We start from the raw sequence: 144179 nt of genomic DNA on the forward strand, positions 1-144179 counted from the left end.
TTTAGAGGTGAGGGTTTAGGGGTTAGGGTTGGAGTTATGCTGACTTATAAGCGTGTCCTTACAAGTACAGTATGTGTGTGTTTTGACAGACGGCAGCTAATCCTTACCTTACCCTACCTAACAAGTCATTCTCTCTCTCTCTCTCTCTCAGGTGTTATTCCAACCATGAGGCAATGGAGTCAGCTCTAGACTCTCCCTGAGGTCAGAGAGAGAGAAACCCTTCACCCATTCTCTACAGGTAGGCACTGACCTGACGATACACCTGCAGATACAAACACTTCCCTGCACCCACATCTCTTGTGTTAAGCCTTAAGACCGGGAACGCATCTGTGTCATTTTAGATTTGAGCTATAACCATTATTTTATACTTTGGCTATTCAAAAATAGCAGATCTACAAGCTCGTGGCGTGGCACCCAGTGCCGCGCTACGAGCTACATTTTGTGCAAATCTTTGAATACATATATTTTTTTAAACAACATTTTTTACTCAGATCTTTGCTTCTGGGGGGTCCCTGGAAAAACATATTTTGAGATGGGGGTCGTCGGCCAAATACATATAATTTTGGGTGGTCCTTGACAAAATAGCAAAAATGGCAGATCTACAAGCTCATAGCGCGGCACTCGTGCCGAGCATTCTCCGCAATTAGCCGATCTACAAGCTCACAGTGCAATGCAATGCGATGCGTTGTGAATTTGTAGATCAGCTATGTTCTGCAAAAAGATTTGGTGTAGAGGGGAAAAGAATGATGGACTTGGTACAGAGACCTGAGGGAATCCTGTCAACTAACTTCATAGGGTTACCGATCTTTTTTGCTTTATTTGCTTTGGATATGAGAGTGAAGAGAGACAAGAAGATGAAGCTAGAGAGGGGAAAGACGTGCAAACACATGGCTTCGGCTGGAATCGAACTGGAGACTTTGGGAGCAGTGGATGCACCCGATTTTAATCTCCCCCCCCCCCCCCAAAATATAATCATCTATTCAGGGCAGCATACTGATCATTCTCACCAAGTTTCATTGAAATCCACCTCTCCATTGTTGACCATTTTGACCTTGAACTTCTCAACCCAAAAGTTAATGGTCTCTTTACGGAAGCCTGACATATTCTGAACACGTCGTAGGGCTGTCACGGTCGTAACATTTTGCCGTTTTTTTGGGCATTGCACATTGAAAACGTAAATACATTAAAGAAAATCTGTTTGGCTTTTAGGCTTTGTAAACAAATATTGCACAGGGAAGATATGAGAACTATACAAGGAAATGACTGGACAATGACAAAATAAATAATGTGCTATGGCCAAAATAGGCCTTATTCAGTAATTGATAGTTTCCAAAATGTTTTAAAAAATAGTGGAAATTGCTGATCCACAAGCTCACAAGGTGCTGCAGCGCGTTGTGAGCTTGTAGATCTGCTATTTTTTTTTACTATTTATACAGATGAATGGAAACAATTCTGAAGATTATCTCAAATAATTGCGACCATGCGATTATTGTGTAATAATTGTGACATGCCTAGTCCTGCATTGACATTGTCAGTCACCTGAGGAAGAGCTGCTCTTCTGTTTCTCTTATAGCACTAATGCACAAGCATCACAGTCATCACATTGCCAACACTAGTGGTTCTCGAACTTTTTCATGTGAAGGACCCCCGACATGATATGTATTTGGCTGCGGATCTCAAACTGATTTTGTGCCAGGGACCCCCAGAAGCAAGATTTAATTTAAAAATGCTCGTTTAAAAAATAATAATATATACTGTAACTGTATTGTATATTCAAAGGTTTGCACACATTTTCACGATTTTTCAAAAATAGCAGATCTACAAGCTCATAGCCTGGCACGAAGTGACGCTATATTAACACATTTTTCTGGGGACCCCCTGGTACCCTCCCAAGAACCCCGGGGGGTCCCCGGACCCCAGTTTGATAACCAATGATTTACTGATGTCTTTCCGATAGGTCAAAATCCAGATGTCATCCATTTAGTCACCGTTTCTGTTGAAACACTAGCCAGGGGAGCTGTCTTTGCCATCCATAGCCCAATAATTTACCCTCTTTCATATGTACTTTTCCTCTCGCCATCTTGATCCAAAATCTAGGTCAACTGGGCTCAGCATTTCTATACATGCCAAAGAGCATGATTGGATGTTAATTAGTACACCTGTATGGAAGCAGATGTGAGGTTTGTCCACTGTGTTTGTCATTTATGCAGGGTTTTCCTTTCATTTGTCATCCATCTGTAGATCCATTTTATCTACTCAATTGAGTAGATTTTTAAAGAATCGGGTAGACTTTTATATATCGTATATATATATTTTTTAATTAAAGTGCGGTTCTTGATTATTCGATCAATCGAAAAGTAATCGATAGATGAACCGCAAAGAAAATAATCGACAGTTGCAGCCCTAATCCAATTACAGTCAAGCCATTGGACAGTGGAACGGCGGCGTGTCAGCAGGCTAGACAATTGCTCGAACCAGAGTTTAAGACAGACCACACGGGGTGATTTATTATTAGTATATGCTGCTATGCGTTCCTTCATCGATTGCCCTTACCAGGCAGTTTTGTTTAGTGATGCTGTTGACCCCGTTAGTAGCATTTATCCCCTAGTCCCTAAATCCCCCTCCGTGTGTCAGTTGGAGAGGAGCAGCGGGAGCGTCATTGGAGTGGAAACTGGGTCTCGTTTGCCCCGTAACGAAAGCCAGACGCCTGGCACCGCCTCACTGCTCTACGTATTAACAGCTAACTGACTCGCTGCGTCTGTCGTCGGAGCTCCCTCGCGTGGAACTAAATCTGGAACTGGGAGGAAGCAGGAGCCGTGCTCTTCACTTACCCCGCTACACTATACGTACCACTATCCTCTGCTTATTAGAGTTGAAGCTATTTGACATCGACATCGTAAGGAGAAAAATGCAGGATCACAAGAACCATCTTATCCATTTCAAGATTGGTTTAGGGGTCATCACAAAGTGCCTGCTTATCAGAAGGAACCCTTTGCCAACTGTAGTCACCTGAGCCATCATCATACGACACCTGGCAGACAATGCCCTGCCAGAGTTGGCAGGGTAGTTTCAGAAGGATGCTCCTCTAGGGCTTGGCAATTAACCGAAAACATATCGATACTATATTTAGAAGTAGAACCAATAACCGACTTATAACCGAATAATACAAAAAAAATATTCTATTTAAATCTATTTCTATTTTCTTATATATCACAAATCAACACGAAATATATATATATATATATACATATTTAGAATCAAATAAAGCGATGAATCTGTAATCTCACTTGACCCTGTGATGTACTTTGTTGTACGGAAAACAGCGAAAACATTCATCAATTGTTCCGCATAATCTTTCATCTTCACTCGTGTCGCCAGATCACAAAATCATCACTGACTGTAAATCTGTGTACATCTACTGCAGAGCACGGGCCTTCTCTCGTCAAGTTTACATTTTCGTTCGTGAATTGTGTAGACATTTGCTCAGTATAATCGTTATGTGCACAATGCCGTGCACACTTCATACACGTGGCCCCACGTGTGACTGACTGCATGCCTCACATTGAGTTGCTTGAGAAAAGACGGCCCTACCAGCACCAGTTGGGGCATGTCATCAATCCGCCCTAGGATCCACAGGAGCACAGCCAGTTCTCCATGGCTGTCACTGTGTTAATTTAGTCGAAACTATGGCAATGTTTTTTCGTAGACTACCTTTTTTTCACTGAGGAAGACTGAATAAAAACTAACCTATGATGACTAAAACTATGACTAAATAAATACACTGACAATTTTGTCAACAAATAAAAAATAGATGAAAATGTTAGGGAGGGACTAGTGGAGAGGAGATCCAAGTCATTTTATGCTTGGTCGTGCTGTGTTGTGTGCTGTGTTGTGTGCTGTGTTGTGATCCGAAAATAGCCGATCTACAAGCTCACAACGCGTCGCAGACGCGTTGTGAGCTTGTAGATCGGCTATTTTCGGCACATGGCTAATTATAAATCGGGCATTACGCCGCCATCAAGGCCTGCCAACATTCATTCAACCTTTTATTTAGGATTCTCGGAGAGATCATTGAAGGAGACCCTCATTTACGATGATGCCAAGATTACACACATATATAACATAAGAACAACAAGAAAAACGATAATGTTGACAACAAACAGTTAAAACAGTTGCATGTTGACAGCAATCAGTTAAAACAGTTGCATACAGGTAATGCACGGTTCTTATATAAGTTCTTAAAATGGCCTAAATAGATGCTATAGGGTATTCAATTTCAGCTCTTGTTGCAAGAGGTTCCAGGAATCGGGTGCACCAAAACTGAAAGCAAGTCTTTCCCAGTTCCGAACTGGCAAAAGGAACCAGAAGGACTATCCAATCGCCCAGAGCGAGTTTGAATGTGACAGAAACTAGGTTTCTGACGTGGCATGGAAACATACATTTTAGTCGACTAAATCAACTGTAGATGTAGACAGACCACCAGGCTGAGTCTGGGGGAGAGTAATGGCTGCCTCTGGGTGTGCATCCACACCCCTTCTGGTCAGCTCGGCCTAAAGCCTGAGTTACACTCGGTTGCGAGCGGGTTTCGTCCACCGAAAATAGCTACAAGCTCACTCACAGCGTGTCACAGCACAACGTGTTTTTGAAATTATAGATCTGCAATTGCCGTTGTGCGACGCCAGTGCGCAACTAACTATAAATCGGGTCCTTACAAATCTGGCCACTGCTGCCCACTGCCATCGCTTCCACGTGCTCACTGAAGTACCTAAATTTGTTTCATTCGTCACAAGGGGAGTAACTGTTAAATTCCTACAATAAAAGCGGCGCTTCCCAAAGTGAACTGCTCTTAAGTCACTGTTGGAATGAAAAGTGAATGGAGTGAATGTACAACCATAAGGATGTCTGTGTGCATAATTTGCCACACACACACACACACTCACACACACACACACACACACACACACACTGTTCCGCAGCCAGGCAAATCTGGCTCCTGAGTCGAACACAGTGGGTCAATTACACTGGGAGGAGAGCTTTGGGGTCCTTTGCAACCCCCCCCCCCCCCTCCCCCGTTCCTGTACCATCCCTCCGCCTCGGAAAACCCCCCCATTCTCTGTGTTTCCATCAATGAGGAAATGCATCAATCATGTTGCAGTAATTCACCTGGCAGTCACCGTGTCGCCCAGCAAGCAACAGCAGCAGCAACGCGTTACAATCGCTCCCTGCGGTATTAATGCAGAGCTTTGACCCATTTACCATCACGCTGTAGGCACGCGCACGCCGTCACGCTCTCTCCAGGGGTCCTCGCGTTGGGTTTCCGCGTGAGATCATATCTATTCTCATTCCCTGGGCTTTGATGAGGGAGGATTTGTTGAAGAGGGGGGGGCGGGGGGGGGGGGGTTCCGATGGGGTCCCCGGATCTGTTGTCGGCATATACTCTACGCGAGCATGCAACACACACACACACACACACACACACACACACACACACACACACACACACACACACACACACACACACACACACACACACGAAACACAAACCACCGCAAAAGCTCTAATCCCACTCTGTAGTTTCATGTTAGGAGAAAGGCGAACTGGATTCATTACGTAATACTTTTTCTCTCTTTCACTTTTCCTACATGTCATGCATACACGTGCTTGTCCCCCCCCCCCCCCCCCCCCTCCACAAGACACACACACACTCTTTCCCGTTTGTGATTAGAGCCTGCAGTTTGAATCCCAGTAAGAATTCCCACAGTCTGCCTAATTCCTGTCTAAAGCTGAGAGGAGGGCCAGTAAGCTGCTAAAGCCGTAGGCTACACACACACACACACACGCACACGCACACGCACACGCACACACACTATCTCTATTGCACACAAATGCATGCACATGTGCACAAGCACACATTTATGTATGGATGTTCAGTGGTCCTCTAGTAAGAGTTCAAATAGAATACAGACAAACCCTGAGAGAGAGTGGGCGGGATTTTTAACGGAGCCATCCAGGGAAGGAAAACACGTTGCCCCCACCCCCCCCCCCCCTCTTCCTCATCAAAGATGTTTTCTTTTATTATTATTTTTTACCAGAGATGGGAGAAAAGTAGAAGAGAGAGAATGACAGAGAGAGGTGAAGAGGACAGGGAAGATAGTAAGAAAGGGAGTGTAAGCTAAGCTAGAGGGAGGCAGGGAGAGAGAGAGAGCGAGCGAGCGAAAGCTTCATGTTTCTACCCTTCTTAATATCGTGTGTGTGTGTGTGTGTGTGTGTGTGTGTGTGTGTGTGTGTGTGTGTGTGTGTGTGTGTGTGTGTGTGTGTGTGTGTGTGTGTGTGTGTGTGTGTGTGTGTGTGTGTGTGTGTGTGTGTGTGTGTGTGTGTGTGTGTGTGTGTGTGTGTGTGTGTGTGTGTGTGACCTTGTACATCTAATGTCCTCACGAAGATTAGGAACATCCTGCAGAGAGGCATTTTGCGCTACCCCACGTTTCAAGGGGCTGTATCTGTAGGCCTTTAGTGTAAGGCCTGAGATGGCCAAAATAGCCGATCTACAAGCTCAATCTACAAGCTCACAAAGAGTTGTGACTTGTGAGCTTGTAGATCGGTTATTTTCGTCATGTGACACCGTTATACAATGAACCATACATAAGGCATAAGGGCTAGGATTATGGTTTGGCTGAAGACTATGAATAGGCCCTTATAGTGGTGAGGGATATTTTTTCAATATATCGAAACCGATTATTAGAACCAATAACCGACTTCGAAAAGCAAGGTTCTTTTTTATATATATTTTTTTGTTATACAAGAATCGACGCAAAGACATTTTAATTGATTTTATATAACCACATAATTGTATTTTGTATTATACTTTTATTGTACAAGGGTGGCGTACAAAAATAGCCGGTGTACAAGCTCACAACATCGTGATATTTTTCTTTTCTTTTAATAATCGTTCGTAGTAGTACAAGGCAAAAGTTGTAGAGGCAATAATTTGAAATAATCGTGACATTGATTTGAAGTCGTATAGCCTAGGCCTAAGGGTTATGATGGTTAGGTGGTTCTCAAACCTTTTCATGTCAAGGTTCCCCAAATTGATATGCATTTTTTCAAAAATACAGGGAAAAATGTTTAAAAAAAGTTTCACTGACAAGCTTGCAGTGCGGCACGAAGATCTGCTATTTTTGAATATCCAACGTACAGTATAACAATTGATCAAGTGGTTTAAATGATTGTGATGCTACATTAACTACTTTTGCTGGGGACCCCCAAGGACCCCACTTTGAGAACCACTGGGTTAGGGAATGTGTTGATGGTGGTCATTGGTGTGCATGTGGAGGTTATTATTGACCCCGTGTGTCAGAGACATAGAATATTCAGCATCCTGATGGGCTGTTCTTACAGCAACACGTTGGCACATCAATAAGTAATGGCAGCGCCGCTGAGGGCGCAGAAGCCCCCCCTTCCCCCGGCACGAGTCCAGCACTGTGTGCACGTGCATTCTTGACTGTGTGTTCATCGCTTCTTCCTGTGTGTGTGTGTGTGTGTGTGTGTGACTGTGTGATAAGATCGCTCCTAACGAATGAGTTCAGTGCAGTTACTCAATCTACCCTTCACACACACACACACACACACACACCCCCCCCCCACACACACACACACACACACACACACACACACACACACACACACCCCCTCTCATTCATTCACACCTATGCCTAATGCATGCGTACTGCGGCTCACTGCCTCTAACAATCCCATTCACATAACACACACTAGCATATCGTGCTTGCATGTAGGTACGCTGTCACACAGTCACATTTTGCAGTGCATAGATTACACGGAACGATCACCCGTCGCACACACAGGGCCATAATCCAGTATAAGGCTGTGTCCTTACAATGCCATTCATAACCAGACGACACATACACACACCCTGAACTGTCCAAAAAGTATATACTGTAGGTGCACATAGGCTGTGCACACATTGAAATCCTTAGTGTTCATTTAGCTGTCATACTTAAATTAACTCTTTAAGATTTTACTTGTGCAGTACAAGTACAATACACAGTGAAATCGCCGTAAAAGTGTCAATTTTTCAAAAGACTTTTATACATTTGAAAACTTGTGAAATGGGACAGTCCGCATAATGAGTACTTTCTACTTTTGGTACTTTAAGTACATTTTGATACCAATACTTTTGTACTTTTACTCAAGTACATTTTGAATTCCAGACTTTTTACTTGTAACAGAGTATTTCTACATTGCAGTATTGCTACTTTTACTTAAGTAAAAAATTTTTACTTTTTCCACCATAACTCCAGAGAGTGTACAAATGGATTCGTACACTCTTCAGAGTTAAATTAACAATGACCTCGGGGCGGCGCAGCGGTGAAGTTCCTGCCGACCACCGCAGTGCAATCCGGCTTGGTTGGTCCATGCGAGCACAATTAGCCATGAGTGTGGATGGGAAGCCGGGCGGGGAGGGAGGGTGATCTTTTTCGCTGCACCAGTGAAGGTGGGTTGGTGGCGCCTGTCATCAGGTGTGTGTTGAACTGTGAGGAATAGGGTGTTCCTCCACATGCGCACATGTCCTCCTGGCAGTGGTGGAAAAAGTACTCAAATGCTTTACTTGAGTAAAAGTATCAATACGGCAATGTAGAAGTACTCTGTTACAAGTTTAAATATGGAATTCTAAATTGAATTGAGTGAAAGTACACAAGTATTGGTATCAAAATGTACTTAAAGTAACAAAAGTAAAAGTACTAAAATGTTTGAAAATAGCAGATCTACAAGCTGCGACGCGTTGTGAGTTTGTAGATCGGCTATTTTCAAATAGCCTATATATAAAATAGGTCTAAAGTGGTTAATGTATGTTTTATAATGTAATAATTTATATCAGCAAAGTAACTACTAACTAAAGTTTTCAAATATTTGTTGTAGAGTAAAAGTATAATATTTGCCTCTGAGATGTAGTGGAGTAGAAGTAAAAGTACTGAAAATTGGAAATACTCCAGTAAAGTAAAAGTACCTCAAAATTTTACTTAAGTACAGTACTTGAGTAAATGTACTTAGTTACTTTACACCACTGCCTCCTGGTAAATACCTCACTGGCAGGTGAAAAGAAGCAGCAGGCAATTCCATGTGTATCAGAGGTGACATGATGTGGTTTCAATACCCTTCCCCATGACAAACCAGTCTGAAGATCATCCAGTAGCAGCTGCCAAACTTTTCAGGCCGCGACCCCCCCGAAAATGATCATATTTGAACTGGGGGACCCCCCAACCTGACAAGCACTTGGAATTGTAGGCATTACATTTAGTTTGACTCGGTTCCACAGATAAATGTTGTGAAAATAGCCGATCTATAAGCTCACAACGCCTCGCACTGCGAGGCGTTGTGAGCTTATAGATCGGCTATTTTCACAATGTTTGCTGCCTCGAATATTTGACATTTCGGCCAGTTTGGTATTAAAAAGGTATTAAAAATTAGAAATGTGAAGATACCCATGTATACACTTTATACTGTATGTTGGTGTGTTTACTGTTGAGTGAGAAAACAATGTTGCACATTAAGCTAATTGTCTCTGGGGGGACCCCAAAATAATCAGGGGACCCCAGTTTGGGAACCAGTGCAGTAGGGGTTAGCAGCTCAATTCAAAGGAGCTTTATTGGCATGAGAAAACATACGTTCACAGTGACAAGATTGCACAAGATTACACATTCCAAGATTTTGGAATTGGCATGACGACTAAATTGGAATTTTGCTATGCAGCAGCTTGGCCGAGCGCGTTACAACCTGTTGTCTCCGCGTTGCATCACTTCACACATCCAAGAGGAGTCAAGGGAAGGAGAGGAGGAGAGGAAGCGAGGGATGAACAGAGAGTTCCCCCAGAGCATACACGTGACTCACTCATTTGTTCGGTTTCCTGTCGTCCGTCGCTCACTCGTCCTCACAGAGATTGTCTTCGAAAGCTCTGCGTCCGTCCGTCTGTCTGACTGTCAACACACACAAAGTCAAATAGGACAGACGCACGGTTTGCAATATCTTACGTGTCCCTCTGGGTTCATATTCAGTTAGAGTTAAATGAACGGTGAGGATTTTACTGTGCATGTGTTTAGCGGGGTGAGGGGGGCAGGGGTTGCATCATTTTTTTTATTTATTTTTACTAACCAGAGAGAGGAGACGGAGAGTGTGGAGACGGGGTGGGCTGATGCAAGCAGCAGACAGACAGACACACACACACACACACACACACACACACACACACACACACACACACACACACACACACACACACACACACACACACACACACACACACACACACACACGATTATGGGGAGCTACTTGTTTGATATGAACAAAATGCATACATTTTACACTTCAGAAAATCTGTATTACTGTCTCCTTCATCATCATATATGTATTTTAATGTCCCATTCATAATATTCTGTTATTATTGCTATACCTACCTAAGAAAAGGCATGGCCTCACATTCAAATCTTTAGCTATCACGGGCTAGTTACATTGTGTTCAGTTTGTGAATGGAAGCCATGCTAAACATGCTGGCTCCTTGTGTGCAAGTGCTTCACAAGAACAATGTGTAACTCAGAGTAAAAAGGAGGTGGCCTAGTATACACCTCTTGGGGACTTCGGTCAATAAGTCAACCATTCCATCACATACTCAATGATATACACACAGAGTGGGAAGTCAATATGGGCTGACAGCAGTGCCTCTGCCATCAGGGATTGCTTCCTTTAAGTTGACCACAGAGTGCATCAGACACCCCATCACATGAAGGCCCTGACAAAAAAACAAAACTTGGCTTGATGGCACGGTGCCGAATTATGCTACGGCAGAATAGACAAGGATTTCCCTGTAAATAACCATGGACTACACATACTGTATGTATGTATACAAGGCCCTGTAGCCTCAAGGGTTTGTGTAAAGTGTTTACTCTCCATGCTGTATAGTCGATCACTAGTCACTAGGGGTGTTAACAATTCATCTATAATCCGATTAATTGCTGTTAAGAATTTACTCCATTAATTTATCGATTTTCAATTATTTTTTTGGGGCTAGTGAAAGTTACAGGTATGGTGTGTGTGATATAAAATGTGAGCTTACCATAATCAAAGTAATCCTTAATCATATTCCATAATATTTTGAAGAGAAATGAGACAGACTCCATAGAGCCCTGCAGAGGGGAGGTGTGTGTGTGTCCGTGTCCAGCTGATGCTCGTTAATGTTATATACATCAGGGCAATTATGTTTCTGCACTCATTTTCGGTTTCCGACAAGAATTTTCCTTTTGGTCCTAAAAAACGCTGCTTATCAATTTATCGATTAATCGATCGATAAGGTTCTCAACTATCAATGAATGAATTAATCGATCATTTGAATCCCTATTAGTCACGCCTTTTCCGGAGGTATGACAGTTTAGTTTTCTCCCTTAACACCCAATACGAAGCATGAGAGTTTCACACTTCTGAGAAATGCCTTGTCGCCATACCATGGACAGATCGCCGCACTGCATTTGAGAAGCTATGCCTGCTGCTATGTGGGGGATGTTATGCTGTGTATGTGTGACCGTTCACATTATACTGTATGTAAGCAGGTATGCTATGACCTCATGCATTTTTTACACAACAAGCCACCATTGTTCTCTGTCATAATCTGGCCCTGGTCTGTGAAATTGCAATATGAAGTCACTCATGGATTAAAGTTCTCAGCCGCCACGACTGATTCCATAGAAGCTAAGCATGTCTTCTGTGGAAGCATGTGGAAGCATGTTGCGCAGCGAAAACAGCCAGTCTACAAGCTCTCAATCCGTCGCAGACGCATTGAGAGCTTGTAGATGGGCTGTTTTTGGTTATTATTTTGTATTTGCATTTGTAGTGGTCAAACTAGCAATATGTTCTGAAGAAATGTCCATAAAATCTTAATGGTCTCGGATATTTCATACTTTTGTATAAAAGCAAAGGTTTAAAGCCTCAGTCTGCGACTTCTTAACCTGGTTGGCAGTACAGCAGGAACAATATTACTAAAACATCATAATGTTGCATATTGTGTTAACACATTGAATGCCAAAAACGGTCCGGACCGTTTTTGAGGATCCAAACGAGAAGTGCCGAAAAAGGTCCGGACCGTTTTTGACCCAATTCTATTTTTATACATGTGGGCCACGTGGGGCGCTAAAACGAAACTTTGACATCACCCAAGGAGTTTCTGAGAAGAAGAGGCTGGATCTGGCTCTATGTCAAAAATCCTTCCAGTCGGCGTTTTCAATGTTATCTCCTTGACTAAAAGCTTAATATCTCCATTTCTTTTTAACGTGGTGGAAACGAGCCGTTTTCGATCGGCGATCACGCTGCAATGGAGGATCGCGCTAGAAATATTATTGTTCCAGGCGTTAGTCGGGACCCTCCGCCGTCTCGCACGCACGCTTTGTTTACATGCACTTCCGCGTCGGGGCTTCTACAGCACGAAACGTATAACGCAAGTGGATGGAAGAAATGCAGGCACTCAACGTATAATATTTTAATAAACCTCTGGCACCCAATGTGTTAATATTGTTTAGGAATCCGCGCTGGTGTGTGGGGGACATGAGATGAGATTTTATTCTGCTTTAATCCATGAGTCAGTGCACATGGGACAGCGCTAATGCCATCACACTGTGGAGGCCAGCATCTCCATTGGGACAGATGACTCAGGGCCCCATGGACTATGAGAGCGCTGCATTTGGAGTCGGCATGACTAGGCCTGTCACGATTATTACATAATCGCCTAATTGCAATTATTTGAGATAATCGCATTTTTTTTTGTTGCATAAATCGTCATAACTCTACAAGCTCAATGTGACGCGTTTTGAGCTTGTAGATCGGCTTTTTTAGTTTTTTAAGTATAAAGTTATTAAATACGTAAGTTATTTGTCATATATGCCCTGTGCACCTTTTTGTTTACGAAGCCTAAAAGCTAGACAGAAAGAATGTTCCAATAATGTTCAACAAATTAAAATTTGACCCGTTGTCAGCCTTCTGACTGACTAACCAGCAGGCTCTTTCTGCCTTGTTCTGCCCTGGTTCCGCCTTATGGTGGTTTATGTGGAATTTGCTAAAACATTTAAAAACATCATTTATGCCCAGTCCCTATATTGAACCTGGCATATATATATATATATATATATATATATATATATTGTAGGGAAAAAATCTAACTGGTATTGTTGTGTAGATATGGAGTAGTATTTAAATACCTGAAGCTGTCCCTTGTCTGTTGCCCAAACTTCAGAAGCAGGGGTTTAGGATGCTGGGATGCGTCGAGCGCTATGCAAAGTTTAAGCCAGCTCAACTTTCTTTGTAGCAGCTCACGCAAGTGTCGGGTGTCAGTAGTATCTTCACGTTTGCCACAGTTTGTATTTTGGCGCTGCTGGTGTGCGCGCAGCATCATCTGTGTGGGTGCTGCCCACGTGCCATAGTGTGTCTCTGCCACGCTCATGTGGACAGAGAGGGACAGGATAGAGGAGGAGAGAGTGTGTGTGTGTGTGTGTGTGTGTTGGGTTAACTGGAGCAGGGTATCCAGGCTGTGTACACGCCTGGCTGCAGCACTTGCGACGCACAACGGGCCTGCCTTCTGCCACAGCTGTGTGTGTGTGTGTGTGTGTGTGAGTGAGAGAGAGAGAGACCATGTATATGTAGATATATGTGGAAATGATGAACCAATGACTCAGCTTGTGTGTGTGTGTGTGTGTGTGTGTGTGCGCGAGACCATGTAGGCATGTGTGACATTGTGTGTACATGTATTATTTATATATATATATGGAAATGATGAACCCAATGACTCAGCTTCAGCTGCTATGTGCATGCCTGTGATTGTACTGTATTGTAAATGTGACTGCATGCATGGATGAGCAACCAGACAGTGATCTGCCTTCATATGGCAATTCTTTCCCTCCTCCGTTGAACACACACACACACACACACACACACACACACACACACACACACACACACACACACACACACACACACATATATCTGGATATTCCTGGAAGCAGCTCATGTTGACAGTGATAAAGGTTAGATCATATCAGTGTGTCTGGACAACAGTTAACATTGACCCATTTAAGCTCTGTGTGTGTGTGTGTGCGTGTGTGTGTGTGTGTGTGTGTGTGTCAATAATTACGTGCATCAGCATCCATGCACCAACTTAATCTTATTTGGCAGTGGCTACATTCGCTCTTTCTGTCTGTGATCTTTCACTCTCTCTACTTTCTAATATGAATTGCCTTTCAATTGTATCACGTTTCTAGCGTCAACACACCTCTGTCTGTCTTCTCTTCATCTCTCTCTCGCTCAATTCTCTCATCTCTCTCATCTCTCTCATCTCTCTCTCGCTCAACTCTCTCATCTCTCTCTCTCGCTCGCTCATCTCTCTCTCATCTCTCTCTCTCTCTCTCATCTCTCTCTTTCTGACTTTCTGACAGGGATGCACAATTAATTGAAAATAGCGATTTTAGGCAATTAATTCACACGTCTTATTTGGTATCTGTTGCACCTTGCCCTCGAAACCAAGGCATTAACACATTGACTGCCAGAGTTTTTTCAGAACAGTCTGTAGCCTCTGCCAGGGTTTTGAACGATTTCGATTTTGGTACCTTTTCGCATAGCCACAGAATATTTTTCTCCAGTATGATTGATCCCAGATAATTTCTAATCACAGATGAGATTCAGGTGTGGTTTCACAAATGTCAATGAGGTCATTATGACCTTGTTGTCATGTGTTGTTTGGTGTTTGAAAATAGCTCAAAACCAGTAGTTTCAAACCAAAAATTGTTTGTCCGTTTGAATTTTAACATTGAAGTGGATGGAGCAGCAAATCTTTGGAAATTGTTATCTCCTTATTCGTTTGGAATATCGAAAGAGTGTCAACACTAAATAATTAGAGAATCTTTTTAGACATTTTTTTTTTTGAAAAAAGTTTTTTTCATTTTTTTTTTTCAGGACGTTTTTAAACGTCTTTGGCAGGCAATAGCTGAATTCCCAAAGACGTTTATAAACGTCTTTGGCAGTTAATGTGTAAGAACATTATAGAAACATATTTTTCCACACACACAACACACTTTACCAATAATTTGTGATTTTTGACAAAGTTAACCGCACATTACAAAGAATTATTTGTACTTTTTGTATTTCCTCTCTCTCTTTCTCTCACTTCTCTACAAAATCCTGAGTTTTATGAAACCACACATGGACTTGTATTTGTAACACTGTGTACCATTGTGTGTACCGGTATTTCAATTTGTCTTATGGGGGTATAATTCATTCACGGCGGAACGTCCGTGTCTGTCTGCATGGATTTAAGTTCTCAGTCGCCGCGACTTATTCGTCATTTGGATTCCATGGAAGTCAAGCGCGTGTCTTCTATGGAAGCGTGCCACACAGCGGAAATAGGCTATCTACAAGCTTACAACATGAAGCTTGTAGCTTGTAGATTAAATAGTATTTGAAGTGGTCAAACTAGCAGTAGAATACATATTCAACCTTCTAGAAAACCCTGATCTTGGATATTTCAAAAAAAGCGAAGGTTAAAGCCTCAATCTGCAGTTTCTTCAACTGGTTAGCTATGTGGCTACCAAAACATCATAATTTGACATATTGTGCTTATTGTTGTTTATGAAACACAGTGCCTAGTGTGTGAGGGCTCCTTTTCGCTCTGTTTCACAAATCGCAGATTAGGACTTGTGGACTAACAAAATATTCTCGGTCGTGAGATTGTGTTTAGCTTTAACCCACAGAAAGGTTTTAATGTCATTTTACATTTTAGCATTGGCTATTCAAAAATAGCAGATATACAAGCTTACAGCGTGACACTTCGTGCCGCGCTGCGAGCTTGTATATCTGCTTTTTTTTGAACATTTTGGATTGAAAGTGTTTGAAAAATGTTGAAAAACATTAGTTTTTTTTTAAACGTTTTTTTTTTTTGTTGAAAAATGTTCAAACATTTTTCAAAAATGTTGAAACATTTTGAATAATAATAATACGTTGGAGAACTACTGATTCTAGAAGGCATTCGTAGAATCGGCATCAGGTCTTAATGCGTCAATCCCTGTGTCTTGTCCACCCAGGTCCAGGGGGGCCAATGCGGGGTCCACCGTGGGCGTCCGGTGGCGGTAGCAGCAGCAGCAGCAGTGTGTGTGTGAGCTTGGCGCGTCGCGCCCGGCCCACCGCCTCCGCCAGCAGCCCATGATGCCATCGTCCACGCGGAAGGGAGGAGGGCAGAGGGACCCCGAGACGGCCGACCTGTTCTTCAAGGATGACCCCGAGGACGTCTTCTGCGACCTGCACGAGATCGGGCATGGCAGCTTCGGGGCTGTCTACTTTGTGAGTCCTTTCTCCCTCTCTCTCTCTCTCTCTCTGTCCCTCCCCCTCCGTCCAAGAACGACACGGTTTTGGTTTAGTGGTGCAAGCGGTTAACCACTTAAGCCCCATATGGGTAGCCAGGAGTCCCTCAGGGCTCAATACTAGTGTATTTTCAGTTTTCTTTTATTGTGGGGAAAGCTTTCGCTGAAAATAGCCGATCGACAAGCTCACAACGCGACGCGTTGCGAGCTTGTCGAGTGGCTATTTTTAGCGAAAGCTTTCCCCACAATACCGACTCTGGGGTTTTAGCGGGTAATCGCACTAATCGAGTTAATTGATTATAAAAAATGTTTTGATTAATAATTGATACCTATTTTGGTTATGTCATTATATGCAACATAAAATAAGAAATATCCGATCTACACGCTCGCAACGTATCGTGGATCGGCTATTTTCACTATTTTTGCACGACACTGTTGTGTGACAAAGTAAAATAAAGCTTAAGTGATTAATTGATTTGTTGATGTATACATTTATTTATTTTTTATATTTGCAAAACAACTCTCTTCTTGATTATTCTAAAAAACGAATCGACAGAATGATGGCTGAGAAAAGAATGCAGCCCTGATTCCTTTCAGTGCATGCTGGTTGCTTAGACCTGGTGCTTGGGGGAAACCCCAGGTTCAGATCTGGCTCTGTTGTCCTACAGCACAGTTCTTAGACCTGGTACCACTGGGTTTCTATGCCACCAGGTACTTCATGGGATTCAGCCCTGACGGTAGGCTAATAGAACGCATAGTGCAATGTAAAATCCTGACAAAATGAGTAGAGCATAGGTTCACTCACACATTATTTGCTGATTCAAAGGTTTGTACATAGATGTATGGGGTGAGTGTAGCTATAGTGAATCATAGCTCTTTGAATGCAATGAAGCAACATGAGCCTCCCCTCTGAGCGCTTTCTCTCAATCCTTCGTTATAAATCTCATCATCACTAATTACTTAAAGCGCCTTTGATTCTAAGGCTGCGTAGAGGAAGGAATGAAAGCATCCTCTCCTTCTTTCCTCTCCTCTGATCTCCTCTACTTTTTTCTCCTTCCCTTTCCTTTCCTTTTCTCTCTTCTCTTCTCTTCTTTTTCCGCACCTCTCCTTACTTCCATGGTTTCCTCTCCTTGACTCTTTGCCCCTCCTTGCCCTCATCCTCCCCAGATGCAGGGCTGGGGGCATACGCCTCCACTCCTCCTAAGACATCTGTTCTTCAGAGAGAGAGAGAGAGAGAGAGAGAGAGAAGGGGGGGGGGATGTAGAGTCAGACACGGAAATTAGAGCTGGCAATATCGTAACATTATCCTTTTGGGTGGAAGCACATTAGAATTTCTATCTGTCTCTTGTCATTTACACACACACACACACACACATACATACACATACACATACACATACACATACACAGTGGCCCTGACGACCAAACTCATGTGACTAACCCGTTCCAGTGTCGAGGCTACATCCTGCCTTGGTATCATTACTGCGCTGACACACTAGCTAGCTTCAGCTTTTAGCCAAGTTGCTTTGCTAGATGTAAAACCATGACCGAGCTCAACTCAAATCAACACAGCAGGTAGAAACACAGTCGGCATTAGAACTTGAACTGTGGTTCATATTTGATTGACATGAAAGTGAACTGATGTCACGTGTCCACGTGTCCAGTGTCAAAGTTGGCTAGCTTCTATACACGTGCGTACTAGTGTGTTGTTATTAAGCCATTAAGACCGGAAACGCATCTGTGTTACCACTTTAACCATTATTTTATACTTTGGGCTATTCAAAAATAGCAGATCTACAAGCTCATAGCGCGGCACCGAGTGTCGCGCTATGAGCTTGTAGATCTGCTATTTTTGAATAGCCAAAGAAATCTAAAAATGACACGGATACGTTCCCGGTCTTAATGGGTTAATATAAGTAAGTAGGTTATCACATATGCATGCATAGTCAAGGCAATTGAGGCAGCTTGCAGCCATGGTTTATGCATGCATGGTTTATGCATGTGAAGGGCTTTTTCTTGTAAAGCGGAAGTCTGTCTAAGTGCAGAACAAGGGCAAGTACCCCTGCGATCAAAACGCGCCAAAGGCAAAAACACAGAGGGCCCTCGGTGTGCACCGACAAATGTGTGTGTCGTGTGAATTGGCCTATTGTAATTATTGATACACTCCCTTTCTTTTCTACAATGAATATTAGAACTAAATGCAGTTAAACATTTCACTGGTACATGATTTGTTCATGCAGCCAGCCATAGATTACAGCAGCAGAAACGGCTAATATATGCATAAAAACCCAACAGCGAGCAGCGATAGGGATCAAATCAATGGAGGCGAGTTCGGGGAATTCCCCGTTTCTTCCAGCTATTTCCATTGTAATTGAGTGTGGGGGTTCATCGCTGGATGAATCCACGTTTGGTTTTACTACACCATGACATTGAACGTGGGCATGCGCTTGCAGGGTCCAACCCCTTGCATACAGTGCCAGCCAGCTACTGTATATGTGCTCTATAACCGTGCTTCTCGATGTGGGGTCCAGGTTTGTGATGGATTTTGGATACACTGTTATCAAAATGGCTGAATATGATATTAAAATATATATATATATATATATATTTTTTTTTTGTTGGGGGGTGGGCAGAAAGACCAAATGGGTGGGCCCAGGCATACCTATGCCCACCTGTGGCTACGCCCCTGGTCAGTGGCCAAATGCATATCAAACCGGGGGCCCTTGATATCAACAGGGTCGAGAATCACTGTTACAGCCATTACATGACATTACTGTACATGACATTTCTGTCAATAACAGCCAGGAGAAATCCACAGCTCGCATAATAATGATAATAATCTTTATTTATGGAGCACCTTTCAGACATAAATGTAGTTCAAAGTTCTTTACATTCAAGTAAAAAATACAGGTTAACAAAGCAATAAGTTCAAATCTAGTCAAGAGTCAAATTGAAACAGTGAAATTAAAAGGGGGGGATGTTATGTGGAATATTAATCCTTACTTATAGGGCATAGCAGTGGCGGCCATTTTATAGTTCCACTTCAAAATAATCAATGCATTTTTCCCATTGACATTTCCTAAAATATTTATATCAATTAATTTAAGCCTAGAATCAAGCCATCCAGGGTCCTGGTGAATCATGACCATAAAACATTTTTTTCTGTGATTTTATTTTATTTTAGATTTAATTATATGATATACTATATTTAATAAATACCCTTTATTTTGCCGTTTTCAAAAAAGTTTTTCACAGAATCAAACGTTTTATGGTCATGATTCACTAGGACCCTGGATGGCTTGATTCTAGGCTTAAAATAATTGATATAAATATTTTTGGAAATGTCAGTGGGAAAAATGCATTGACTATTTTGAAGTGGAACCAGAAAAATCAGATTACCAATTTCATCCAATCAGGAGAGAGAGAACTCATGCAAGATACAGGATCAATTAGAAAAGTGTGCTCCTCGGACTCCTGGTCTCCGCCAGGTCGGGTTGCCTACCCAGGGCCCGCAAACTTCGGAAGGAAGTCATATAGTCACTTGCTATGGTATTCACTAGGACCCTGGATGGCTTGATTCTAGGCTTAAAATAATTGATATAAATATTTTTGGAAATGTCAGTGGGAAAAATGCATTGACTATTTTGAAGTGGAACCAGAAAATGGCCGCCACTGCTGCGCTGCACTGATTTCCTCTTCAAGCATTCTCAGCAAGTACATAATTGTACGTAATTGAACATAATTGAACATAATTGTTTTACTTAATTGTATAAAGTGACTCGTTTGTCCTCGACGTTCTTAAAAAAAATGTATTTGACATACAGTACAGCAAATTCTTGTTTTCTTTTTTTTTCTTCACTGAATTATACAAATGGGCGACCTTACGTGATGGTCATTTATAGAACTCTAGAACTTTGAATTGCATTAAATTGAATTACATTGTGTACAGTGATGACTCTCACAAGACAATGTACTGTATGGTAAGCGGTTTGAACTCGACTCTCTCTTTCTCTCTCTGATCCTCCTATAGGCCCGAAACTCCTATTCCAATGAGGTGGTGGCCATTAAGAAGATGTCCTACAATGGCAAGCAGACCACGGAGGTAACACATACACATACACACACACACACACACACACACACACACACACACACACACACACACACACACACACACACACACACACACACACACACACACACACACACTCTGTAAAGTTTAGTGCATAGACTTCGCCTTTGAAATGATGAACCCTGTGACAGCTATATTTTAATGGAAAGAAATAGAAATTCAGATGAAATAAAAAAGTCATCTTAGGATGCACCAGGATAGGCACTATAGTGGCTGATATAGATGACCAATACATGAGCATCATCCTAGTTGAAGATTTAATTACTTTAGAAAGTGCCGATTCTATAACGGCCGCGACACACTGAAAGCCGTCACTGACCCGCATCAAGAAATAAAAAGAGGTTACCTTTCTGCATCGCTCCAACTCATTTTGGATCAGTTCGTGCCACGTGTCACCGCTCCAAAATGGAACCGAGCACTAAGAGACGCGTCAACAGGTTTTGACACGTCTAATTGACGCCTCCTGTGTGGCTGCCCTGTCCAGTGGTCCAGTCCAACGTTTTCATGTCAATGATGTATTTGGCTGCGGAGCCCCATCATCTCAAAAAATATTTTGTACAAGGAACCTCCAGAAGCAAAGATTTGAGTTAAAAATGTTCGCTTTAAAAAAATATATATATATATATTCACGATTTTTCCAAAAACTGAGATCTACAAGCTCATAGCGTGGCACGAAAGTGACGCACTATGAGCTTGTATATCTGCTATCTTTGAATAGCCAAAGTCTAAGATATGATTTAACCCATTAATACCTGGAACGCATCTGTGTCACTTTAGATTTCTTTGGCTATTCAGATATACAAGCTCATAGCGCGGCACCGAGTGCCGCGCTATGAACTTGTAGATCTGCTATTTTTGAAAAATCTTTAACATTTTTTTTTTTTTTTTTTCAAAAAACTTAGGATTTAGAAAACATTTTTAAGAATCGGCCTCAGGTCTTAATGGGTTAAGTTAAGTTAAAATGATTGAACCAATGGTCTTAGACTCTTAATTGACGCCTCCGGTGTGGCTGCAGCCGTCGTAAACAATGTGTTTGACACAACGTGTCTGACGCTTGCATTGTAACAGGCCCTTATCACTCACACACTTTGCTCAGTGTAACCCTGTGTTGCTTATTTGCTCTGTGCGTCTTTTGACAGAAGTGGCAGGACATCATCAAAGAGGTCAAGTTCCTGGGACAGCTGCGTCACCCAAACACCATCGAATACAAAGGCTGCTACTTGAAGGACAACACTGCCTGGGTGGGTTAGCAAGAGCCCTCCTCGTGCTCCTCCCTGTGCATTCCCTTCCTCCTGTGTCCTGTCTCGTTTTTATCTCTCCTCCTGCCCCCGGGTCACCCTGTCCTCGTCTGCACTCCGCCCCGCCACTTTCCTCGTCTCTCCCGCCGCAATTATGCATTATTTTCTTTGCGATTATTCTATTTATTACTTTTTTTCGATTCATGGAATTATCAAGAAGCGTGTTTTTAATAAAAAAAATTGTGTATAGCCGATCTAATCTGATGAATTAAATCGCATATTTTCACAAAACTAGCCGATTTACAAGCTCACAACACATTATTGCATTGATCGGCTATTTTCTAAATCGAAATCAATTGAAGAATTCTGTTCATTATTTGATATAAATCGTTTTTTTTAATAATTGATTCAATTGATAAACTGGATTGACTGTTGCAACCCTAATATCTTCTATATAATTCATGAAAAAACTGTTTGCAGTGGAGAAAAAAGAGATATTTTCACAGTTATCCAACCTGACCGAAACAGACTGTAGTAAGACAATACATCTGGCTTTGGATCAGTTGGAGTGTCTGCTAAATTACTGTAGTTTCGGAATGAAAATGATGTTTTGTCATAACGTGTGTGGATCTGTACTGTATCTCACAGCTGGTGATGGAGTACTGCCTGGGCTCCGCATCAGACTTACTAGAGGGTAAGTGTACTCACGTGCATGTGTAATAGTACACACACTCATGCCTGATTTATACTCGGTTGTGCACCGTGTCGTGCAGATCTACAAGTTTAACCCATTAAGACCTGAGGCGATTCTTAAAAATGTTTTCTAAATCCCAACAGTTTTTTGAAAAGAAATTAAATTTTTTTTTTTTTTTTGCAGATCTACAAGCTCGTAGCGCGGCACTCGGTGCCGCGCTATGAGCTTGTATATCTGCTATTTTTGAATAGCCAAATAAATCTTAAAGTGACACAGATGCGTTCCAGGTATTAATGGGTTAATAGTTTAACTTTTTGTTAAAATAAGTGTTAAATAGCTCTATAGTTTTTGTTCAATGACAGAGGTCTTCCCGTCTCTACAGCTCTTTAGTAAGCAGAAAATAACTTTCCAGATCAGATTACCAATTTCATCCAATCAGGAGAGAGAGAACTCATGCAAGATACAGGATCAATTAGAAAAGTGTGCTCCTCGGAGCACAGGTCCTCCGCCAGGTCGGGTTGCCTACCCAGGGCCCGCAAACTTCGGAAGGAAGTCATAGTCACTTGGTATGGGATCTGAAAAATCTAACTTACTTCTCGGAGTTTTGGACAAAATCTGTAGGAGTTGTTGCAGAAAGTGTGTTTTGAAGAAAATGCAAAAGGTCGGAAAATGCAATCTGGCCAGAGCCTACATGGAGAGTGAGAAAACATAGTCTCGGCCACGCCTCCGGCCTGGCGGAGATACAAATTAACGAGTGATAAAACAAATAAATGAGCGGACAAAATTCGAACTTGAACCCGAGTTTGTGGAATTCTCCCTCCTCCTGATTGGATGAAATTCTGTAACCCACTTGTGTTTACTAAAGAGCTGGAGAGACGAGGTGACCCATGTTACTGAACAATCACTAATAGCAATGATTACTATTGTAATATAGAGTTAAAACCTTTAAACAAAAAAAAATTGCAATTTTGAAACTTTTATTCATAAACTATAGAATAATTCACCCTGAATGATAATACTAGGTCTGTACTTGTATGATATGGTCCCATATCTGTTTGACTGTTTGTATACTTTAGACCAGGGGTCTTCAACGTTTTCAGGCCAAGGACCCCCTAGCTGAGAGAGAGATGAAGCAGGGACCCTACTCTATATTGTATAAAATTGTGTTTCAGATTAAAGTTTTTTTTTTACTTAGTCTGCTCTTTTTTCCCTCTACACCTATAGCCTCTTTGCCAAAAATAGCCGATCTACAAGCTCTCAACGCCTCGCAGCGCGTTGAGAGCTTGTAGATCTGCTATTTTCGGCTAATGTTCCCCTCAGAAAAGGATTTCTAGGGTTCAAGTGGTTAATGTAAAAAAACTAAATCCTATCACACAAAGATTTGGCGGACCCCCTATAGTAGCTCTGAGGACCCCCTAGGGGTCCCGGACCCCCTGTTGAAGACCCCTGCTTTAGACATTCTAACATTCTTTGAAGACCAGTTGCTTGCCTGTCACCCAGAGACACCCCTATAGCACGGTTAACCTTTCTAAGTATTCCTCACCTGAACTCGGTGTGTAATTATATGTTTTCCGTCTCCGACATGGAGTCATATACAATATATCACGATGGGCCACAATTCTGGCCTTTTTTCTTTTGAGCTTCCGACTCACTGACATTCCTTTCCCATATTTCCACCCGTGACCTTTTGCCCTGGTTCAAGGCCTCCTTCCCTGCAGTGGTCCATGGGGGAATGGCTTTTCAGAGCCCTTATCCCAACCGTTTACTTACACGTTTGTCCAGCTGGCAAGTGCTTGGGGAATATTTTTGTTATTGTTATATGAGCGGAACCGAATGTACATACTGTACATGCGGCTCAGACTTTATGAAATACACACTACGACCAGTGGTGTAAAGTAACTAAGTACATTTACTCAATGTACAATTTTGAGCTACTTTTACTTTACTGGAGTATTTCCAATTGTCTGTACTTTTACTTCTACTCCACTACATTTCAGAGGCAAATATTGTACTTTTACTCCACTACAATTATTTGAAAACTTTAGTTACTAGTTACTTTGCAGATATAAATTAATATATTATAAAACATACATGAACCACTTTAGCTCTATTTTATACCGTAGGCTATTTGAAAATAGCCGATCTACAAGCTCACAACTCGTCGCATCGCGACGCGTTGTGAGCTTGTTGCTATTTTCAAACATTTTAGTACTTTTACTTTTGGTACTTTAAGTACATTTTGATACCCATATACCTTTGTACTTTTACTCAAGTACATTTTTAATTCGGGACTTTTACTTGTAACAGAGTACTTCTAAATTGCAATATTGATACTTTTACTTAAGTAAAACATTTGAGTACTTTTTCCACCACTGACTACAACAGCATTCTGGGCAACGATGATTCTTTTAGACCAGGCAGTTCAAATCTGCTCACAGATGGTAAGGAATTATTCAGTATGACCGTATCTATAAAACTCTAGGAACTTCTTTTGTTCTGATTCTGATGTCAGTTGATGGAAACCAAGCCTTTTGAGGGGTGCTCTGACGTCTTCCTTCGTGTGCTCTCCTTCCCCTAGTTCATAAGAAACCGCTCCAAGAGGTGGAAATTGCTGCCATTACACACGGTGCCTTGCTAGGACTGGCTTACTTACATTCCCATAATATGATTCACAGGTGAGTCAACTCCTCTCCTCACTCCAGACATTTGCCAAGAAGAAGATACATTTGAGCACAAACGAGATGGATTGAGACAGCCATATACCTTTCACTGCAGTGTTTGTTGATTAAACTTTAAAGGGCTGTCCAGTGTGTCCACACCAAGCACTATAACTGTAACTATTATTGTTAACCATATAGTTACGTATAATTGTGGTGTGGATTCTGCAGTCCACTTGAGTTGAAACTAGAAAAGTGCGCTCCCCGCCAGGCTGGGTTGCCTACCCAAGGCTGTGACAGTCGTGGGGTGCAGATGTCTAGCATGTGTGTAGTATGTGTGCACCTAACACATGATGCAGATGGAATGCTATGTTCATGATTTGTGGTGTTTTATGCTGCACACCTTGTACCGATTTGCGTGAGTTGTGGACAAAATTTGTAGGAGTAGTATAGTGTGTATAGTTTTGAAGAAAAACTAAATGCCGGAAAATCTTGTTGGGAAGAAATGTGCGGTGCCTACAGTATATGGGGAGTTGCGTCATGAGCCAAAGGAATCCAGGGATTAATTTTTTTATTGTACACCATACAGTTCTAAAGGGCGTGACCTGCATGTGGAGTTGCCACATGAACCAAAGAATCCAAGGAGAACATTTGACTGTATATGACATACGGTTCAAGAGTTCTGTGTGTGTTCTAATAAGTTACCTGTTGAGCATCACTTTCGGGAAGTCGTGATGCCCATATCTCACAGAGGGTCATAATCTTATCTTTTATGACACGCAGAAAAGACTGACATCCAGTAATGGGACGATGTTTATCGTTTGAAAACTTCTAATAAACTGCTAGTAATCAATTATTATTAGTCATAATGTCATAACCATCCAAGATAGACATACCACGACTCGAGCTATGAGATTGGGAAACGATGAGTCATGATAAAATCAACCTAGTTTTAAGAAAAAACATGTTTATTTGCGATGTCACAGAGAAGTACCCACAAAAGTGGAACAGCGACTGGTGGAGCTCGTTACCTTGGAAATTTGTACTGCACCCGCAAATGTTACAGTCGGCTCATGAGTTACAGCTACCATTAGATCCCATAGACCAGAGGGATAGTTATGCTCATGAGTTACTGCTACCACTAGATCCCATAGACCAGAGGGATAGTTATGCTCATGAGTTACTGCTACCACTAGATCCCATAGACCAGAGGGAATTATTGTTTTGATTTATTTTTATTTTAAAAGAGTGACAATCAAGTCAACACTACAATGGATGATCCACTCTCAAAATAATGATATGTATTATATGCCTTGTGTCCTTTTTTTATCCCTTTTTCTTTCCTTCCTTTTTTACCCGAATCAAATGTGCTATGGTCGCAGTGGTGTAAAGTAACTAAGTACATTTACTCAAGTACCGTACTTAAGGACAATTTTGAGGTACTTTTACTTCTACTCCACTACATCTCAGAGGCAAATATTGTACTTTTACTCCACTACAATTCGATGGCATTTTCAAACATTTCAGTACTTTTACTTTTGGTACTTTTAAGTACATTTTGATACCAATACTTTTGTACTTTTACTCAAGTAAAAGTTTCCAGACTTTCACAGTACTTCCACATTGCAGTATTGATACTTTTACTTAACCCATTAATACCTGGAACGCATCTGTGTCACTTTTAGATTTCTTTAGGCTATTCAAAAATAGCAGATATACAAGCTCATAGCGCGGCACCGAGTGCCGCGCTACGAGCTTGTAGATCTGCTATTTTTGAAAAATCGTGAAAAAATATTTTTTATACTTTTTTCAAAAAACTGTTAGGATTTTGATTTTTTTTAAAGAATCGCCTCAGGTCTTAAAGGGTTAAGTAAAACATGTTAGTACTTTTTCCACCACTGTATGGTCGTGATTCATCTCATAGTTGCTTGGCTTGGTTCCAGGTAAATCTCTCTCTGTCTCTCTGTGTGTGTCTCTCCACCCCCCCCCCCTCTCTCTTCCTCCAGAGATGTGAAAGCTGGTAACATCCTGCTAACCGAGCTCGGCCAGGTCAAACTGGCCGACTTTGGCTCTGCCTCTATCGCCTCGCCTGCCAACTCCTTCGTAGGAACACCTTACTGGTCAGTGTGTAGTACATCACATCACAGTGTCACTGGTGTCCAGTGGTGGAAAGTAACTAAGTACATTTACTCAAGTACTGTACTTAAGTACATTTTTGAGGTATTTGTACTTTACTTGAGTATTTCCAATTTCCAATACTTTTACTTCTACTCCACTACATCTCAGAGGCAAATATTGTACTTTTACTCCACTACAATTATTTGAAAACTTTAGTTACTAGTTACTTTTCAGATATAAACTATGATATAATGAAACATACATTAACCACTTTAACCCTATTTTATACATAGGCTATTTGAAAATAGCAGATCTACAAGCTCACAACGCGTCGCACCGCGACACGTTGTGAGCTTGTAGATCGGCTATTTTCAAATATTTAGTACTTTTACTTTTGGTACTTGAAGTACAATTTGATGCCAATACTTTTGTACTTTTACTCGAGTACATTTTTTATTCTGGACTTTTACTTGTAACAGAGTATTTTTATATTGCAGTATTGGTACTTTTACTTAAGTAAAGAATTTGAGTACTTTTTCCACCACTGCTGGTGTCAAGTAACTTAAGTACATTTACTCAAGTACGGTACTTTTACTACCGTCTGTCATTTATCAACCTGCAATGTTCACTCACCGTCCGCACAGTAACTCGACTTGACTCATAAACCAGTGGTTCTCAAAATGTTGTCCGGGGACCCCCCACGGGGTCCTTGAGAGAGGGTTCCAGGAGGTCCCCCAGTCCTCTCTTACATCTGTTTTTTGTTTGTTTTTAAACAACACAAATCTTCTTTTATGGGGGTCCCCGATAGAAACAAATATGGGGGTCTGTGGCCAAATACATACATTTTAGGGTCCTTGACATGAAAATGTTTAACCCATTAAGACCTGGATATGTGTCATTTTTTGATTTGAGCTAAAAAGCATTATTTTACACTTATGCTATTCAAAAATAGCAGATATACAAGCTCGTAGCGCGGCACCGAGTGCCGCGCTACGAGCTTGTAGATCTGCTATTTTTGAAAAATTGTGAAAATGTGTGCAAATCTTCTGAATGTATATATTTTTAAAGCGAACATTTTTAACTAAAATCTTTGCCTCTGGGGGGTCCCTGGAACAAAATATTTTGATGGGGGTCCGTGGCCAAAAACATATAATTTTGGGGGTCCTTGACATGAAAAAGATTGAGCACCACTGATATAGAAACATACGTTTTTCAGAATACTGTTGAGATTTAGGAGACATGTAGAATCGGCTTCAGGTCTCAATGGGTTAAGAACCACTGCCATGAACATATAGACTACTGGCTTCTTGATTCAAGATTCTTTTCTCTGCCACGCTACACGTTAAACTGACACTCTCTCTCTCTCTCACTCACACACACACACACATACCCACGCACACACATGCACGTCTAACCTGAGCTGCTATCACTGCAGGTCTTCAAAGCTCAGAGAAGCTTAACAGATTATCATATTTGCATGTTTCTTTATTCTTTTCTCCCATACTTAATCAACCATGTGTATGTCCATGCATATGCATGTGCATTTTGTAAACTTGGGCGTGTTTGCATGTGTGTGTATGCCTGTGTGTGTGTGTGTGTGTGTGTGTGTGCATGTGTTTGCGTGTGTGTCTAGGATGGCCCCTGAAGTGATCCTAGCCATGGACGAGGGCCAGTATGAAGGGAAGGTGGACATCTGGTCCTTAGGGATCACCTGCATTGAACTGGGTGAGCAGCGCACACACACCCCACTGGCAAACCTCAGCCTGTACCAGTCTGTACTCTGTAGAGCAGTGGTTCCCAAAGTGGGGTCCTCGAGGGTGTTCCAGGGGGTCTCCAGCAAAAGTAGTTCATACAGCATCACAAGCACACAGAGCGTCACTTCGTGCCGTGCCGCAAGCTTGTATTTCCTGTTTTCTTAAACACTATTTGGACAATTCGCGAAAATAGCTGATCTAAAAGCTCACAACGCATCAACCCGTTGTGAGCCTATAGAGAAGCACATTTCGACGACTTCTCACAATGATGCCAGGGTTAACGTAAATGTTTTATTAAATGGTGAAATTGAGATGTTATCAAACCTATCAGACGGTCACATTTCCCAAAAAGGAAATGCATGCATATAATTCAGTCTGAACAGAAGCAGGGATAAAACATAAACCCGATCAGAGGGGGGATATCAAAAGCAGAAGCATGGACTCCCACCCCTTTAACATCAAACCCTGGCTACGTGTGATCATGAAGTCTTGTACCATTAACACATTGAGTGCCAGGTTTTTTTTAAAACAGGGTACAGTCAGTGCCTGGATTTTTAACAATTTTTGTACCTTTTTAAAGTAGTCACAAAATATTTTCAGTGATCACCATCCTCACGGTGATCCCCTCATTACACACATAGAGGTCTTGTACAATCGGGGGAAAAAAAATAAAAACATTCAGTAATCCGTTCCATAGTTGCAGCCAGTTGAAAATAGTCAAAAATAGTCAAAAATACATAGTAAAAAAAAAAGTACACAGGAGCCGAGATACAGGCTTTTGAAGTTAACCAGGAAGTGGATTAAAGTCTAAATCTTCGAAAAATGATATCTCCTGGGGCTGTGAAGGAAAAAGAAAAAAAAACGTTAGAACCGTTTTTGGCACACCTCGTTTGGATTATGAAAAACGGTCCGGACCGTTTTTGGCACTCAATGTGTTAAGGTCCGTAGATGTTAATGATGAAAAGTATTCATCGTCATCTGTATTCACACAAACACACAAAAACATGCTGGGTACGTTGTATATTATTGCATTAAAACGATGCTATTCTCTTGCCCTCCCGGCTGTCTCTCTCCCCCTAGCGGAGCGCAAGCCGCCGTTGTTCAACATGAACGCCATGAGTGCCTTATATCACATCGCCCAGAACGACTCCCCCACGCTGCAGTCCATCGAGTGGTGAGTTAAAGAAGCGCTCCTCCCAAACGGGACCTTTTCTTTCCCTAAACCTGAAATAGAAATTGTATTATAAAAATAAAATCAGTGTCACTGGCTGATTTCGGAGAGTTGTGTGTCAAAGGGACAGTTCAACCGGACATCACGCGTTTAGATTATTTTCAGTATTAAAAGTAGCCTTTGAAGAATTAGTCTAAAGGGTAATTCAGACAGCTGTAGCTTATCTAAGCAACATTCTCAATGCTTACATTCGTGCTCCGTTGTACGAGGGTATCGCGCGGCGAAAATAGTCGGACCTACAAGCGATGGTTTCATCTCGTCCGCAAATCTTTGGTCTGAACTAGGCTTAAAGGTAGGGTAAGTGAAATTTTTGGTTAAAACAAAAAGTATTTTGTTAAAAGGTTAAAGCACTATATTCTGATAGTAATCATTGCTATAGAGTGTTTGTTCAGTAACAGGAGTCTCCCTGTCTCTCCAGCTCTTTAATAAACAGAAAATACATTTTCCGGTAGGTGTCAAAATCTCAGCCAATCAGGAGAAAGTACCCATTTTTAAGCTTCATTTTTATAGTGTTCCAGTTCCAATTTTGCCTGCTCATTTCTTTGTGTCATCACTTCCAATTTCACTTGTTTAATCTATATCCTGATTGAGTTCTCTATCCTGATTGGATAAAATTGGAAATGAAACTGAAACTGAAACGAAAATGTATTTTCTGTGCTGGAGAGACATGGAGACTCCTTTTACTGAACAAACACTCTATAGCAATGAGTACTATCAGAAGATAGAGCTATTTAACACTTATTTTAACCAAAGAAAATCACTTACCCTACCTTTAACGAGTAAAAAGTCACAAAGATAAGGATTTTTCATTATTTCACAAAATGAAAGCGTCTCAATTCGCTGATGCAATACCTTCGGTCGTCTGTGAACGCACAGCAATCTAAGCTGAGCAGAGTTAAGCCATCCCTAATCTGTGTGACCTTTGAACTCGGGCCCTAGGCCTTGTGTGAAATCACTCCCTAAAGTCTCTTATGTAAGGGGTACAGTTGAAAGAGTCACATCCCTCGATCTGCAGTTACGTCTTCAGACCCTGCTGCCAGTGCAAGTAAACATTCCACTCCTATTATTTGTTAGCTAGCACAAAACTATACGCCATACGAGTTAGCCCATCTTTTCCATACACCCTCTATACCAGCAAGCAGTGGTGGAAAAAGTACTCGAATGTTTTACTTAAGTAAAAGTATCAATACTGCAATGTAGAAGTACTCCGTTACAAGTAAAAGTCCAGAATTCAAAATGTAGTTGAGTAAAAGTACAAAAGTATTGGCATCAAAATGTACTTAAAGTACCAAAAGTAAAAGTACTAAAATGTTTGAAAATAATAGATCTACAAGCTCACAACGCGTCGCATCGCGACGCGTTGTGAGCTTGTAGATCGGCTATTTTCAAATAGCCTATGCATAAAATACGGCTAAAGTGGTTAATGTATGTTTCATAATATAATCATTTATATCTGAAAAGTAACTAGTAACTAAAGTTTTCAAATAATTGTAGTGGAGTAAAAGTACAATATTTTCCTCAGAGATGTAGTGGAGTAGAAGTAAAAGTATTGGAAATTGGAAATACCCAGGTAAAGTACAAATACCTCAAAATTGTACTGAAGTACAGTACTTAAGTAAATGTACTTAGTTACTTTTCACCACTGCCAGCAAGAACATACTGTACTTCACTATCTCACTCCATGCTAGCTACAATATAGGCTACTACCCTGTTTATCCACATACAATATCTATTTAAATTCATAACCACTTAAGCCCTATATACTGTACTTCTTCGTATGACAAGTAGCGAAAATAGCCGATCACTGAGCTCAGAATGCCTCCCAAGCATTGTTATTTGTAGATTCGCTATTCTTTGCCAATTTTGTATACTCGTTTTTGACAAAATTTTGCCAATGCCCAAAATAGGGATGCAAGGTTGAAAGTGGTTAATCGTTACCAATATAAATAACACTTTGGGATTTTTATTTTGTGAGTAATGAATGAGAATGTGTATTTGAAACTTGACATTGTAGTTTTATTTGACATCTTGACTCGTCTCTTTTTCCTCGGAGCCACTGCCAAATCTGAAGCTAAAGGAAAATGTTCACACGTGGACAATAAAGTTCTATAAATATCCTTACATACTTCAGCACTATATCCAATACTATACCCTATAGAATGATAACTGGCACATATTATTTCCTATACACACACACCTTTACCTCAAACTAGCTAGCACATAAAATGTGCTTATACACTATACTGTATATACCACACAGGTGTGAGATTTTGGCTGCGGTGGCACACAGAAACGATAGAGGTATACAGTATACAGTATATTGAGTATTCTAGATGCAGAGAGAGATGCTGATCAGTCAAATTGGCGAATATATTTTTTGGAGAGAAGCAGATAATGAACCGGTGTGTCAATCATTCCTCCTTTCCTCTCACACTGCTGCTCTCTTTTTGGCTCTTTGCTCACTTAAGTTGTCAATCATCAGTTAACCACATGAACCCCGCATCATTTTCAATTGGTTTCATTCTAGTATTTTAGGCTAGTATGTTTTGCTGACTTTTTATTACACAATACTTTTTATGACCTTTTTAGATCTCGACCTTTTATACCCCATATTACAATAAAAAAACTAACTCTGAAACTAATCAAAACTCAACTAAAACGAAGTATTTTCAAAGAATGTATGGACAAATGCTATTATAACCTTGCTGTGTACTTAATGGGAAGTCTATACTGTGGCCTTGTGAAGGTTAATGAGTGGTGAATTGTTGGCCGCCTAGAAATGGCTACATCCATGAGACACATAAGACATGTACAGTACGTAAAAATGCACCCTTCCGAGCCCATTTGCTCTCTAAAAAAGAGTCAATTGAACACTAAGTAGGTGTGTCTACCTTGGAAGATTTCCTGTACAGGCAAGTGGTTGCATGTGGCATTCTTAGTGATTTCATTATACCCCGAAGGCGATCCCTAACTTTACTGTATACAATGTCTTTCCTTAAAGGCAACTTACAGGTGGTTTGTGTTATATGTTCAAATGAGTGTTAAATACTATCGCTCTGTGTGCTCAAAGTAATCATTGCTATAGAGTGTTTGTTCAGTCACAGTAGTCTCCCTGTCTCTCCAACTATTCAGTAAAACATAAAATAAATGTTCAGGTCGGGATACAAATTTTATCCAATCAGGAGAGAGAACTCATACAGGATGGAGGATAAACAAGTGAAATTGGAAGTGAGTGAAAAAATATTGCAGAAAAAAATGGAAAAAGAAAAATATGTCCTACACTACGTTTAGACTAGATTATGGCGTTTATTAATCTTCAATCTTCATAGCTCAATACCGGTGCCTGTTTCACCGTGAGACCCCTTCTAAGGACATCTCATCCGGGCGAGTGTTTGATTGCAGAGATTGAATCCTGGCCCTCGCCACTACGCCTGTTGTGAAATTGGGTTTGTCAGATTCTTGCCCTGCCCTGATGCTCAAGTGTGCGTGTGTGTGTGTGTGTGTGTGTGTGGGGTGGTGCGGGGTGTGTGTGTGTGTGTGTGTGTGGGGTGGTGCAGGGTCGTGGTATTTTTGGAGGAACTCCAGGGGCCCGAGGCATCGGCAGCATCCTACCAGATGAGACTAGTAGAGACATTAGCCCCATGGAGCTGCTGGAGTGCCATCACGCGCGCACACGCACACTCTCACACACACACACACACACACACACACACACACACACACACACACACACACACACACACACACACACACACACACACACACACACAACAGTGCCTCAGTGTAGTCAGGCTTACGACACTGTGACCTGGCTGGAAGCACACCCGCTGCCCTTGCATAGTCTACTAGAGGCTTATTTTAAAACGAACGTCCACTGTATATTGTCTTTAGACATAGATACAGTATCATTTCTACTCTGTCTATTTCTTTTGGAGGATCTAGTCTCAATGCAAACACTCTATGTTGTCTGTTATCAGCGTATTTCCAGAGCGGAGTCACTGGTGCTGTGTGTCACGGCTCCCAGTGGCCTATATTTACATTGCTCCACATATTTACACACTCTATATATGGTTCATAGTTGAGTGTGTGGGGAGATTACCTAGGTTTGCTCTGGTTTAATTCATTGATACTCTAAACATAGCCCTAGAACCGCACCACTTAAATAGATTACTCATCGTGTAAAACGGCTGCTTTACCATAAGTGGGGTTGGCTATTGGTGCCGTATAGCTTGATTGTTAGTTAGTCTAGTGTCTGATAAACTTATCGGCAAATGCGGCTGTGTTTCATAGAACAGACTCGGCTTGTTGGTCAGCTGTGGATGAAGCATGTGTGAAAGGTATACTAGAAGAGTCTAAAAAGTCAGACTAGCAGCCCCTAGAGGTTGAGTTGCTCCTTGCCAAAGGGTGATGCCGGATTGCCGGATTTCATCCTGCTATCAAAGTTGAGAGTGTCATTAGAGGAAAAGTCACGGGGGGCATCCTTTCAAATGCCACCGCAATCCTGTCAGAGGCCGCGCCCCTGGCATCCAAACACCGCCCACGCCCGTTTCCATTGGCTCGCCGCGAGTGACAGGGATGTTTGGCCGGGGATGTTTGCCATGAGAACATACACACTAGTGCTGGTATATCAAGGCGATGAAGCGACGTAATTGTTATATTTATATTGCAGGTCGGCTGCCACTCTTAGTTCTTTTAGATGACCTTTTAAAACACACTTCTGTTTACACACTGCAGTTTATATGATATAAATATGAATATAATCATTACGTCGCTTCATCGACTTGATATAACCGCACTAGTGTGTATGTTCTCATGGCAAACATCCCTGTCAAACATTCTGTCACTCGCAGGACGACGGGCCAATGGAAACGGGCGTGGGCGGTGTTTGGATTCCAGGGGGCAGGCATCGAGGTGGCATTTGAAAGCTCGTGTCACGGGGTCATACGAATAGTTCATCGTCCAAGGAGCATGAATGCACTCAGTCACTTTCATGGAAAACTGGCCAATGTATTTTGAGATGTCTTCTGTTTATGTGGACATTTTTACGCTAGAGAAAAGACCATGGTGTCATCCTCCGGGGAGCCACGAAGGTGCACAGAAAATGACATTTCAATCCAGGCAGTAGTTTTCGGGACGGACATATGGCCATTCTCAGAACCCCGTCACTACACACGACACAAAATGTCTTCTAAATCCCAACAGTTTTTTGAAAAAAAACCTATGTTGCTATGTCAGTGGTTTTCAAACTTTTTAATGTCAAGGACTCCAAAATGTATATGTATTTGGCCGCGGACCCCCATCTCAGAATATGTTGTTCCAGGGACCCCCAGAAGCAAAGATTTGAGTTACACATTTTCTCGATTTTTCAAAAATAGCAGATCTACGAGCTCTGAGCTCGTATATCTGCTATTTTTGAATAGCCCAAAGTGTAAAATAATGCTTTTTTTTAGCTCAAATCTAAAAATGACACAGATGCGTCCCAGGTCTTCATGGGTTAAGAACTGTTCATTTAATGACTGCGATGTCACACACTCTTTTCTCCTTTCTCCATCCTTCTGCCCTCCTTCCACCATAAATGCAGGTCTGACCCCTTCCGGAGCTTTGTCGACTACTGCCTACTGAAAATTCCTCAGGACAGACCCTCGTCGGGGGAGCTGCTGCGAGTAAGTACACTTCCTCTTTTAAATCCCCTTTGAGCTGTGACCTCACTTCCTGTCTCGGTCAGTCCCCGCGAGCTATGTTGGATGAGTCACTCTCCCACCCCACCCACCCACGGCTTCGCTGACGTGTGAAACACAAACACAGATCCCTCCACAAACAGGAACCAAACACCCCCCACAGGGAATAGGCTGTTCTCTCTCTATCTCTTTCTCGCTCTGTTTTTATCTCTGCCAGGAGATTATGTTTTTGCCCCTGTCTGAACATCCGTCCGTCAGTCTGTCTGTCTGTCCGCCAGTGAGCAGCCAATCTCCGGCACCGTTGGACCGACCGGCGTGAAACTTTGCACTCACACACTTCCAGTAGGCCAAAGGAAGAACCTCTTTCAAATTGGCCTCATGGTAGAGCTCATTACAGGCTGATTTTACCCTTTGGCCTATGACTTGTGAACCGTTAGGTCGTACAGTAAAAAAACTAAAAACGTACTCCTTTCTACTTGCATGGGTAGCAAACCTGGCCTGGTAGAGATCTGCGCGCCGAGGAGCGTACTCTTCTGCCGTTTCTTTTCCCCATCGTTAATGGCTTTTCCTGTAGTATGTGTCGTGGCCAGGGTGGATGCAGCCTCCGTACAGGGCCTGTGTTTTCACACTCCTTTTGATAGAACATGAAACAAATGGAGACTATGTTCTTCTTTGACAGTGGTGGAAGAAGTACTCTATGATTTCTTACTCGAGTAAAAGTAGCGATACTACAATATAGAAATACTCTGTTACAAGTAAACAGCCTATATTCAAACTTGACTTGAGTAAAAGTACAAAAGTATTGGCATCAAAATATACTTACGGTACCAAAGTAGCTTGTAACTAAAGCTTTCAAATAATTGTAGTGGAGTACAATATGAGATGTATTGGGGTAGAAGTATAAAGTATCGAAAAATCTAAAAAATACTCAAGTTAAGTAAAAGTACCTCAGAATTGTGCAGTACCTGAGCACAGCACTTGAGTAAATGTACTTGGTTACTTTCCCACCACTGGGTCTTTGAAAACAAACAAAGCACTGTGGCCAATTATCAGCCTTTTATCTCACATAGCATCCTGTCCCGCCGGCAAACGATGGTAATCTGTGTGCCGTTGTGTTTCTGCGTAACTCAGGAGTTGATCTTTTTGTTTGCGTGACCCTCAGGTAATCCTTTTGGCCTCTTAACCCATTGAGACCTGAAGCCGATTCTACATGTCTCCTAAATCTCAGCAGAATTCTGAAAAACGCATGTTTCTATATCAGTGGTGCTCAATCTTTTTCATGTCAAGGACCCCCAAAATGATATGTATTTGGCCGCGGACCCCCATCAAAATATTTTGTTCCAGGGACCCCCCAGAAGCAAAGATTTGAGTTAAAAATGTTCGCTTTAAAAATATATATTTTCAAAGATTTTCACGAATTTTCAAAAATAGCAGATCTACAAGCTCGTAGCGCGGCACTCGGTGCCGCGCTATGAGCTTGTAGATCTGCTATTTTTGAATAGCCCAAAGTGTAAAATAATGCTTTTTAGCTCAAATCTAAAAATGAGACAGTTCCAGGTCTCAATGGGTTAAGAGTTTTATGTTCGAGGGAATCACGTTCTGGCGAGCCGACCACAAACCTTCATGTGGAGAGGCAGTGGTTGGTGGTGGTGGTGGGGGGGGCATTCGCACTTGCCTGGCAGAGGGAGAAGGGCTCAGACAGAGATATATCCAGTTAACCCTTTAAGACCTGAGGCGATTCTTAAAAATGTTTTCTAAATCTTAACAGTTTTTTTGAAAAAAAATCAGGAAATTTTTTTTTCACGATTTTTCAAAAATAGCAGATCTACAAGCTCATAGCGCGGCACTCGGTGCCGCGCTATGAGCTTGTATATCTGCTATTTTTGAATAGCCAAAGAAATCTAAAGTGACATAGATGCGTTCTAGGTATTAATGGGTTAAGGGGGCCGAGTTAGGGCCACAGGGGTAGCTTTTTCCCTGCTATAGGATCTGCAGCAGGGGATACGAATTGACTCCCCTCTAACATCCGTTCGACCCAAATCTCTGGCTGGAAACCCATTAAAGGGAGTTAAATACCAAACAGACTTTGGGATCAGTGTCAAGGGGTCTTCGCTGGGGGGGGGGAGGGGGGGTGCACTCATTAATACCCCAATTTCACTTGTCAGGCGCGCGCACACACACACACACACACACACACACCCCTCCTAGCTCTTTCAAGGGAAATCGGGTCACTAATCTGTCTGTGATCTATCAGTGTTCTCGCTTTGGGTTTCATTCACTCTCTCTCTCTCTCTCTCTCTCTACCTTATCCAAAAAGAAAAGAAAATGATAACGTCCTACACTCCCACCTAAACAACCACCGTTAAATCAGAATGGCAAGACGTCACGCTGAATCAACCTGCCCCCCCACCACTGGCAAGAGTTACTAATGATGCTGTAGACATGAAGTCAGGGTTTAGGATTGCATGGGAACCCTCCTCCTAGTATAGTATAGGAGAGAGAGGGGGGGGGGGGGGTGTGCTGTTTGATTTCCTCCTTTATTTTTATTTTTTTCTTCTTCGTGGGATTATCCCAGAGATAACTTCTCTCTCTCCCAGCTCTGAGGTTGATGGGGACGGCAGCAGCAGCAGCCGCCCACTCCACCCACTCGTCCCCCCCGTCAGAAAACGGGACAAAGCGCGACGGCTCGTCTCTATTTTCAGACCGTGATGATGTCATCCCACTGGGCCCCCTTTTCTTTTTAAGCCCCGATTTTACACTCTCCCGTCATGCAGACGGTGTCCTGCCCGCGCCCGGAAATAGCCGATCTACAAGCTCACAACGCGTCGCACCGCGACGCGTTGTGAGCTTGTAGATCGGGCTATTTCCGGCGCGGGACACCGACGTGCGCTGGAAGTATAAATCGGGCTTTACTAGCCCATTACGGCAGCATCTGTCAGACACTGTGTGGGGAGAATGGATTTAAATAGACTTAAAGAGATGGATGTTTTTTTTCTTCTTCTTATATTCTACAATTTTAGTTTTCCATCCATGCCTCTCGGTCTCAGGCCGCATGCATGCATTTCAACCACACGGGCCATTTAGCCGATAGATATTTCATGAATGAGCGTGCAGGTGTGCATCATGCGCCTGCGCTTCTCCATGTGTGTGTGGAGAGAGGGGGCAGGGGGGTGGGGGGGGGGGCACGGATTACATGTGTCTAGTGTACTACAGGATGTGAGAGCGGCAGGGCTTCCATGATGAGGCACAGGCTTGAGCAAACCTGCTCATGGCCGCCCTCTAGTGGACCCACTGGAATTGTGGCGCTGGAGTGCAAAGTGAGACATGCTATGAATGGAAGGAGGAGTTTAAGGGTGATATTCTATACTGTAGGTGGTTCTCAAAGTTAGGGTCCGCGGGGGGGTCCGCCAGGGGTCCTTGTGGGGGGTTCCAGGCGGTCCCCAACCCAGACAAATGAGTTAATAGTAACCACTTTAACCCTACACCACGATATCTGTGTGGAATATCACATGTCAAAAATCATGTCGAGCTGATCTTCACTACATTGGTAATTGGTAGTGAAAGTACTGTCATCCTGGCCCGGACAGCTGGCGTAGCGGTCCGGGCACTTAGGCTGCTGATGCAGCCTGACAGTGTGTCGCGGGTTCGAATCCCGAATCCCGGCGACCTTTGCCGCGTGTCACTCCCCATCTCTTTCTCCCCATTTCCTGTCAGATTTCTGTATACTATCTAATAAAGGCAGAAAAAGCGAGAGAAAAAAAACAATTACTGTGTCATCCTCATTCTACAGTTTCAGAAAATATGGCCTATGCCTGATTCGTACTTAGTTGTCTGATGGTGTCCTGCGCCGAAAATAGCCAGTCTACAAGCCGACGACGCGCGGAAAAAGACGTTGGGAGCTTGAAGATCGTCTAATTCTGGTCACGGGACCCCCCCCTGGCGCACAACAGATCGGTGCTTTGATAATTGCTTGGCAGTGCTATAATTTTCGATAGCAAAACTTGCGTATTGATTGATGACATGCAAACAAAGACTGATGAACTTCCTCTCTCTCTCTCTCTCTCTCTCTCTCTCTCTCTCTCTCTCTCTCTCTCTCTCTCTGTACCCACAGCATGACTTTGTGCGTCGGGATCGTCCGCTGCAGGTCCTCATCGACCTCATCCAGAGGACCAAGGATGCGGTGCGAGAGCTGGACAACCTGCAGTACCGCAAGATGAAGAAGATCCTCTACCAGGAGAAGCACAACCCATGGGGGCCCATGGGAGAGAGTCAGGAGGAGGAGGAGGTGAGGATTTTAATCAAACTAATCCATTTAACCCTTTAAGACCCGGGAACACATCTGTCATTTTAAGATTGATTTGGGTATTCAAAAATAGCAGATCTACAAGCTCATAGCGCGGCACCGAGTGCCGCGCTATGAGCTTGTAGATCTGCTATTTTTGAAAAATCGTGAAAATGTGTGCAAATCTTTGAATATATATTTGTTTAATCTATAAAATTTTGACCTTGATTGCAATTTTTGATGAACACAAATTCAATCATACATACAGTATTGCATACATATTATTGTAGTGGTTCTCAAAGTGAGGTCCATGCAGGGACTCTCTGGGTTAGGTCTGTAACTTTTTTGATTGATTGATTGTTTTATTTCGAACACTGTTAAAAGACAAAAAAATACATAAAATAAACATTATACACTTAACTCATTCACTGCCACTGACGTAAAAAAACGTAATTTTTTCCAATTACCAAACCTGCCTCGTACGTAATGACGTAATTTTGCAAAAAACAAGATCTCAGTGTCCTTCATCTCTCGCAGTGACACATTTCATTGTAGCACACCCGGATACGGAAATACGTCAAATCGAAGATTTTCGGTTCTGTCCGCTTCCTGTTTAGGTCCTCCTCTAAAACGGTCTTTTCTCGGCTTTGCATTTCTCCGCCGTGGAATGCTGTTTAGCGACGCTGTTTTGAAACCGCAACTACTGAAAAAATGGAATGTCGCCGATTGAAAATGTCTTCTCTGCGCCACTCACACAACTACCCTGTGTGTCTACAAAGAATTGAACACGCGATCAGAAGGGATTTAAGCGAGGTCTGTGGCGAGGTGAAAAAAATAAGTGAGTTTTCCGTTTACATTTGCGAAACATGGTGTTTTTACACTGGGCTCGAGGAGAGAGACTCCGCCCCCGATCGGAATGTTTGTTGTTTGAGCGGCGTGCACGACTCGCCTGTGTGTTTAGAAACGATTGCACTTGCGATCATAATGTTTTTTTTTTTTTTTTAAGTTATAAAAAACACTAAATCGCTGGCAGTGGGCAAACACAGCCAGAAATAAGTCTGGCAGGGAATGAGTTAAAATAAGAAATATAAGAATATGAAAACAAATACATGTTGCACTCTGGGATGTTCCTCTGTAACACTTGAGAGTATACAAATGTGTACGCTCAAGAGTCATGGTGGTCCTTGAAATAAAAAATCTTGAGAACCACCGGTATTGTAATTGTATAGTAGACGTGAAGTCCACATATCAGCTCTCACTGTGTGATAAAACTGTTTCTGGAACCGATTCCCGGGTTCCTCAAATGAAATGTCAGGATCCGGTTCCTCCGGTTTTCCGGATCCCAAGCCCTTTACCTCTGCGGGTGTTCCATGTCTCTGACACAAACCCCTTTTTTTATCCGTCCCTCCCCAGGACAGCGAGGCGTGTCCCGGGAGCCTGGGCAGCAACCACTCCATCCCCAGCACGTCGGTCAGCACGGGCAGCCAGAGCAGCAGCGTCAACAGCATGCAAGAGGTGCTGGACGACAGCTGCTCCGACATATGTGTGCACCACCAGGACTACGACATCACCATAGACTCCTCCCCGCATCCCAAGAAGGTAGAGAGAGAGAGAGAGAGAGAGAGAGAGAGACGTGTGTGTGTGTGTGTGTGTGTGTGTGTGTGTGTGTGTGTGTGTGTGTTTGTATTACTGTGAGGTCCATTTTGTGAGGGCCAAATGTCCCCACACAAGTATAGTAGAATTTGAGAAATAGCCATTGTGAGGACACTTTTCCTGGTTCTCTCAAGAGAAATGGTTGTTTTATGGTTAAATATATATATATATATATATATATTTGGCCTGGGCCACTGGTCCAGGCATCTAGGCTCAATGTAGCCTGACAGCGTGTCGCGGGTTCGAATCCCGATCCCGACGGGTGCTGCATGTCACTCCCCATCTCTCTCCCCAGTTCCTGTCAGCCTACTGTCCTGTCAATAAAGGCATAAAAGCCCCCCAAAAAAAATAAAAAAATAAATATATATATATATATATATATTTTTTTTTTTCTAGAGTTGGGCTAAGGGTTCGGGTTCGGGTTACGGTAGGAGTTATGCCTGATTTATACATACAGTAGTTGTGTGCCAGTGTCACTTACCGAAAATAGCAGATCTACAAGCTCTCAGCACAACGCAGTGTGAGCTCTAGAGCTTGTAGAGCAGCCATTTTTGGCTTTAGTTAAAGGGTTAAAATGTTATGAATTGGCATTCATAAAATTAACGTCCCAAAAACGTTGTAAAGTCCTCACTAGTGTAGTACAATGCAAGTGTGCGTGGCTTCGTGCGTGTGTGGACAAGAAAGAACAGACCAAAGACAAAAGATCACTGCTAATAGACACATGGACAGGTTTCTGGTAGACATGCAGTACAGATCGGGGCAGATTGGACCGGCAGATTTCTGGTCTAGATTTAAAAGCACCGTCCCGGTGCTTTTAAATCTAGACCAGAAATCTGCCAGACACACTGGTAAGGCTGCCAGTCAGAGCTGCTTTTCAAACTGACAGTTTCAGACAGATAATGCCCGCCCATCCCAACACAACCCTCCTAGATCCCCCCCCCCCCCCCCCCCCCAAAGAAACACTTGGTGTGTGTCAGCGTCAGCTGGCTGGCGGACTGTCGTCCGGCTCCGATCATCTCCCACCCACCCAGTTTCCCCACCCTACAGTAGGCAAATACCACAATGCAAGTGCAATTACTGCACCGTTGGCCTCAGCGTCCATGCAGGACAATTACATCCCATCTTAGGCTATATGTTCACACTGGCCTGTCCAGACTGGAATCAGATTGGTTTGATCAAGTCTGAACAACAACAAGAAGGAAAGAAAGAAAGAAACATGGTAGTTGATTATTTTTATTTGAACCACATTCCTATCATAGGTGGTATGAATTCCAATTCAAATCTGATCCCAGTCTGGACACTCTGACACTGAAGCCTGACTTATACTTTGTCGCACGACTGTGTCAATCGCCCCAAAAATAGCCAGACTATAAGCTCGCGACGCGTTGTGTGAGTTTGTAGTTCGGCTGCTTTCATACATACGTCGTTGTCTTTACATTATTTACCCCCAAAAAACGAATGCAGATAGGGCGACAATGTCTGAATACACAAATCTGATCGCTTTGCAAATAACAGTGTGGACAACACTCTGTCCTAAAGATCGTATTTGAGGAACAAATGAGAATTGCCTGGAGTCTGAACAGAGCTCTAGAGTGAGAACGGTGTGTGTTGGACTAATGCCAATGTTCACCCTGGCATCTACAGAAGATACAAAGCTACAGAGTGAAGCAGCATATCTGTAGCCGGGCTGCTGTTGAAGTGTTGATCAGCGCGCTCGTTGGCGTCAAGCATAGGTCCGACGAGCGAGAGAAATATAAAGGAAAATGTCGTTGCTGTTGGGCAGAAACCTCTGAACTCCATGTGTTTTTTCGTAAGTTAATGCCCTACTTAATCTTGCTACAGCGTCACACAAAACTATCAAAAGTGGCCTTTTGCTACTTTTGAATTTGAATCCTGAAAAGTAACAGTTTTGCACATGTTTCCACCCGACAGAAACAATATAAAGGAAAATATAAAGCCTGGGGTTAAAACTAAACATGGAACTGGTTGACAGAAATAATTAGTTTTCTGTGACAAGCAGGAATTGTGTGAAGAGAGAAGGCGAGTGGAAATGGTTAAACATCACTCGGTCGTTTTGTAGCTTTGTAGCTGCAGTTGGAGCCAGCTCAACTCGGATTGTAGCTTTGCAGATTATGTAGCAGCTGCAAACGTCGGGCGCCGCTTCGTATCGTCATGTCGCTGGCTTCTATTGAAAATGAACGGTAGCCTGTGGCTTTGGAGGTGCCAGCGTGAGCGAACGCAGCATAATGGAAGCAGTGCACACACACTGCTTCTACAAACATCCCGCGTGTTACTCTGTGTTTTCAAGAACACGTGTTAACGCCTGTGCCTCAAGTTGAAACCATGGAAACCATCCAACACGTTCTCTCTCTCTCTCACACACACACACACACACACACACACACACACACACACACACACACACACACACACACATATACGCTCTCTCTCTCCTGCTCACCACATCAAGTCACTTCACTGACACACAATCGCACCAGAAGAACAAAGACGCTTATCAGATGTCTTGTGTTTGCATACACACACACACACACACACACACACACACACACACACACACACACACACACACAATATGGAGGCCACAATCTGAATATCCGGCGTGCGTTCAAAAGCAGCAGGGTATGGCTGTCATTGCACTGTCATTTTTCTTTTTGTCTTGTGACACGAGTCTGAATAACTATGTCGCACCCACTGTGTCAGCTGCCGTCTGCGTTTGTATACGGAACGAGAGGAAATGACACGCATTGTTTTCAGATGGCAGTGAACACATTGGTCTCCTGGGCTCGTCCGCAGTTTCAAGATGGCGTGACTGTAGTTCTGAATGAACCGAAAATCTGCCACCATTGGCGTTTACTCTGTCGGCGTAAAATTCACGTCGCAGTTGTTGAGAATTCCTCATTATGGTGTAGGGGCTTCGGGGTAGGGTCCGGCTTGGCCAGGTGGTCGGGCCAACACAATCAGTGTTCTTGGGTGAGAAGCAGGCAATGGATTGTGTCCATGTCTCTGCACTAGTGACCCCTGCTGGTGAGTCAAGGCACTTAATCTGCGGAGGGATCTGGAGAATATAGCGTGAACCTCCTAGAAATAAAGCTCCTCACTGTCGGGTGCAAAGAGGAGGCATGTGGTAGTTTACACCAGTGGTTCTCAAAGTGGGCTCCAGGACCTCCAGGCCAGGGGTCCTTGAGAGTGTTCAATGGTGTTCCAAAATGACTTAAATAGCAGGAAAACCAGTTTAATCACTTTAACCCTATTTTATACTTTGGCTGTTCGAAAAGAGTGGATCTACAAGGTCACAATGTGTCGCGATGTGATGCGTGGTGAGCTTGTATTATTCAAATGTTTTTATTGATTTTTCAAGACATACACGTAACAACATATAACAAACTACACAACACCACAGACACTAGTACACAATATCAAATTAAACAAATATTCATATCCACCATTAACTCTATAACTGCCAAAGACGTTTATAAACGTCTTTGAGAAATTAGCTGTTGCCTGCCAAAGACGTTTAAAAACGTCCTGAAAAAAAAAAAAAATCTAAAAAGATTCTCTAATTATTTAGTATTGACACCTTTTCGATATTCCAAACGAATAAGGAGATAACAATTTCCAAAGATTTGCTGCTCCATCCACTTCAATGTTAAAATTGAAACGGACAAACAATTCACAATGTTTTTTGGTTTGAAACCACTGGTTTTGAGCTATTTTCAAACATCAAACAACACATGACAACAAGGTCAAATTGACCTCGTTGACATTTGTGAAACCACACCTGAATCTCATCTGTGATTAGAAATTTTCTGGGGATCAATCATACTTGAGAAAAATATTTTGTGGCTATGCGAAAAGGTACCAAAATCGGTCAAAACCCTGGCAGAGGCTACAGACTGTTCTGAAAAAACTCTGGCAGGGTAAGAGTTAATCAATTGACCGAAAATGCAAGGACATTTTAGTGCAATATATTGTCATGACAAACGGTATTAATACCACAAAAATTACAGTCAATAAGAGAATGAAAAAAAAAAAAAAGGAAAGAAAGATGAAAGAAAAATCAGTAAAACAGCAAAATCAAATAACTGGGAAGAAAGGGGGAAGGGAGGGGGGGGAAGAAAGGCAAATGGCTATACTACAATGGCTATATTGCAACAGTAGAATACACCTCCTCAAAATATGACAGGAACGGTTGCCAGACTCTAGTATACTTCTGAGTGGAGCCTCTGATCGTATATTTAAGCTGTTCAAGTTTTAACCCATTGAGACCTGAAACCGATTCTACATGTCTCCTAAATCTCAACAGTTTTCTGAAAAACGTGTGTTTCTATATCGGTGGTGCTAAATCTTTTTCATGTCAAGGACCCCCAAAATTATATGTATTTGGCCGCGGACCCCCATCAAAATATGTTGTTCCAGGGACCCCCAGAAGCAAAGATTTGAGTTAAAAATGTTCGCTTTAAAAATATATATATTCAAAGATTTGCACATATTTTCACGAATTTTCAAAAATAGCAGATATACAAGCTCGTAGCGCGGCACTCGGTGCCGCGCTATGAGCTTGTATATCTGCTATTTTTGAATAGCCCAAAGTGTAAAATAATGCTTTTTTAGCTCAAATCAAAAAATGACACAGTTCCAGGTCTTAATGGGTTAAATGTGAGATAACATCCGCCACCCAGTGTTTGTGGGATGGCGGAGCCACTTTTTTCCAACTGAACAATATCAGTCGTCTAGCAAGTAAAGAGGAGAAGGCTATAGCTTCAGCTTGGTGATTCGCTATTGGTGTTCCCTGTGGGAGAACACCAAACAATGCAGTCACTGGATTGGGGTCTATAGTTGCCCTACACATATATGAAAAGGTACTAAATACCTCCGTCCAGAATGTAGTCAGTCTACTGAAACGACCAAAACATGTGGCTAAGGGTAGCTGGGTCCTGATTACACCTAACACAAGCTGGATCTAAATTGGGATAGAAAGTAGCTAGTCTACTTGGGGATAGATGCAACCTGTGTAAAACCTTGAATTGTATCAACCCATGCCTTATGCAAATTGAAGATGAATGTACCAGTGAAACTGCCGACTGCCAAATTGAAACGGGCAGATCCATCCCTAGCTCTTCCTCCCAAGCCCTTGCTACGTGATTAAGCGACGGGGAAGCTACCCTCTGGATGCTGTCATATACCCTAGAAACTATGCCCCTGCCTCCCGGGTCCCAGCTCAAGCACTCGTCCACCCAGGCACCTTGTGGAGTTGCCAGGGAAAAGTGTCTTATGATAAAACTGCGTACTCGTAGATATTTAAAGAAGCTCGATTGTGGAATATCAAAATCCCTCTTCAACTGCTCAAAAGAAATGAAGTGTCCCTCTTTAAAGAGGTCCTTCACACACTTAATTCCCCTCCTATACCAAAGCTGATAGGATGGATCTGTGAGAGAAGGAACAAAATTACAGTTCGCCCGGATGGGGGAAGTGATGAGGGCCTTTTTAAGTTTAAAGTGAATTCTGAACTGTGACCATATCCTTAAGGAACCTTGAATAACTGGGCTATTTGTCTTATGACGTTTGCTTAACGGTAGTGGGGCACAAATCAAAGATCCAAGTGATACTGGGCTACTCGCATGCTGCTCCATTGCCAACCAGGCTGGGCATTCCTCCTCAGGTAGATCATAGACCCAAAACATCCGTGGTGAGCTTGTAGACCTGCCATTTTGGGAAAAAATGTGGAAATTGTGGACATTTTTGAATAATCTTGAAAACCTTTGTGTGTTTCAGGATATACAGCACTATAACTGGGACGATTCACAGGCGGTTCACAGGGACCACCGGCCAGAGGTGAGACCTGTCGTCTCGGACAAGAGCAGCCAGGCTCACAACTACAAGAACCAAAGTCGCTTCGCCACCATCAAGTCGGCCTCACTGGTCAGTTTCCCATGAAAACTCCATCTTTCAGGAATAAGAATGTAGGGCAGCAAACTGTCGATTATTGTCTTAGCGATTATGGTCTGGATTACTTTTGCGATTAATCGAATAATAGGAGCGTAAACACATTTGATTGTTCATAACCGACTAAATTGAGTCTCATTAACAACTCACTGTAACCCATTAAGACCTGAGGCCGATTCTACAAAATGTCTTCTAAATCCTTAACAGTTTTCTGAAAAGCCTATGTTTCTATGTCAGTGGTGCTCAAACATTTTCATGTCAAGGACCCCCAAAATGATATGTATTTGGCCGCCGACCCCCATCTCAAAATATGTTGTTCAAGGGACCCAAAGACTTGAGTGAAAAATGTTCGCTTTGAAAGAAAATATGTATTCAAAGATTTGCACCCATTTTCATGATTTTTCAAAAAATAGCAGATCTACAAGCTCGTAGCGCGGCACTCGGTGCCGCGTTATGAGCTTGTAGATCTGCTATTTTTGAATAGCCAAAGTGTAAAATAATGCCTTTTAGCTCAAATCAAAAAATTACACAGATGCGTTCCAGGTCTTATTGGGTTAAGCTGAATCGCTACACTTTGTGAGATTTGCCCCACAATAGATTTGATTAAAATCAATATTATTTTTTAATCCATTAAGTTCCATTAGTTCGTCCTAAACTGTTGCAGCACTGCAAAGATGACAAACATTGTCATTTTTAGGCAACCAAACACTTTTACGTTGACGAATTATACTTTTGGTTGTGTTTTGTCGGCCACACAGGTCCTTGGGACTTGGCACGTTTTTTGCTAAAGCACTTTGATAAAGCCCTGTTCGACGCAGTGCATTGAAAAAGGTAAAACAATTTACGAGAGAGAGAGTCAAAAGTGTTTTTTTCCAGTGAGTGGCGAGATTGTTTGCAGGCTGTCGATACTTTTTTTCCGCCAGTGCAGACTTGCTTTGCGTCTCTCTGTCTGAGAGCTGCCTGTGGCTGGGAGAGCAGTGGCCGTCGAGGCTAGTGGTGATGTAATGTCTCGCCGCGCTAAAAGAGCCCACAAAGGATGAAAACATCGCCGGCGGAGGGTGTATGATTACATTTTCAAGTGTGTGTGTGTGTGTGCTTCCGTTCCCCGACTGAGACAGGTCCCTCTTTTCCTCTGAACAGTCAAATCCTTGATGCTAATTCATCCATTTGTAACTCTTCCTTCACCTGTTCATTAAAGTCTCTCCTTTTGTCTTTTACTCTCATCTTTAATCTTCCCACATCTCTGTACCTCCTCTATGCTTCCTGGTGGTGGCATCCTCCTCTCCTCTTCCCTATCTTATCTTATCCTCTCCTCTCCTTCATTCACCCATCGTCTTTGTCCCCCCCCCCCCACCCCCCCCCCCCCCGCAAACACAGACTTCCTCTCCAGCAGTTGCTAATACATCATTCTCAGGCCCTACTCCATGTTCAATGTTGTGAGTTGAAGGGGAAGGGATCTCTCTCTCTCTCTCTCTCTCTGTCTGTTGTCATGGTTACGGGCTCCAGTAAGCAGCCTAGTAGTTGTAATGCACGTGCACGTGTGTGTATGTGTGTGTGTGTGTGTGTGTGTGTGTGTGTGTGTGTGTATTACATGTGTGTCCTCCCACGACCCAGCGGTTGTAATTATGAGTCAATTCTGTGTTGTCTTAAACCAGGTATTACACAAGCTGAGAATGGACGCTGTGTGTGTATGTGTGTGTGTGTGTGTGTGTGTGTGTGTGTGTGTGTGTGTGTGTGAGACGTGTGTAGTCGTGTGTGTGTGCATGCACGCATCCTCCTACTGTCTTTAAGCGGAAAGTGTGACACTTATTTTCCAGCTAATGGGCTCACTGGCGTCGACTTCCAGGCTCCTTTTATCAGTACGCGCACATTTGATCTACTGTAGGATGTTAGCGATCTGAGCGTTAGCGTACCATCACTTGCAATAATCAACAAAACCAGTGTCCCATCGGGTTTAATTAACCATGAAAACTACTATTTCATCATAGCAGTAGTGCTCAAACAGCTATCAGATGTCCTTTTGAGAACATCTGGAAGTATTCTTTGCGTGTGGACAAAGATGAGGGCTTCATCGGCCAAGGACACACTTTCTGTTATTCACCACGGCTGTTTATGCATGATTTATACTCGACGCTGTTGTGCCAGAAATAGACGATCTACAAGCTCACAATGTGTGCAGTGGTGGAAAAAGTACTCAAATTCTCTACTTAAGTAAAAGTACCAATACTGCAATATAAAAATACTCTGTTACAAGTAAAAGTCCAGAATTCAAAATTTACTTGAGTAAAAGTACAAAAGTATTGGCATCAAAATGTACTTAAAGTACCAAAAGTAAAAGTACTAAATATTTGAAAATAGCAGATCTACAAGCTCACAACGCGTCGCGATGCGACGCGTTGTGAGCTTGTAGATCGGCTATTTTCAAATAGCCTAGTTATAAAATAGGGTTAAAGTGGTTAATGTATGTTTCGTAATATCATAATTTATATCTGAAAAGTAACTAGTAACTAAAGTTTTCAAGTAATTGTAGTGGAGTAAAAGTACAATATTTGCCTCTGAGATGTAGTGGAGTAGAAGTAAAAGTAAAAGTATTGGAAATTGGAAATACTCAAGTAAAGTACAAATACCTCAAAATTGTACTTAAGTACAGTACTTGAGTAAATGTACTTAGTTACTTTCCACCACTGTGTGTAAGCGTCGCATCACATTGTGAGCGTGTAGATGGGACAGTTTTTTTCGGCACGCGGCGCTGGAGACGCAACAAAAAGTATCAATCAGTTCCGTTTATGTCGAGGGGGAGAGGCTGATAGTGGCTCTCTCTCCAACCATGTGACACCTCCTCGCCCGCCCAGCGCCAAACACATGACATCATCGCTTTCCCGCTGAACACAGAGCCGTCCCCAGATTGGCCTCGGCTCACTGAGACCGGAATGAGCAGGTAGAGAGAGAGAGAGAGAGAGAGAGGGAGGGAGAGAGTAGTGAGTGAGAGACGAACAAGGAGGGAGAGAGAGAGAGAGAGAGAGACGAACGAGAAGGGAGGGGGAGAGGAGACAGATGCTGGGAGAGAGACGTGTTTGTGTGTGTGTGTGTGTGTGTGTGGGGGGGGGAGACAAAGGTGCCAGGACGATGGAGAGATGTGGAGAGGTAGAAGAAGAGAGGGCTTGCGGAGATTGAGACGGCGGAGCGGCGTCCTTGGTACAATTACACGATAATTATTCCCATTCAATCCGGGAACGCATAGATTTCTTTGGCTATAAAAAAAAATAGCAGCTTGTAGATCTGCTATTTTTGAAAATCTTTAAAATATATATATTTTTTAAAGCGAACGTTTGTCAAATATTTTGTTCCAGGGACCCCCCAGAAGCAAAGATTTGAGTTACAAATGTTCGCTTTAAAAAATTATTTATTCAAAGATTTGCAAAAATGTTCACGATTTAAAACAAAATAGCGTGGCACTCGATGCCGCACTATGAGCTTGTATATCTGCTATTTTAGAATAGCCAAAGAAATCTAAAATGACAGAGATGCGTCCCCGGATTGAAAGTGTTTATTGAACCTGTAGTCAGTACAGTACGGGTAAAGAAATCACACAGACAGAGTGCAGAGAGAACGGTGTAAGGGCCTCAAAGAGACTAGGATATAGCAGCTAAACAATGCAGCTTCTGTCTAAGCAACACGCTATCTAAATACCTAATACCTAATACATTCTGTACATTTGAAACGTTATAGGATAATAAACCAGGTATATCAGTGCGTATATAGGATATAGGATAACCAGGTAATCAGTGCACCTGGCATCTGTCTAAATAACATGCTGTCTAAGTCACGTCGGTCAATGAATTAATCAGATAGTGGTCAGCATCTCTAGACTGAAGCGACAGAGAGCGGAGGACCTGGAGGCAGAGAGAGAGCGCCATCTGGAGGAGAGAGAGAGAGAGAGAGGGTGGGAGAGGGTTCATGTGAGCAGAGTGATGTCACCAAACATTTCATCCTGGATCTTTACTCGACGTTTTTTTAAATGATCAGTGTAATATTCATCGTTTATCAGCCAAATGGGGCCTCCACTGACCACGTTGCAGTGTACAAATGGAACAAAAATGGTCTCATTTGGTTCCATTTGTACGCTCTCAGAGTTAAATGAACACAGAGGATGTCATAGTGTAGATCGGGGTCCCCGAGAAAAACAAACAAAAAAAACAACAACGATCGTATCAAACGGTGGTCCGGGGCGTAATGCCTGTCAAACCGGTTGTCCTTCTCTGGTCTCTGGTCTAAAGTTCCCCTTCACTGTGCAATTATTTGTTTAGTGCTGGCCAAAAGCAGTCTTTACCTGGGTTCTGTAACTACCCCAACCATACCTACCCCCCCAAAAAATGGAAATAAAAGCTGGAATTCATGGAGTCCTTCTGGGGCAGTTGAGATGTCAGATCTCAGAGAGGTTGTCATTTTAACAGATCCCCTCTGGAGTCCCTAACGGACTGAGGAGGATGCTGTGTGTGTGTGTGTGTGTGTGTGCGTGTGCGTGCGTGCGTGCAGGAAACAGAGTAGAAGCGACGGGCACAAAAGAGGTTTCTGCTTCCTCTGTTTAGCCTGATGATTTTACCATGTAGTTGCTGTCGGGCAGAAACCTCCTATCTCCATTTTTAGTTTTGGGGTAAATTAAAGCCCAACTTTGTCATGCAACGGTGTTGCACAAAAGTAGAAAAAAATAAATCATCTACAAGCTCACATCGTGTTGTGAGCTTGTAGATTTTTTGAAAGTGTTTAAAGGGGCCAGAAATAAGTCAGGCACTTGAATGAGTTAATGGCTTTTTTTTGCATAGTGTTCTGTCACTCTGAAAGTTCATAGTGACAGAACACTATGCAAAAGAAAAAAGAAAAAAAATTGAAGTCTCGCTAGACGAGATTGAAATCTCGAGATTTCAATCTCGTCTAGCGAGACTTCAATTTTTTTTTTCATCGTTTTAATAAGGTTAATTTAAGTTAAGGTATGTAAAGCATGCAGCTGTTCACTCCATCAACACAAGGGTTCCAGATGCGGCAAAACATCTCTTTGGAGAGTTAATTCATTGTCAAAAAAAAAAAGAAAAAAATCCAAAAAACACGTCAGGTGTTCCTCGCAGCTGCGAGTTTCTTTCAGTAAAAAAAGCACCTCGACCAGGCCAAAGAGAGAGCGACCGCTCTAATTAATCAGTTTCAGCCGCGCACTCGGCCACTAATCTCTCCCTATAGGGGCGGCGCTCGCCGCTTGGCTTGCGCCAAAAATATCATGATCCTCTGCCTGGTGCACTCTCTGATCCCTGTGTGAAAGGAGCCGTCACATGACGTGACTTTGGCCCCTTTGTGGCAGCGGGTGCTGCTTGTGGCAGCGAAAGCAAGTGACTGGGATTGGGAGTCGGTGCTCTTACATACAGTAGGGGTATTGATTCAGCTACCAGCCAGATTAAAGTGGGGGAAGGCCCACCTCTCCTCCTCCCTCCATCTCTCCTCTCCCTGCCCCCTCCCTCCCCCCCTTACCTATCAATCTTTCTATTTTCCCACACGGTCAAGTGTTGATTTACCCATTCGGATACATTCATGCCCTCTTGGAGTTACAAATGGATTAATTACTCAGATCTAACACTTATCAGAGTTGGATCAACACTTTTCTTTTGCCGCGTACCCCCATACCTCTCTCTCCCGTTTTCTCTACCCCCCCCCATCTCTCTCTCTCTTTCTCCCCCCTTCTCCCTCACTCCCAGCGTCACCCCCATCTCTCTCTCACTCTCACTCTCAGCTTCACCTCTCTCTCTCCCTCCCTCCATCTCTCTCTCCCCTCCCGATTCCTTTCTTCCACCCCCCCCCCCATGCCCCTCCCATTCCCGACATCTCTCACTTTCTTTCTCAATGAGGTATTCATGTGACCCACCTGCTGTCCGCCGCTTTAGCGTTTAGCCACACTAAAAGGCCGTCTCTGTGTTCCTGTTGGCCCGAGGAGCCGGCCTGCCTCATTCGCAGTTCACACGGCTCGCACTCTGCCACCCGCCTGCCCAGGGCGTGCGACCAGGGGGGTTGCGCGGGGGGGGGGGGTCCTCGTCCTATAGGGTTGGACTCGGGGCAGCATCGGCGCGTTGGGGGGGGTCGCGGGGGGAGGGGGCGGTAGGCATTGGCCGGCTGTGGGGGTCTGTCAGGCATAGGATGCGCCGCACAAGGATTCTGGATGCTGGCGAGCTTGGTTAACGTCGTCGCCATCATGTTTGGCCTACGGAGCTCGGGCGGGAGTTATGAGAAGATGCGGAGCGAGTATTACCTGGACGTGGAGAACCCTTTCTGTCCTCAGGTTGGTGCAAGGGGGGGGGACAGGGGAAAGGCTTTGTTGGGAGAGTTGGGGGGGGGGGGGTAGCCCTGACAGGGCTTTAGTTAGCGGCGGTTGTTTTTGCTCGAGTTGGGGAGAGAGCTGTTATGAAAGTCATTTAGAAGATCTTTTAGCTGTTTAGATGATATTTGGTTCCCTCACTGCATTTGTCTTAGAATTTCCTTGGTTGCGTTGTGGACGCCTGAGCTCTGTGATCTGTGGTGTGTGTGTGTGTGTGTGTGTGTGTGTGCGTGTGCATGCGTGCGTACAAGCGCGCGCGCTATTCAGATGAAAGGGCTTTTGTTGGGGCTGCGGTGGTAACCTCATCCAAACAGGGAGCTGAGGGACTTCAGTATAGCTTTTCCAAGGTCTCTTTCTTTATCTCCCCCAGGGCCAGCTAAAACGTGCTTCTTGCTTGTCGAGCGATTTCTATGTATCAAGATCAACGAAGAGACGTTATAGCTTTAAATACATTTCCGCTTTTCACTCCCTGTCAGAAATAGCTGGCCTGGATTCACCGATTGATAATGAACTCGTGGAAAAAAGGACAGCTGACAAAACGAGGGAACTGGGTGCACGTTCTCAGTAGCTGTTTGGCCGTGCCATCTCATCGCGTACCGTATTACATGTCAAACACAAGGAGCCTTCTGAAAAGGCAGAGCAAATATCCCATGTGTCCCATGTGTGGCATTTTTCCTAACCTCTGTCACCTCTCTTGTCCCCCACAACACCCCCAACAGCAGTGGTGGAAATGTAACGAAGTACATTTACTCAAGTGCTGTACTCAAGTACACTTTTGAGGTCCTTTTACTTTACTTGAATATAATTTATACTTCTACTCATAACTTTTTACTCCAGTACATTTAGTTGAAAACTTTTGTTACAAGTTTCTTTGTAGATTTAGATTATTATTACAAAACACACCTATTTTATACTTTTTTTTTTATGCCGATACTTTTGTACTTTTCACTACAGGCCCTCGACTTTTAACAGTCATTTTTATATTGTGGTATTGCTGCTTTTACTTAAGTGAAAACCACTGCCAACAGGTGACCACAAGCAGGTCCACAAGAATTTTTTTACTCCCGGCAATTTGTAAATAGCTGATCTACAACCTACATCTACATCTTGTAAAAATACATTTTAAATACAGGACTTTTACCTGTAACAGCGTCTTGAAAAAAAATACAATACAATACTTCCTCCACCACTGCTTATGTGCGCCCATTTTCCTAACCTTGGTCGACCCCCCCCCCAATACATGAATACATGACTTTAACTTATAACAGTGTATTTCCTACATTGTGATATTGGCACTTTTTCTTTGTTGAACAAAGACGTTTATTTGCTTTTCTGCAGAGAAATTTCACATTGTACAATAATTTTTTCAGCAAATAAACTAAAAGAAAAACACTAAAAGACAAAACAGAAAAACACAACAGAAAAGAAAAACTGACAGGACAATTCGGCAGTCATATTGACACTTTTTACTTCAGTAAAACATCCAAGTACTTCTTCCACTACCGCCGGCGCCGACAGGTGGCCGAGCAGATCCACCAAGACATGAGCAAGGAGACATTTTGACTAACGGGCCTTCTACATGTAACAGAATAATTTTTTTATCGTATTGTCGTATTGTTACTATGACTTAACCCTTTTAGACCGGGAACGCATCTGTGTCATTTTTAAGATTTCTTTGGCTATTCAAAAAAATAGCAGATCTACAAGCTCATAGTGCGGCACCGAGTGCCGCGCTATGAGCTTGTAGATCTGCAATTTTTTCTTTAAATCCTGAAAATGTCTGCAAATCTTTGAATATATATATTTTTTACAGAGAGCATTTGTAACTCAAATCTTTGCTTCTGGGGGGTGCCTGGAACAACATATTTTGAGATGGGGGTCCGCAGCCAAATACAACATCATTTTGGCGGGTCCTTGACATGAAAAAGTTTGAGCACCACAAACAGAAAAATAAAAATAAAACTGCTTCCTCAGAAGCAAAGATTTGAGTAACAAATGTTTGCTTTAAAAAATATATATATATATATATATATATATACAAAGATTTGCACAAATAAAAAAAAATAGCAGATCTACAAGCTCATAGCGCGGCACTCGGTGCCGCCCTATGAGCTTGTATATCTGCTATTTTTGACTAGCCAAAGAAATCAGAGTTCCCGGTCTTAAATCGGTTTGGTTTATAAGTAAAACATCCGAGTAAAACTTCGTCTTTTTCCCCGACGACGCAGGTGACCAAGCAGATCCACGAGCATGAGCAGGAGAACGAGCTGCGCGAGCAGATGTCGGGCTACAAGCGCATGCGGCGGCAGCACCAGAAGCAGCTGATCGCCCTGGAGAACAAGCTGAAGGCGGAGATGGACGAACACCGCCTCAAGCTGCAGAAGGAGGTGGAGACGCAGGCCAACAACGCCTACATCGAGCTGGAGAAGCTGGCCAAGCGGCACGCCGCGCACGCCGACAAGGAGGTGAGAGGAGAGGAGAGGAAGAGGTGGTTGGCGGGCGTGTGTGTGTGTGTGTGTGTGTGTGGGGTGATTACAGACCCATAAGGGTCCATTTGTTCCGACGTTGATGAGAAACAGTGCTGTAAGTACAGTGGTTCTCAAACTTTTTCGTGCCAAGGTAGAGTTCTCAAATTCTGCCCCGAACCCGACCGTACCCGACCGACGTTTTCGGGCCGGGGTCTGGGCCGAAAATGGATGCTAATTAGTCGGGCCGAGCCGAGCCTCGAGTTCCGCCGAAAATAAAAAATCTATTTCCCCCAAAAATAAATTTCAACTGCCCTTAGCGGCCGAACGGTGAGGCCGATGGAAATGGCAGTGGATGCGTTGGATGCGTTGGATGCTGCTCAAAGTGAACTTTACTCGGATATCTAGTTCGCCGTCGTCCGACCTTCCTAGCCCGTGTTTTGTCCGAAAATGGCCAAAACTCAAATATCGACCATTATCTCTGGAACGGAAGGTCCAATCTGCTCGGTTCTAAGCTTGTTAGATGCGTGACTTTGAGGACATTGGGCTCATTATGACACTTTTGGGGGGGTTTTGGGCCTACAATTGTGGTAATTGTTCGGGCCGGCCCAGTTAGGGCCCAGTTAGGGCCGGGCCTTAATTTTCAGGCCTGTTGAGAACTCTATGCCAAGGACCCCCATATTGATATTTATTTGCCCCACCTGAAAATGTTTGGTGCCAGGGATCCCCAGAGGAGAACATTTGTGTTAAGATTATTTTCTCAAACACTATAAAGATTATTTTTTTAAATAGTACAAGCTCACAGCGCTGCACGAAGTGACGCGCTGTGAAGCTTGTAGATTTATTTATTTTTAACGCCCAACGTATACAATACGGATAAAGGGGTTAAAATGATTGACCCGTGGGGGGTCCCCAGACCCCACTTTGAGAACCACTGTTGCTGTACTAGACGTCAGTCTTGAATGAGTTGTCTCCGCTTGCAACAATCCTCAAAGCTAGTTCACACGTGATCAAATGGGAGCCATTGTCGAGAACGAAGTATAAAATAGCTACGATTCTTTTTGCTATATCAACTCTTTGAAAAGGTTTGCCTGTAATGGCATGCCAAATATATGGATGTCAGGTTAAAAATTGACCGTTACGAGGTGGTGAGGAGAATAGGGGGGGGACATGATGTTCATTAAAACGGTCTTATACTGTATAGCAGGCACATGTGCCGGTGGAATGTAATGCTCATTACTGTGCTTGGAAAAGTGGTGTTTTGAAATCTCAGCCATTGGCGATTGCCAAGACTAGGCCTTCATTCTACACCCCTGAGAGAGAGCGAGAGAGAGAGAGAGAGAGAGAAAGAGAGATAAAGGTTGAAGTTAATGATCATGACGCTTTGCATTTCCATGCAAAGCGTGTGTTATCATTCCATGTTATTATTAAAAAAAAAAAAAAAAAAATGTAATTAGTCACAAGCTCTTGTTAATACTGTTCATTGTTTCAATATTTACTAAACCACACAGACAGAATTAATTTACCACTATCGCTTTCACAGAAATAGTGAAAATTGCTTATCTGGCCTTGTAGATGAGCTTATAGGGCATACATTTACGGGGGGAAAAAAACATAAAAAGTTGAAATGTGGAGATACAAGGGTTCGGCCCGACGACGGCAACCATTTGGAGCTTCTCCAACCGCCAATGAAGCACTACGCTGTAGGAGACGTTTGGATACGGACAATCCAGCCGCTGCCAAGGGGTTAAAAAAGGGTTAAAAAAGAAAAGTAGGTCACACGCAGGGTCACATGGCAAGAAAACATACAGTACTGCATATCTCTCAGATTAGTACGCAGCACGCCATGGAGGAGCACCATGCCACCCAGGGAGATGTTTTCACGAACACCAGTGGTTCTCAACCTTGCAAAACACTTATGATTTTAATGATTTAATCATAATGTAACTATACATCGTTGCTGTCGGGGGGAGAAACCTCCTATCTCCATATTCTAACTTTTTCATTTTTTTTTCTCGCAAATTAACCTCCTACTTGATTATACTACAGAGTCACACAAAAGCATCAAAAGTAGCAGATCCACAAGCTCTGTACTTAAGTACTGTACTTAAGTACAATTTTGAGGTCTTTGTACTTTACTTGAGTATTTCCAATTTCCAATACTTTTACTTCTACTCCACTACATCTCAGAGGCAAATATTGTACGTTTACTCCACTACGATTATTCGAAAACTTTCGTTACTCGTTACTTCAGATATCAATTATGATATTATGAAACATACTTTAACCACTTTAGCCCTATTTTATACGTAGGCTATTTGAAAATAGCCGATCTACAAGCTCACAACGCGTCGCATCGCGACGCGTTGTGGTCTTGTAGATCTGCTATTTTTAAATATTTTAGTACTTTTACTTTTGGTACTTTTAAGTACATTTTGATGCCAATACTTTTGTACTTTTACTCAAGTCTACAGTTTTGGACAGGGTTTCCACCCGACAGAGACGATATAATATATATTAATATTAAAAGGTGATATCAATAAATAAGAACTTAAAAGTATACTACGTCGATTCCATTCATCCAAGGTGGCACACAATCGATCGATTGATCATTAAAAATAAACATGCTCTGGAAATGCACTCTGATGACATCACAAGGCTTGTACATCCTGTCTTTCTCACGCTTGAGTTGCTATAGCCGACGCGCATTTAGCCCAAGGGTTCATTATAGCATTCCAGTGTAGATGTTGTTGATGCAGCCTGTGTCCAGTGGTGGACTATATAAGTACTCAACCCCACAGTACTTGAGTCAAAAAGTATAGATACTCCTGGTCAAATATTAACTCAACTGTGTGAAGAAGAAAAAAAATAGCAGATCTACAAGCTCGCAACACGTTGCGAGCTTGTAGATCTGCTATTTTCACAATTTTTGTAATAGGGCTTAAAGGGGAATTTTGGACCACGGTTTTCTTACCTTTTTCTATGATGTTATGATATCTTAGGATGAATGGTACAGTAGAAAAATTTCCTAACGCCATCCCGGGTCCGCCACAGCTAAAAACGTGCGCGGATAGGCCTTGCGCTAGATCGCATATTTTGATAGATTTTCCCCCTCTTTTTTTTTTGGTGAGGTCTGACGTTCATAGTGACAGAACACTATGCAATGTGATTGTCTTGAAGGCGGCCCACCGGAAGTCTCGCTAGACGAGATTGAAATCTCGAGATTGACATCTCGTCAATCAACCCTTTAAGTGGTTAACCCATTAAGACCTGAGGCGATTCTTTTAAAAAAATCGTAATTATTTTTTAATTTTTTTCAAAAATACCGAGTGCCGCGCTACGAGCTTGTATATCTGCTATTTTTGAATGGCCAAAGAAATCTAAAGTGACACAGATGCGTTCCAGGTTAATTCATAATGTACTTTTTTTCCCTTTGTAGAAGTGAGGTCAAAAGTGCAATATTTGTCTTTGAAATGTAGTATCCCTAAAAAAAAGTACAGATGACAAAAGATTTTTGTAACTTAAAGGAGTAGTTCACCCAAAAGAATGACTTATTTTCTATCAATTACACACCCCATGACGCGAATTCCTGAAGATTTAAAAAAAAAAATCCACATTCCTAAGCCAATAATGTGATGACCGGCGGTCTCTCCGGTAGGAGAATCAATGGAGACTCTTCGAGTCTCCTACCGGGAGAGACCACCCGGTCATCAAATTAATGGCTTAGGAATGCGATAAAAACAAACAAAAAAATCAACACAGATTCAGTGTTTCATGTTTGTTTTTGTTTTTTTTTGGGTGAACTACTCCTTTAAATACAGTACTCAAGTAAGTGTACTTTGTTACTGTCCACCACTGCGTGTGACCTCCTCCAGGCTAGAAAGCTACCCCCCCCCCACCCTCCTCCTCCTCATGCACGTCTCCATGTTGTGTGTGTCCCCACAGATGAAGACTGCGCTGGCAGACGAGAAGAAGTTCCAGCAGCAGATCGTGGCCCAGCAGAAGAAGGAGCTGACCACATTCTTGGATAACCAAAAGAAGCAGTACAAACTCTGCAAGGAGAAGATTAAGGAGGTCCGCAAAACTTTCCTTTGGTTGTTGTTTGTTTGTTACATTTACTCCTCGGTGGGTGGCCAAGTCCTCCCTCCCCCTCCCACCCCCACCACCACCCTGGAAATAATATCAGATGTACAAGCTCACAATGTTGTCAGCCAGTCAGATTTTCGCCACCCACGACTAAGTATAAATTAACACTGACTGTGTACACAAAACATGTAAGTTCAAGTGCCTCCGACGCACCCAGATCTTTCTTTGGCTATTCAAAAAATAGCAGATATACAAGCTCATAGCGCGGCACCGAGTGCTGCGCTATGAGCTTGTAGATCTGTTGTTTTTTTTTCGTGATTTTTTTTTGCAAATCTTTGAATATATATATATATTTTTTTAAAGTGAACATATGTACACACACACGTACGTTCAAGTGCCTCCGACGCAACCCAGTTGGAAGTTGCGTTGAGTCACCCTGCCTACTCACTGTGTACCTACACATGTACAGTACATACCACGGGCACACGAACAGAAGCACATGCACACGCGTGTGTGTGTGAATTTGTGTGCCTCCGCAACCTTGAAACGGAACAAACGAACACCACGCCAAGAGAACGCGGTTGTGGGCTGAGCGTTTCACGCTGTGTTTCTTTTTTTTCTCGTCGTTGTCAGTTAGGAGATAAGTGACCAAAATTAGGTCAGCAGCACGGTTAAAAGAGAGCATCACTGCAGGAAGAGATATTTCCTACAAACTGTAAGCTACAGTGGAATTTAAAGAAAGAAAAAAGGCCACAGAGACCGTGGCTCACGCTCATGTGCTAAGTGCATTATCCAGAGAGCTGTAGATTATATTGTCGCTGTCTGCTGTAAACCTTGTATGTCCAAAGCTGGTACTTTTCAGGAAATGTGAAAGAAGAACCTGTGTTCCAATGGATCCAATGTAGTTATTATTAATTAGTGACAAGCTCTTGTTAATACTTTTCATTGGATCCAATATTTACACAGACTTAACCACTTTCACCTTAACCCAAGACCTGAAGCCGATTCTACAAATGTCTTCTAAATCTCAACAGTATTCTGAAAAACTTATGTTTCTAGATTAGTGGTGCTCAAACAAGGACCCCCAAAATTATATGTATTCGGCCGCCAACCCCCATCTCAAAATATTTTGTTCCAGGGACCCCCAGAAGCAAAGATTTGAGTTAAAAATGTTCGCTTTAAAACAATATATATTCAAAGATTTGCACACATTTTCATAATTTTTCAAAAATAGCTGATCTACAAGCTCATAGCGCGGCACTCGGTGCCGCGCTATGAGCTTGTATATCTGCTATTTTTTAACAGCCAAAGTGTAAAATCTCTCAAACTGACACAGATGCGTTCCAGGTCTTAATGGGTTAAATGTTTTCAAAAGTAGCGGAAATGGCAGATCTGCAAGCTCCCAAATCTGTCGCGATGTGACACGTTGTGAGCTTGTAGATCGTCTACCTTCGCTACCTTTTGCACGACGCGCTTGTACGACAAAGCATTGTCGGGGGGGGGGGGGGGAATTCGTTTCCAAAACAAGACGCATAAAAAGTTGAAATATGGAGATACGAGGTCTCTGGCCGACGGCAACGATATTTCAAGTCCATGAAAGAGAAAGAAACCTCCTGCTGGAGGCGGAAAGATTAGTCGAAATCGTCTCTATTACACCACTCTCTCTCTCTCTCTCTCTATGGAGGTCGTCTGTGGTTCAGGGCAGAAGGGTCGGTTCATGACGACATGGTCTGCTTTGAAGAGGGAATTAAACTTGAAGCGGCAAAATGTACATTTTATGAGTCGGCTCCAAAAATGTTTTAACCCATTAAGACCTGAGAAGATTCTAGAAATGTCTTCTAAATCCTAACAATATTTTGAAAAAAAAAAAAGATTTTTCAAAAATAGCAGATCTACAAGTTCATAGCGCGGCACTCGGTGCCGCGCTATGAGCTTGTATATCTGCTATTTAAATCGGTTAAACAGATTCGGTTAAATCGGTTAAACAGATTTTTATGCTATATTTACTCATTTTGCTGGGGATCCCCCGGCACACCCTCAAGGACCCCCTGGGGGGTCCTCAGACCCCACTTTGAGAACCACTGCCTTACAGAATTCGGTGCGGCAGCTTAACGCTGACCCTTATGGATGTATTTTTCACACTCTCCGAGTTCAATTAAAGGGACATTTTGCCCATTTTGAACCCAAATCCCACTGATGTGAGGAGATTATAGTATATTGTGGGGAAACGATACCCTATATCGTCTGTGTATTTCTCACACGAATGCCTGTGACATCAAAATGTGTCTCTTCGCATCATAAGATGACATGAAAACAACGCGGACGATGACGCGTTTGACATCACAGGCGTACACGGTAAACTTACACATTTTGTGGGAGAAGACATACAGTAGATATCGTTTGTCACACTCTATATAGTATATGTTCTCCTCACTTCAGAACAATGGAATTTAGGTCTGTGAAATTCCCCATCAACATTTTGCTGCATAAGCTCGCTGACAAACCCGTGCTTCTGTGGCAACCCATCCCTTTACTCCCTGCTCTGCCTCTAACCGTAAGCTTATATCTCCTAACTCTGTCTCCGACTGTTTCTTAACGTCACGTCGAGGATTTTACAGTGTAAATTGGGGTCCTAAAGATAAATAATACCATCAAATGGTGGTCTGTGGCCTAATGCATGCTGGGGGCTTGACATGCATTTTCAATCAAGAAAATGAGAACCTCTGAACTAAACTAGAACCCCAATCTACGCTAAAGAAAAGCATTAGTGTTCTGGGGCGGCAGTTAGCTCAGGAGCGGCCGCTTGGGAATCGGAACGTTCCCGGGTCAATCCCTGGGTTGCTGTCGAAGTGTCCTTGAGCGAGACACTGAACCCCTAACTGCTCCCTGTGAGCAGGTTGATGCCTTGCATGGTTTCCTCTGCAGTGGTGGAAAAAGTACTCAAATTCTTTACTTAAGTAAAAGTATAAATTCTGCAATATAAAAATACTCTGTTACAAGTAAAAGTCCAGAATTAAAAATGTACTTGAGTAAAAGTACAGAAGTATTGGCATCAAAATGTACTTAAAGTACCAAAAGTAAAAGTACTAAATATTTGAAAATAGCCGATCTACAAGCTCACAACGCGTCGCGATGCGACGCGTTGTGAGCTTGTAGATCTGCTATTTTCAAATAGCCTAGGTTTAAAATAGGTTTAAAGTGGTTAGTGTATGTTTCATTATATCATAATTTATATCTGAAAAGTAACTAGTAACTAAAGTTTTCAAGTAAATGTAGTGGAGTAAAAGTACAATATTTGCCTCTGAGATGTAGTGGAGTAGAAGTAAAAAATATTGGAAATTGGAAATACTCAAGTAAAGTACAAATACCTCAAAATTGTACTTAAGTACAGTACTTGAGTAAATGTACTTAGTTACTTTCCACCACTAGGTGAATTTGTTTGTGAACTGGTCAATGTCACATTTTGTTTCCACACTCTCTGAGTTCCAGACCCCTGCGGGTCCATTTGGACCGCTGGTGGTGGTGGTCGTCCCCCCGGACCAGACGTGAGAGAGAACCAGTGTGACCTAACTCCTCTGCACCTCCTCTCTTCTCTTCTCAGGAGATGAACGAGGATCACAGCACACCCAAGAAGGAGAAGCAGGAGCGTCTGTCCAAGCACAAGGAGAACATGCAGCACTCCCAGGCCGAGGAGGAGGCCCAGCTCCTGGGCCAGCAGCGGATCTTCTACGAGAGGAACTGCCGCGGCTTCAGGCGCAAGGTCATGGTCAAGAGGCACGAGTTTGAGCAGGAGCAGATCCGAGAGGTAGGGAGTTCCAGTAGTCTGGCTTGTAATAAGAGCATGTATTAGCAATTCTGCATCTTTCCGATCTCACTTTTACCATGTTTCTTGGGTGATGAAAGTCTGTTCTTGTGACTTTGGTAAAATGATAATTAAAATTTAGAATGTATAGAAATTGATTTTAACTCTATAAACGCCATTGACTCGAAAACGCGTCAATAACTACTTAATCCACCCACGCCATTGACGCGTTTGACGCGTTGGATTTGCGTTCATTGTTTAATCTCTGATCGCGCTATGCTGCTTAAAATTCAATGTTATTCTCGAGTTCCACTTACTTCACCCATATCTGCATCCGGTTTCATGTCCTGGGTTCCGTTTCCGGTTTTTGATTATTTTCCCCCGGTCATTTCGTCCAAAATAGGTAAACAAACGGTTTTTCACACGGTATGACGGACAAACGGACAGCTTCTCTTCTATAATCTATGGTCTGGGTGACGATCAGTCATCGCCGTCGTGTATCACAACGTAATTTTGACGATCAAAACAATCTGGGAGGACGTCACATCCGTTTTCATGGTTTTCCCTGTCTAATCGCTCAAGAAGGTAAACAGTGACACCAGGAGCTGATCAAGCTATCATGTGCTGCTCTCTGGTGGCGGATTTGTGCTGCGTCTTTAAAAAACAGTCTGATCAATTATTTTCATGAAAATTTTCAAAATATAAAAATAAAAAAAACACAAAAATTGCTGGCAATGGGGGAGTACTTTATGAAAATACTCTGGCAGTCAAAGAGTTAAGGGAGTTAAATTAACACCCAGGATTGTGCTGTATATTAATGTTCAACTATGGGCCAATATTAATTTGAGAGTGTTTTTTGTGACCCTGGGCCCAAATCTATCCATATCCAATTTAAGAACTGGATTTCAAATGCCTCCTACATGTAATTAAATTGGGGCATCCATAGCTGAGTGGATAGCGAGTCTGGGAATCGGACGGTAGCCGGTTTGAACCTCAGCTCACCTAGTCTGTTTCCACTTAACCACTTGTCTGGGCATGTCATAACGGTAAAGCATTTGGTGAAAATAGAAGATCTACAACTTGCAAGGCAATGCGTTGTGAGCTTGTAGGTCGTCTATCTTCGGCAAAGAGATTTGCTGTTGAGGCGAAAAAGGATGTGGCCAAGGCAAGAGCCCTGGGGGACCACGGTTAACAAAGTATACAGGGTTTTAGGGGTTAACCCCTAACAGCTCCCCCTGTGTGCTCATCTGAGCCATCTGAGCAGCCGTCTGCTGGGTGAAGCAGTAAAAGTCATTTCCCCTTCCCACCGGAGACCACAAAATGTCCCCTTTGCTTATCGCTAGTTTTTGTTTCTGACCTTCGTGTGAACTTGTAGAACTTGGGCTCCAAACGGCTTCTGTGACGTGCAACCAAGAGCCTTTTCCCAGCACACTGGACTGTTCCTGTCCTAATGATGTCTATTGTTTTGCGGAGCAGGGAGGTGTTTCCCCACTAAGTCTTAAGCATATTAAAAAACTAAAGCGAGGCAACAATGCTGTAATCTCCAGATCTGTGGAGTAAATCTGGTGGAAGTAATAGAGGGGCCTGAGAAAAATAAAACACAGTGACACACAACACAAGTCACGTTTTTAGACCACAGTGCTAAATGTCTCTGGGTTGATGTACGAGCACCTAAATCACTGGTTCTCAAACTTTATTCTAGAACCCTCACAAGGACCCCTGGGGGTCCCGGACCCCACTTTGAGAATCAATGTTTTAGACGACAACACTACATGTTTCTGGGTTGATTTACGAGCACCTAAATGATCACGCGTTAATACCTTAACCCATTGAGACCTGAAGCTGATTCTACATGTCTCCTAAATCTCAACAGTATTCTGAAAAACGTATGTTTCTATATCAGTGGTTCTCAATCTTTTTCATGTCAAGGACCCCCAAAATTATATGTATTTGGCCGCGGACCCCCATCAAAATATTTTGTTCCAGGGACCCCCCAGAAGCAACGATTTGAGTTAAAAATGTTCGCTTTAAAAATATATATTTTCAAAGATTTTCACGAATTTTCACGAATTTTCAAAAATAGCAGATCTACAAGCTCATAGCGCGGCACTCGGTGCCGCGCTATGAGCTTGTAGATCTGCTATTTTTGAATAGCCCAAAGTGTAAAATAATGCTTTTTAGCTCAAATAAAAAAATGACACAGTTCCAGGTCTTAATGGGTTAATATACTTTTGCTGCTGGTGGTGGTAGTGTAAATTGTTGCATGATTCACATTTGAACTATTGTTGCCATCTTTTTCTAATAAACAATCAAATCAGTCAGATGTGATCAATCAAATCAAACTTTATTTATAAAGCACATTTACAACAAAATTGACCAAAGTGCTGTACAGACAAAAAAAACATCAACAGGAAAGTATGCAAGTGCAACAACAACGTAGTCACACGTCACATACAACAAGCAGATCAAGACGTACACTTAAGTGTGATTAAAAGCTAAAGAATAAAAGTGTGTGTTTTAAGAAGGGATTTAAAAGCCTCAATAGAATTAGCACTTCTAATATAGAAGTGCAGGCTGTTCCAAAGCCTATTAATGTACATTATTGAATACAAATAGAGAACGGTGTGAATGTCCTGCTCAACTCGTTGACAGAAACTACACGAAGGCCAACGTCATCGATTGCACTCACAGAGAATTCACAGAAACATCCCTAGTGGCTTCCAAAAAATAAATTCCACACCCAGGTGTTCAGGAACCTCATTGTCATTGATCCTTCACTGAAAAATACTCGAGAGAGAGGGACTTCATACAGAATAAACGAGCAACATTGGAAGTGATGAAGCACATAAACGAGCAGACAAAATTAGAACTGGAAACACAAGCTGGTAAATGATCTTTGTGGCGTTCTCTCCTGATCGGATGACATTTTTTTTACCCACGTGAAAATGTATTTTCTGTTTACCAAAGTGCTCGAGAGACGGAGAGAACCCTCAATTCACACATGGATAAATTAACCCATTAACCGAGTGCCGCGCTATGAGCTTGTAGATCTGCAATTTTTTGGGCGGTGCAACCGCCCCTATATGTGTGGTTTGGACATCGACATTCGCCGCACTGTGATTGGCCACCATTGCACCCCCCTAACCCTACACATTCAATGCAAATCACTGGCCACCATTGTACCCCCCTAACCCTGCACCGTGATTGGCCACCATTGTACACCCCTAACCCCGACACATTCAATGCAAATCTATTGGCTGACTCTATTCAGGACTGTGATTGGCTAGTGAAACACATGACACATGTGCATAGTCCTATTTATAGGGCTATGCACACTTAAAAAAAAACACATTTATGTTTTTTTTTTAAGTGAATCACCCATTGTGGACCAACCATTGTTTATTTATTGTTTATTGTTAATAAATAGCACCACACACTTCAGAAATATTACTTTTCTTTAAGTGAACTTCCATCACTGTGATGACCACTGTGACCACACCGCCCACTTCACACTGGGTGTGATTTTTTTTAAATCATGACAATTTTTTAAAATCTTTGAATATATATATTTTTTAAAGCGAACATTTGTAACTCAAATCTTTGCTTCTGGGGGATTCTACAGATGTCTTCTAAATCCTAACATTTTTTTTTTTTTTAAGTATGTTTCTATAATCAGTGGTTCTTTCTTCATGTCAAGGACCCCCAAAACTATATGTATTTGGCCACGGACCCCATCTCAAAATATTCTATTCCAGGGACCCCCCAGAAGCAAAGATTTGAGTAAAAAAATTATCGCTTAAAAAAAAATATATATATTCATTCAATGATTTGCACAAATTTTCAAGATTTTTCAAAAATAGCAGATCTACAAGTTCATAGCGCTATGAACTTGATCTGCTATTTTTGAATAGCCCAAAGAAATCTTAAAAAGACACACGGATGCGTTCCTGGTCTTTATAAAGGGTTAACACTGACACCCGGTATGTTTTGTTTTTGTGTCTCAAGGAGCTGAACAAGAAGAAGACGCAGAAGGAGATGGAGCACGCCATGCTGATCCGCCACGACGAGTCCACGCAGGAGCTGGAGCAGCGGCAGCTCAAGACCCTGCAGAAGCTCCGCATGGACCTCATCCGCCTGCAGCACCAGACCGAGCTGGAGAACCAGATCGAGTACAACAACCGCCGCGAGCGCGAGCTCCACCGCAAGCACGTGCTGGAGCTGCGGCAGCAGCCCAAGAACCTCAAGGTGCGTCGTGCGTGGAGCTCGGAGGAATTTACACGTGGCTGCGTGCGCTCGCAGTGTTTATTTAACCCATTAACACATTGAATGCCAATCGCGTAGATCTACGCGAACCTATTTAAAGCCGCAGCGTGCCAGTCGCGTAGATCTACGCGAACCGCCGATTCCCATGTTAATCGCCCAAGGTGCACTTTCCGAATTTTTTTGATCCATTTCCGTTTCCGGTTTTCGGTCGGAAACGGAATTATTCGGGTTCCGGTTTTTTCGATCGTATCCGCTTCCTGTCTGGGATCCTGTTTAAAACTCGATTTTCTCGGTTTGTTGTTTTTCTCCTCGCTGATCACTGTTTAGCGTGTATCGGCTGTAGCTTCAAGATGGCGGCTCGCATTTGGAAACTGTTTTCGCTGGACGTTTCTCACGGATCCGCTGTGTGTTTAGAACCAAATGAACGCGCACTTTTAACTTATTTAGCGAGGTCTGTGGCGACATGATAAAAACAAAAAAACAACAATAAAACGCTGGCACTGGTGAGTACATTATGAGATTAAACTCTGGCATGGAATGTGTTAAAGGGGTAGTTCACCCCCAAAATGACTTTTTTTTTTATCGATTAGTCACCCCATGGAGACTTTTTTTGTTGTTGTTGTTGTTGCATTCCTAAGCCAATAATTTGATGGCTGGCAGCGGTTCCGGTAGGAGACACAAAGAGTCTTCCTTTTCTGTCTCCTACCGGAACCGCTGCCTTACCATCAAATTATTGGCTTAGTAATGCAACAAAAACAAAACAATATCGGGGGCACGGTGGCACAGTCGGTAGCGCTGTCGCCTCACAGCTAGAAGGTCCTGGGTTCGATTCCCGCAGGGGACGCTGTGGGCGCTGGGGGCGTGTTCTCTCCTCCGCGTCATCAGCGCCCATACCCTAGGTGGGGTTGGCGAAAGGGCCTTTCTGTGTGGAGTTTGCATGTTCTCCCCGTGTCTCCTAGGGTAGTTAATACCGTCACAAAAACATGTAGTAATCCTGGTCACTATACTGCCTCCCCCTGGCCAGCCGGGACGCCTGATGGAGGGGAAGGGAACTGGTTGGAATAACGTGTTCCTTCCACGCGCTACGTCCAACCAGGGAAACTCTCCCCTGTCAGGTGACAAGACGGTCAGTTGGCTCTCATGCATTGAAGGAGGCATGAGCTCGGCCCTGGCCTCCCTAAGTTGGCAGAGGGAAGGTTGTGCCCAGGATTACATAGACAATTGGCGCTGGGTGTAAAAAATAGGGTTACAAAATCGCGGGATAAAAATGTAGACAATTAAAAACAAAACAATATCCAAGTCTCCATGGGGTGACTAATCGATAGAAAAGAGGTAATGGCCTGAGGCCGATTCAAAAATGTTTTTCTAAATCCTAACAGTTTTTTTGAAATAAATATTTTTAAAAAAATGTTCACGATTTTTCAAAAATAGCAGATCTACAAGCTCATAGCGCGGCACTCTGCTATGAGCTTGTAGATCTGCTATTTTTGAATAGCCAAAGAATTCTAAAATGACACAGGTCTTAATGGTTTTAACTCTTAGTTGCTATGCTGTCTGTGCATAGTTAAATTAACTCTTACACACTGCGATGTGTGTGTGTATACTTAAATCAACACTTAAAGGGGAATTTTGGACTAAAGTTTTCTTACCTTTTCTATGACGTTATGATATCTTAGGATGAATGGTACAGTAGAAATTTTTCATAACTCCACCCCTGAGCCGCCACAGCTTAAAAGGTGCGCGGATAGGCCTTAGGTTAGATCACATATTTTAACAGCTTTTTTTTTTATTTTATTTTTTTAGATCTGACGTTCATAGTGACAGAACACTGTCCCCCCCCAAAAAAAAAAAAAAAAAAAAAACAGAAGTCTCGCTAGACGAGATTGAAATCTCGAGATTTCAATCTCATCTAGCGAGACTTCTGTTTTTTTTTTTTTTTTTTTTTTTGGTTGCATAGTGTTCTGTCACTATGAACGTCAGATCTCACCAAAAAAAACAAAAAAAAAAACTATTAAAATATGTGATCTAACCTAAGGCCTATCCGCGCACCTTTTAAGCTGTGGCGGCTCAGGGGTGGAGTTATGAAAAATTTCTACTGTACCATTCATCCTAAGATATCATAACGTCATAGAAAAGGTAAGAAAACTTTAGTCCAAAATTCCCCTTTAAGCCTAATGGTTACGATCGAGACCAGCTCCGTGGCCTTGTGGTTAGAGTGTCCACCCTGAGACTGGGAGACCAGGGATCAAGCCCTGCCTGGGTCACACCAAAGACTATAAAAATGGGACCTAATGCTTCCCTGTGACATACTACCGTCTTGTCCCAGGGGTTGTACTTGTACATCAAGCCTGCCTCACGCTACAGAAACAGGAGATAAGCTACTGCCCTCTATGGGCCACATGGCCTCGGGAATCATTGGTTCCCACGGTTACTTATAATGATTATATTTACATGGACATAGACGCTAGTTTAGCAACTTGGCAGGCATATTTTTTTATAGATAGTGCAAGCTTGTAACTAAGTTTGATATTTCCGGCACATGACCATTGTATGACAGATCATATACATTTAACACATTCCATGCCAGACGTTAAAGGGATACTTCACTTTCGGCGGGGGGAAACATTTAAAAAATATATTAAAAATAAATGAAAAAAGTAATGGAAAATTCACGGCCCCCTCACGCATTAGAGTGTCCTACTAATGTGTGAGGGGGCCTTTATTTTGCCATAACTTCTTTCATTTTTTTTAAATATATTTTTTTAATGTTTATTTTATGTGAAAGTGAAATATCCCTTTAATCTCATAATGTACTCACCAGTGCCAACGTGTTGTTGTTGTTTTTTTGTTTTTTTTCACGTCGCCATAGACCTTGTTAAAATCCTTAAGATTGAGCCGTGCACTGTTCGTAAACATCGCCGACATCTCACTGATTCTACCAGTGAAAACCACGTGTCAAACGGAGCTCCATTGTTGTAGTTAGAACGGTTTATGTTAAACAGTGATATGCAAGGAGAAAATGGAGTTTCAGTTTCGTCATTAAGAACGAGGGCCGACGGGATCGGCAAAACCTGGATCCCAAATAATTCCGTTTCCGGTGGTCAAACCGGAACCGGAAATGGATCAAAAAATTTCCGAAAGTGCACTTTTGGTGAAATCATCTACGCGATTGGCACGTGGCGGCTTTAAATAGGTTCGCGTAGATCTACGCGATTGGCACTCAATGTGTTAAGCATTAGAACCAGTGGTGTAAAGTAACTAAGTACATTTACTTAAGTACTGTACTTAAGTACAATTTTGAGGTATTTGTACTTTACTTGAGTATTTCCAATTTCCAATACTTTTACTTCTACTCCACTACATCTCAGAGGCAAATATTGTACTTTTACTCCACTACATTTATTTGAAAACTTTAGTTACTTGTCACTTTTCAGATATAAATTATTACATTATAAAACATACATTAACCACTTTAGCCCTATTTTATACATAGTCTATTTGAAAATAGCCGATCTACAAGCTCACAACGCGTCGCAGCGCGACGCGTTGTGAGCTTGTAGATCTGCTATTTTCAAATATTTAGTACTTTTACTTTTGATACTTTAAGTACATTTTGATGCCAATACTTTTGTACTTTTACTCAAGTAAATTTTGAATTCTGGACTTTTACTTGTAACAGAGTATTTTCATATTGCAGTATTGGTACTTTTACTTAAGTAAAGAATTTGAGTACTTTTTCCACCACTGCACGCATCTCATCTTCAACCTTCCATCCATATGTGTTTCCATTATCCCCTCCTCCTCCTCCTCCTGCTTTCATCAGGCCTTGGAGCTGCAGATCAAGAAACAGTTCCAGGACACGTGTAAGGTGCAGACCAAGCAGTACAAGGCCCTGCGCCACCACCAGATGGAGGTGACGCCCAAGTCCGAGCACAAGTCGGTGCTCAAGGCCCTGAAGGAGGAGCAGACGCGCAAGCTGGCCATCCTGGCCGAGCAGTACGAGCAGAGCATCAACGAGATGATGGCCTCGCAGGCGGTGAGTTTGCTCAAAAGGTTCAGCCGTTTCTGCGTTTTGGTTTCGGGTACCAAACGTCCACAGTGGTGGAAAGTAACTAAGTACATTTACTCAAGTACTGTACTTAAGTACAATTTTGAGGTATTTGTACTTTACTTGAGTATTTCCAATTTCCAATACTTTTACTTCTACTCCACTACATCTCAGAGGCAAATATTGTACTTTTACTCCACTACAATTATTTGAAAACTTTAGTTACTAGTTACTTTTCAGATATAAACTATGATATAATGAAACATACATTAACCACTTTAGCCCTATTTTATACATAGGCTATTTGAAAATAGCAGATCTACAAGCTCACAACGCGTCGCATCGCGACGCGTTGTGAGCTTGTAGATCGGCTATTTTCAAATATTTAGTACTTTTACTTTTGGTACTTTAAGTACATTTTGATGCCAATACTTTTGTACTTTTACTCAAGTAATTTTTTTTTTTTTGATTTTTACTTGTAACAGAGTATTTTTATATTGCAGTATTGGTACTTTTACTTAAGTAAAGAATTTGAGTACTTTTTCCACCACTGAACGTCCATGACCCTCTGGAGGAGGCCGTCCAAAGATACTGTAGTAGAGCAGCGTTTCTCAAATTGGGTTTTCCGAGGACCTCCCCAGAGGTCCTTGAGATAAATTACGGATTGTTAGAAATCCTTACAGGTCTAATTCCGAGAGCACTTGGAGGTATGGGCGTCCATGGCTTAATGCATTATCAGTGGTGGAAAGTAACTAAGAACATTTACTTAACCCATTGAGACCTGAAGCCGATTCTACATGTCTCCTAAATCTCAACAGTATTCTGAAAAACGTATGTTTCTATATCAGTGGTGCTCAATCTTTTTCATGTCAAGGACCCCCAAAATTATATGTATTTGGCCGCGGACCCCCATCGAAATATTTTGTTCCAGGGACCCCCAGAAGCAAAGATTTGAGTTAAAAATGTTCGCTTTAAAACAATATATTATGTTCAAAGATTTGCACGCATTTTCATGATTTTTCAAAAATAGCAGATCTACAAGCTCATAGCGCGGCACTCGGTGCCGCGCTATGAGCTTGTAGATCTGCTATTTTTGAATAGCCTAAAGTGTAAAATAATGCTTTTTAGCTCAAATCAAAAAATGACACAGTTCCAGGTATTAATGGGTTAAGTACTGTACTTAAGTACAATTTTGAGATTATTCTACTTTACTTGAGTATTTCAAATTTCCGATACTTTTACTTTTACTCGACTGCTGCTTGAAATTAAAATGTTTGAGAGCCACCGCTGTAGAGAGAATGCGCAGTAAAATCCTGAGGGTTAATTCAACACTTTGAAATGGACCCTAGTCTCCATTCTTATAATGCAGATTTTCTCTCTTATTTCTCTATCCTTCACCTTCGTCTACCCTGTCCGTGGGCATCCCCACCCTACAAAACCACTCTCTCTCTCTCTCTCTCTCTCTCTGTTTCTCTCTGAACTCTAGATTGCAACTTGGAAAAACGTGTAGTTATAGAGAATGTACACATGTATGCAAGGGTAGCTTGGTGTAAAAGTATTTGAAATAGTACACAAATGGCAGTAGTTTTTCAAATGTGTTTAAAGGTTTAATGACATTCACTTTTACACCACATTCAAAGTCTTTGTCCTGGTCCTTCAAAAGTGTACAAAAAGTTTTAAGTGAAAATTCCATTCCAGTGATCCATGGCAGGTGTTTTTCTCTCACATTTCTAAAGCCTTTTCAACTGCAATGAAAAAAGAAATCTTTGCCTGCGGGTGTCGCTGGTGAGGGATTTTGCCTGTCAATCATCGCCTCTGCTCCGCCCCCCCCAAAGGAAAGGATAGGGGAGGGGAGGGGCGAGGAGGAGAGTGGGCGGGTTTAATCGACTGTGACCTCACTGTCGAAGAGCCAAGCTCAGATTACTTTTCAGCCTAATTATTCAGAAAACCCCAGACCACAGAAAATCCACTGAATGTTCTAAGTTCAGGTTTTTTGGGTGTAATTGAGGTCATAAAACCCCAAATAAAACATTGAAAATAAAAAAAGTGAAAATGAATGTCATGATACCTTTTAAGGGTAGTTGCTCACTTGCTCTGTTCATTATGTTTGTCAAAGTTGTCAGAATCAACTTTATTCACATCACTGGTTTATAGAAGTGGGTGAAATCAGTTTTTGGTGTAAGCTCCATAATTGTATTGTTTGTCGTCCAAGATCTTTGTGTAAGCTGCATAATTTAGCTGTTTGCTGTCTGAGGTAGTTTGTTGTCCGAGGTCAAACCGGCAGTGGTGGAAAAAGTACTCAAATTCTTTACTTAAGTAAAAGTACCAATACTGCAATATAAAAATACTCTGTTACAAGTAAAAGTCCAGAATTAAAAATGTACTTGAGTAAAAGTACAAAAGTATTGGCATCAAAATGTACTTAAAGTACCAAAAGTAAAAGTACTAAATATTTGAAAATAGCAGATCTACAAGCCCACAACGCGTCGCGATGCGACGCGTTGTGAGCTTGTAGATCGGCTATTTTCAAATAGCCTACAGTATAAAATAGGGCTAAAGTGGTTAATGTATGTTTTATAATATCATAGTTTATATCTGAAAAGTAACTAGTAACTAAAGTTTTCAAGTAAATGTAGTGGAGTAAAAGTACAATATTTGCCTCTGAGATGTAGTGGAGTAGAAGTAAAAGTATTGGAAATTGGAAATACTCAAGTAAAGTACAAATACCTCAAAATTGTACTTAAGTACAGTACTTAAGTAAATGTACTTAGTTACTTTCCACCACTGCAAACCGGTACCAATCGTGCAGGAATACACATAATGATTAGTCTCTCTCTCTCTCTCTCTGTATGTGTCCCCCCTCCCCGTCCCCCCGTGGTGGTCCATGGCGGTCCTCTGGGTTTGTCAGCTGCGTCTGGACGAGGCCCAGGAAGCGGAGTGCCAGGCCCTGCGGCAGCAGCTGCAGCAGGAGATGGAGCTGCTCAACGCCTACCAGAGCAAGATCAAGATGCAGACCGAGGCGCAGCACGAGCGCGAGCAGCACAAGCTGGAGCAGAAGGTGTCGCTGCGCCGCGCACACCTGGAGCAAAAGGTGCAGTGATGGGGCAGATGATGACCGTAAAAGCCCCTAGGGCCAGTGTGGTTCCCCACCCTTTTTTTGCTTGAAAACTCTCCAATAGCGTTCACAGCCCACCCCCATCTGACTGCTTAACAACCCATTCAATCCGGGGATGCATATACTGTGTCATTTTAGAGCTATAACCATTATTTTATACTTTGGGCTATTCAAATATAGCAGATATACAAACTCACCGAGTGCCGCGCTATGAGCTTGTAAGATCTGCAATTGTTTTGAAAAATCGTGAACATGGTCAGATGGGCGGGTGCATTTTCAGAGCGTGTTCATTTTAATGATCAATCGTGTTCCGGCTTGGATCAACAGAACAAACGTAGTAATACTTTTAAGTTCCTATTTATCAGTATCACTGACAAAGATGACATTTGATGACATTTGACATGATATATATTAATATTATATTGTCATTAGAATTTGTGTTTTACCAATTATTTTGGGCCTCCACGGGTTGGGAATCGCTGCTCTAAGCAAATGGGTTATAAATAAGCGCTTAATCAATACTTTTGTATATAATATATACGGTATACAGTATAGTGGCTGATATAAAAATAACTAAATATCTACCTGATACATCAGAATACACTTTTTTCAGAATTCAATAAGCAGACACTAATGCCTACTAATTTCAGAATCAGTTTTTGGCTCCAAAAACCTCACATTGTCGTCAGGTCGTAACAACGTGTGGACAGGCTAACTGATTCTGATTATTTTTATGATTTGCTTTTTTATCCATGCACTCAGATCTACATTTGCATGTAGACCACAGACAGACAGACAGGAAGGCACGAAGGCAGACAGACACTGATGCGGTCACACAGGCTCACAACAGGTGGTGATGAGAGTGGCATGCCTTCCAGCAGAGAGCAGACACATCCATTCCTCTCACACGCCCTCGTATTGTGGCCTAAATCGTTAGATGTCAACTTTGCTGTGACACTAGCCTATTCTTCATTGTAATGAGACAATTATTGACCAGTGAAACATCAATTATTTAAAAAATGAATGGATACAAGGCACTAATGCATCAGATGAAAACGATTTCTCCAAATCTTAAAGGGATCATGTAAAGACACAATAGACACTCGTCGTATTGATTGATGCTTACTTGGGGACCGGGGGGGGGCGCTAAATAACCCCTGATTGTCCCTGCGGACCCCCTTCCTTTTCACATGGCCACTTAGACCATCTGCCGCGCATATCAATGACAGAGACGGTGACAAGATTAGAACGGCCAAGTGACAATGGTCGTCGGCGCCTTCTAAAGTGGCCGACGTCATTTGCCTCGGCGTGCTAGGTAGCGCTTCTGACAACAAAGGAGAAGGCTTTTATTTATGTCTTCAAATGCTGCCCTGATCCGGTTATGGTCAGCCCCGGTTAGTGCCGTAGTATGACCTGTGGCGGTGTGGCGCCATCTCCTGGCCGTTCTCTGACCTGCATGCAGAGAGACTGGGATGATGTCATGGTTTTGGAGGTGCTATTGTCCTCCTGGTCAGAGTCTGGAGGGTTCTGTGCATGCTCAGTAGTTCACCATACTGCTGTGCCGCACTTTGCGGATCTTTCTTCGTCTCTGCGGAGCTCTGTTAAGGGTTGTCACCATCATGGCATTTTACTTGACGGAATCGGCTTTATTTAGTCACGTCAGAGGTTTACAGGTGCAAAGAAGTTGGATGCAATGATTCTTTCTGTGTGCTCTATCCATCATGTTGTGGTATTCCGTGAGAAGAGAGAGGATATTGGTAGAGTGAGAGCAGAAGAGAAATGGGATAGAAACAAGCTAAATAAACAAATACAGATATATACATTGTACATACAGTATATAGATAAAGTATTTATGTAATACATGGTGTTACATAATGGACATAATTGACGATTAATTGTCATACAAATAAATGTATGTAATATTAACAATTCGTTTTTGAACATTGGAACATAGATTAAATTCAAAAATAATTTTGGTTTGCCTTTTAGGCTTCGTAAAGGTCTTACATGACAAATAACCTAAGTATCGTATCGTATGATATGTGTATATTATGTAGATAATCTAGATATCTTAGATTTTTGCCTATTCTCCAACGTGTTTCTCTTTGCTGTTAGATTTCTCTTTCTCCTTGCTCTCCCTGTAGGGTTTTATTTTATGTATATGACCATTTATTTATACATTTTATTTTGTAACTCGTGCCACGTTTGCTGGTTTGCTGCCTTTTCCTCCCAGATTGAAGAGGAGCTGGTTTCCCTTCAGAAGGAGCGGACGGACCGCATCAAGCACCTGCTGGAGCGCCAGGAGCGGGAGATGGACACCTTCGACATGGAGAGCATGCGTCTGGGCTTCTGCAACCTCGGGGCTCTGGACTTTTCCAAGGACGACTACAGATGAGGGGGGTACCCGCCCGGTGCCGCCATCTTGTCTGCCTCAATCCCCCCCCCCCCCCCCCCCCCACCGCTGCCTCTCCTCTCCCTTTACCCATGTTGAGCCGACCCGACAGGGTCGGGCGTTCAGCTACTGATGTCCCGAAGCTTGATTTAAAACTTGGTCGCGCACCGGTGTCGCGTGTTCGAAAATAGCAGACCGACAAGCTCACACCGCGACGCGATGTGAGCTTGTAGGCCTGCTAGTTTTTATCCGCGCACGACACCGCCACATGATGGAGTATAAGTTAAGCCTCACTCAAAAAGACACAGACGCAAAAAAAAAACACACACACACACAGACACACAAAAAAAGGACTCGCTTCCAGTTGTCCTGTGTTGCCCGGAGCGTTTTGAGCCAGCAACAGGTTGTAGAGACCACCGACACCATCACCCCTACTGTCACCAATCCCTGCCCCTCCTCTCGTTGGTGTCACACGAGAAAAAAAAAGAACCCAATGCTGGATAACTTGTAGTTGTCATGTTTTTGTAAGAATTATGATAACCTTGTCACAGTGTTCGCTGTTTCTTGTGCAATGATCACACTTTTGGCGCGACTAAAAGTGGAAAACGAGAGGGAGAGAGAGAGAGAGAGAAAAGTGGCGGTTCCACGAGTGAAATCGATCAGAGACCGTGCTTTTGTAACAGTTCATTTGTCTCTCGAGCCATGCAAAAAAAATTATAATAAAAATAAATAAATAAATAAAGAATTTCAAGCGCAAAAAAATATTACTCCTTCCGCAGCCATTCATTGGCGCTGCTTCTTTCGCCATTTTTCTGGTACTTTAATTCATCAGGAAATTTTTACAGCAAATTTCAATAATTTGATACTTTGAAAGAAAAAAATGTCGTGATGTACATAATGGTACGCTTCTAATAAATGTGACTCTTTTAAGTGAATTTGATTACTGACTCGGGCACTGAGGGGGGTGCTTCATGGTACTTCGTGTATCGCAATCGGTTCTCCGCGTAGGGTTCGGGGACCAGCAGGGGTCCAAAAGCACCCTTGCGGGTCCGTTGAATGAACACTGAGGATTTTACAGAGTAGATTGGGGTTCCAGTATTAGTTAAGTTAAGTGATTCTTAACCTTTTTCATTTCAAGTACCCCCAGGTTGATCTGCATCAGGCCACGGACCTCCTACCATTTTTATCTCTGGGACACCAATCTACACAGTAGAATATCGTGTTAATTTGAGAGTGTACAAAAGGAACCAAACGTGGTTCCGTTCTTATGCTCTCTTGAGTTGCAGACCCCGCATATGGTCCATATGGATGGATCACTTGGTGGTCCCCGGACCCCCGACGTTGAGAAGCAGTGCTTTATCGTACTGATTTCTCTGCACACTGGCAGCCAATGTGAATACTACCACGTGTACTCTAACTCCCAGCTAGCACAAAGGGCTTTGTCAGGGGGGGGTGGGTTGGGGGGTGGGCTTGTATTTTGTGTATAGAAGGATTTATGGAGAGCTTTTACTTATTTTCGTATTGTATTTTAACTGTTACTCAAATCAGATTTTTTAAAAGCAATTCTTTTCTCTGCCCCCTCCTCTTAGAGCATTTCAAATTCAGTAATCTGTCATTGGAATCTATTTGAAAATCACATTTTCTTTTTCTGATTTCTTATTTTTTTTTCTTCTCTCTTTTTGGCTTTAACCACAACTCTCAAGCTGTGTATTTTCTTATCAACCAGATCAGTATGATGCTTTATTATTGCATGCACTTTAATTTCTTTTCCAGGTTAAAAGAAAGCATGGAATCTGTCAGAGCTTTTAATTATATTTGTAAATAAAGTGCTCATCACACAAACTATGCAGTGCATCCTTGTTATTAAAGCCCATGTATTCCACATTATCTTGCCTTTGTTTACAGTGGAAGTAATAATTCATTACTCTGATCAGGATGTCTGAATCTGAACAAAGCCCTACCATCCTGAACCAAGTGAGATCTTATAAATAATCATGATCACATATGGCAATAACGGGTATTGTCCAGAAAAATCCAATGCATTTTGTCCAATCAGCAAGAATGCAATAACTGATGCTTTGAACAAAACTGGAAAAGTACTGGCTAATTTTTTTGTGGGTTGTTTGAAAACCAGTGTGGCTCCCCAGACTACTACCGTACTTTCTCAGGCTATACAAACGTTCAATTGATGACTTTTTTTTATCATTTTGACTGGCTCAGAAAATATTCCACGAACATTTACACAGCGTAAGACAACGTGGTCATAAAAGAGCAGAATAGACTGACAGCTGATTTGTACAGGACCGATAGAAATTCTACTTCACGTGGCCTCAGTAGATCTGAAAGTGCAACCATCAGAAACAAACTGAACACATTTTGATCTACATAGGAGGCAGTGGTGTAACTAAGTAAATTTACTCAAGTACTGTACTTGGGGGGAAAAAAGTAAAATTTTGAATGCTTGAATGACGCTGAATCTCAGAGCAAAATTTTTATTTACTCAAGTAAGATTTTGCATTCAGGACTCTGAACTTTTTTACTGTGACTTTTTTATTGTTTTTTCTTTTGTAAAAAGAGCTTCTAGCACCACTGATGGGAGTTCAGGAAGGAAAATGTCTCTTCTCCCAAAAAAGAATATAAAAGCATGACTGAATTATCCATGAATCTACCAGAGAATACTCAAGGCAAAATGTTTCATCTGTCGACAAGCTGAAGCTAAATCATAAGTGGAACTTTCAGCATGACTGACCCAAAACATGCAGGCAAATCCACTAGAAGGAATGGCTGTAAAAGCAGGAATGGAGGCTTTTATGCAATGGGCCAAGTCAGTAGGAATGCCGTGGCAGGACTTGAAGCGTTGTGAGCTTTTGTGAGCGACGACGCATTGTGAGCTTTTCAATTTAGCGTTTCAATTTTTCCAAAAGATTTGTATACATTTTGAATACGGGACTTTTGTATTGTGATATTGGTGTGATAAATTAGCGAGTACTTCTTCCACCACTTGTTTCCTTGTACCTGCAGGGCTCAACTGGGCTTCAGCCTGTGTACCTTCCCCTCCATCAACTTTATTCATAAATGAATGACCTACTTAGTCATACAACATTGTCACGTAAAAGTAACAACAAATAGCCAATCTGCAAGCTCGCAACGCTTGTAGAGCTTGTAGATCTGCTATTTTCGAATAGTCGGAAGTATTTATTTTTTGCATTTGGTAAGTGAATGTGAAAGTGATTAAGTGAAAAGTCCAATGAAAAGTATTAATAAGAGCTTGTGACTAAATAATAAGTTCATTGGATTTTTTTACATTTACTGAAAAGTGCTAAGCCTGAATTCTAGCTGCTTTTTCCTTGTTTTCAGGAGGACGGGTCATAACACAGCTTAGCTGGCACGGATTAGTTACATTATTAAACATCATTCTGCGCTAGCTCCTTTAAGTGTGACACTACAGTGCAACGGTTAGGGCCTTACAGGGCCGCAGTTTGTGTTTGTAACCCTCTTTGTATAGTGTTTTCAGTGCTCCGTGGTGATTGGAGGGTAGAGTGGCAGTGGAGATTGGGACACACCCAGGCCGAATTCGTGTCAGATCCTGTGTCTAGGTGAGACATGACCTTTGACACGATCTAAATGCCTCAATAAAAAAAGAGCATGGAGACATTTTATTCTTAAAAAAAAGGTTATATAGTGCTGCTTTAAGGCCGATAAGTAGGGGCCATATCAGTTTGTTTTGGGAGGTCTGAAGCTTAGTTTTCAGTGACATTGACATGTTGGAGAACCAAGGGGTGCAAGCAGAATCACAATGGCATTGAATGAGGGCTCCAGCTGATATCACTTTTGTTGACAAAAGAGGAAATCCTGCCCAAAACTCTTGTTCTTTGATTGACTTTCTTTATCACTTTTGATCCAATTTTTTCACCTGTCAGTTTGTCGTCAAGAATACAGCCCAAATAGGTAACCTATTCTTTGCTTGAGATTGCTATATCGTCACATCATTAAGGTCTTATCCTCATATCAACATAATGTCAGAACATTTTTGGTCAGACATAATGTCTGCTATATTATAGCTACAATTATAGCTTACAATTATACTTGGAAGTTGTTTCAAATTTCAGCACACAGCCAAAGAAAGTTTTGAAGTGGGAAAAAAAAACTTGGATTATGTCAACGTTCAGAAATGTATGTTGCAACACAGAGCAACTCTAACCTTTGGCCGATCAATTACCTTGACAACAGATTTGAATCAGGGAGACCACTCATGCAAGTAATTGTTTGATGGAAAACCTTTCTGTACGTGTCATGTCCTTCCAGTTGCAACAAAATCATCAAGACATTAAAACATTCCATCTTTGCTTTTTGTCTCTCCTCCTGGTTGTGAATGAATGAATGAATGAATAAATTCCTTTTTTCTCGTGTCATTATATGACACATTACACAAAAAGAAAACAACTGACATTAACAATCCTTCCTGTTATATTACGTCCTGCCTCATAACATACCACATAAATAAACATGGGTACAGTACATACATGAACAAAATAAGAACAAATAAGACAATGCCATTTTACATGTAAATGGCAAATTGAGCACATAGCGATCGTTTCTTTTTTGACAGGTTATACAGTACAGAATTGTCTGGACCATAGACATGCTTTATCTCACAATAAGTGCGCAGCTTTGGTTTACACCCAGTGCCCATCTGTCCTTTACTTTTTGAAAAATGATCTATTTTATTACCATACTCTCTACGTTTTATTATAATAATGGTCTTCATACCCAGCTCTGAAAAGAATGTCATACATGTCCGTATGCCATGCACCCTTGATCAAGATGTCCCACTCGAAGACCTTTCTTACAATTCTATTGGAATTCACCCCCAGTATTCTACAGACGTACCATGTGCACACTCCACCGTACCTCATTGGGTTCCCACCCCATATCTCCCATGATAGCCTGGGTTGGCGTAATCTTGTGTCCTCCCAAGAAGTACTGCATTGCTCTATTGTGTACAGCCACACTTTTAAGATATTGCTTAAATCCCCACACTCCTGCTACATGATCCAACACTGGACAACACTGGACATCCCCCCAATTGGAATTGAAAGTCACTTGTGACGGTTGTGTGTTATGGCTTATCCTTGTGGCTGGTGCTGGCCGTCCGGTTGTGGATCTGACTTCCTCAGTCGTTCAGTCAACTGTCTGGCCCTCCTGGATGAGTCCAGAGTTGTCCTTAGGAGGCCTGGCCACTCCCCCCATCTGTAGCCGGGGCCCCGCCTTCAGCTGACCCGGCCCCTCCCATTGAACCAAACGCCCCTCCCATTGAACCAAGCGCCCCAGACACCAGCTGTTGCACCTGTGGGTTGTTCATCAAAGAGGACATCTGTGGGTTGCTCATCAAAGAGGACGCCATGTTCCTCATATCAAGGTTGTTGAATAAACCAGAAAAGTCCATCCCACCCATTCCGGCGGCGGGGCTCGGGGACTGCACTTTCTGCTCTGCGATTGTCAGATTGGATTTGTACGTCTCGTTATTGGGGTCCAGCTCCAAAGCTTTCTTATAGAATTGCAGTGCCTCTGCGTGCCTGTTTAGACTGGTCAGAGCCGTGCCCATCCTGCCATAGGCCTTGCAGTACTTGGGGTTGATCCTGATGGCTGCTTCACAGTCCTGCACAGCTGCAACATGGTTGCCCAGTTTGCTGTGGGCTGCAGCCCTGTTACCGAAGTACACCGCATTCTGAGGGCTGAGGGCAATGGCCTTGGAGTAGGACTCTACAGCCGCTGAGAAATTCTCCAGTTGCATCTGAGAATTTCCGTTCGTTTTGAGTTGCTCTGCTTCTGCTATCTGTTGGGGGGTGGGGGGCTCTGACATTTTGTCTGCCCTGACCTGGGGAGGGGCTGGGAGCTTGGATACGGCAGAGGAAAAGATCTCTGGCAACGTTTGCGAGACAGCGAAGCTCTGGTCGTCAGCAGAAACTGCAAAGGCTGTTTCCAAACATTGCACAGCCACTTCTAAACCCTCCTGGGAATCCGCAGACAGTTTCCCAGAACTGAGCTGGTCATTGAAAAACTGTATGATGGAGAAGACGAGTTGCTTTGTGTTGTCTGTCATTGTGATGGAGGATCGTTCCTCTCTATAATATCTTTAACTTCGGTGTATGGTTTAAAGGGTTGTTGATATGACTGGGTTTGGATTTGACAGCTAGCTTCAGTATGTTGTTTAAATACACAGTCTGAGCACAGGGGCATGATGACGTCATTATGCCTCTCAGCCAATCGCACGATAAGTCTGAATGTAATAACCATATATGGCTTTGTAAATCGTATGGGCAAAAGAAGTTACGCTTAAGATATGGACTGGTGCAGTACCCCACCATTCAGGCGATGGCTGTCATTTGCAGGCAGTACCCATACTGGAACCATCATCAGAGTATTTGGAGGCCAGTCTATGATGTCAATCGTCTGTCCTGTCAGTATGACATACGTACTATGACGTCAGTCGTCAGTCATCTCCTCATATTTGGGCGTATCAAGAGCCAGACACACATTCACGCACGCACACATCCGGATCCGGATCTTCAAATAGTAAAATCAACATGAAATTTACATTTTCATTTAAAAAACAAACAGTACTGGGTTGTGTGATGTTCTATATTGTCTAAATCAGCTTTGTTTGTGTTTGTTTACGGGCTAGAAGTGTGACTTTGCGGGCTGTTTCGCAGTACAATGTAAGTCAGTAAGGCGCATTATTTTGAATGATACATTTTTAATCAATGGAGCAACCATTTTGTATTTCTTTCTTCTTCTTGCCCTTTAATTCATGCAGGTTCTGTCAGGTCTGTACGCTGTAGTCTGTACACAGCAGCGCTCTCCGTGGTGCTGAAACTATGGAACTATCCATGGTTCCACGAAGGTCGCTGGCGGGGTGCCAGCAGGAAGATAAATGGGAGCAGTTTGCTCTTATGTTCAGGTCTCTATGTAAGAGTCTACACAGAACAACGTTGCTATGTCTTTTAGTGATTTGCTGTCTGTGATTTATTGACTGTATACTGACACACTGCTAGTGTGGCAGTGTTTTCTCTTTGACAGAATGGGCAGCACAGTTTTGTAAGAACATATAAGACTGAACTTATTTTTTCTTCTTTTATATGTTCCTTCAGTCACTGAAGTTAGAATAAAGCTCCCTCCAATGGACTGATTGCGAGGGGACATCGGCTTTCAGTATCACTGTACTGGTATGAATCTAAGGTACGCTATGAGCCATCATATTGATCCTTTAAGCTATATTGAACAAGTATTATTACACTTGGGGGGTGAGTTCCACACATTGACCAGGTTCGTCCAAAATGCAGACCGAGTACAAAATGCTCTTTCACAATATGATACACCTGACAAATCTGAGTAAGTAGCTTTGGGAAGCCGAGCCACGTGTTTGTTGTTTTGTACTCAAGCAGACGCTTGCTATTATATTATCAGCAGGTCTAGGCTCCACCAACTAATGAAACAAATCCAGGGATTAGAATGGTGTCTGCATTCACAAGCAGCTCTGTGTCCTTGCAATCAAAGAAAACAGTGAAGTTCAATTCAACAACAAGAACAATAGTCTCTTTCCCCAGATGGTCAGCATTTAGACACCCAACTAAATGTGCTATTGACTGAGACGGTGGGTACCGGCCCAGAGGGTCTTATCAGTGAGCTGGCACACTGAGTGTCTTATGAAGGACATGTGGTGTTATGACAAGTTCATTAAACCGCCTGTGCCTGTTACTGTCCTTCGCTGCCGCGGGAGTGGCATCCAATGGCATGACCTGGTTAAAGCCATACCATACACCATTGGTTCTCAAAGTGGGGTCCGGGGACCCCCAGGGGTCGTTGAGGGAGTTCCAGGGGGTCCCCAGCTAAATGATGGATAGTTAGGAACCAAATGGACCCTTATGGGTCTGTAACTCTGAGAGTATACAAATGAAACGGGTCCATTTGGTTTCATTTGTACAACGGGTCCATTTGGTTTCATTTGTACACTCTCAGAGTTAAATTAACATTGATTTTACAATGTAAATTGGGGTCTCAGAGATAGAAATGCAATTACATGGGGGTCCGTAGCCTAATGCATGTCAAAAATTAAAATGGTTGAGAATCACTGCTAGAGCCGTAAAATCTTCTCTTATGGGGGTCCCTGCCTGGCTTATCTTTTCAAATTGGTGTCCGTGGGCTAATAAGTGTCAATTTGGGGGTCCTTGACATGGACAAGTTTGAGAACCACTGCCACACACAGATGCTAGAAAGGAGGCACTGAGGCTCATCATGGGGAAGGTGGTGATTGGCCATGCCATTGACAATGACTTGAAGGCCCTGGGCTATGTTCACCCCAGTGTTCAGAGACACCTCCCCTATCCCTCTGCTCAACCAGAAGGCTGCATGCATGGCTTTGATGACAAGGACTGTGCCTCACTTAAGAGATTCCCCAAGGGGTGATGGAGGTAAAGGAGAGGGAGAAGACATCGGAGGAGAGCGAGAAGGAGATTAGGTGGACACAAACCAGATGAAGATGTCAGTGAGATCAATAGCTAAAGACAACGGTCTTTGTCTTCAAACACCACCTTACCATTGTTAAACTCTCTCCCTTTTCATATCCATCTATCCATATCCTTCCGTCCGTCCGTCCGCTGTGTGGTGCATACACTTGTGACGTCACTCACGCCCATATATTGTTACTGGCAGAGCTGTGTAACATTTATTTGCCTCTTCTCTTGGCCAGTGCACACTCGTAAAAGAGACAATGGTCTCAATGTGATTTTACTGGTTAAATAAAGGTTAAATAAAACAATATATATATATATATGGAGATACCCAAACATGTCCCAAGTGGGTCATCTTACATGACTGCCATCATAGACTGGCCTCCAAGTACAGTACTCTGATATCGGATACCGCACTTTAGTACTATGACAATGGGTAGTGGGGTGCACATCTATGTTCTATAAAATCTATTATCTTTCTATACATGAATTCCAGGAATCTGTGTGCGTGATCAGAATGGTTGAAACACACTTGCCCCTATATGGAGATACCAGAACCCTCCCAAGTTGGTGCATCACTAGTATATACAGCATGTGAGAGATGAGGTATAACGCCAACCATACATTGACATTCAAATCACTAATATATGTCGTCTCTGTCGGGTGGAAACCTCATTATGTCCAAAACTGTTACTTTTCAGGATTCAAAGCCGTTTCGAGCTTGTGGATCTGCTACTTTTGATGCTTTTGTGTGACGCATGTAGCATGATCGAGAAGGGCGTTAATTTACAAAAAAAAACACAAAAAGTTACAATATGGAGATAAGAGGTTTCTGCCCGACAGCAACGATGTGAGAGCTACGGTACAACTCCAACCATACATTGACTATCAAATCACATACAGTGTGTGAGAGATAACGTACAACTCCAACCATTGACTATCAAATAGTAGTATATGTGAGAGATAAGATACAGCTAGCGAGCAAAGCAGGGTGACACCCTGAAGGGGGTTATTGTACAACAATGACTGTCTCGTTATAATTATGTTGCTTATTACACAGCTACTGTACTTGAGAGCAAAATCAATAATTGTTCATGAGGCATTGATTTAAACAGGATTTCATTAGCTTACACGCTTTTGCTTACATGGCAACATGAACGGAGACAGAACACTTATAACTATAACTATATCGTTCACCATTGTATTTCTTTTATAGTTGGTGCTCAGTGTGAACCTGGCCCTTATAACAGGCTGGTGTTCTGTCTCCGTTCATGTTGCCATGTAAGCAAAAGCGTGTAAGCTAATGAAATCATGTTTAAATCAATGCCTTGTGTACAATTATTGATTTTGCTCCAGATCAGCAGTCTGTTATCAGGAGGAAAACAGACTGCAGACTCTGACCTGTTTGACCTGAGAGCTGGTGGAAAGCATGTTCTTGGTGGCTGAGAGGGAAAGAGGGTGAGAGGATCATTGTTCATGTTGACCAGAGTTCTATACGGCTCTATACTGGATCATCACTACTGATGTGTCGTTCATGATCGATTCGTTCAAAAGAACTAGTTCATTTGCCGCGAACGTGAACGAGCTCGTTCACTTTCTGAAACTGCTACGCTCACGCGCGACGTAAAAAGAAACGCTCACGCGCGACGTAAAAAGAAACGCTCCCGCGATGGTGTTTGACACACATTATAAAACATACATTAACCATTTTAGCCCTATTTTATACCTAGGCTATTTTCAAATATGTTAGTACTTTTACTTTTGGTTCTTTAAGTATATTTTGATGCCAATACTTTTGTACTTTTACTCAAGTAAATTTTGAACACTAGAAAATAGCGCTACTGAACGAGAACGTGAACAAATCATTTGAACGAATCATTGCCGTGAACGTGAACGAAATCGTTCGTTCACTGAAATGATCTTTTTTTCCCACCACTATAGTACACTGGCCGGGTCATCGGTCTCGTCTCCTAGAGCAGTGCTCCGGGGACCACCAGTGGTCCTTGAGGGAGTTCCAGGTGGTCCCCAGCTAAATGATGGAGAGTTGATAACCAAATGGACCCTTATTAGATGTTTAACTCTTTAGAGTGTAAAATGAAACAAAATGGTCCATTTGGTTTCATTTTACACTCTCAGAGTTAAATTATTAAACATCTGCATTACTTAATTTACAAGAAGTCTACACAATTAGAGAATGTAGAAGAAATTATTTTGATCAACGGTTGTCTTTTGATTGAATACTTTATTAGCAGTTTGCAAAAAAAAAGTACAGTTCAATACAAAGTCTGCTAAGAGGATTTCAAACACAAGAAAGCCTATGGCTTTGTACTCAATTCATAGAAAGTTATCTCTCCTATGGTACCAATATCAATACATGGAATTGTGGACAAAATCTCATCAGACGACAAATATTCTACGTCTTGGGTCTGAGAGTCTCAGATGGTCTGTGGATCAAATGCCGAATAAGTAATGAATCTTGATATGAAAAGGGTTGAAAATCACTGTCCTAGACTACCGTAGACTCCGCCGGTCATCAAATTATTGGCTTGGGGATGCGACAAAAAACAAAAACATCTCCATGCATTCAAGGCTTCATGGGGTGTGCAATTGATAGAAAATTAGTCTTTCTTTGGAACTACTCCTTTAAGCTCTCTCCTACACGTTGAGTTGAGGTGTGCATAGTTGGGTTGTAGCACCCTCTGGTGGAAAGGTGTGCACAGCGTCAGTGATGGACAGGACAAACCCCTGTAAACTCACAGTGCTTATTTTGGCTCCAAATCAAAGTCACCATGCAGGGTGTCATGTTGCAAAACAAGAATAGATTTTTTTTTGTGGGGGGACGCAAGCTTCAGAGATTGAACAACATTGCACAACATCACTTAATTGTTTCAATGTAATTTGTGTCACAACAGTTCAAAACAGTCAAGCAAGCTATTTCTCAATTCTCAGTTTTTTCGCCTCATTTACAATGTGTTCTGCTTTGTTATGTGCATCCGAGTTGTTGTGTTTACACACTTTTTTCCTAATAGACATCAGCATAGCAGATCTTGATGTTCCATTGTGTGTGATTTCGTACTTAGTCCATTCTATTGATAATCCGAAGACGGAGAAATCCGTAATGGACGAGCACACTTTGCAGCCCAACTTCCCATCTTTAAAATCGAGCCACGGGTAGTTGCGCTTTCTTTCTTTCCACATCTTGTCTGACCATAGGTCAGGGAATGGTGAAGATGTACTGGAACCAGGTTCAACAATTCCATCTCCCTGCTGAAAAAAACAAACCAAAAAAAAAAAAGAGAAAAAACTTGAGACTAATTGTCAATGAGACTAAATACTAGGGATGGAATGCAACAAAGTTCATGGCAATCACATTCACAGGTTTGGTGTGAACGGTGCTCTGCCTCAGAGTCAGACCACCGTTCACACCAAATCTGAGGGGAGGGGGGCAGGGAGCTCTGTGTGTCTGCGTCTACTCCGTCCTATCCAACCAGCCACTACACTACACAGTAAAATACTTATTCTGTTAAGACATCATTTAACAACAATGTTACTTACATCATTTCTCTCAAGCAGTGGTGGTGGGAGTGGCAGCTGCTGTGCATCCACTGGCAGTGGGACTGCCGGTGTACTTTTAGACATAGTGGTTTCATCTCCCTGCTGAATAAACAAAACAAAATAGAGAGAGAAAACATTAGAACATATTCCCAGTAGTCATTACTGCATGATTTTGTATCTCGTTTGCAAATTAAGGTTAAAGACTTCCAGCAGATTTAAGCAGCATAAGAACAGAGCAAGGCAGGGCCTAGGACTAGGTCAAACACAAGAGAATATGAAAGACAATGCCTATTAGGGCTGGCAAAGTTCGCTTGGGTGAGTGATTTAGGGGGCGTGGCCAAGATTCACCATGTTGGTTGGTGGGTCACAACCCTCGTAGACTTATTTATGATTCTGACGTTTTCAATCTACGAGGGTTGTAGGGTTCACGCCCCATGGAGACCTGGACTTTCTGCACTATGCCCCGCAAAGTACTCCAAACGTGTACAAATTGAAAATAAAGGTGCTTACCTCAAAGCCCCAAATGTTAACTACTTCTACGGGGTAGTAGTTTAATGTAATAATCCATATCTTTCAACAAAGAAGTGTTTTGATGCCGTTTGTGGCCGAACGCCATTTTTCCACCCTCGTTTACTTCCTGTTTACATTTAGTGTAATTCCGGGTTTCACCGGATGCGCCCCCTCACTTCCCGTCACTACCGCCCATTGGGAACTTCCGACAGAATCGGCCACAGACGGCATTAAAACACTTCTTTATTGAAATATATGGATTATTACATTAAACTACTACCCCGTAGAAGTAGTTAACATTTGGGGCTTTGAGGTAAGCACCTTTATTTTCAATTTGTACACGTTTGGAGTACTTTGCGGGGCATAGTGCAGAAAGTCCAGGTCTCCATGGGGCGTGAACCCTACAACTCTCGTAGATTGAAAACGTCAGAATCATAAATACGTCTACGAGGGTTGTACAGCTAGGTCACTACCAGTCTAGTACAGACCCATCCAACAGGGTACACTACTATATAGCTTGTACACACAGCGGCACATCCAAAGAATTACAATGTTAAAAGCCAACTGCAAAAACAAACTTTCAAATGTATAAAATGTATACAAGAAGTATAATCATTTGAAAATAGTATAACAAGTTAGTCAGATCACAGCACGATCGGACAAATTGTCAAGGATTGTCATGTCCTGCCCACTCCTGGTTTATGCTAGCCTGATTATCAGCCTGTTTGGAACCAGGCTAGGTTTATGCATCAGAGTGATGGGTACCCTACGTATAGTGCCTATAACCCTCTCTACAGTATGGATCCTGAGGTGTGCTATCTTGCGTGTTTGTTCCACGTCTTTTTCTGTCATCTGGGCTGTCAGACAATCAAGCCATGCATCGTCTCTTTGTTACGTCGGGAGACCTGGCTGGCTTCCATTTGGGAATGCGGTGAAAAGTTAGTCCGTTGTCCATTTGAGCCCCTTTATTCTCACCTCGTCGATGGTGAGAAGCAGTGGAACAGTTTTTCATACAACAATGAATTCCCATTTTGGCGAAACACTGCTGAAAGAGCACCAACTAGCAGGCCATTACTAGCGAACCTCCGAGTGAAGGAAGGGAAATGACCCCTCCCCCCTCCGACAGGGGGCGGGGCAAGCCGCAGCCGCGGAGTGGCGTCAGCCCCAGCCTTGCCTTAATAGGGCAAGCCTTCAGGGACACATTTAATTCACAGGTTTTTGTGTGAATGGTCTGACTGGATCTGCTGAACCTCAAGAGTACGACCCCCTCCCTCTCCAACCTCATGCATAGACCACACTACACAGTAAAATACTTATTCTGATAAGACCTTATTCAACAATAATGTTACTTGCCTGTTTGAGTTTCTTCAAATCATCATTTCTCTCATTCAGAGGTGGTGGGAGCTGCTGTGCATCCTCTGGCAATGGTGTAGCAGGCGTAGCAGTTTGTTCATCTCCCTGCTGAAAGAACAAAATAAAAAAAAGAGGGAAAATATTAGAACAAATTCTGGTTCCCATATTAGTCATTACTGCATGATTTTGTATCTTGTTTAGCTAATTCAGCAGATTTAAGCAGCATGTGATTGTGAACAGCGCAAGGCCTATGTCGAAGCATGGCTTTCATGGTTTTGCAACCACATGCACAACACAGTAAATTACAAACAAAAACAACACTGAATCATCATTGTTGTAGTATTTCTTATTTTATTATTCCAGTGTGATTGCGTGGCAAATACATTTATCTTTGGACTTGTTATGAGAGCAGAATAATAGGCTATATATCTGCATTTTTGTCAGGACAGTTACTTGCCTTCCTGTTGGAATTATTTCGTGGTGGGAGTGGCAGCTGGGCGTCCACTGCTGTCACTGCTGCTGCTTTAGGTCTAGGAGGCGTACGCGTAGCAAAATTAAAAAGTTTGCTTTGAACTAGTATCTTCCTCTTCTTGGACGGTGGCTGAGGCATCCTTGTATTGCATGTATATGCAAGTAGGATACTGTAGCAGTACTGTCTGTTGTTGCCAAAATGCTCTTTTTTTACAGTGTATGTGAGGACGTATTTGAACACACCTGACGACTTGAGCTATTGTTATGCAAAGTAGCCAGGTGGGTAGGCTACTTGGCGCACGAATCGAGTGGAACCTTTTTAACTCTATGAGTGGAACGCATTCTTGTGTGCACGCGTGAAAATGGACAATCTACAAGCTTACAACCCTTTGCATTGCAACAGGTTGTGAGTTTGTAGATTTTTTTGTCTTGATTAATTTTGAATGAACCCCACAAATCTCCTATGGGAATCCCTGGCACAAAATTGGGGCAAACATTAAAATGTTTGAGAGCCACTGAAGTATAGGGCTTAAGACAAGTTTTATCTATTTACTTTATTCATCCTAGTTTTCTCTCCTTAGGTTATGACAGACTACAACTTGGACTCCGGTCCAAGTTGGCTAATGGCTGACAGACTTGAACTTCAAGTGTTCAGTGACAGATGCATCACAATTAATGGCTGGCCAGGTCAGGTGATCACAGATGAGACTAGTGACGATATCGCCATGGCACTGGGACTCCTATTGTACCCTAAAGGACTGAACAAGATACTGACCTTTTCGGAGTGTGTTGTTCTGAAATTGCAAGAAAACTTCCTGTCACAGCAAAACAAAAAGTGTTCAACTCCATCTGTGAGTATGTAGGAGTCAGTATTCTCTCTTTCTGGATGGTCACTTGAAGAGTCAGTTGAAAAGAGCAAGGACTTTGCCACTGGACTAGACCTCTTCCAGTTCTAGTTCTGGAGTTTACATTTAGGCGTTTCAGAGAGAACAACTCAGTTTACAAGAAGTTTAAAGAGATCTGCTTTCAGGCTTACAGTAAATGGCTATGGGCCTATATGTTTGTAAAGCAGGACACCCTCTCTCAAACAGTTTAAAGATTTCATTTTGTATGTTTGCATGGTATTAATTCCTCCATATTTTAACTTTTTATGTTTTTCATCATTTAATGCCCTATTGTCATCCTACAGTGTCACACAAATGTAGTAACAATAGCTGATCTACAAGCTAAAATCCAGAAAAGTAACAGTTTTGTATGATTTCAATGATTTGTAGGTGTGAGGCCAAGCAGTAGCCTGACCAGTTTGTTTTGGGATGCCTGAAGCCTTGTTTTTTTAAAGCCTTTGCACTGATATGGTACCATATGGCACATGCATGGTCAAAGTGACATTGGATGAGTGCTCCTGCTACTGCTAGTCCTCAGTGTTTTCCTTCTGACCAGCGAGGAGATCCTGTACAAAAATCTTGTTCTTTGGTTGACTTTTTTGATTACTTCAGTTGCCATTTTTCTAGCCCTAGAATGTCTGTGATCTTACATACATTTCAAGTATTCCAAATACACAGTCATAGATCTCTCTCGGTCCCCCACTGTGTAGTGCCCATCTGCGCGGCCATAAAAGTGCTCTAATCTCCGTCTGTACTCACCCAATAATTAATTCCTAAGACGTGGAGTCATATTTTGTCCTCTAGTTTCATATCCATGTGAAAGTTCTGCCAGAAAACGTGTGTTTAGTCAAATATCTCCACTTTTTCACGAGCTGCACACGGACGTCTTTCTGTACGACGCGAGGGGCCAGGAATGATTGCAGCACTGAATATACGTAACTTCCTTTAGGACGCACAAATGTTTGGGACACACAATTGGCAGGTGATGATTCATTACCCCGCAGCAATCACAAGCACCTGTCAATTGTGTGTCCCAAACATTTGTGCGTCCTAAAGGAAGTTACGTATATTCAGTGCTGCAATCATTCCTGGCCCCTCGCGTCGTACAGAAAGACGTCCGTGTGCAGCTCGTGAAAAAGTGGAGATATTTGACTAAACACACGTTTTCTGGCAGAACTTTCACATGGATATGAAACTAGAGGACAAAATATGACTACACGTCTTAGGAATTAATTATTGGGTGAGTACAGACGGAGTTTAGAGCACTTTTATGGCCGCGCAGATGGGCACTACACAGTGGGGGACCGAGAGAGATCTATGACTGTGTATTTGGAATACTTGAAATGTATGTAAGATCACAGACATTCTAGGGCTACCATTTTTCCACTGGAAAGATTTTTCTCTAAAATACAACCCAGGTAGGTAATTTCCTATTTTCTTGTGATATTATTGTCACCCCTTTGACTGTGAAGCCATTGGCCTTGCAGAGGTTTATTCTTGGTTTATGGAATTGTATTGCTATTTTGTGTTTTGATATGCCTGTTATTCCAGAAAAAAATCCAGAAACAGTCCAGAAATATTTTTTTTCTCCTACAAAGCAGAGTTTTGGGCTCACATTGCATTAGATTAGATTCACTAACAATAATACAAATAAAAAGAGTGGAAAAGCGTGGAAATATATGAGTTGGATAATGCAGGTGCATTATTGATTTCACGTTTGGCCATCATCAAACTTTAATGTGAGGTTGTAGTGATTGTAGTTCACACAGCCAGTCTTTATTATCAACAAGGTAGGCGCCAACACGCCTGTTTCGATCTTGATATTCAATGCTAGTGTAAAATATGTCAATTAGTATTACTCATACCAACCAAAAGTAATAATAATTCAGCCATTATACTTTCACCGCCATTATGTAGAACTGAGTGATAGACCGTAGTAATTATGTGTACAATGTATTCAGGCGTATTGTCGGACAGCTCGGTTCGCGGGGGGGTCCTGGCAGTTGTAGGCGCTGTTCCAAGCGAGCCTGCAAAACACAAATAAAGATTGTTTATTTTGCGTTTGTTTACATTCTGCACGACGCTATGGCCTCAACGTTATTGTCGCCCATGGTGGATTATTACAACGACGAGGAAGAGCTGGACAGCGTGGATGAGGAGGACGATCGCAGCTTCAGGGGAAGAGACTCAGAAGAAGGTAAAAAAAACAAAAAACAACACGAACAAAACTGGCTGACAATCGGGCTCGGTCTACTTGCTGGACATGGAATGGAAATCACAATGTAAACTTCTGACTGCAATAAAAGGTCTTGCTGACTTAAGAGTCTCTGGGAGGTTTTAGAGGTAAAAAAATAATAATAAATTCAACACGTCCGCCGCCCCTACAAATCGTTACCTCCTAATTCAATAGTGTTTAACGCGCTATAAACGACGTTGGCTACAACTAACACTCCGTTAGCAAAAAACCCGCTGAACAACAACACCAACGTCTAGGCAAACTTTACGGCTCATTTATATAACACGCAATTTATTGTTTTCATTTTCTCGGTTGGGAAAGTACGTCATTTGTGTTCAATCTCGCGACTTGAGTAATAAATGACCGACGAAAAGCCTGACCTCTCGCGTGGCTATAAATAAATGTGTCGTTTTAATTTCAAGTCAAATTTTTTTAATTAATCAAAAATGTATAGAAAAACAAATGGAGAAAAAAAGTTGTAAAAAAACCCCCCCAGATCTACAAGTTAAACAGTGCGACGCGTTGTTAGCATATATATCGATCTGTTCTTTTTATGTTCCGTGTTTTTTTTGGGGCAAACCACATAGTTGCTTATCGTTCATTCCCAGCGGGGGGGAGAGGAGGATCGCACGCACGACCTACTCGCACGAGCACCTCTGACAAACACACACACACACAGGAGGACACACACACACACACACACTCAGAGGACCGCAACCGAAACCACCTCGCCTCTGCTCCGCGTCCCGTCAACCACGGTGTCCGTTCCGTCTGTCCAATGTCAGTCGATCTGCCTCGTCTTGTCCTTTTAACCACCAACTATGACTGAGTGAGACACAGACACACAGGAGGATGACATGACAGACCTGCGAGGAGGTTGGTGTAGTTCTTAGTTAGTTAGACAGACAACTACTATCCAATCCAGTCTTGTGAGGGTTTTCTTTCCTCGGTTCCTTTTGTTGGACCGGAGCTGGATCAGATTAAACCTTTTTTTTCTAGCTCATCGATCATGTTAAACACGACGACCTGCGGTCGTCGTGTTTAACATGATCGATGAGCTAAAAAAAAAAGGTTTCAATGCGAGGCTAACTTGAGCTAACACTTGACGGACGCTAGGCTCCAGCTGGCTGGTCACCCAAAAGCTGCTGTGTCAGCTTTGTGTCTGCCTGCTGGGGCCTTTAAATAACGTGTAGCGTTTCTTCTTGTTTATCGTGTGTTTTTAGGTTTTATTCTAAAGATAAACGTGGCTGGTTGCAAAACTTGGCCGGTGAGTTTGGTTGTCGTGTTCCCCCCTGTTGTTGTTGGCGTCGACCGACTCGCATCGCTTCCTTGCCCTCCTCGCTTGATGGTTAACATGCTAACGTTAGCACAGGAGTTGCTGTAGTGCGGAGGGCTGTCTCTCTCTGTCTGGGACACGAAAGAGTTGGGAGAGAGAGGCTTTCAACTTTAATCCCACTGACCGACCGACCCGGCGTCCCATGCGGCAAACGCAGCTTTTTGACATCCCCACGCGGGGACCGTGGAAGTGGGGACTGGGCTAGGGCCGTTGTGCTTTGCTGTAGGCAAGGTCCGATCTGGTTGCTTAGAAGGTTCGGTGTTGTTCAGTCGGGAGTTATGATGATGATCGTGGTCTGGGGATGTGTCTGTCATCTTACGTGGATCATCATGGACTGTCAGATGAAACGGTGCCATTCGCTCGCCGCCCGGTGCCACGCACGTTTGTGGGGATCCACGCAGTTCTGTCGTCTTCTTCTTCAACTTCGTCTCATAGCGTTGGGGGTGCCGTGTTGGCAAGGCTTGTTAAGCCTCATTTACCGCCGTCGGGCTCAGTAAATAACAGATCTACAAGCTGTCGGGCTCAGTAAATGGCAGATCTACAAGCTGTCAGGGTTACTAAATACCAGATCTACAAGCTGTCGGGCTCAGTAAATAGCGGATCTACAAGTTGTCGGGCTCAGTAATTAGCAGATCTACTGTAGACTCAGTAAGTTCCATGCATGCTGTGTGCAGTTGGCACCCTGGCATCATAGTTTATGAGCTGACTGCAAGATCTGCTGGGACAGAAATGCAAAAGAAGCTGATTGGAATTGTACTCTCTGTGTGTGTGTGTGTGTGTGTGTGTGTGTCTGTGTCTGTGTCTGTGTCTGACATCTGTCTCTGTTTGACATCTGTCCTGCTTCTTTCCAGACACCGAGGATGCCAGTGAAACAGACCCGGCCAAGCATGACGAGGATGACTATGTGGAAATCAAAGAGCAGTAAGTGTCGTTGTCATTAAGTGATGCAGACGACCTATTCTTAATCATATTCATATAACTGCCAAAATAAAGGCACGACTCAGGAAATTAGACATCCATACTTTATTGAAAGCTGGTTTCTTGGCACTGTTTGAGCATGAATTGCATTTTCCTGGTGAGGTCTACCCCACCGCTTTGAGTCCAAAGTAAATGCCATTAAATGCAAAACCATTCTGAGGCTTCGCTTTAATCATAACTTGAGATAGTTCTGAGGATGACAGTGCCTCCATCTGCAGACTAAATCCACTAAATGGTTTTAACGAGCATGATGAAAACCCAACCCATATGCCACTCAATAGAAGATGTAATGGAATATTCTGAAACTGCACCTGACAGAGTGTTTTATTTTGGGCAATGTAAAATGATTGAAGTGAATAGAAAATGATTTAGTATGAGAAAGGTCTGACTGTTTTGTTAGCGTTGCAGACAGTGAATGAGTGCGTGTTAAGCTCTTTGATCGATGTTTGTCGCAGGATGTACCAAGACAAACTGGCCTCTTTGAAAAGACAGTTGCAGCAATTACAAGAAGGTAAAGCAAGAAGCATTTCTGTTTTGTTTTGCACTCACAATGATTCATTAAGAGATTAGTGATTTTCAAGAATGGATCCAGTGGATAGTGCTGTGTTTTTGCAGCAACATCTTCACCAGACTATAACGGCAGTTTAATAAAAAGGTCATTTTGTTTCAGGCACACTACAAGAGTATCAGAAGAGAATGAAGAAGTTGGACCAGCAGTACAAAGAGAGGCTCCGCAATGCGGGTAGGTTTCAGTAACACTGAGAGAACGCATCGTTCCATTTTGCTTGGTTTTACACACGCATACAATGTTGATCTCCTTTTTGAACTGCAGCAAGCTGATGTTTTGTTAACAGAGACAGTCACACCGGTTTCCTCTCTGTCTCCACAGATTTGTTTCTCCAGCTTGAGGTAAGCATGGTTGATGTCGCTGACTGCTGCAGTTTATGGCACTTGACATTTCACAATTGGAATTGCGACTTGTAAGGTGAACACACCTCAGCTAGTCTCTTCAGCTCCGATCTCTTTCCACTGTATCTCTTTGCGCTCTCCCACTCCTCCTCCCCCCTTTCTCTTCTGCAGACGGAGCAGGTGGAGAGGAACTACATCAAAGAGAAGAAAGCGGCTGTGAAGGAGTTTGATGACAAGAAGGTTGAGCTGAAGGAGAACTTAATCGCTGAGCTGGAGGAGAAGAAGAAGATGATCGAGAATGAGAAATTAACGATGGAGCTGACAGGAGGTATGGGGCAACCAGAGGGGACAAGTCAGGGGACTAGTCGTGGGTGGATGTTGAGATGGGAACACGTTTATATGTCCACCATTAGTGTGAGAGGTTTCCCTTAGTTTTTCTTACAAAGGATGGAGAGGAAATTGTGTTAAGGGCTTTTACTCTGAAGGCCTTGAAATTAGTAAATATACTCCTGTTTTTAGAATGGGTAGCTTATGGATGCACAGGGATCATTCATTCAGTGCTGTGGTCGAGTATCAAGGCAATGAAGGCACTTGAAGCAATGATGACCAACCAGTCTGAATGTTCACTATTTATTCAGCACGAAGTACATTTACAACATCGGTTCTAGGTCTAATCTAACAAGCGCGAGAGCAGGCGGCGGAAGCCTTAAGCTGGCTCTCCTTTAGTTCCAGGCAGCTTATATACCCTTATTCTTTCCCTATCAAGGCAGACAGAATCAGATCTATTCTTACCAACCAAGCACAAGGTGTTTTAATCATATGAGCATCCTGCATCCAGCCTCAGCATCCATGTTGTTATAATCCTAATATGTCCTAGTATGTCCTCCTCACCTTTAGTGACCAGTTCAAACAAGTGTCCAGTAGCTGGTCAGTGTCACCCTGCCAGATATCATGTGTCATCATGTTGCATTACTCTTAATATAGCAGTTCAAGCAGACCGTGATGAAGCAATACTAACTAGTCTCTAGAGTCTAGTCTGTCTGACCAATAAACATATGTCTGAGAATTTACTCAAATACATACACACAATGTACAATTATGTATCTTGCATATTACCATATAGTATAGAAATGTCATAACAGTGTCAACTTACCGTAGAAGCCAGCCATCGTCCAGTCTGAAGTCTGTTCAGAATCTGCTGCTTTGTCTCAGAATAAATGAGTCATCGTGGGTTGGGCCAGAGCATCGAGTGGCTAAATTTGTCAGAATCATATTCACATGGTCACAAATTTGGATGTTTTACAGAATGAAAATGCTTTGGTTAACTAAAGTATACATGTTCTGAGTTGGTGCCATTAGTGCCATATGAGTGCAGAAGCACTCGGTTGCAGCCATTATATTTGGGAAACCAGATATTGCTGCAAATTGCATTTTGATGTTGGCCAGTTTCCCATAAGATAACTTAATTTTCCATAACATTTGCATGAAATGGAAATGTGCCTTTGGCACTCAAAACAAACGGTAAAAACACAGCTAAAATGCATAAATGCATATAATTCAATACTCATAAAATACATTTCAGTAGAGGCAGTATTCATGGTCCCTGTTCAGAATGGCCACAACAGAGTGACCATTGTCACTTTGGTGCTGAATGTTGGTTATGCAGTGATTTACTGTGATTGTGTTGTGTGTTTAGTAATTTAGCTTTGGTTGGATCTTGTACTCTAATCTCTTATCACCTACTGGTAGCATAGAACTGTGGTCTGGCTACTCGTCTAGGCCTATGTTAATGATTCTTCTAGCTCCCATGCGTTTGTTTTGTTAATCGTTCTGGCACTGACCACAAATAAGTTCCTTAGCTCTGGAAGTTCCTTATGACAAGGTATTGGAAGGCTGTGTAAGTTGATTTGAAATAAATTGTTACGGTACATTAGAACATTTGGCTTTATTTCACTACTTTGCCATCTGCATTGGCAATTCCTATTGTCAGTAAAATGTGCATATGTATGGGTCAAAGTGAACTGTAGACACAAATCGCAAAGTTTGCGTGGGAAGTGCCATAGGCATCATTCAAGCCCCTTTTGCGTAAACAACATTTACAAAAGAGGCGTCAGATCTTTTCAGTGTCTGTGTGTGTACGCCTGCATGTGCTAGAGTGACAGTGGGTTTGTGTATCTTGTCTGTGATCACAAACGGAACGGCAAGCTAAGATTTTGAATCTTGAAGCCCCCCCCCCCTCCCCAGGGCCTGTTTCCCAGACAGTATCTGTCTCCGCAGCAACACGATCAGTACACCAAGCCCTTCTCAGTCCCAACAGCAATGCTGTTTTCACCACTGCCAGTGGAGCTACTCTATAGGACAAATATGAGGGTGGAATCTTAAAAATAACCACTTTGAAAGTTGTCCACCTAACATCTGTGACTGCATCCCCAAGGAAAACATTGTAAACCCAGGTCTGGATGGAGAAGTGTTATACTCCCATCATTCAGAAGGTTATGCTGTTCACAAGAGCTTCCAACCACTGCTTGCTACAATTTCCTCCTCCTTATGCCAGAAATCCTACTGGGTGATTATGGTGAAATATCAGTAACTTAAAAGTGTTATCAAGATATTTGGGTACCAAGAGTCAATATTCGACATGTCTTCGATATTGTCACATTTTCTTTAAAGTTATTTATTTATACACCAAAGATGTCCTACATGTTTTATATATGTCTGTCTTTACTGAAAAGGGCCCTGGAAAAATGTACCGTTACACTGTTGAAACATACTACGTTAAAAATGCTCAATCTCAAGAAAGAAATATTAACACCATCTAGTGAAGTATTATCATATTGGAGAAATGTAAATTCTTTAGTGGTAATTTAACTCCCAGGGTGTACAATGTTTTTTTTTTTAAATCCCTTCCTCACATCTCGTATTGCTTTGATGTGTCTGAATGTGCAGATTCCATGGAGGTGAAGCCCATCATGACGAGGAAGCTGAGGAGGCGACCCAACGACCCTGTCCCCATTCCAGACAAACGAAGAAAACCCGCACCTGATATCCTTCACATACTCAAACCACTTCTGCTTATAAGTGCTATCGTCGGGCAGAAACCTGGTTTCTCTATATTTGAACTTTTTATGTTTTACCCCCCCATAAATGAATGCCCTACTTCGTCATACCACAGTGTCACACAAAAGTAGCAAATATAGCCAATCGACAAGGTCACAACGAGCTTGTAGATAGGCTATTTTTGAAACATTTTAAATTGAAAGTAGGCTATTTTTGAAACATTTTAAATTGAAAGTGGTTAAGTCTTTCTGTGGGTTTTATAAAATATTTAACCGATGAATAGTATTAACGAGAGCTTGTGGCTAAATAATAATCACATTGGATCCATTGGAACACAGGTTCACAGGTTTTGTTTTCCAATTCCTGAAAGGTAACGGTTTTGAAGGTTTCCGCTCGACAGCGACTTCATGTACATCCTGCATTTCGTCACTGTCGGGCAGAAACCTCTTATCTCCATGTTTTAACTTTGGTAAATTAAAGCCCTACTTGATCATACTACAGCGTCGCACAAAAGTATCGAAAGTAGTATGTTTTGTTGTCTGTAGATGATCCGTGCAGGTAGATATATTTTGCCCCAGGTTGCTTTCCCTAACTGACCTTACCCCAGTTAAATTACTTGCTAACAGATGATCAGATCACAGAAGATCTAAGAACACTGAATAATAATAAGGTAAGGTAATCTTTTTTTTAAATACTGAAACATATGTTGGCCTCGGTCAAAGCATTTTTAAAATTTCTCATTACATAACCTGTTTTGTAAATGTTTCTACACATTCTCTTCACAGCTGAAGTCACCAAAGCGTCCAGGTATGTCAGGATTAAAGTCATAGAATTTTGTTGACCATAAAGAATGCTGAGGTATATTCACATACCGTATAATTTAAGAGTTTGAGCATTTTGTGTCATTCTCAACTGATTTGAAATATGGGCTCGTTTTGTTTTCTCAAATGCTAACAGATATAAGAAAAAAATTAAAAGCCATTAGAAACACTGAAATTCAATCAATTTGCACGCCAAATAAATACATTTTTGTATTCACTGTTGTAGTTGATGTTGCACCCAGTGCAGCATACTAGTTCTAATACCCCAACCAGGTACAGGTGGTATGTTTCACTGGGTGGGTGTGCCATAATTTTCCAAATCTAACCCTCAATGAAATCCAAGTAATTTTAAGGCAGAAACTAGTGGTAGGTGGAGATTAATACTGTGGTTGTGATCAATTTGGCGGGGGGGTCTGGGGGTCCTTTTGGGGTTGTTGTTGCTATGTACAGTATAGCAACCTAAATATTTATTCAAAAATTACAAAATATTTGAGGCTTCTCAGAAAACTTAGGTCAGGATATAGATGGCGTTTTTAGAATCGGCCTCAGGTCTAAATGGGGTGCATTTTAACAGGGAGTTTGATACTTTTATCCGGCTTTACTAGCATGGGAATATAATGGGTAAATGTTTTAATTTCATCCAAACAAACTAAACAGATACATTGATTTGATGACTGGAGCAATTAAAGATCATCTTTACTAATAACCACTCATTAATATCTATTTATGATTGCATGCAATGAACTAGAATGTTTCACTTAGGTATCAAATGGAGTATAATGTGTCATAATAAGGGAGTAGTGACAGTAGGAGTCAGTGTAACAGCCTGTGTAGAGATGGTGACTCTCCTATTGGTCATATGGTGCACCTTGACTGATGCACCATATGTTTCCTATTCAATATCCACATTGATTTCCATAGAAGTCTGATAGCTAAGACAGACTGCACCACAAATTATTCTAAATTGTCAAATCCCTTTAATCACTCACCTCAGCTCTCGCTCGCTCGTAGAACAGATCTACAAGCATTTTTTGCTTGAAGATCTATTCTTTTTGCACATGCATCCGTCCAAAGGTCCCTCCCCCTTTTAACTGCCTGCTCTTGGCAGGTGCAGCGCTGTAGCAATCAATGGACAGACGCAGAGGAGTTCTAAATAATTAGACATCGGTCCAATTTAGTTAATAAAAACTAACTTTATAAACTTTACCCGACAGAGAAAAGTCCAGGGTACACCCGACGGCTAACATTTTCGATGTGTAGAAAATAGAACATTGGTTAATAACTTAACTTAAGATCTATGTTGTTGATCCTCCTGTCGGCGATGTCTGGGGATATACTGTAATGATCAATGAAATGACACGTGCTTAAATGCGCACAGCGTCCCTCACACTTCATTCTGAAAAGAAACAAACACAAGAAACGCGCGCACACACGCACCTATCATTTCTGCTTTTCACTACAGTTAACGGGTGGGGCTACTTCAAATACAATAATTGAATTCACTTAATCGCTCAAATAACGGCAGAAGTGGATGTCTCCGTAGTGCATGAGTTGACGCAGTTTTCCACTTTGGGGTGATTTGACGGCGTGAGAAATACGATGTGTGGCGTGGGTGCGTCTGAAGAGGGTCGTTTGCGTGTGTCTCACGCTCATTGCGTGAGAGTTGGCAGCTCTGGTCACGCATCTCGCAGCATAACGAATTGAGCATTATTCAGCATGCTTTGAGCTATTGATTTACTACTCAGTTTCACTTACCCATTGTAAACTAGATTTAACACCCTCTTTCCTCTGCCAGTTTCCCCCACATCCCCAGAGCACCTCCCCACCACTCCCATGGAGAGCCCCTCCCAGCGCTATGAGGCCCGCATCGAGGAGGGGAAACTTTACTACGACAAAAGATGGTACTTTGACCTTTTTCACCCCGAGTCAGCCCATGTACCGTATCTCCCACGTCACCTAGACCAGTGGTTCTCAAATGTTTTCGTGCTAAAGACCGCTAAATCGATATGTATTTGTCCACGGACCCCCCATCTGAAAATGTTTTGTGCCAGGGACCCCCAGAAGAGAAGATTTGTTTTAAAAAAATAGCAGATGTACAAGCTGTGAGCTTGTATATCTGCTGTTTTTGAATAGCCAACGTATAAATGGATAAAGTGTTTAAAATGATGGTGATGCTGTATTTACACATTTTGCTGGGGACCCCCTGGTTTCCTCCAAAGGACCACTAGGGGTCCCTGGACGGACCCCACTTTGAGAACCAATGACCTAGGCCGCAGATGTGTTCTGGGACTGTAATACTGTACAAAACCACTAGATGGCCACATAGCCACACTCATATCACTTCAAGTACTTATGGTTTGATGGTTGGTGGTTTTTTTAGACGTTTTAAACCACTTTTAATTGTACATCTTTTCAGAGTATTATGTAGTGTGCAGAAAGGGATATTGGTGTACTTAAGAGCTACTGGATAGAGAAGGGAAAATGTAATAGTTTAACAGAGTGTCTGAATTGTGTACAGTGCTGCAGTCTGCTACGGTAGAGACCTCATGACAATATTTTTTTTGGTGCAGCCCATGCTCCAGCTTGAGAGCAGAGCACTGCATCTGAACAATGCACTGACAAATACTGTTAATTACCCCCGCCCCTTATTTATTTTTTAAAGAGGAACTTAAAAGGGGGTGTGTTAAAAGTATGTTTTTGTTCAAATAAGTGTGAAATGGCTCAATATTCCCATAGTAATCATTGCTATAAAGTGTGGTTGTTCAGTGAACGTCTCTCCAGCTATTTAGTAAATTGAAAACAACTTTTCAGGCCGGAACACCAATTGTATCCAATCAGAGAGAGACGTCCTCATACAGGATACAAGATAAACAAGTGGAATTGGAAGCGGACTCTATCAATTGAAACTAGATGAGGGGAATGTCTGGAAGAACTGCCTCTTTGTGGAGTCCTGATCAGAAAATGGATTTTTTTTCCTGTTTTACTAAAGAGTTGGAGAGACGGTGAGACGCCTGTTAACTGGAAAAACACTATAGCAATGATTGCCATCAAAAAAATAGAGCTATTCAACACTCAAAATATACATTAAGACTGGGAAAGCATCTGTGTAGTAGCGTTGGCTACTCAAAAATAGCAGATGTACAAGCTCACAGCACTGCAAGCTTGTACATCTGCTATTTTTGAACATTTTTGAAAAATCTTGATCATTTTGAATTGCAAAACAGTTTGAGAACCACTGATTTTAGAAGGCATTTGTAGAATCGGCCTCGGGTCTTACTGGGTTAATATCGCGTACACCCCCTTTAACCAGTGCCTAAGTCACCTGCAATCGGAGGCAAGTAACCCGTAAGGAACTGCTGGAAGAAATGTGCCTCATTATCCCACCTCATTATCATTAATGATCAAATGTTGTGGTTGTCGGTGTCAACCCTGGAGGCTGGGCTACTCCTCCGTGTGACAGTTAGGTGCTGTTTAAAAAAAAAAGGTGAAGTGTTTGTTTTGACACAACTGTCAGATTATCTATGTTAGAGCTGTCTCAGGAGGATTGAGAGTTTATTCATCTGGGTACAATTATGTTAGCATGTGCAGTCAAACCCATTCACTGACTGCACACGGAGCCTCTCCGCTCACTGCCTTCCTCCATAACGAATCCATAATCAATTCTGTGTTTGTTTGTGTGGGGGACAGGTACCACAAGAGCCAGGCTATCTACCTAGAGTCCAAGGACAACACCAAGATCAGCTGTGTCATCAGCTCGGTGGGCACCAACGAGGTGGGCTTCAGCTCAGAGTCGCCGTTAAGCATGCAATGTCAGATTGGATCAGAACGTCATCATATGATATTCTGATCGTACGTATTATGTACAGCTGTTTGGCTCGGGATTAGCGGGGGGTTGGTGACACACAGTGCATGTACTCAAGTACTGTACTTAAATAACATTTTGTGGTACTTTACTGGAGTATTTCAAATTTTCCGTACTTTCAATTCTACTGCAAACATTGTACTTTTTACTCTACTACAATTATTTGAAAACCCAAGTTACTAGTTACTTTGTAGTTTTTGATTATTACAAAACCACTTCAGACTTATGTATGTATATACATTTTTGAAATATGAAAATAGCCGATCTACAAGCTCTGCGACGTGTTGTGAGCTTGTAGAACTGCTATTTTCAAAGGATTTTTATACATTTGAAAACTTGTGAAATGGGACCTTCTGCATAATGACTATTTTTACTTTTGCTAATTTAAGTACATTTTACTTAAGTAAAAAATGTTAGTACTTCCATCACTGGAGGAGAGACATGTATGTCGGAGTGTGACAGAGTGGTGCCCTTTTGGAAAGCGAAAATGACGTTTTCACTTTGACGCAGTGTCCAACAATCCACCACCCCGGGTATGGTAGGAGGAACAACAACAACAGCGTTCCAATGCCCTAACCATGATCTGGCAAGCTGTAGCCTGGTCTACAGTGAGATGTTTTGGCTGTAGAACGCATGCTCTCATTACCATATTGAGGTATTTTCTCCATTTAAGATTTTTGCTATTCTTTTCCCCTCCTCAGATTTGGGTGAGGAAGACGAGCGACAGCACAAAGATGAGGATCTACCTGGGACAGCTACAGAGGGGAGCGTTCGTCATCCGCCGACGGTCGGCCGCGTGAAACACAGCCTCTCCCACTTCTATCTGTTCACTCATCCATCCATCCTTCCATCCACCCATCCGCTCTGCAAACCGGCACTTTTCGGTCGATATTGACGTGCAGTCCGTCATTCCTACCCCCACCCAGACTCTTTCACGCCCAAGGATGTCTCTTCAGCTCTTTCTTACCCGTTGTATCAGCCAATTAGGATCAGCAATCCGGGGGGAGGGGGAGGGGGTTCTCACTACCTGTCCCTCTTCTTTTTTTTCTTTCTCCTTTATACATAATTTACATATATCCTGTTCACAATCTTGTTCAAAGTCATGGTATCAACAGCCTCAGTCTATTCTCCTTGGGCAGACATTCTTCTAGCATGTCATGACGGTTTCCTCTCGTCTTCTTATTTCTCACAGACGCATAATGTTATTTTCTGAAGCACAACTACTCTGCAGTTGTCCAGGGGAAGCCATGTCACTTCAGCTGTGTTTTTTTTTATTCTCAAGAATAAAAATGTAAATATGAAGCAATAATAGTATTGCTGCTGTTATTGCCTTTGTTTTTCTAAGCTAGCATCTGATGCTGTGGATATGTGGTTGATTTATATATAGAGCCTGGCTGGGAGCTTGTTCATCTGTTCACTGAAAGGTTTTAGTCTACTTTGTTGTAGAAAATGTTGGAAAGTAGAATACTTTGTGCCGTCATCATGGAGGTTACATTTCATTCAGTTTTCTGTTTGTTTTTTTTGTACAATATTGTGTTTTGAGAATCCAGTGCATCAGACATATGGTTTCTTTTTGGAAAAAAATAAATGTATATGGATTTCTTAACGTTTCTAATTTTGAATCTTTATTGTCACGTTATTATTGGGTGCGGGGGAGAGTAGATCTTTATTGATCCTGCAGGGGAAATTCAGTTTGTGCTTCACCCAGCTGTAAGCTTACTTTGGTGCATCTCACAAAAGTGTTCCAGTTTCAGTCACCTTCCTGTCTAATGCAGGGGTTCCCCAAACCTTTGAAATACATATTTATTTAGACCTATTTAGTAGTGAAAATAACTGATGTACAAGCTCACAATGTGTTGCGATGGATCCATTGGAGCATATGTTTTTAGGGTACAGAATTTGTCTCTGTATTGGCAAATGCGTACACACTAAGTACTGATACAGTAAATAATGCAAAATTGCAATGTGTAGTTGTCACAAAATACCGAGGCAGAACTGGACTTGTCTCACGGTACACCAGTGTTCCTTAGCACAAGGGTTCCCAAACCTTTCAAGCCGCGACCCCCCCCAAAATACTGTAATCATATTTGAACCCTGACAAGCACTTGAAGTTGTAGCCATTACGTTCAGTTTAGCCTCGATCTCCAGGCTTTTATTGCTTAGTTTTGCTAAAAAATAAAAGCCTGGCCCAACTATAGCCTGTACTGGGTATGAGGAAGTGTTTCATTTCCCAACCAACCAGAGTGCAGTGGGCGTCGCTCGTAATGTTGTGTTAACGGGGCGGGGGTTGACGGACAGATCGGTGAACCAATGGGATCAGGCGCCGTCTCTCGCCGGCTCTATACACACGCCCCTTTATACACGAAATCAGGAGGGTTGCAGCAGGCTACGTTCAGTTTGACTTGGTTCCACAGATAAATATTGTGAAAATAGCCGAACTACCAGCTCATTTGACAATTTGGTTTTAAAAAGGTCTTAAAAGTCATAAAATTCAAACTTCAGAAATGTGCAGATACCCTGTATGCACTGTATACTGTATGTTGGTTTGGTTACTGTTGAGTGGGAAAACGATACTACTAATGATAATTATAATCATATTTGTGTAAAACTTTCCTCCATATTCACTGATAGGTAAAAAGTAGGATTTTAACGTGACGGCAGATTTTCCAGGAAACGAATGCTCAACTGTTTTCAGCATACCTTAGACTAGTCATCCAGTTGTATGAACAGTTTTCCATTAGGCTCAGTAGTTTCAGGCTGGTGTGTTTGTATTTCATGCTTAGCGTTGTAGATAGATTGGAAAAGTCATTTGTGAACGGCATCTACTGGACCTCACAAGCTATGATATTTTAAGGTGATGGCTCCATTCTGTAATTGCACTGTAACTGCAGTATTGCTATGTTGAAACATCACTTAGTTTTATTTTGTATTCCTTTTCACTTGATATACTGAACTACTCACCTTTCTGGAAACCTATATCAGTCCCTGTAATAAATAGGCCATGTTTAGCCTATAGGAGGGATAGGAAAACAACCTGTTCAAAAGTGTATTGCTGATAGCATCTTTTGTGTATTTGTTTGTGTTCCATGTAATGCATATCAATCTGTCATTTGATTGTCCCCACCACATCACCTATTGACTTGACCTCTGATCATCAGCCTGATTACAGAAGCACCGAGTCACCTCGTAGATGTCTCCCATCTCCTCTCGCATGGCTGCTCTCCACCATCCTTCCACTCTCCAAACAACCAAATCAATTGGCATTCTACAAGTCTCCTTCGGCCGAGAAAGAACACACATCAGCTCCTTGCCTCTTCCCCCCTATGTGCCCTATCCTATTGGTTTACCCAGATGACAGGTTTCACTTTGCCTGACTTAATGACACGGTCTGTCAGGGAGGGCAATTACTGCCCCACCACACTGCACACACTGCAAGGCTCCGTTGTCATGATGTGGAGGTCTTTGGACGTTGATTGCTCAATCGTTAAGCTATGGCTCGAAAATTAGGCGATAATGAATGGCTCGCTTTCTGTTTCTCCTGTTGCACTCTGTGGCTGCATGGCCTGTGGTCAAGGGCCAGCAAAATGAATGGCCTAATAATGTAATATTATGCCGTATGAGGGGGGGGGGGCTCTACTTAGGGCCAGCCGATCTCTGTCCACCCAATGCGAGAGCGGTGTCCATGTTCTCGGCAGTGAGTTGGACGCATTCTCTGTGAGGATTGGCCTCAGCCAGGGCTGCGCCTTGTCACCTCTATAGCTTACTGCTTGTGATATATATATTCATGGACAGGATGTTGTGGCGCAGTCGTAGAGGAAAGGGTTTACAGTTCGGTGAACTGAGAATTGCATCATTGCTTTTTTGAAGATTATGTGGTCCTGAGGGCATCATCAGTCTGTGACCTCCAGCTCTCACTTGAATGCGATTGCTCACTCTAGGACGGTAGAGAATGAATCCTTTACCCGAGGAGTTCAAGTGTCTCGGGGTCTTGTTCACAATTGTTGGGATGACAAAGCAGGAGATCAGCCATAGAATGTTGAGGTATTGCACGTGCTGTACTGCACCGACGAAAAGAGAGCTGAGCCAGAAGGTATATCTCTCATTCTACCGGTCAATCTTCGTTCCTACTCTAACCTAGGGTTATGAGATGTGGTTCATGACCAAGAGAACAAGATCGCGGATGCAAGCGGGCAAAATGAGTTTTCTCGGGAGAGTTACTGGCATCTACCTTAGTGACAGGGTGAGATTGACTGATCCTTGAGAGACTTGGACTATAGAGTCACTGATCCTTTGCATTGAAAGGAGCCAGCTGAGGCGTTTCGGGGCATCTAGTAAGGATGCCGCCTGTTCGCCTCCCCAGGGAGGTTTTCCAGGCCAGCTGAGAATAGGCCATGGTTCAGAGACAAGTGCAGGGAGGGATCATATCTCTGTGTTGGCCTGAGAACACCTTGCAGGATCCCCCAGTCAGGGCTGGCTGATGTGGCCAGGGACTGGAACTATACTGCCTCTGCGACCAGACGCCAGATAAGCAGATGAAGATGGATGGATGGATGGATGGCCATGCCACTCCCCGGAAAATAACTGCTTTTAAAGTGAAGGATGCAACGCATTAGCTGCTCAGCCTGGTCACAGCTTTTTGGCACCAGTCACATCTCTAAACACACACCGGGCCATTCTAATTGATCTATAGGATCGATAGCTCATCTCCAGGGCCCTACTAATATATCACTGTGAGTGCGAAGTTATAGTATATGAGGCTTTTAGTGTTATGGAGAGTGTGAGTGGGCCTGTTGGTTATAGTCTCTGTGTGTGTGTGTGTGTGTGTGTGTGTGTGTGTGTGTGTGTGTGTGTGTGTGTGTGTGTGTGTGTGTGTGTGTGTGTGTGTGTGTGTGTGCGTGCGCATGCGCGGGAACTCACCTATGCAAAACACACACTTGGGAAACATATTCTCATCTCTAAAGTAATGCGTCAATAGCCTGTATCTCGTCTCTGCCTCATAATCTCCATCCTTACCTTAAACAAGCAGCACTTCACTTCCCCAGAGCCTCAGCCCTCTTCAAGTAAGGTAAGAGAACGTGTTCAGTATGTCATATTCAGTGGCGCATACTGTACATTTACTTGAGTACTGTAATTTACTCGAGTATTTGTATTTTTGGATACATTCACTCCATTGCATTTCAAAGACAAATATTTTTTTGATTCGACTAGAATTATGGTTAATTCTACATTTTGAATTAACGACTATTTAAAATTGAGTGATTAGTGAAATACCAGATCTAGAGCTCACAACATATCACCAAGTATACTTGTGTGAAACCCAGGTTTCACACAAGTATCTGTTCCTGTTCCTCCATCGAGATTCATGATCCAAACTCCTGTCTCCTGTTAGCACAAGCAACCTTAAAGTCACTCATTCAAAGTAGCATAATATTATTGTCGCTGTCGGGCAGCAAAAACTACTGCTCTACTTTGCCTTATGACAGTGTCACACAAAGGTTTCAGGCAATACTACATGTCAACCAGTAGGTGGCCTTACCCGACACCAGGGTCTAAAATCAAGACCACACCACACACCCCTGCAGATGTGCCTTATATTGTACAAACATACTCAACCATACAGCATCGTTGAAATAAAGTTGTATTCATTAAATTAAGTTGTGGATCGCAGCTTTAAATCACTGGAATTTTGCAGTGTATACGGAAAGAACACTCTCCTCATATAGGCCAGGATTTAGCTCCATTAGATTAGATAGAATGTGGATTTGGCTGTGCCCACTAGCTGGACTGACACAAAATAGATAGCGCTGCTGAAATGAGAGGAGACATAAAGTATCTCTTGGCCAGAAGCAGTCCATTTGGTTCTCTTGGCCAGAATCCCTACCCCCCCCCCCCCCTACCCCCCATCCCCCTGCTTTCCCCGCAGTGGAAGGTAATGTAAGATCTCAGCTGTAATCACAGCTTGATGCACATTAGGCCACGGACCCCCATTTGAACCCATTTTTATCTCTGGGACCCCAATCCTCAGTGTTAATTGAACTGAGAGTGTACAAATGAAACCAAATGTTCTTGTAAGGGCTCCCAAACGTTTCTCCTAGGACCCCCCCCCCCCACATGTGTGTGCATGCACACACACACACACACACACACACACACACACACACACACACACACACACACACACACACACACACACACACACACACACACACACACACACAGTTTATTGTTGTTGTCAGGCAGAAAACTCCTATCTCCATATTCTAACTTTTCTTTTCGTAAATTAACGCCCTACCTTATCATACTGCAGCGTACAGCGCCACACAAAGTCATCAAAAAGTAGCAGATCTGCAAGCTCGAAACCCGGCGGGAAGCGACACGTTTTGAGCTTGTAGATCTGCTGCTTTTGCTATTTTTGAATTTGAATCCTGAAAAGTAACAGTTTTGGACACATGAGGTTTCCACCTGACAGACACGGTATAGCCTACTGTAGGTCTCATTGTAAAACATGGAAATTAGCCGATCTACAAGCCCACAAGCGCTGCATTGTGACGCGGCGCAAAGGCACGCATGGGTCCCCAGGCCGCAGTTGAGAACCACTGCTCTTAATGAAAGCAACGACTGATGCTGTATGCCCTCAGGAAAGTTGTAGGACATGTACTGTTTACTGTAAGTACTATAACATTGCAATATGCCATACATATTAATGGGTATACCTTTGATCACTTTTTTTTTTGGGGTGGGGGGGGGGCATTCTGAAATCCAGTGGAAAATAAGTATTGAAGGATGACTGCTCTGAGAATGAATTGCTTTCTCACACCGATATGAAATAACACTGTTTGATGTGGCACTCACTGGCCAGCTATAGCATTTGGTGTGTGTGTGTGTGTGTGTGTGTGTGTGTGTGTGTGTGTGTGTGTGTGTGTGTGTGTGTGTGTGTGTGTGTGTGTGTGTGTGTGTGTGTGTGTGTGCGTGCGCGTGCGCGCGTGCGTGTGCGTGTGTATGTGTGTGTGCGTGCGTGCGCCTATGTCCCTTTAAGGTACAGGCTGAATGCGACAGCCAGCTCACCTCCCCACTAAGCCCTTTCTAATCCCCTCACGAGAAGGAAATACATTCATTTCGTCTGAAGGGAAAACTGTCAATCACACGAGAGGTCAAGGGCAAGTGGTTTCCCCACTGCCCCCCTCGGTGTTTTAGAGATCCCTTGAAGCAGCCCACCATTCATCCACCTTGGATGTGCACCAGGGCTGAAACTGAAGAGTGAAATGAACACTGAGGACTTTTCGAAAAAAATTGTATCATACTGTGGGTCCTTGAAATTTACATTGAGAATGTGACAGCCATGGCAACGAAGGAGCTGTGCATACAGAAGAACATAATATCTTCACTGGTTTCAAACCATGTTTGTTACTGGAAAGGATTGCCGATCTACCAATAGTTTGGCTATGTTTGGCGAAGAGATTTGGTGTAGAGTGAAAAAAAGAGCGTACCAAGTGTGCTCTTTACAGGTCCGTTTTACTAAGTACAGTATAGAGGGTTTATGTGCCACTGGATAATCAGCTAGTCAAAAACAAATTGATCCCCCGTGTATGACGGAGGACAATTTCACGCTGAATCAAAATCTCTGCGATTATCGTGATTGTTGATGTGTTTTTTTTTTATCGTGATCAACGATGATAACGATTATCGTCCCATCCCTAGCATGTCGCGTATCATCCTCACTGTCAGTATGATGTTGTGATAATGCATAATAATCAGCTTAGTTGCAGATGCAAGAGCAGAAACAGCGGGTGAGAGTCTTGAGTGTCAGGTACTGAGGCACAAGGTAAGCACGGGATGGGGGGAAGAAAAGGCTTTGTTGTTTGGCGAGCCTTGCTGCAGCCCTGTGAGCCTGTGTGCTAATCCAGGGCCGGGCCTGCTCTTGTGGCGTCCTTGGGTTTAATCTGGCCAACAGATGTGTTGCATACCACCTTTCTCCTCCAACTTCTGTGTCATTGACAGTGCTATGGACTATGTACACTATAGCGTCAATGCTTGCTCACTGGCTACACCTACATATGACACACCTATTGTATTAGGCTGCAGCCTCGTTGCTTACATCACAGTGTACCAAGGTCAGCCAAATCTACTTTTACCATTCTATAGTTTTTGGGCGGTGTAGCCGCCCCTATAAGTGGGGTTGGGACACCTCATTAGTATTAGTTTCCTGCACTGTGATTGGCCCATTAGTAGACCCCTAGCTGTACTGTGATTGGCTGACTCTATTGGCTGACTCTATTCAGCACTGTGATTGGCTAGCGAGACACATGATGACATTAATAACCTATAAATAGGATTATGGACTTTTTTGGAAGTGAGCTTCCATCACTATGATGACCACACCGCCCACTTCACACTGGGTGTGATTTTTTACTTCTAGAGGGCAGTAAACTCTCTCTCTCTCTCTCTCTCTCTCTCTCTCTCTCTCTCACACACCCACACACCAACCCACCCACACATACAGTAAATAAATGAATTCCGAACAAACACATAAATAAAATACTTAATAAATGAATAAATGCATTAAATAAATCAATACTTGTTTTCCTGCACTATGACTTTATGGACGTGAATTGGCTCAAAACATGACCTGATTGATTCTTCACACATCCAAAAGCATCAATTTCATGGTGCGTGTGCATGTGTGCGTGTGTGTGTGTAAAGGATAGAAGCTTTATAAAGAATGATTTATTACCGTCATGAATTACTTTATGTAACTAAATAATAACTAAATAAGTAAGTAAGTAAGTAAGTAAGTGGAGCACTTGTCACAGACACTAACAGTCACAAAGCGCTTTACAGGTTTAAAAAATAATAATATCAATAATATATTTAAAACAAAATGATGGCGTAAGAATGGTACACCATGTGCCAGCACAGTGAGCAGCACATTGTGATGAGGGACGATGTGATGACGGGCCTGTGAAGGTGTGCTCTGCGTACTTAGCGAATCTCCTCAAGCAAAGCGAAATATCGCTTTACCATGTACCTTGATGTCTCAGCCAATATACCCCCCCCCCTCTACCCATTCCTAGCTCGGACACACAACGCCTGAAGCTGGAGTAAGCCATCGGAATTAACTGTATCACAGATTCCCAGCTGTCACCATGTGCTCTCCGTTCCAGTGTGACTCCCAGCGAGGTGGGGGCCTGGAATGGATCTGAGGGGAGGGGGGGGGGGGCGGGGCTCTGTCACAGCACTGTTAAAGAATCCTTCACAGCAAAGTTCTCAGCGATGATTTAACCCATTTAGACCTGAGGCCGATTCTGAAAACATCTTCTAAATCCTAAAGGCGTTTTTGTAAATGACTTCTAAAAATTTGAGCGTTTTCTGAAAAACTTGACAGAATTGTCAACGTTCACTAGAGAAATTATATATCAGCCTCTTAGATGGAAACATGATACATTTTTTTTAAATTAATGAACATTATTTTGCCAAAGATTTAAGCTTTCAAATGTTTTATTACATTTAATTTCATGTGTCTATCTGCTACAAAGGCTGAGAAATAAATATGGTCTCTGTCGGGTGGAAACCTCATATGTCCAAACAAGGGAACCAGGGGACCTGGTACTGCCAAACCCCTAGTGGTTGAAATCTGAATGGCCGGAAATCTGAATGGTTTCTAAACTACGTCACGCTAAGCTTGGCCAATCAAATAGAGGGACATGTAAGAAAACGTTTTCGTCCATATATGGACAAAAACGATAGCAAAAGGGGACAGACAAAGCCACATGTAGGCCTGACCCCCTGGGTCTGGCAAAAAAGGGGGGGGATAGATACCACCGTGGAACTCCGACAACATTGCAACATTTGTGTTATCACCGTGTCACGATAACAACAATATTATTACATTTCTACTTCATACCATGAAACACCATCATGACCTGTCAACCATACAGTAGACATGGTCCTCTAAAACATCCATGTGCACTGGCAAACATCTTGAATGTTGTCATAATAAGCCATGTCATTTCATATTTCAGTTGGTGATGACATGCACTTGAATCTGTTCTTGAAGTAGAACAGTTCATCGTCGGTCTTGCAGTTAGAGGTGGAGTAGCGGAAATTCCTATAAGCCTTTTCATCACTTGACATTTTCCTCCAGGGAAGTCGGACCTCTGAGGTGTGCCCCACGACGACGTCATCACAGGAGCCGATGTGGAGGGAGCCCAGCCCGTCGACAAAGAACTGCAAATGCCCCCCCCCCGCGCCAAGCAGGGGTCAAACCCCACCTCCCGCACCTTGTCCGTCCTCGCCATGAAGAAGTTGATGACCCCGTCGGCCACCACGCAGTTGGGGAAGCCGTCGACGACGTGATGGTGGCCTTGCCTGAAGCGGAGACAGTCGCCTTCATCTCCGCCCTCTTCCACCGCGATGGTGTGGCGGAACGTGGCCGCGAGGCCCGTCGCCTCCCTCGCCGCGCCGGCCACCAGGTCCAGGGTGGTCTTCTCCAGGACGTCCACCATCTTCTCCAACTTGGTGCTGGCAGAGAAGATGAAGTCGTCGTCCACCCATAGCACGTACTTTGTGCTCACCTGCGACACGGCCAGGTTCCTCCCGGCGAACCAGCCCTTTCCAAACGGCATGGTGTAATGTTCGACGTGGGGCCCGGCGACGGGTTGGGGGCGCTCGCTGTCGTCTGCCACCACTACGGTGACGGCGGGGTAGTACGCCCGTACGCTGTCGATGAGATCTCGCAGTTTGTCGTAGCGTAGGAAGGTTTTGGTGGCGATGGTGACGAGGGCGCCGATGTTGTACTCTCCGTCTCCGCCGCCGGCGGCTCCGGAGTCGTAAAGCTTCGGGACAACGCCGTGTCCGACTCTGATGGTGAAAACGGCCCGGTGTCCGTCGTCGGTCGCGAACGTCACCGTGTCCGCCGTCCTGGGATGGTACTGGGTGTTCGTGTAGGTGACGAACTGCAGCTGCCTGTTCAGACCGGAGAGAACGGGGACTCGATATCACCATGGACTTCTCTCCGGCCCCCGTGATGGTGACTCCGTCCACCGTGGCGGCCACGTCAAAGACGCCCAGCGCTGCTGTCAACGTGACCGCGTGTCCAGATCCGGGGTTTCCTTTAAGTCCCAAACCCGGAACGACGATGGTTCTGAGCGGGCGCACCTCCACCCCCTGCGTCGGGTACTGAAGAGGACTGTTGGCCTCGGCGACAACGAGCAAGTCCGCTGAAGTGTAGGTTCTCCTTTTGAAATCCTCGCACTCCCGCGACCTGCGACCGTCCACCCCCGCTGGGTCTTTGTGGTTGCCCAAGAAGGAGCGTCGTATGTTGTGGGCCCACACACGCGGAAAGAGTAGGTGGGAGAACGGTATGACGGTCCCCTCGTCTGCCAGACACTCACATGTCTCCCGTGACAATTGACCCGCCACGTTGTCCTTTATGTGATAGGAAATATTACCGTAGCCGGTGACAGTGTCGTTATAGGTCTTCTCCGCGAGCGTCTTCAGAAGCTCCTCCATGGCGGCCCTCTGTTTTATCCCGATGTCCACTGTGGACTGGCCTCCAGGGGCCCACCAGTGGAAGAGGGCAAACAGCAGCACTCCGCTGACCACGCTGAATGCAAGGGCCTTCTTTAAGGGATTACGGAATCGCATGTTTGAACAACAGATGCAAACAATAGGGCGGGTTGAAACAGTAACTCTTCTTACATAGATTACCACCAATGCATAAAGAACATCACTCTAAACTGTAGTCACTACTGCATGCAGCGACAGTCGCATGCCCTTTAATAATCTATTTCTCTATGGATGATGCTATATTGATGACGTCAAATCTGACGGAAATCTGAATGGTTTCTAAACTACGTCACGCTAAGCTTGGCCAATCAAAAAGAGGGACATGTAAGAAAACGTTTTCGTCCATATATGGACGAAAACGATAGCAAAAGGGGACCGACAAAGCCACATGTAGGCCTGACCCCCTGGGTCTGGCAAAAATAGCAAAAGCAGCAGATCTACAAGCTCAAAACGTGTCGCTTCGCGCCGCGTTTTGAGCTTGTGGATCTGCAACTTTTGATGCTTTTGTGATGATGGAGTAGGGAGGGCATTAATTTATGGAAAAACACAAAAAGTTAGAACATGGAGATAAGAGGTTTCTGCCCCAACAGCAACGATATATTATATCTAAAATAACCAAGAAGTCTTCCCGGCATTAAACGTCCAAGGACACAGATGCACTCCCGGCCTTAAAGGTATAACAACGCACAACAGGTCTACTAAACAATGAAGACCCTTACACCATAAGAGTTGAATCAACACTCATGATTTGTTTGTACTGCACTACAAAGTTCCTTTTTTTGATGGTATGATGATGGACGATCTTCCTCTTGTTTGTTTTTTTGCCTTATAAATCTGCGGGACAGAACTCGTCCATATCAATTTCCAGCCCACCACATTGTCAATTTCTTATTATAGATTTGATTGGGTGGCCGCACCTTTTTCCTGCACTATGACTTTATGGAAGTGAAATGGCTCACAACACGTAATGTGACCTGATTGCATTCTTCACACACACATCAATTTCATGGTGTGTGTGTGTGTGTGTGTGTGTGTGTGTGTGTGTGTGTGTGTGTGTGTGTGTGTGTGTGTGTGTATGTGTATTTGTTCTTTTTTTACCTTTTCAGAATTTCAGGTGCAGAACATGATGTCTGCTTCAGCAGGGTCGTTGGGATTACATATCAGCTTGTATAGAAACTAAAGTGAGCGTTTCATTTCGGGTCTTGTAAATTGAATGAGTAATAGCAGCTCTTCTATTTGCTTTCTCAAGCAGGAATGTATATGGACTCTATGCACTATGCGTGCGTGTGCGTGTGCCTGTGCCTGTGCGTGTGTGCGTGTGTTTGTGTGTGAAAATACATACACAAACACACACATATAATTTGTCTTAGTGTTGGAGGCTGAACCATGACTGTTGACTCTCCGAACTATAGTTCGGAGAGTCAACAGTCAAACTACAGTGGCTCTGATGGCGGGGCGCTGTGAAGGCCTGCTTAGACATAATAGCCGTGGTTTTTCACTCCACGTCTCCATTCATCAGCCCTGCTCTGAGCCTTCAACAATACCAACTCTATACTGTATCTTCAGTGTTGTATCAACTCATAGATCACAGTTCACATTCATGTTTTCTCTTGGATCTTCCATCAGGTCCATGTTGGAGCAAAGACATTCTGGGATGTAGGCGTGGTCAGAGAGTCCATCAACAGAAAGGGCATGATCACATCAACCCCGGAGAATGGTTATTGGACGGTGAGGCTCAGGGGCGGGGACGAGTACCGGGCCCTGGAGTCCCCCTCTGTCCTCCTCCACCTTCGGCAGAAGCCGCAGGCGGTCGGAGTGTTTGTGGACTACGAGGAAGGGATGGTGTCTTTCTTTAACGTGGAGGACAAGTCCCACATGTACTCCTTCGTCGGGTATCATTTCACCGAGAGGCTCTTCCCGTTCCTCAGCCCGAGTGTCAGCGATGAGGGGAGGAAGTTGGCGGTATCACTTCTGAACCATGGAACCATGTTGTTAATGTGTCAGCTAATTGTGGGCCAATATATTGCAAATATGGGTCTCAGATTTTATAGAAGGCATGTGGAGTGTAGTAAGCAGGTCAAAAAAATTCCAACGGTATGCACTGCATGATTATTTTGTGTCAATTCTTTGTTGGTGGTTTTTCATCAATAACAAAATATTTTTTTCCAATATATTTTTATAAAGTTTATGCTGTATAAAGTAACTAATTTAAAGTAACTAAACTAATTTCCATATAATCAAACAAAATAAAGTATGGCTCCAACTAACAAAAAGTCAGTTCGTTGCACATGGGATTAAGGTGCAAAGGACACAGAAAGTGTGTGTCGACCGCATAATCCACATAAAGTAGACTGACACTGGTACTGTATAATCCGCAAGTATAGGTCCATGAGGAAGAGCAAAGAAAAACAAGACCAGGAGACCTGGCTCTGCCAGACCCAAAATGAAGTCCTAGTATGTAACACACCTACAAACCACTTTATAACTGAAGTTCATGATGTCATGAATAGTTCGTGACGAAAGGGGACGTCACATACTTTTTTTTGTCTGGGGCCGGAGGACAAATGGCCCCTGCCCATGTATGGACGAAACAGGTACAAAGCCTCATGTAAGCCCTACCCCTTGGGTCTGGCAAAAAGTCAAGTCACTTGTCCCTGGTATAATCCACAAGTACAGTAGGTCCAAGGAAGAGCTAAATCCAAGTCATTTGTCCCTGGTATAATCCACAGGTAGGTTCAAGGAAAATCAAAGGTCTGCGACCAGCCTGACAGCACCGCCTGTCATCAGTCTGACGGCAGCTGGGTGAAAACTGTTAAAGAACCTGGTAGTGCTACTCTTGATACTGCGGTAGGCCCCCTTGCCCGGCCGCAGTCGTTGTAGGAGTTTGAACAGTTTGTGACTTGGGTGGTGCTTGTCCTTGATGATGCACTGGGCTTTGACTACACACCGCTTTTTGTACAGTTCCTGTGGTGAGGAAAATCCTGTGGTCCTGTGGTGAGGATCGATGAGGATGGGCACATGATCTCCGCAGCCTCCTGAAGTCAACAATCAGCTCCTTGGTCTTTTGACGTTAAGGGAGAGGTTGTTCTCCCGGCACCAGAGTGCCAGTGAGTTGATCTCATCTCTATAGAGTCATTGTTGATGATTCGGCCTATCACTGTCGTGTCGTCCGCGTACTTTATGATGGTGTTGGAGTCATGTGTGGCTGTGCAGTCATACGTGTACAGGGAGTAGAGGAGAGGGCTCAGCACGCATCCCTGGGGTGCTCTAGTGTTGAGGGTCAGGGGGTCAAGGGGTGTGATGCTGCCCATTCTCACCACCTGATGTCGGTTGGACTGGAAGTCTTGTATCCAGTCGCACATGCTTGGGTGTAGCCCTAGGTCTCGGAGCTTTGTGTCAAGTTTTGCTGGGTCAATGGCGTTGAATGCTGAGCTGTAGTCCACGAATAGCATACGTTACGTATATATATGTTCCTCAGCAGCTTGTTGTCCACGTGTGAGAGGACGGTGTGGAGAGCCATGGCAATAGCGTCATCGGTGGATCTGTTTTTGCGATATGCAAACTGCCACAGGTCTTCACTCACCAGCTTCTCAAAGCATTTCCTGACTATCAGGGTGAGAGCGAAAGGTCTCCAGTCATTCAGGCATGTCATTTTGGCCTTTTTGGGAATGGGCAACATTGACATTTTGAACACACCCGTCAGCTGGTCTAGACATGCTTTAAGGACCCGGCCTAGAATCCCATCAGGTCCCACCGCCTTCTGGATGTTGACCTGTGTGAAGGATGTGCGCACGTTACCCTACGAGATGGTTAGAGGGATCTCCTCTGCTGGTGTTGCTGATGGCCCCGCTTGGCTGCCGCGGTTGGAGCTGGTCTCGAACCGGCCGTAGTAGGTGTTCAGTTCGTTGGGGAGGGAGACAGGCGGGTTCACTTCACTTCTTTTTTTTCCTTTGCTGTCCGTCTAGTCTAGATGGAAAGGGGGGTCCACGCGCATAGGGTGGATTTTTTGACGCCACCTGTTTTTTCTTAATCCTTGAAGGGTGTATTTTAAGATTCTGCCAGGTACCTGGCTGAAAAAATGTCCCATTGTGTTCCTTTTTAACCCTTTCTTACACATATCCTACCCAAACCTGAAAATGGAGAAAGAGAGAGAACAGCATAACTATTGAAATAAACAACCTACAGGGACAAATTAACACATGTTTCCATACAATTAGGACCCAGGGAATCCATTAGAATTGTTATTATTAAGTTTCAAGCACATCTTGACTCTATTTCGGGGCAAAAACTGCACAAAAATAGCTGAACATGTTCGGATCACATCTATATTTCTCTTTTTACTAAATTCTTAGGTGGATTTGTCCTTGCCAACTGTTTTTTCTTAATCCTTGAAGGGTGTATTTTATACATTATTTTATACATTTTATACAAAAATGTCCCCATGGGACATTTTTTCAGCCTGGTACCTGGCAGAATCTTAAAATACACCCTTCAAGGATTAAGAAAAAACAGGTGGCGTCAAAAAATCCACCCTATGCGCGTGGACCCCCCTTTCCATCTAGACTAGTCAAGGTGTGTACCGCCCGCCACGTGCACCATGCTTTAAGGACCCGGCCTAGAATCCCATCAGGTCCCACCGCCTTCTGGATGTTGACCTGTGTGAAGGATGTGCGCACGTTACCCTACGAGATGGTTAGAGGGATCTCCTCTGCTGGTGTTGCTGATGGCCCCGCTTGGCTGCCGCGGTTGGAGCTGGTCTCGAACCGGCCGTAGTAGGTGTTCAGTTCGTTGGGGAGGGAGACAGGCGGGTTCACTTCACTTCTTTTTTTTCCTTTGCTGTCCGTCTAGTCTAGATGGAAAGGGGGGTCCACGCGCATAGGGTGGATTTTTTGACGCCACCTGTTTTTTCTTAATCCTTGAAGGGTGTATTTTAAGATTCTGCCAGGTACCTGGCTGAAAAAATGTCCCATTGTGTTCCTTTTTAACCCTTTCTTACACATATCCTACCCAAACCTGAAAATGGAGAAAGAGAGAGAACAGCATAACTATTGAAATAAACAACCTACAGGGACAAATTAACACATGTTTCCATACAATTAGGACCCAGGGAATCCATTAGAATTGTTATTATTAAGTTTCAAGCACATCTTGACTCTATTTCGGGGCAAAAACTGCACAAAAATAGCTGAACATGTTCGGATCACATCTATATTTCTCTTTTTACTAAATTCTTAGGTGGATTTGTCCTTGCCAACTGTTTTTTCTTAATCCTTGAAGGGTGTATTTTATACATTATTTTATACATTTTATACAAAAATGTCCCCATGGGACATTTTTTCAGCCTGGTACCTGGCAGAATCTTAAAATACACCCTTCAAGGATTAAGAAAAAACAGGTGGCGTCAAAAAATCCACCCTATGCGCGTGGACCCCCCTTTCCATCTAGACTAGTCAAGGTGTGTACCGCCCGCCACGTGCCCCTGATGTCGCCACTGCTGAATTGGTCTTGCATCTTTGCAGTAGGCCTTTTTCGCCTTCCTGATGGCGCTGCTCAGGGCTGTGCGCGTAGCGTTGTGCGTTTCCACGTTGCCGGATCTGAAATCAGCGTTCATGCAGTTGTACACATATTCTGTCGATCCACGGTTTCTGATTGGGATAGATCCGAACATTTTTGGAACTATGAGCAGTGTTAAAACATTTAGGCTAACAACCTTTCATGCCTGATACCATAGAAAATATTATCCCAAACTAAAGTCAAGGATCAGCGTTGTAACCAGTAAACTAACCAGTATATTTAAAAAAAAAATTGAACCAGCATGAGATCATATGGCTCCCCCTGTTGGCTATCACCCGTAATATAATTGAAAATAGAAATAAAACCAGGAGATTATTTGGCTAATTCAGTTTTCAGCTTCACCCAGCAGAGTGCTTCTCATAGGAGAGTGAGGGGTAGCAGTTAGGGGGCTCCGGCGGCGGCTCCTACCGGAGACATTAGCATCTTTCAGCCGGTCATCAAATTATTGGCTTAGGAATGCGACAAAAACAAAAACATCTCCATGAATTCAAGTCTCCATGGGGTGTGTAATCGATAGGAAAAAAAGTCATTTTGGGGGTGAACTTCCTTTAAGAATCTTCCTCAGGGACACCTCAACACACACGCCGGAGCCGGGAATCGAACTTGGGACCTTCTGCTTCCCGGGCGGGCTCTCTACCCATTGTTTGACTCAACTTATAAGACAGCATCCAAACTTTACATGAAGTTGTCAGGGAGTGCTGGGTTGTTCTGGCAGCAGTGTCAGTTCTGTTAGTGTTTGTAGGGGAAAAGAAAACATGCAACCACAAGAAAAGATCATACACAGACATTACCTCTGAAAATACATTTACTTAACATATCACACAACACAGGGAGCTAATTAATCATTGCTCTCAAGCTACAACCCATGCCATCTCCTCATTCATATCCTTGGAAGAAATCCCTCTTTTGTTTAATAATTAATAAATCAATCATCAATCAAACCTTTCCCGGATTTCCTCTTACTTCTGTAGTACGATATGCCTCCTGCTCCTGCTATTACAGCTATTGCGGCCAGAACCGGTGCCAGGATAGCGAGAACAATGTTAACGCCAGGCGGATCAGATGGCGGGGGAGTTGTTGGGACCGGCTTGGGCCTCGGAGTGGCCTCTGGAGTAACGTCGGGTCCGGTTGTTGCGGTGGTGATGTCATCAGACGGCGTGGTCGCGGTGGTGATGTCATCAGACGGCGTGGTCGCGGTGGTGATGTCTCCAGACGGCGTGGTCGCCGTGGTGGTGTCATCAGACGGCGCGGTCGCGGTGGTGATGTCTCCAGACGGCGTGGTCGCCGTGGTGATGTCTCCAGACGGCGTGGTCGCCGTGGTGATGTCTCCAGACGGCGTGGTCGCCGTGGTGGTGTCATCAGACGCCGTGGTTGCGGTGGTGATGTCTCCAGACGGCGTGGTCGCGGTGGTGATGTCTCCAGACGGCGTGGTCGCCGTGGTGGTGTCATCAGACGGCGCGGTCGCCGTGGTGGTGTCATCAGACGGCGCGGTCGCGGTGGTGATGTCTCCAGACGGCGTGGTCGCGGTGGTGATGTCTCCAGACGGCGTGGTCGCCGTGGTGATGTCTCCAGACGGCGTGGTCGCCGTGGTGATGTCACCAGACGGCGTGGTCGCCGTGGTGGTGTCATCAGACGGCGTGGTTGCAGTGGTGATGTCTCCAGACGGCGTGGTCGCGGTGGTGATGTCTCCAGACGGCGTGGTCGCGGTGGTGATGTCTCCAGACGGCGTGGTCGCGGTGGTGATGTCTCCAGACGGCGTGGTCGCCGTGGTGGTGTCATCAGACGGCGCGGTCGCCGTGGTGATGTCGTTAAACTCACTGTTAAACTCACTGTTGGCACTTGGCACCAGGTTGTGCCAAGATAAAGAACAGTGGTCAGCAGGAAAGGAGCACTTGTATTGCACTTTTGCACAGTTATTACACCTTTTCACATCCTGATAAAGAGTTCCACACCGGTTTACACATAAGCCGTCATTAATATGCTTCTCCAGAATCGCAATACTTTTATCCATCAGCTCTCCAAACTTTGTAACCAAATCTCCAGTCTGCGAATCATTCTTGAAATTCTGAAATTCAGGGAAGAATTTACTCGTTACTTTGGACAAAGTGCTTGGAAGGATTACATCTCTGTGCATTTTACCTACAGCTTTGTATTTCAATACTGCGTTATCATATATATAATGCAGTTTATTGCTCATGTCGAGATCTTTGACAGATTTGAGATAATCTTGTATTGGTTCGTAAAACTCTAATCTGTCACACTGTAAGCAGGACCTTGCCAAACAGATAGTGTACAATGAAGCCAAGACCATCAACCAAAAAGAAGGATGGACCCTCATTGTATAAGAACTCTAATTAAACTATACTTTTCAACTTAATCTAACTGAGATGTTGACAGACGCCTGCCTGCTTTTATACAAATTATGTCATCATCACAGTGATGACATCAGTACGTAAGGCCGCCTCAGAGAAAAATATGATTTTAAAATGTGTGTTGTGTTTGTGTGTTTGTTTGTTTATCACCACACATCTTACAGACGGTGTAGCTCCTATGGACGAATCCACAGACGCGCTGCCTGTAGGCAGTCATAGCTGCGGTGTCGCGGTGAGGAGCGTTGACACTGCAGCTATGACTGCCTACAGGCAGCGCGTCTGTGGATTCGTCTATAGGAGGCGAGTCATCTAGAACAGTGGTTCCCAAATGTTTTAGCTCAAGACCCAAGAGAAAAATGTGTGGTTTGCCCGGGACCCAAACTAGCGAAAACAGCATATGTAAGCTCACAACACCTCGCTTTGCGCCGTGTTGTGAGCTTGTCTTTGATGAGATGTTGTTTTTAATTGATGATAAATGATTTTTCTTTCTTAGTTTACATTTTTCGAACCCATATATAAATCTATGGCTCAACCCGCCCAGCGACCCGCGGTGGGAAAAAAAAGATAATCATCATCATAATAGCTCAGATTTATATAGCGCTCTTTTAAGTACCCAAAGTTGATTTAAATGTCTACAGTAGCACAACATTGTCATGGGCTAAATAAACAAGCATGTTGTTCAAAATATATATATATATTATTTTTTTTTTCGTGCGAGAGCGGCTGACCCGCTCACCCGCAGCCCGCATAATTGCCTCTGAAACCCTGACTCGACCACCCGCGCCGCGGGTCGACCCGCGGGTTACGGGTCGGCCCGCTCATCACTACTAGCTAGGTCTATGGGCCAGCCATTATCAGCCTCTGGGGCCACTGGTGGGCTGTGAGGGTATTGCAAGTGGCCCCCAAATAGTTGGCAAAACATTACGATTTTAATGATAACATTTATGTTTAAAATAAATTATGTTAAAAAACTAGTTATGGTATTTTTTTCTTAAAAAAAAATAAAATTAGAGAAACTTGTTTTCATTGTGATACTGATGAATAGGAACTTATAGTATACTATGAGCAGTAGGATGCTGCGTTTGATTTGTGGCATTTTGTGCAAAACGGGCCCCTCCCGCAAACTTTGACTAATCAGAAAAAGCCTGACAGATACAGCTTGATCATGTGACCAGTTTGTAGATTTGCTATTTTTGAACATTTTTGAATTGGGCTTCAGTGGGTTAAATAATGTTGAATGCAACATACTGGTATTCAGTTGGCCAGGCGAAAGATTCTTTTAAAATGGAAAGCTGCTTCCTCCTGCTTATTGTCTCCGCCAGGCCGAAAGGCATGGCGAGAGAGTATGTTTTACCCCCCGTCCGTCCGTCCGTCCGTGTGTCCGTGTGTCCATCTGTCTGTGAACAGCTAATCTCCGGCGCCGTTGGCCCGGTCACTGCGAAACTGTGCACACACACTCCCTGGATGCCAATTCAGAACCTCTGCCCCAATTTTTTTACATGGCCCTGTTATAGCGCCACCAGGAGGCCGATTTGTGCAAAACCCATTTTTTTATATTACTCCTACAGATTTTATCCAAACATCTCGCAAATCAGTACACAGTATCTCTATAGTCATGTGATCAACACGGATCTGTCTGATTTTCCATATTCCATCCTGATTGGCTAAGGTTGGCTTCCAAAGTTTGCAGGATTGGTCCATTTTTAACTAAATGCCTCAAATCATGAACGCAACTTGCTCTTTCCGTGAAATTTCACACGCACATTCCCACTAGGCCGAGGAAGAAATGGCACTTGAAAATTTTCAAATCAGCCTCATGGTGGCGCTATAAAAGGCCAATTTGCATTTTTAACTGTAACTGCACCGATCTGCATGAAACTTTGCACGCATACTCCCTAGAGGCCAAGGAAAAACATCTGCCCTGTATTTTTCACATTAGCCTTTTATAGCGCCACCAGGAGGCCGATTTATGTAAAACACATATTTTGAGATTAAGCCTTCAGATTTTATCCAAATTTCACGCAAATCGGTACACATGATCTCTATAGTCATGTGATCACGATGGATCTGATTGATTTTTCATATTCCATCTTGATTGGCTAACATTGACATCTAGTTTGCAAGAGTGGCCCGTTTTGAACAAAATGCCGCAAATCATGAACGCAGTGTCCGATTGCCATGGAACTTTGCACGCACATTCGCACTACGTTGAAGAACAAATGCTACCCTTTTAACATTGCCCTATTATAGCGCCACCAGGCGTCCGATTTTTCTTTTATATATTACTCCTACAAATTTTGTCCAAACATCATGCAAATCAGTACACATTATCTCTACAGTAAAGTGATCAAGATGGTTCCATCCGATTTTTTATATTCCATCGTGATTGGCAAATTCTGAACATTGCTGGCCCACAATAACCTACTTGACCTGGCGGAGACCTGTGCTCCGAGGAGCACTTTTTCTAGTTCCTAATGGATCTAGTATTTATAAGTAATGGATCTACTTATTCTCAATATCTCAATTGAGATATTATTAAATAACCAATGCAAGGTTATGTAATAACTCAAACTACAGAAGATAAGATATTCTCTTCAAGGGTCCATAATTACGTTTTATGCAATCTGGCCATTCCGGACATTTGTGGAAAAAATGGAAGGAGAGAATGAAAAGCTGTATAGTCCCCTCTCTTACAATTCCACGTCTGCTCAAAAACAGATTCTGCTAACAGAAGAATCTTTCAGCAGCACTGCCTTATTTAAACATGTACTGTAATGTAGGAATAAACACAGAAGACTAAGAAAGGGGAGGAGCTAAATCGAGTTCCTGTTTCTACCCCGGCCAGAGGCTTAAGGGCCGCTCACACCAAGCACTATAACTATAACTTCTCCATTGTCTTTGTTATAGTTGTGGTGTGGACTCTGCCATCCACTGGAGTTAGAACGATTTAAACGGTATCTTTATAGATATCGTTACAGTTTTAGTGGTTGGTGTGAACGCTGCTTTACACCTTCAAGTGTCCCGTCAGTGTTACGTACAGTAGGTGGCCAGTGACTTTGACCAGTTGCACTTTCAAAACCTTTGCATCATGCATGTCACACCAACAGAATGTGATGCGTTTTGTTGATATAACAAGTTTGTTCATACAGAGTCTGATAGAGTTAATCTTGATTGATCATAATTTGTCTAGTGTCCTAAACCTGCTTTAAATGTCAAATTAATATAATGGTCATATTGGCCTAATTCAGTCATGTTAAATGTGCTTCTGTACTCCTATTCTCTCTGTGTCTATGCAAGGTCAAACTAGCTACAGGCTTTCTGTGGCTATCTGTTGTTTTGAGAACACTATCTCTGTGTTCTTCTCCAATGCATAACCCTTCTTTTAGTGTCACGAAGTCACCACTGACCAGTGACCGGTCAGAGCCGAGGTCAACGTATTGACCCAGACATGTGGACGCTGTTTGTCCAAAGATAAACTGTCACACCATCATCATCATCTTCATCATCTACCATCCTCATCTTCATCTGACGACAACTGGCATCATCACTCTCCACCAATGGCAGGATTACACCTCCGACGGCTGGTCGCCTTTATGGTACTTTGTGTGGGTGATAAGGAAAAAACAGCTCCATCAGAGTCCTATCCACAAATCTTCTTTATTTAACTTCCACAATCCACATTATCAAAACCATTGGTGTTGTGTGCCTCATTCTGTTTGTGTGACATGCATGATGCAAAGGTTTTGAAAGTGAAACTGGCCATCTACTGTAATAGTCAATTAAAGTTCTAAGGTTCAGGAAATCATTGTTTGAAAAGAAATTGTCACCTGTTCAGACAAAAATAATGTATCCTACTTACTCCTAACCACATGAACCCTGGCATATCCCTACTGTAGGAGCCGATCTGCAATACGCCACATGTATGTGCCACATCTAATGTCCCTGTCAGTGTGCTTTGTCACCCTCTACAGACATGGAGGAGAGGAGAGCATAATAACCTGGCCTAGAGAGGGCCAGGTGTGGTTGATTGGAGGTTCACAGCTTTTTACATCTGGGTTTTGTTGCTGCTGCCTTCTACTCTTAAGTTATTTGCTATATGCTCAAGTCAATTTATTTCATGTTTTCAACAGATATGGAATAAACCTTTTTTGAGTTCAATTTTAACATTAGGACATTCCTCATTTCCCTTTTTGTCATGTTTGCTGCACAAAGCCAGTTAGTGCAAAAAGGTACTCTCAGTCAACCACCACAAAGGACAAAAGGTCGCTACACCTACACAAGTTTTGAAATAAATAAATAAATGTTCAGATTGTTCAGTTATTTCTTTCCTTTGTATTAAAAATAGCCAAAATAGCAGATCTACAAGCTCACAGCGCCTCACCATAGAGAGGCCATTTAGTGCAGTGTGTGGAGTCTCGTTGCGGGACCGCCTGCCAGGTAGGCACCACACCGTGGAGAGACAGTGGGAGAGAGACAGAGTGAGGCCCAGGGGACAGCTCCCCAGCCTAGGCTGCGTCATAGAGGGGCGGTACCTACCAATCTTCATCCTCAATCAACCCCAACTGAGCGCACCTGCGATGACCGGCTAGGTGGGGCGCCCAGCCTACAAACACTCTGCCACTCTGTCTTAGTCCTCACTGGCTCTCCTCTGTGAGCGGACGGGGGCTCAGGCACTAAGCCATCAATCTGGGAACCCAAAGCCAACTGAAAATGAAAAACAGCGACCTCTGCTGTTTGTTCTATGTCTGTTGGCTCTGGGCGGAAGAAAACGTAACACCAGTGCGCAAGGAAACCGGGGTTTAGGTCTGCCTTCAGCTTTCACTTCCGGTGGGTGCCACTATGTTTTCATTCCCACTAACAATATTTCTACACGGAACACTAACACCACTTCTCCCAGAGAACATGGATCGTTTTGGTTATAAGCCCACTTGTTTCTATGATGAAAGAGTAAGTTAAAATGTGAATATCTTTCCGTGGTTTTGTCTGCTCCGCGGACGCTATTGTTAAATTAGTTTGGGTTTGTTTCGAGGGGGAAAGATCGACGGACATGTGAATCCCGCCCACTACATTTGATTGGGTAAAGCGCGGCCTGCTTCCTGATCTGAATGCGCACATGACGAACCTCCCCGACAGATTCCAACGCAGTGCAGAATCTGTTCTTGAGAGAATTCTAAGCGATAAACTCCACTATTTCCCCATCATTGTGTTTGCTGGTGAAACATGTGACTAAAAGACGATTTCTTTGTGCAAAGATAGAACTATGTGAAGCCCTAATGAGTCTAAACCAGGACAAACTCAGAAATTCCTTACTGAAAGATGGCATCACATGGACTTTCAACCCTCCATCAGCATCACACCACGGTGGAGTGTGGGAAAGACTCATCAGAATGGTGAGAAAAGTTCTATTATCAGTTTTACACCAGCAAGTACTGGCATCAAATCGACAAATGAAACATGTGACTAAAAGACTATTTCTTTTATTTTCATAGGTCTTAAAGGTCCTTAAATTGTCACTTCACTGTCATGGGACCACCCCAAATCATGTGGGGACCCCCCTGGGGGTCCCGACCCACATGTTGAGAACCACTGATCTAACCAACTTGACGAGCTTATCAGCTGGGCTTTGCTGGTCTGTCCAGCCATCTGACCAGCTAAGTCCAGCCTGTAAGCTGGTCTTTGCTGGTCAGTCCACCCATTTGACCAGCAAAGACCAGCTACCAGCTTGGCTTTGCTGGTCAGTCCAGCCAGCCAGCTGGCTGACCAGCAAAGACCAGCAGAATCCAGCTTAGTGACCAGCTAACCAACTACACTGACAAACCAGCCTGACCAGCCTGACCAGCCTTTCCAGCCTGGTATGCCATCTAAACCAGCCTAAGACCAGCTAATACCAGCTAAAACCAGCAACCATCATAAGCTGTTTTTTTTCAGCAGGGCAGAGGACAGGGTACTATCACACCATACCGTAAGGGAGAGCACTGTAGAATTTAACTTTGTGAAATAAGGTCTTCAGTAAAAAACACATACTGTATAAAATGTGAAAAATATGACTACATATTGGCCTCCATAACAACTCTCTCTGTAAGAAATATTCAGAGAAAGGCCCTTTTCCCTTTTCAGCAGGGAGAGTCTACTGTAAGTGCATTTCTTGGCGGATGAACAGGTCATACAGTTTCACATCATTTCCATTAAAGTGTCTTACGATAACACAACAAACCAATAGGAATACATTTGCTTGGCACGGCATAAATCTCTCAGTCTTCGGTGGATGATGTACCTCACAGGGGAGGCTTTCGTTTCCAAACTCATACACAGGAAACTGATCTCTGCTCCAAAAGAAAGAAAGGGAAAGAATTTTCCTGTTCCTTCTTATTAATTTCATCCCTCCACATGCTGCATGGTGTTTGGGAGACAATACAGAGGGGGTTCAAACTCATTCTCTTTCCTGGCAGTTTTATTGTCGTTTGGTTTGTGTTGTTTTGGGTGTGGGAGAGAAACAACAACATTTTGGACAGCTGCCAGCATGTGTTTTTTTCATATAATTGCAGTGGAGTAAAACGTCTTAAGATTTGCCGTTGATGTACTGAAGTAGAAGTACAAAGTATTTAATAAATGCACTTAGTTTCTTTCCACCACTTACAAGCCACAATATTAAATTGAGAAACTCAGAGGGATATGAGACTGTAGCAGTGTGAGAAATGTATTAAGTATGTCTCCTTCCTCCACCCACAGAGATGACCTTCTCTCACTCCTCACAGACGGTACTCGTGCTAAAACACCAAAGCACACTCTCCCACGTTTCAGCGCTTTAGAGCTCCAGTCACACACATGCTGTTTTTCACACATGTGCATCCATTACTCACTCTCAGTCCCAAAAGGCCCTATAGTGACTTCTTGTGACAAATGTGACCAAACGGAAAACGTTTGACGTGACCCACCCGTTAGCCGTCTTGGGAGTGAGGAATGCCGTGGCGTCCCGTATCTTCTTAGCCTGGTTCCAGACCATGGACCAACCCCCCCCCCCCCCCCACTCCACTGAGTGGACTGCTTCTCTCTGATAATCAGGCTAGTAGCCTCTAAGGTGCTCTGCAATATGATGGCGCTATTAGAGGTGTGAGGAGGAACGGCCAGGAACAAGGTATAGAATACGAAGGTCATGAGCTGTACACACAATATCTTCTCTGTTTCTCACTGACCTTATATCTGTTAAACTTAAACACCAGGAGGTCAATGCCAAAGAGAGAAAGAGGACTATTGCCAGTATCTGTCTCCGTGTTTTATATTGTGGTGATATTGTTTTCTGTGTTCTTAGGTTTCACTTCACTGCTCTGTTCTGTTCTGTTTTGAAGTACTGTTCCTAGTGTTTCCTGTTGTCTTTGAAGCTGTTGTCTGTTTGTCTTGTCTCACCCAGCGTGATCTAATATGAGAGTGACAACACTAGCGTTGACTCCCATTGTAAGAATGGAATGTGGAAATGCTCTGTCTATCTCAATGGTATAGTGTGTCATAAGTCTCTCTCTCTATGGGTCTGGTCTCACCTACCTTGTGATTATTGTTTATTTGAGTCACTTGTGTCCCGTTTGCCCCAGCCAATCCCTGTGTTGATTGTCTTTGAGTTTTACCTGCGCCGACTCAGCAGACCTTGAGGCCGAGGAGGCGCGCCCGAGCGCCTCCAGGGGCGAGTGCCCGCGCCGACCGGCCGATCGTCTGCTAGTCGACTAAGCGCCGTCCGAGTTATGTACCGATAGGCACAGAATCGTAAATGATGTTGTGGGGACTGCGTTTGCCCCTCTATGGTTTGCCCCAACTGCCACTCACTGCACTAACATAGCCCGCCAGCCCCGCCCCCTTGTGCTTCAACTGCATGGAATAAGGCTGTTGGCGGGGGGGTGTGTGTGTGTGTGTGTGTGTGTGTGTGTGTGTGTGTGTGTGTGTGTGTGTGTGTGTGTGTGTGTGTGTGTGTGTGTGTGTGTGTGTGTGTGTGTGTGTGTGTGTGTGTGTGTGTGTGTGTGTGTGTGTGTGTGTGTGTGTGTGTGTGCGCGCGCGCATGTGCGTGTGTGTGCTCGTTTGTGCGCGTGTGCATGCGTGCGTGTGGTATGGGGCTCATGTCTGGCTTGCTTTGCGTTGGTTCTACAGAATTGCCTGGGGGGCGGTGAAAACAAGCGCTCCCCTTTCAATTTCCCTGGAATGCCAATTTCCCTGTAACATATATACTGTATATGCCTGTTTGTTCTGTGTGTGTTTATTGGTTCCTCCTATTTATTTAGCCCATGTTTTCTGTCAGTTCTGCCCCTCTGAGTTTTATATGGACTGGAGAATTAAAACTTAGATTTTCACTTGAGTTTTCCTGTATTTGGGTTGAGCTTACAAACCCTGACAAAGAGAGAGTAACAGAGTGGCTCAGCCTCCTCAGAGCCTCTGCCTGATGACCAAAATCCTAATATCTCCCCCGACCAAGTGAGAATTATTTAGGCTAGTAAGACGTTTGGTTTAGTGCCCTTCCCGAGTGTGAGAACCAAGTTCGAATCCCTGTCATTACAAGAGGTTGTATGTTCCCCCCCCCCCCCCCCTCTAAACACTTAAACCCTATTTTCCCTCTACACCAAATATATTCGCTGAATGTTCACCCCCAGAATAGGGAAGCTAGTTTTCATGGGGTTAAATCATATCGTCATACAGAGGGCAATGGTAGAATGACGGTAAACAAACACTGGCTAAGGGTTAGGGAATGCACACATGCATTGTACTGTGAAATTGGTTTTATCTATGATTGTGCCTGGCAGGGTGGAAAGTGTAAGACTAAAGGCACAAAAAATATTAGTTATTGCAAATTAAATTAGAAATTAGATAAAGCGCTGTGCTTTGCTTAGCTTCCCACATGTCTGCCACAAAGTAATAGAATTGATTTGGCACAGCAGGGCATGGCTGTTTCCTTCTAACAAACAATATGGGGAAAAAAATACATGTACTTTAAATGTTAATTTATGTGTAATTAATTACCACTATAAAATGTTATAATAATCATTATTTATAATGCAATCATTTTAAATACTAGAAAATGTGCTCCTCGGAGCACAGGTCTCCGCCAGTACTGTTCCTGATTGCGAACGCGGAAGGAGGCTCGGCGAACTCCGACCAAGTGGAGCTTACTATGTAACCCTGCTCAGGTTGTGGGTCTGTCTGTCTGCGTGTCTGTGTGCATGCACTACCTATGTAGAGGGCGCCAGAGTGCAGGAATTTGGACAATGCTCTGATTTAAATGCAACACCACACACACACACACACACACACACACACACACAATGTTCTCTCTCCATCACAGTGAAATAACACGGATTACAAGTCCGTAAATACACAATATGTTCGAGCTGCGTTCGCTTCCAGCGTTCGCGCGTCTTACTTGTTAATCCTGTCTTACCTATTTATATTACATATTATCACGTGTCACTTGACCAATGTTAGCTTGGCTGATGGAAGCTCCTATTTATAGGTTTTTATTTCGTCATGCGTCTCGCTAGCCAATCAAAAGCATTGGTGACAACATATTGTCACGTGAAGCTTGACCAATGTTAGCTTGGCTGAGACGGGGGGACAAGAACGAAAACATACTCTCCACCTCTGGCGGAGACAACTAGGACTAGTGAATAATACAAAATAAATATTTATTTTATAAGGACCGGCTTGAGGACTGGCTGGCAGGTGGGCTGGCGGACCACGTCATTACACTCATATCACCATGACTCCTGTGCCATAACCATTTAAGGAGTTCCCAATGCAGCTGTGCTTAAATATGGAGTGTGTTGTCTAAACATCAAGCCGGCTTGGAAGTGTCTTAGTTCTGTATTTTATGGTTTCTTACAATAATCATGGACATCTGTGCATTGATAAAGATCGTAAGGACTATAAAAGCTTTTCTATTTATTATTTGAAACTGTTGTTTGTCACCTGTCTCTCCTCTGCAGTACTGGCAATCCTGTTTGATTGGGAGGTTCCAAGTACTGTAGAGGAGGGGTGTTTTGGCCATGTTTAAGAGTACTCTGTTAAGTTTGTGAATTAATTGGCGCTTGGGAAATGTATTTGAATTGTTGGTAAATTCCTTGTAATTGTGTAAGTAACTCATGGCCCATAATGTAGTTTTATTTGAGTTAATTGATTACCAATTACAGGCCATTGTCTTGGTAGGATCCACCTGGTATAAAGTGCAGGTTGGGATGAGCCAAGTTGTTCAGCTGGCAACAGACAAGAGCCAGGGGAGAGAGCTGCAGGGCCTCAGTTAGAAGGTATAGCCTGGCATGGTATAGCACTGCCTGAGTTGTTTTGTCTTTTTATCTGTGGTTATCCATTTTTTCCAATTCTTCATTTTGATGTCTTTATTTTTTTGATTCGTATTCGGTTAACCTATGAATTTTGCCTAGCTGCACTGTAAATACTGCACAGGGCTTTTGGTGTTTGGGAGAAATAAATATACCCAAACCTACATTCTGGACTTTGTCAACTTTTTGGAGCCTCGAGCCATCGGTCAACCCTCACAGGCGCTAACATTCAGTTAGCTCCATATATGGGCACAAAAGGGGTATGCCCATATATGGGTATATACTGATGACATCAGCGATCTCCATATGGGCATAAAAGGGACATGGACTGACAGATACAGAGATCCAGTTGTCCAGAACCGCCGATCCAACCAATATGGGCATTCCAATATATGGGCATATACAGATGACATTGGGCATCCCCATATATGGGTACAACGGGTACTCTGGCAAACCCTCGACACTATAACTCAGACATATTGGTTGGATTGGCGGTGTGATGTAGGTGTTCGGGCCTGATCCACTGTAAATAAATGTAAGAATGCTTACTGTAAAAGCATGAATTATGTGTGAAGTATATTTGTGGTTTTACAGTGAATGACAACATAATATTTTGTCTGGTTGAGGTTGTGTATTATGGCCTATTGTCAGGATTTTATTGAAAGGATAGCCCCTAGAATTGCTGATACTGAAAGAATAAATCAAGTTTCTTATTGTTTTATATGCTTTGTATTATTCGATTAAAAGTACAAAACATGTAATTTAACCCTCTTGATGCACCAAAATATCACTGAAGTGATTGGCTGGAACATCAGAGGGGATAAATGCAGCAAGCTGGAGAGCCCTCGGTTAATCGGCTTCTGTGGCAGATCCACAAGCCCCTCACATGACAGCCATCCACTGTCATGAGGCTGCATGGCTTCGGCCTGCATTTCTTGTTGTCGCATGCATTTCTCTCCGCACTTCTAGCGGTGAGATTAAAAGCGTGTTTTCATTCACAAGGAAAGAGACAAAGAGTTCCGTCTCATCTCGCAAAAAGCAGCCAAATTAAATTATGGTGAGCTGGTGCTGTCAGGCAGCCTCCCCTCCTTTTTTATTTTAACACTGATTGATTAGAAATTGCATCAGGAGGCTCACAACAGCAGTGGGCTGCGATTGCTGATAAAGTTCAGTGTAAAGTCTATGAGGAGAAACTTCAAAAATGGCAATCTTGGGATGAATGTGTTTGTCCCCGAAGGGGAAAGGGAAGCATGATTTGCCGCTTCCCATTTTCGCAAGAGAGAGGAGAAAAATCACTTTTATCCCCACTCAATCATCATACGTAGTTTTAAAGTGAAATGACTCTGAAATGGGACTGAGTACACTCAGTGGCTGTGACAGAATCTGCCCTGTGTAGCTTCATTAAGTCTGCGGTGGACTACCGTATTTACTCTGTAAGCCCCTAGGCACAGTTGTAGGTCAGATTTGCCAGCCAGGCAAGCGGCAATTTAACACATCGCTGCTGGTAGCTACAGTAGCAAACAGCCATGGCCTCTAGTTTATGCTGTGAGCAGATGAAGCGGAAAAAAAGAAAAGTAAAAGCTAAATAAAGTCATTAAACATCACCTACAGCAAAAGGGAGCGGAAAATAAACAAGAATAGATATACTTAAAGTTGTGCAAGTGTATCTTTCGGTGCAAAATAAATATTCATAATTATCTCTTTGGAACTGCTTGGAGGGGAAGAGCGGATGTGTGTGTGTGCGTGCGTGCGTGTGTGTGTGTGTGTGTGTGTGTGTGTGTGCGCATGGGTGTGTGTGTGTGAAAATAGTTGTGTGTGTCTGAGACAATGTTGGAGCATGCTGTAAACATTCTGGGAGGATGCTTCATTATGCGGTGAAGTGAATTATCCTGTTCAAAGTCTGTGTGCACGCAGTCAAAGGCCTGAGGGGAGGAAATGGCTCCTTGTGGGTGTTTAATAGGGCTGGGCGATATGACTTCCATTCAACATCACCATTATTTCAAACTTTTGCCATTAAGACCTGAGGCCGATTCTAAACCAGTAGTTCTGACACTTTGAAGAATTAAAAAAAATGTTCAAACATAGCATTTTCTTTTACTTTACTGGAGTATTTCCAGTTTTCAATACTTTTACTTCTACTCCACTACATCTCGGAGGCAAATGTTGTACTTTTACTCCAATACAGTTATTTGAAAACTTTAGTTAGTAGTTACTTTGTAAAACATACATTAACCACTTCAGCCCTATATTTACTCTGGTTATTTTCAAAGGATTTTTATACATACTTTATACATATACTTTTACTCTCTCAAGTATTGTGATGTCAAAACTTTTGCACTTTTACTCAAGTAAATTCTGTATACCAGACTTTTACTTGTATAACAGAATATTTCTACATTGAGTAATTCTTACACCACTGAACATAGCAGATATAGATACTATATCTTATAGATACTACATACCGTCTCTGTCGGGTGGAAAGCGCATATGTCCAAAACTGTAGTGTTACTTTTCAGGATTCAAAAATAGCAGATCGACAAGCTCAAAACGTGTCGCTTCGCGCCCCGCTTTGAGCTTGTTGATCTGCTATTTTGGATACTTTTGTGTGACGCTGTAGTATGATCAAGTAGGGCGTTAGATTTACGAAAAAACACAAAAAGTGAAAATATGGAGATAGCAGGTTTCTGCCCGACAGCAACGATATAGCCTACTGCGCTGAGGACCAATGTCGCGCCAAAAATAGCAGATCACGCAACACCACGCAACTAACTGTGAATCAGGCTATAGACCCCTTAACTCTTTCATTGCCACACTTATTGTCTCCGCCAGGCCGAAAGGCATGGCGAGAGAGTATGTTTTGCCCCCTGTCCGTCCGTCCGTCCGTCCGTGTGTCCGTCATTCTGTCTGTGGACAGCTAATCTCCGGCACCGTTGGCTTGCTCGCAGTGAAACTGTGCACACACACTCCCTGGATGCCACAGCAGAACCTCTGCCCCAAATTTTTCACATAGGCCTTTTAGAGCGCCACTAGGAGGCCGATTTGTGCAAAACATATTTTTTGACAATACTCCTACAGATTTTGTCCAACAATCCCGCAAATCGGTACACAGTATTTCTATAGTCATTAAACAGAACGGGTCATTCAGATTTTTCATATTCCATCCTGATTGGCTAAAAATGGCTTCCAAAGTTTGCGATACTGCTCCGTTTTGAACAAAACGCCTCAAATCATGAACACAGCATGCAATTTCCTTGAAATTTTGCACGCATATTTCCACTATGCCGAGGAAGAAATGCCACTTGAACATTTTCAAATCAGCCTCATGGTGGCGCTATAACAGGCCGATTCGTGTTTTTACCTATAACTGCACCGATCTGTGTAAAACTTTGTAAGCGCACTCCCTAGAGGTCAAGGAAAAACCTTTTCCCTGCATTTTTCACATCTGCCTTTTATAGCGCCACCAGGAGGCCGACTTATATAAAACACATTTTTTTAAATATTACTCCTTCCGATTTTATCCAAATTTCACGCAAATCGGTACACATGATCTCTATAGTCATGTGATCAAGACGGATGTGTTTGATTTTTCATATTCCATCCTGATTGACTAAGATTGACATCTAAAGTTTGCAGTAGTGGCTTGTTTTGAACAAAATGCCACAAATCATGAACGCAGCGTCCAATTGCAGTCAAACTGCACGCACATTCACACTATGTTGAGGAGCAAATGTCACCCTTTTCACATTGGCCTATTATAGCGCCACCAGGAGGCCACAATAACCTACCTGACCTGGCGGAGACCTGTGCCCCGAGGAGCACTTTTTCTAGTTTCAGACTGTGTCGTCCCAGTGCCAGGAAAAAGGTGAATTTTTTAACATTGAAGTGAATGGAGCAGCAATTTTTTGGATAGCGTTATCTCCTAGTTGTTTTTTTTAAATAATTTCGTCATTTCCGTCCGTGGCCATGATAGCCATAGAGCCATCGGACGGGAATTCCCGTTTTTGGCAGTTAAAGAGTTAACAGACGAAGTCACACTGGTTGCAAGCGTCATACTGCGCAAAGCGTCAAACCCATTCTGTCAGGTCTCGCTAGGGCGCGCAGCAACACACAAGAGGGGGTTGGGGTGTGCTGAAACCAGCGCACCCCGAAACAACAGGTTGAGAATTGATTGTATGAAACAATCACCTGTGCATCCAGTCTCAATGTTGGTAAACAAATAATTGGTCTATAATGCCCTCTGAACTTAGTGCCTCTCCATGAGGTTTGGCCAGCTTGGGAATGGCAACATTGGCATGGTTAACGATCAAGTGCAGGTGAAAATGAAAACGAGAGACGCACTGCACTGTATCTATTCTAATTCAGTTTCGTCGGGTCTACCACTCAATCACTACCACGTGTTTTAATTCACTCCGAGACAACTCACTATGAATATGAATGAGCCCATGTACAACCTGAGGATAATGATAATGGCGTCTGAGGAATTAGTTGAAGGCAATGGCAGCTGAAGGAATCATTATGGTTTGGAATGTTGCAAGGTACTGCAGACCACTATATCATCATTACTGCAACGGGTTTGGCAGGCATACAGCACAGCTGGGTTAACCCTGTGCGCGTGCTCGTGTGTGTGTGTGTGTGTGTGTGTGTGTGTGTGTGTGTGTGTGTGTGCGTGCACTTGTGTACATGTACAGTACGTGTACTGCACTGCCTGTGCGTGTACGTGTGTACCCACACCATGTCTCTAGATGTATTTCTCTCCCTTCCTTTGATGTATTGTAGACCATTATACAATTCCGATCATGGACTTGATGGTAACCTTGACTGTTGACCTTTCTGACCCCAAAAATCAAGCATCTCTTCTGGGCGGTCAACTGATCATTCCCATCAAATTTGATGAAATTCCCCCATCTGTCCTCTATTTCGACCTTGACCTTGATTATGACCTTGACATTTGATCATTTTGAACAAGGGGTCAATCTTCTTTTCAGGGCAGCCAGCTGAGTATTCCCAACAAATTCCATGAAAATCCGTTGACCCGGGGCCGTTATAGATAATCAGACTCAAGTTCTATTGTTCACAGACAAGACCAATACTAGGGTTGCAACAATTGATTGATTTAACCGATTTTGCAAATTTTCTTTGAAGAAATCAACCGATTTAGTTGACCATAACAAATCAACACGAATGTTTTCACGTCGATCGTTGATATACAACAAATAAAACAAAATATTAGAAGAATTTGCTGAAAAAGTTATCGATAGAATAATCGCTAAGAAAATAACCCTAATCACTATCACTAATCACTTATGCCTGCCCTCCAGGCAGGGTAAGAAAATCATCAATTCTGAACACAAACAACTGCAGTTCAGAACTGCTTCATACAACTTATGGTGGCGTTAAATCATCTTCAAGCAAAAAACAAATAAAAGAGCGACGGCATAAGGAACAGCTCAACGCCATCACCCTGCTACAAGAAACAGACTTTTTTTCCGCGGCTATCTTTTAAATGAAAGATTGATGCCGTGGTAATTTATTACGCACTGATTTGCAACGCAGACACGTTTCAGGCATATGTCAGTGCTGTGGCAGAACATCTGGCGCCGTAAAAAGTTGATCCACGGTTTTGTCGAGGAGTTCAAGAAATGGAAGCAGCCGGCCGCTGATGAAAGCAGAGTGGAGAACAAACCAAATTACCTCCGGAGAGCAAACCCTTGTCACCGTTCAGGGTGCTGCAATTACTTTGAACGCAGCGAGAGGAGAAATGTTTCATGCTCTCCGGTGTGTGTGGACAGCGCACACGGTCTCTAAATACTTTTGTCTGCAGGACGACAAATTAAGAGTCTCCACCATGGAGACTATAGGGTGTTTGAATCGGTGCCGATAGCCTCGTTCCCAGTTACCTCGCTCATCTCCGAGTAGAAAAGCCTGGTAACAACCCAGTGGTGGAAAAAGTATTCAAATGTTTTACTTAAGTAACAGTATCAATACTGCAATGTAGAAGTACTCTTGTTACAAGTAAAAGTCTAGAATTCAGTAAAAGTACAAAAGTATTGGTATCAAAATGCGCTTAAAGTACCAAAAGTAAAAGTACTCAAATGTTTGAAAATAGCAGATCTACAGTAGCACAATGCGACGCGTTGTGAGCTTGTAGATCGGCTATTTTCAAATGGCCCAGGTATAAAATAAGGCTTAAGTGGTTAATGTATGTTTTATAATGTAATAATTTATATCTGCAAAGCAACTAGTCACTAAAGTTTTCAAATTATTGTAGTGGAGTAAAAGTACAATATTTGCCTCTGAGATGTAGTGGAGTACAAGTAAAAGCATGGTACTTGAGTAAATGTACTTAGTTACTTTACACCACTGAGAGAGTGTCTATAAGGCGGGACCTCCGTTGTGTATGCACTTCCCCCAGAAACTGTCTTTTTTGACCAATCACAACATGGGTTTCATGCACGGGGAAGCTCAGTAAAGCCCTTCCTTGGGCGGTACTTCTGCCAAATTCCAGTACTTCCGTTTAGACACTCAACAGGCTAGGTCTTGCCCAGCGTGGGCTTGGCCGGGTGCTCAGACGGACAAATTTTTTTATTTGAGCTAAAAAGCATTATTTTACACTTTGGCTATTCAAAAATAGCAGATATACAAGCTCATAGCGCGGCACCGAGTGCCGCGCTACGAGCTTGTAGATCTGCAATTTTTGAAAAATCGTGAAAATGTGTGCAAATCTTTGAATATATATTGTTTTAAAGCGATCATTTTTAACTCAAATCTTTGCTTCTGGGGGTCCCAGGAACAACATATTTTGAGATGGGGGTCCATGGCCAAATTCATAACATTTTGGGGGTCCTTGACATGAAAAAGTTTGAGAACGCACTGACAGAGAAACGCAAGTTTTTCAGAAAACTGTTAGGATTTAGAAGACATTTTGTAGAATCGGAACCTCTGGCCTTAATGGGTTAATGTATACAGTACACACACACACACACACACACACACACACACACACACACACACACACACACACACACACACACACACACACACACACACACACACACACACACACACACACACACACACACACACACACACACACACACACACACACACACACACACACACACACACACCTCCTCCTCCTCATAACACATCCTTGCATGTCTCAGTTCAAATGCTGTCACACAGATGTCCTTCATCACTGTCTCTCTGTACGTCCCATTGGTCCTGAATGTTGTTGTTATTGTGGAAAAGTATGAAAAAGAAAAACCGTGACATGCCAATCAATGTTGTTGCTATGACAGAAAATGAGTTGCTTATGTGTTCAGGAGCATTACAGGCCTAAAGGAATACAGATGTTTGCTGTCAAAGAGCGTTGGCAGACTGGATGGTTGGGCGGCTGAGTTGCAGTATAGCATCAGACAGAGTTTCTCCAAGATGCCTTGCTGTTTCAATTAGGCAGCTAGACTAGCTACACATTTATTTATCCAATTATACAATCCATATAGCGTACGACGGGGCCGGTGGAAAATTGCTAATTCAATGAGAACATTCCACT

General features: G+C 43.0%; 4 protein-coding genes and 1 pseudogene across 7 annotated transcripts; 2 read left to right on the top strand and 3 right to left on the bottom strand.

Moving 5' to 3' along the window:
- Positions 1–16230: 16230 nt before the first annotated feature.
- Positions 16231–80182, top strand: taok3a (TAO kinase 3a). The gene is made up of 19 exons (XM_080433880.1): positions 16231–16377; positions 20428–20499; positions 21669–21770; positions 22416–22461; positions 25040–25136; positions 27125–27238; positions 28870–28961; positions 30071–30164; positions 35803–35884; positions 40011–40184; positions 41595–41780; positions 47628–47774; positions 56382–56618; positions 60564–60692; positions 64306–64509; positions 68512–68751; positions 72593–72805; positions 75726–75908; positions 78166–80182. Exons 1-19 carry the CDS (start codon positions 16240–16242, stop codon positions 78325–78327), a joined length of 2712 nt encoding a protein of 903 aa, XP_080290006.1. The 5' UTR covers positions 16231–16239; the 3' UTR covers positions 78328–80182.
- Positions 80183–83548: 3366 nt separating this feature from the next.
- On the bottom strand, positions 83549–84427 carry LOC308089057 (small glutamine-rich tetratricopeptide repeat-containing protein alpha-like; the record flags this gene model as incomplete). Its single annotated transcript, XM_080433634.1, has 1 exon — positions 83549–84427. The coding sequence occupies one exon, from the start codon at positions 84425–84427 to the stop codon at positions 83549–83551; it is 879 nt and encodes a 292-aa protein (XP_080289760.1).
- Positions 84428–89088: 4661 nt separating this feature from the next.
- Positions 89089–97855, bottom strand: LOC308089263 (uncharacterized protein). Of its 2 annotated transcripts, XM_080433887.1 has the most exons (5): positions 97499–97855; positions 95558–95634; positions 92253–92360; positions 90390–90491; positions 89089–90101 (listed from the first exon to the last, which is right to left on the bottom strand). In XM_080433887.1, exons 1-5 carry the CDS (start codon positions 97533–97535, stop codon positions 89766–89768), a joined length of 660 nt encoding a protein of 219 aa, XP_080290013.1. In that variant the 5' UTR covers positions 97536–97855; the 3' UTR covers positions 89089–89765. The 2 variants fall into 2 exon arrangements, 1 of the variants encoding a protein (XP_080290013.1); XR_013933486.1 differs by lacking the exons at positions 92253–92360; positions 95558–95634; positions 97499–97855 and adding an exon at positions 91875–92013.
- On the top strand, positions 95286–108416 carry suds3 (SDS3 homolog, SIN3A corepressor complex component). Of its 2 annotated transcripts, none has more exons than XM_080433885.1 (12): positions 95286–95804; positions 98031–98100; positions 98613–98668; positions 98828–98899; positions 99047–99066; positions 99238–99394; positions 102013–102108; positions 102726–102793; positions 102909–102930; positions 104740–104845; positions 106632–106716; positions 107508–108416. In XM_080433885.1, exons 1-12 carry the CDS (start codon positions 95693–95695, stop codon positions 107604–107606), a joined length of 963 nt encoding a protein of 320 aa, XP_080290011.1. In that variant the 5' UTR covers positions 95286–95692; the 3' UTR covers positions 107607–108416. The 2 variants fall into 2 exon arrangements, with proteins under 2 accessions (XP_080290011.1, XP_080290012.1); XM_080433886.1 differs by lacking the exon at positions 95286–95804 and adding an exon at positions 96519–96719.
- Positions 108417–116814: 8398 nt separating this feature from the next.
- Positions 116815–118449, bottom strand: LOC308089058 (beta-1,4 N-acetylgalactosaminyltransferase 1-like; annotated as a pseudogene). Its single transcript has one exon. The product of its transcript is annotated as a beta-1,4 N-acetylgalactosaminyltransferase 1-like (transcript).
- Between the last annotated feature and the right edge of the window lie 25730 nt (positions 118450–144179).

The sequence above is a fragment of the Gymnoscopelus braueri genome (genome assembly GCF_963280865.1).
Source record: "Gymnoscopelus braueri genome assembly, chromosome: 7".
Taxonomy (NCBI): domain Eukaryota; kingdom Metazoa; phylum Chordata; class Actinopteri; order Myctophiformes; family Myctophidae; genus Gymnoscopelus; species Gymnoscopelus braueri.

Bases quoted from the DNA above. Each gene is read 5' to 3' on its own strand.
- taok3a (XM_080433880.1), top strand. From the start codon at position 16,240: ATGATGCCATCGTCCACGCGGAAGGGAGGAGGGCAGAGGGACCCCGAG. The intron at 25,137-27,124 runs GTGAGTCAACTC...CTCTTCCTCCAG, and splicing joins TCCCATAATATGATTCACAG to AGATGTGAAAGCTGGTAACA. The intron at 41,781-47,627 runs GTAGAGAGAGAG...TGTGTGTTTCAG, and splicing joins CCTCCCCGCATCCCAAGAAG to GATATACAGCACTATAACTG.
- suds3 (XM_080433885.1), top strand. From the start codon at position 95,693: ATGGCCTCAACGTTATTGTCGCCCATGGTGGATTATTACAACGACGAG. The intron at 95,805-98,030 runs GTAAAAAAAACA...GCTTCTTTCCAG, and splicing joins GGGAAGAGACTCAGAAGAAG to ACACCGAGGATGCCAGTGAA. The intron at 98,900-99,046 runs GTAGGTTTCAGT...CTGTCTCCACAG, and splicing joins AGAGAGGCTCCGCAATGCGG to ATTTGTTTCTCCAGCTTGAG.
- LOC308089263 (XM_080433887.1), bottom strand. From the start codon at position 97,535: ATGGCACCGTTTCATCTGACAGTCCATGATGATCCAC. The intron at 92,361-95,557 runs GTACACATAATT...TTGTTCTTTCAG, and splicing joins ACAATACGCCTGAATACATT to CAGGGAGATGAACAAACTGC. The intron at 90,102-90,389 runs GTAAGTAACATT...TGTTTTTTTCAG, and splicing joins CACTGCTTGAGAGAAATGAT to CAGGGAGATGGAATTGTTGA.